This window comes from Leuresthes tenuis, unplaced genomic scaffold (assembly GCF_036924035.1).
Source record: "Leuresthes tenuis unplaced genomic scaffold, fLeuTen1.0.hap1 SCAF_15, whole genome shotgun sequence".
Taxonomy (NCBI): Eukaryota; Metazoa; Chordata; class Actinopteri; order Atheriniformes; family Atherinopsidae; genus Leuresthes; species Leuresthes tenuis.
Genome location: NW_027325369.1, coordinates 30,413,801 through 30,557,979, shown reverse-complemented (window position 1 = coordinate 30,557,979; position 144,179 = coordinate 30,413,801). Strand labels below are relative to the sequence as shown.

Genomic DNA, 144,179 nt, shown 5'->3' with positions numbered 1-144,179 from the left:
TGCCACTTGGGATTGCTACATCTAAAACAATCAGATAGTCTAATTTGAGTCAAAGTTATGTGACTTGAGTCCACACCTATGCCTCGTACATATTGAATATTAACTTAAATGAGTTAATCTCATCATGCATAGTGTAAAAACTCGTGTTACTGAACTGGACTAAACAGTATGCAGTATACGTTAGAGTGAGCTGGGATTCAAAGAGAAATAAATCCATCAGAGACGTGTTACAGTAGTGGCTGTTTGAGAACAACAAGAACTTGCCTCATCATATGAAAGCCTGTAATGATGGTGTACTTCTGACACCACACTGCTTCATCTGTTTTATTGATTTCTTTTTTTGTTTCGCTGTGTTTTTTAAACTAAGTTAAAGGGTTCGTTGTTGAACAGGGAGTCATTCTTCACAGAGGACAAAGACATGAGAGAATTGTTCATTAGATGTACTCATATTGCTTCTTTGGGTTGTACCAACGCTGTTTTCAAAACAAGCGAATCCACTGAAAGTAGATACTGCCAACGCGACGGCGATAAGGATCATAAATCCACGTGTTGCACAAGTTTTATGCAGTTATAAGCCTGCCAATTCTATTGAGGCACAGCCAAAAGTCACTTATCAAACCTTCAGTCTGCATTTTCGGTCCGAGCGGTTGCATCCCTTGCCTCAAAGGGCCATCTGACAGGATGATGAAGGGGTTTACCTTGTGAATGTTTGCTCTGCGTCAGCCAAAATCACAGGAGACTTAAAGTCTTGAACTGTTAACATGTAATCCAGTGCTGCAGCCACATGTCAAATAACCAGAAATATCAAAGACACTTTAGAATAACTATGGAAACCTACATTGCATTAGAGATGTCAATTAAATTAACAATTAAATATGCACTAATAAATCATGTATTCTTTGAATCTTAAACTGAGACTTGTTATAAAGCTTGATTCTTCTTAAATAGTTTAGCTGTGACGTCCCAGTAATTGTGTCATTATGTCAAAATCAAACAGAATTTTACTATCAAAGCCGTGTAATTAGATGTCAGATTTATTCAGCTGATTAAATGGATCATTTACAGTACAAGACTCAAAGAAATTAATTAAAGTTACCATGCTAACCTCATTGCACATTTGTGTAGTTGGTCACCTGCGTTCCACAAGATTATTAATTATTAGCAGGTCTTTTCCTGCAGGAATATTTGGTTTCTCCCAAAACGGTTCTGGATACCAGCAGAAGAAAATCAATAGCAATGCAATGTGGAAGCGATGCACCATAACGTCCAAGTCAATAATAAAACCTGCAATCACATCCTCTTTCAATGTCTTTGACAGCAATCTATTAAACAGCTACCTACAAGAACCCAGAGTATATCGATTCATTTGATCAAAGAGAACCTGAGTAAGCCCAAATCTGACCCAAACAGACCCCAGCTTAAAAGATGTGTTCCAAAATAAGGCCATGCCAGAGCATCCCAAACAGAAAAACACCAGAAACAGCACGATGGGACGTATGATTTCACCTTATTCATTTCAAAACAGCTGGAATGATAACAACAACCTCTCATAAGGACCCAAACACATGCAGAACATGAAGATACACAAAGAATCTGGGCAATTTTTTATGAATGGCAACTTCTGTGCTTCAAAGTGACAACAGACATTTCTCTTAAGGTGAGCGATTCTTGCCATAGTATAAGATGACCCACAGTCGTTTTACGGCACTGAATAACGAAGTGTTGGGACGCCGTGTAAAATGTAAAGTGTCTCGAGGCGTGTTGCTATTGTCAAATTCAAGATGAGCTATCATCTTTAATGAAGCAGTGAAATGTCTCACGGGTTTTCTATGGTCTGTTTCAAATTAAATGCATGATAAGATGTTCAAATCTTGCATTTTGTTATTATTTACATTTCACTAAAATTACAAATGGATATATACATGGATATGAAATATGTTGTTACTTCATCCTATCTGAATTTTGCGTCAGTTTCCATGATAATTACCATTCCTATAAGCTATCTTGTAACTTGTGATGCTGTAATGAGCTGGATGACCAAACTCTAACTAGTTCATCATCATTTTAAGTGAATGTTTGTGCCAAATTTGAACAAAATCTCCTTGATGTTTTCCAGGAAAATGAAAAGAATGGTCGAGATAAACAGACAGGCGACCCTTAAACCTACAGATAGGTTAAAAAGGATCTATTTGGACAAAGAAGGTGCAGCTCAGTGGGGGGGAAAGCTGGACCTTTGCAAACACACACATACACACAGCTGTCCAACACACTGAAATGAAAGCTGATGAACAGGAAACACAAGGCATGCACAGGGAGAAAGACTGAATCCTTTAGTAAGAACATTACAATGCTTTTGTCTTTTCATATTAAGCAGTTTTCTGCTGCTTGATGGGCAAAAACACAAGTTAAAAGCTATTTCCCCACTTGCCCGTTGCAACAGTATCATGACGGCTAATGACATTTTCATGACGAGTCCAGATTGTAATTCTCTACTGGAGGTCAAGGGAACATTCGTGACACTATTAAACCATCCTTTGACAGTATGAGAACACGTAAAGACATTTTAAAGGCGGCTGTATATGACAAGAGATATATTCATGATCCAGTTGCGTTCTCATGATGGCCGATGTCAAATCAATAAGACACACGTGGCATCTTAACATATAAAGTTCAATATTTTCTGCACCTTTCAGAACTTTTGTGTCATTTTCACAGCAGCTCTTTTACACTTTATGTTGTCTTGGTTGATGTCATGCAGTTTTAATGAGACACCTTGCATTGACACAACTGACTTGATGACACTTAACGACGACAGGCGCTAATGTAAAGACTGAATAATTTTCACGCTGTCCTAAAGGCAAAACTTAGACTCTGGATATAATGAGTCAGAAGAAAGAAGGGAGTTATTATAGTTACTGTAAGTGTTCAGAGACTGAGAGAGTTCTCTTTGCATCACACAAAAATAAGCGTCATAAAGCATATGTGGTGCAGAAAAAACACCCAGAGGTGACCAGGAGGAGAAGATGGAGGAGGCTTTAGGCCATCAAAGTATGAAAAAGTAGATTAGACAGCTTCAAGTCAAAGGTCTCTGCTCAGCAGGACACGAGGATGTCAGTGTCCAGCGCTGTCACCCCCCACCCACACACATAAATATCCACTCACCTCCTTTCTGGAGCTGATTTGTTATCGCTGTCTCTCCAGGGTCACTGCTTCCGTTTGATTGGTTTCCACACCGTAATTTAGAGGAAGTGCAATGTTGCTATGCCGACACCAGTCAAGGCCGAAGACAAAATGGTGGAAAAAGAGAGTGATGTGTGACAAGTATTGATTCTTCGGCTGTAGCATTTGGCCACTCAGTGCTTATGGGTGAAGTTAAAGGGTGATGAAGGATGAGGAACTGCTGTTGCCAAAGCATCTGCATGCAGGAATAAAGACATCAGACTGTCTAGTTATTATTTAGACTAACTCTTATGTTATTTTTTTCTGCCAAACTTTATATACGTGTTGCTCTGTTCAAAACTTGTAATACTACACCTGACCTGGCCTCTATCATGTCTGATTCTGGTGTAGAAAAGAACCGAATCAGGGTTAGATGGTGAACTGGGCTGAGTTGTGTAATTTTTAAATAACCAGCATCCCTGCACAAGCTAGCATGATTGTGGCTAATTCGGTGTCCAGTGCCAGGACCCAAGCTGCCGTACACTATTATTTTGTCACTTCATGAGTCTGGTGGATTCTTCACTGCAATGGAAACAGAAAGGTTAAAAGTACAGATGGGCTTATCACCTTTTCTCTTTCGTGAAGCAATTTATCATCCAATACATGGCTATTTAATAGGAGCTGTGACTCATCTAATGAGCAGAGAAAATGTAGCTTCCTTCATATCAGACTTCTCACTTCTTAATTCCCTGTGTTTATTACAGTCCAGAGGGCTTGTTGATGCTAAAACCTGCATGTCAGAGTTCACCAAAGAAGAAATTAGTGCTGAAAACTCTCACACATATTCATAAATGTATCACTCAATGGAGAAAATGTCATTTTGACATGTTATTAGACCCTTTTGCTTGTACTGCAGGGCTTTATTGCCGCGTTCAGTTACTTACCGGATGCATTCACTGATTTCCTGTTTTCTGACATAAATCCGACCACCACAGCAGAACAGAGGTACATCAAGGTTACCAAAACATGATTTCCTTCAGGAAATTACAGCCACAGCCCTCTGATAGTGAAATATAGGTGAGGTCTTAGACGGTCGCTGCAGTATCATCTGCGAGGAAAGCGAAGTTTGCATTTGATTATGATATCACTGGAGTTTTGATGACTAAGGTCCTAATACCCAGCACTTCGGCATTAAAGTGGGGGTTGCTGCAGTTCAAGCCAAAGTCTGAGTCATTTCCCAAAGCAGCACCAAGTTAATAGATATAAAATTGCTTCTTTAGGCTGATTGAAATAATGTATTAACAAAAAGCAATTAGCTGATGTGACCAAAGTAAGAATTACTCTGCTAATTTTTCCCCCCTTTTCCTACCGCATTATAACAGACTATAGTATGTAAAATATAGGGAATAGTGTCAAATTTGAGATTTTTGCACATGATTTATCACAGCTAGAGCCTAGCCGCCTGAAAACATGGACTCAAACGCAGAAGAAATCAAGTAAAATAATTTATTAACAAAGAAAGGTTTGTGAGCGATGAGGGCTGAATCCAGGGATACTGGGAACACTGCAGGGAGAGGGAGGAGGTTAAAGATATATGGTAAAGGTCTATGGCAGGCATGTCCAAAGTTGGCCCTTGAGGGCCTGCAGGTTTTAGATGTTTTCCTGCTTCAACACACCTGATTCAGATGAAATGGATCTCTTCAAAAGATTGTGAAGTTCTGCACAAGTCTGCTAATGATGCATTGATCTGAAACAGGTGTGTGGAAGCAGGGAAACATCTAAAACCTGCAGGACGGCGGCCCTCCAGGACCGGACATCCCTGGTCTATGGTATGCTTCAAAAAGGAATGCTCGTCCTTACTTATAGTCCAGGAGGGATGCAAGCCGGAGGGGAGGGTGCTAGCTGAAGAGGAACTAGACAAATAGGGAGGTAGGGAATCCAAGCATGGAGGGTGGAACAGGCCCAAAGGACACCAAGGGTGGACAAGGGAGAAAAAACTATCAATGAAGCACTGGAGTCGGCCGAATTACCACTGTAAAGTGAGAACAATTTGGTGAAGCGTGAAGACGAGGAACAGGAGTGGTAGCAGGAACAATCCAGTCTCTGCCCAAGACCCAGAAACCACAAACAACAACAGCCAAACATGATCATGACATGAACAAGTAATATTAGTACATGCACACAGAAAAAATGCGTACCTGCTTTTTATATATCATTATGTTAACAAACCTGTGCTTTAGCTCTCCTTTAGCTGCAAGTAGCCACATAACAGCAGCTATGAGCTAACAGAGCTATAGCACACATTCATTCATTCATTCTTCCTAAAGTATTGGTGAAATAAAGACGGATAATACCTTATTTAGAGGCTGCATCACCCTGTTCTCTCCATTATATGGATCACGAGTTATCTAAATAGCTTCCGAAGGACGCCGACTTTCACCAAACTGCTCTAGATGAGTAGATAAATGTATTTCATGCCAGAAATAAGGTCTAGGTTTAAAAATACCGGAGTTCCCCTTTGAGGGGGGTTTCTTACTGTGCTTGGCACTCTGAGCTAGTTTTCAGCTCAAAGAAAATTACATTTGATAAGGATGCATGTTGTGCATCATAAGATGGCGCAGTACATTTCAGGGTCCATTTAAAAGTCCCATCCGGGTCAGATTAACTTGGTTTGTGGTACATCAGTGAAAATGAGTCTACCAGCAAGGTCCAACTGTTTTGTGTTTTAACAATACTTGTAATTTATGAATGAGGTCCTGCGTAGAAACCATTCTGACTGACTGATGTTCTGCTGTAGTTGTAAGAAGTCGGCAGGAGAGCCCACAGAACAAAACCGTGCGGGTGGCAGAAAGTCTTCCTTTGGATATTAAATCCTGCTGTAAGCAATTATGCTGTGCTCGCGTAGGCTGATAACTGATATTGTTGTCCTTGCTTTCTTTTGACCTATTCATAATATCTTCTTTTTCTGCAAATGACCTTAAATTCAGCAATTATGAATATAATTGTCATCATTCCACTGTTTTCTTTTCACACTTTGATATTGAATACATGTACATTTTTCCTCATGATAATCGGCATCACTGTCATCCTGTATTCTTAATCCTTTAATCCCAAACACGGCTTTCTCAGTCAAATTACTGGTGCTGCCTGAAAAGCATGAGCAGAGGATATGCAGGACAAACACTTTGTTTACACCACTCAGAACAAATGGAGGCAAACAGCAAGGTAATAAGAAAATGTCACAAGCACTTACGTGCGCTGGCAAGCGTTGACACATTCATTCTTGTGATGCACAGTGGGGAGACTTTTTGGGAAATAGAAATGACACAAGCACAAAATATGAAAAGACACAAGCATGGATGAATGTGAACGTAAAGCAGAACCACAACCCACCAATACAGATGTCTGCGCTTCCTTTTCAAAGCTTTCAAGAGGAAACATGGACAGGTGGGTCATTTGTCCTTTTAGCTTATAAGCCGAGTAAACACAACTCAACTGAAACCTAAAATCTTATTATTTTGCATTGATATAGTGGTGACCACAGCTCTTCCTCTGCAGACTGACAGCAGTCTATCCGTCCTGTTTCTACACCAACTTACTCTGCTTCAGGCTGCAGAGGTGGGACAAGCACACCCTGGATGGGGCACCAGTCCATTCTTTGGTGTTATAACCTAACATGCATGTTTTTGCATGGGAGGTTCATTTCGGTGGGAGGAAACCGGAGAACCCGAAGAGAACACACGCATACACGGGGAGAACATATAGCTCCACACAGAAAGGGCCCAGGATTCGAACCAGGAACCCAGATCAACTGTCTTTTCTAAAGAGATGATACAGTTGTAAGGTGAAGCCTCGTCAGAGAACGTGTTTCTTTTTACAGGACTGGCAGCAGAACTTTCCAAGTAACTTGTGTCACTTGATGTTTTGTCTTAATCCCAACCAGGCAGTGTTGGTTCCTGAGTCTAAGCATTTAGTAACTACTGACTAAATTCAACCAGATGATTCAGGTATTCAAATGTAATAAAACAGTATTGACAGTATTAAAAGTAAACCACAAAGAATAAAAAAGTATAATTGCATAAAATTAAGTTTAAAAGGCAGACAAAGTAGAACATTCTGAAGAAAAATAACTAATGTAAAAGTGTATTTGTTTCCAGGCTCTTTTCCATTTTCCTCCTTTATTGCTGCGTTTGGGACATTTCTGTGCGGTGTGTGAGCAGAAGCCAGCTGAACGACGGCTGCAGATGTGAGGACAATGAAAAAGAAAACACCACTCAGTTCAAATTGCTGTCTCATCCTCTTTGTTTGTTGTCTGCATCGACACAAATTCGGGCTCAGACTCTTTCTCATGGGGTTGTGTGGAGGACCGGATGCGTTTCTTTGTGCTTCAAAACGCAGCCGCTGTGAAACATTTGGTAAATTATGGATTGTTGTTATTTCTCTGAATACTTTTTCCTTCAATTTCTGAACACACTCAGACTTGCTGAGCGTGGGTGAAAAGGACAAGCTATGCTGAGTTTAAACAACAACCTTCTTAATCTACCTTTTCAAAGGAAATAGTGTGTAAAACTCACTGGGTTGCATCGGAAACTCACATCCTTCACCCTTCAGTATCCATCCTTTTTGTTATGGGTTATTACTCTGAAACACAGCTAATTACAGAGCAAAATTAAATTAGTTATGATATCTCAGTCAGTTGAAACTAAACTAAAACTGTTAAATAAGGCAAAAACTAAAAATGTTCAAAAATTCACTTCTCTTCTATGTTTTTAAAAATTATTTATGATTTGTTCACATACTAGAAAACCCCTCTGGGACATTTCTTGTTCAAACGCCACGTTTTTAGAAGGTTTCTAAGTGCTGCAGTCTCAACTGCCCGGTTCTAATTTGTTGTGCTCCCTTTGTTTTGCATCCAAGTAAAAAGGCTAAAGAACATCTGTGTTTACTGACTCATTAACAGAAGGCTGTTTACGCAGTAATTTTACTGAAAACTGAGCTAAAAGTGACTGTCGGGTTTTACTGGGATGTGCTTTCTCACTGTTGCTTTGATTGGGGACACAGTCATATTTTATCAATAGAAGCTGATGTTAGTCATGATGGGGATGAGAGATCAACTCATTTTTCTTTCTTCATGTGAAAATTTCCCAAAAATACATTTTAAACAAATCTGCGTAAGGGGAAATGAAAGAAAAGACTTTAAATTCAAAGCAGATTTGTATCTAATGTATGTAATCTTGTTTAAATTCCGACTGAAGAGCTGAGATTTGCACACAGATGAGCACATGAACATGGGTTCAGTGGTGGGTCAGTCGGTGCTGCTTTGGATGGACAGTCGGTTGTGTTTGCTGAGTGTTTGTCACAGTGTCTCTGCCAAGACTGGCAGCTTCTGCTTTCTTCTCCTGTGTCAGAACACATTCTGTGTTTGGCTTTATCTATGCTGGCCTCTGTCTTTCTCTGTTCATTTGCCAGCAGCGATAATTACATCTCTGTCTTTGCACTTTTGTGCACACAAACATGCACAGGCATATTTACAGCACCCTGTTGGTATAGCTCACCTTTCCTCCTTAGCTGATAAACCTTCGGAGGGGTGAGGAACAGCTGTTAAATCTACCACCAGCCTTCCACTGTCTGCTGCTGCATTATTAACTGACCACACAGGCATCACAGGCTCCCTGTTACATCCCAGAACCCCCCCTACACCCAGGTACAATGCTGCAGAGTCCTTACATAACAACTCTTGCTGAGCAGCAAATTAATGTCAGTGTCAGAGTCTTTTTGCATATGAAAACATGCATATTAAGATACATTTTTGTCGTGTAATGGCTAAACCACCATCGTCATCCCTGCAGCATCAGAGTAAAGAATGTAAACAAAATGTGTGTTTTCTTTGTTTTGCATTTAAACAATAAAAGCTGTTTTTCATAGATTTAGATAAACTTTAAAGTTTGAGAGAAGAGTTGAAAGTAAAAATGCTGCTTTTGTATGAACTGCTGCCTGTACCTCAGGCTGAATCATGCAACTGTGCCCACACCCAACTCCACTGGTTAGGGTTAAGGGTCAGGGTTAGGGTTTAGTGGGCGTAGCTTCTAAAATAACTCGGATATCGGTGGAGTTGGACGGTCCAGTTCCACCCTCCCACAAGCTGCAGTGTGAAGCTATTAGCTGAACCAGCAGTGGAAGCTTTTTGGGCCATTATCAGCATGTTTGTGCCTTTCCTTACAGTGAATAGATCCAGCAGACATGAAATTAGCTTATGTGAAAAGATCGCATACATTCGCACAACTGATCAATAAAAAAAGGCAACCGACTTGTTTCTCGCTGGCAGTAATGAGTGTCAGATCCTTACGGTTGTTTTTTTCGTGTGCGTTTCTTTACCGATGACAACACACAGAGGCAGTGTCGGTGAACAAAAATCAGTGCCAACTGAGTGATATCCAAGCTCTGCTTGTACAAAGAGATGCAGTCGCAGACGTCCCAGATGGAGGCCAAAAGCTTTGAGTGCTTCGGATACAGCGAGAAATGATCTGAAAATGAATGCATCCACCCAGGTCCAATGTTTCTATCACCATCAGATGAAGCTGTTACCAAGAAATACGTCTGACTGCAGCCGAGTCCTGTGAACCAGGAATAAATGCTGAGTAAAGACAAAAGCCGGATATTAGGTGGGATTTTGTACAGTTTGAAAGGGACAAAAGGTTGTCATCCAGATGATTGTAAAGCCAATATTCAGTCTCTTTTTTAGGTCTGTTTTTGTCACCAGCAGCTCAATCTTTCTTCTCTAAAACCAAAAGCACTTTTACACCTCGTTGCTTGCTATTTGATCTGCTCTGTATTTAACTGGTGGCTTACAGTGACGGCTCTTTTGCAGAAAAATCCCAAAATGCAGGGACAACAAGAGGAGGTTCGGCATTTAATGCATTCCTCCTTTTCCATTTGCCACCTCTTCAGCATGAATCTCCATAAATGACAGACAGGCAAACACACGCCTGTCTTTTTTAAAGTTTTTAAAATTCAAAAGGTTTCCAAACTCTCCAGAGAACTGAGGGACACTGAAAGGTTGCCTGGTAATTCTCTTTAAACTACTGATCACAGGTAAATTAAACAGAAGAGTTAGATAAATTTTCCTTTTGCCCCATTAATGCCTAAAATTAATCTAAATAAAATTCTGGAACTGTTATGCTGAAATGAGCTACTATTACATTCAAAGCATTCCTGTGGTGGTGCAACCGTTGTAATGTCTTTCATGCCACCTTATGAAAAAGCCAGAGGTAAGTGGGCGAGTAACCGTTGCCATGGAGACGGATCAGATAGCAGCGGTTTGGTGGATAGTGCAGCCGGTGATTGAAAAATCTAAGAAGCATTCAAGACAAGCTTTTGATGCGATGGTTAGAAGAAGCTCACCGTTCAGAAACTGGAGTGCGGCCTATGAAAGAAAGTGATCTACAGTGAGGAAAATGCACAAAAAAAGAAGGAACTGAGGGTAAACAGATGTTATACAGATGTTGTAGTCTTGGAGAGGTAGGTGAAGGGAATATATTGAATGTTGAAAGTAAAACATTTAACCATAACAGGAAAAATGTTGCTCTTCTTAAATCTAATGACAGCAACACGTCTCATAAATACTGGGACAGGTCTGTGTTTCCCACTGTGTAGCATCGACTCTTCTTTAAACAACATCTGTGGGTGGAGAAACATCTGGACTGCAGGCAGGTCAGTCCAGCAGCCGGACTCTTCTACTACGAAGGACACATCCTGTGCAGGATGTGGTTTAACTCTGTCCTGCTGAAACATGCAAGGCCTTCCCTGAAGAAGGGAGCAGATGTTGCTCTAAAACCTGTTCATACCTTTCAGCAGTGATGGAGCCGTTCCAGATGTGCAGGTTTCCAGTTCTTTTTTTTTTCCCTTTGCAGCCCGAACATCACAGACATCCAGCACTGATGTTCAGCTGTGTCCCTGTTCACAGAGATGTCTCCAGATTCTCTGAATCTTTGGATGATATTATGTTCTATGGAAGATGGAATATTTTTCACAATTTTACCAACAATATAGAATAGAATGGAAGTAGAAAAATACTTTATTCGTCCCCTGTTTTCTGTAATTGCTCCACAATTTGTGGACAGTTTGTTGCAGATTGCTGAACTTCTGCCCATATTTGCTTCTAGGAGGCTCTGCTTCCCCAAGGTGCTCTTTTTATACACAATCTTGTTTCCAACCTGTTGCTAATTAACAAAATGATACGTTCCTTCCTCCATTTCTTTTAGAAATCAGTCTCTTTCCAGCCTCATGTCCTCCGTCCCAATTTTTTGGAGACATTGAATTCAAGTTTAGCTCTTTTTTTTTCATGTAAAATATCTCTCAACATTGTTTTCTTTGTTCAATGTTGAATGAAATATTGTCTCAGGAGATTTCTTATTTATATTTTGCTCCGTACTGTGGACCCTCTTTCTTCTTTTTTTTTCTTAACACCAGCCTCGGATGAGCCACACAAATCAGATTTCCATTTTGGAAAGAGGAACCGGCACCAACTCAACCTCGAAATCCAACATGGCTTCATCTTTCATTGAAAAAGTCATGACATCTCCTATGCTTCTTTTAAAACACACAAACTACTATCAACCTGTGTCTGTTCAAAATACCAAAAGACAACCTGGACAGAGAGAAAACACTAATTTTAAGGTGGAATGTCATTCCCAGCTATAACACCGGATTTCTGAGGTAAATGGACCAGACTACATGTGGGCAGAGTTTCATCCAGTGCTCCTGGGGGAGGGCTGCCGGCACCTGTGACATATGTCATGAGCATGCATCAACACAGTCAGTGTAATAACTCCTACCGACAGAGATTCTGCTCTCCAGCTGCAAGTTAGAATTACAGCGAGCTACACGAGCTCGCTGTACACATCCTTAACTCAAACCCTGTGAGAGAGTAAACAAACAACTCTGCTTTGATCCTGGGAATTTCCTTCCTCCTCTCCACCTGCCCTCCAACACTTCCTCTTACTCTGCACAAGGAAATGTTGAATTGATAAAATAAATGGCCAAGTCAGCCAACTTTTATCTCTGCAACTTCAGCATCTGTCTTCCTTCCTTCTGTCACATATTTTTCTGTCTTTTTGCCTTATTATCTTGGAATCTTTTTTTTAATGTCCTTACATTAATCTTCCCAGCATGCTCTACCTTCATTCTTATCTTTCATCACCTGAAGAGTACGTTTAGAAGTAAGCTCATATTTCTCTACCACAACTAATCAAGAAGTCACTGACTCCTGTCCACACTTTGCTGAAGCTGATGAAATGTGGCTTGTCGTTGCTCGTGGTTCTGTTTGGAGCGACTTTGCTTTGAGGCTGATTTTTTTATTTTTCTATCTCCACCTTGCATGAGTGGTTGGTGGGTTGATGATTGCTTTGTGTTCAAATGTCAATGCAATATGTCAGTGGAGACAAAATGAGCAACCCTGTGATTTCCAAAGTGCAAGATGGCATATTGAGCAGTGTAAACTGTGCATACATGCCCCCCGGGATCCAGGCTGCTTCTGTCTCTCTCACCACCTGCTACCACAAGGTGTCTTGAAGAAAGGAATTAAAATGGTTGAGTGTGCATTGTTGATGATGTTCTTTTCTGTGTTAATATTTTGTCCTGCAGCCTAGGAACGGTGTAGTTTGTCAAAAGGATCAAATTTGTAAAAAGCCCTGAAGATTCGGTTATTATCATCCATACCATGTTAATTTATTATAACCATACAGAAATATATGTCTGAAAAATTAAAGCAACATCGTCCCTGCTTCACAGATGAAGCCTCAGTTTGCCACTTCAGTCCCATTTTAGTCTGGAAAACATAAGTTTTAATGCATAAAAATGTTTGGCCACTTTTTTTTCAAAATCTCACATCAAAGAGTCACGTGTGTTTCATCTGTTTTGAATGAGTTTGCTTACCACCAACATCGCAGTAGATAAAAATAAGCAGCCTCATGGATCTTAATAGATCCTGAAAGCAAACCCTACACACTGTGTGGAGACTGAGACAGATGTGTTTTTACAGCAATGGTAGTGCAAGAGGGTGGCATCAAGAACAGCTTTACATTTAGAGGACATGTTTAGAATTTTATGACAACAGTAGGTGGGTGAATTTAGTATAAAATCCCCCATTTCAGTTGGTTAAAGTTATGCATTAGTAGCGGCTTTTAAAGACAGCTGTGTGCCATGGCTGCTGCCAGAGGTTTCCTTGGGTTCCAGCTGCAAAAATCAACATTATGAGGGGCTAGCAACATGCTAACCATTAATTCTTTGTTTAAATATTAAGATAACAATGGAGCCACCTACAGAATAATTACTCTGTATGACAAAATACTTATAAAACTATTAAAAGTTGACCAGTTGCTACTCAAAATTACATCACCATAGAGGAAGTAACATCTGGAGATTGTGGAGGAAAGGATGAAGATAAAAGTGGTCCAATTACTTTTGCAGCTGGAGAATCTGTCTCTCCATATTTGGCTTCAAATCAGCAGAGCTCCGCACTCTTTGACAATATCCATGCTGCAATAATGAGCAATTGACTAGGATTAGTGATTACTCTGAATAATTTGGGTTTCCTAAGTGTCTTTTGTAAGAGATCCTAATGTGAGTGAGACAAAAACACTGAGAAATATGTTGGTCATTCTAAAAAAAAAAAAAAAGAAGCCATATTTCAAAACATTATTTATTTCACTATTATATCTACACTCGGAAAGGACCAAAACAAGACTGTTGTAGTCTTATTTGTTCCTGGTTTAATCTGTCTTCAATAAAATGATGCATTTAGCATTGAAAAGAGTAAAAATGACATGTATGTTTTCATTAAATATGACAGATAAAGGAGTTTGATTCATCTACAGGCCATATTTTTTGTCAGGATGGAGACAGCAGCCTTCTCTAATGGTAGATTTGGGAACAGAAGGTTTGTTTCCTTCTCCTGCACGGCTGTTATGAGCTGCAGTGCTGAAAGATGTGCCTGTTCGGGGGCAAATCTTCAAAAGACTTGTGTCATGACTTGTTCTTCAGCTGGATTCATACACCCGAGTAGTATAAACAGTCTATATATTAATAAATCTCCATATAGTTGACTTCCTGTCCTTCACACTGCAACAAAACATAGAAAAATATGTAAATTTTGATTGTTTTCCATATGACATGGTGTCATTTAGCCTTTTTTTTTCTCTCTCTGGTTTATTGTTCAACAAATTTTGCAGACCATGCATTCCAAACCATCACCTCCCCTCCACAACACCTTCAAACGTGAACTTCCCTCCCCTCTCTCCCTTTTTGCTGTCAGCCTACACACAACCCACTGTATCCACCCTTGCCTGCACAAGTACACTCTCTTTTAACCCCCCCCCCCCACTGGCCAATCATTCATCCATCTGCAGTGAGGGACTGAGGAGCTGGTCACAGTGCAGAGTGGAACAAATTGGCAAATGCTGCCTGCATCATTGGGATGGATGGAATGGGTGAAGAGAACGACAAGAAGAGGAGTGAAAGAATTGCTGCAGAATCTACAACTTTTGGAAAGGAAACGGAGGAGGCTGACTCTGATAACCATCTCAATATTTTTAGTTCTTTATCACTGCCCCACCATTGATTTTTCTCCCTCTTTCGTAGCTTATCTATTCCACAGTTCAGGATGTTTACCCATGTTTCCTCCAACCACCTCCACACTATCTATTCATCTATCAAACTCACTCTTAGACTAATTCCCTGTGAGGTTTGACAACAATGTAACAAACAAATTTCTGCTTTTTTTATGTCTTTCCTCTTGGTTTGGAGCACTGGAGCTTGATTATAATAAATACCAACACATGGAAAACATAAGGATTTATCTCAACCCAGGAGAATTGTCCCTTTTGTTCACTTGGCTTCATTCCCACCCCTCTATACGTTCCGTTCTCATACAACTCTTCTGTTTACCTCCATCTCAGCCACTTAAACATGAACAGCATGGGGTAAGTAAACAAGCAGGCTCAGGGAATGAGAGCTGCAGTATTTACATTCAGTCAATAGCTGACTGAACCCTGCAGCATATGCTTTAGTATCAAAATCGGCAAGTAAGAGGCAATAAGGCTTTTATCTTCCAGTCAACCAACATTTAGGCAAAAATTAAATCATTCTCCATTGAAATCTATTCAATATTTAAATTGGAAATACTCAAGTAGTAAAAAGCCTGTGCGACAGACACAATATGGCTAAAGAACTTGAATTATAATAAGTTCTAAGAACTTATTTTTGCAGGAAATCCACCTCATAATAGCATTTCCACACGAGAGCAGAGCTCATTGTCAATTGTTTTCTCTAAAGAGTAGGGAGAGGGGATCCATGGCACAGCTATATGCAGTGCCTTTAGCCTTGTTTTGATGTGAGAAGAGAACATACAACGACTGTTTATCACACTTCTGAGTTACATTCAATCAGTGACACAAAAGCCCTTAACTGAAATACTCTAAACCCTGCTTGGGTTTAGACCATAACGTTACTTGATTAGAGGTAAAATACACTCCTTTTACAATGTGCTGGTTGCCTTGGTTACATGGAAACAGCCCTTTACGACAATATGTTACCTCCTGATTGGCTTTAGCCAAGAAAATCACTTGGTTAGGGCTAGAAATAAAAGCAACCAGGGTAAGAAAACAACCATATTTAGGGCTAAAATACATGCTCTTACAATGCAAGCATCACCCTCATGGGTGCGATGTTTACGCATAACACAGTTGCTCTTAAAACCTCTAGAGGTCACATTCATCCAAGACAAACCTGCCCACATGCAAATTGAACTCATGGGCACAATTTGGGTTGGAAGACAGACAGTTTTCCCTCCTTACAGTATGCAAACTCTTCGGCGAGTTACATCTTCCAGTCCTCATCTGGGTGTAAACATTTGTAACGTGTTACTACCTTAAAAGGTCAAACGATACCCCCAAGAAGCACAATCTCAGCCATTTTTGATCCTTTCAGCCAGCCCAGTCTAACAAGAAAATGTACATTTTACTACATGTCAGTTGTGTCAAATTAAAGGTAGAGAAAGATTTCTCATTGCCTGATGTTTTGTACTATTAACATTAAAAAGGGATGGAAATCACCTCAGATGTGCTGCCTCTTTCAGGTAATTATTTTGGGTTGAAATTGTCCTTTGAAAGTCATTATTTTTTGTATGCAACTGTTACCGATTGTGACCGAAGGTGTGACTCTTAGAGAATGACTCAGAGGTTCTGAGGTAAAAACAAAAGGTATTAACAAAAATACAGACAAGGCTCAGAAAGTCTGAAAAGTAGACTTGGCTGGAAAGTGGAAATAGTAAAGACTGCAGAGGGGAAGGAGATGACAGGTGAGCAGTCAGAGTGGATTGATTCTACTGACTGGGGATGGTTTTCATAATAAGCTTGGATCAACAACATCCCAGAGGGACTGGCGGTGGCGGTGCAGAGGCCAGTTGACAGGTGAGTGAGTCAATGCTGACTGATGGCTTGAGATGATTCCACATGTGAATGCTGGGGTATTGAGCTGTTTAGATCCAGTCAAGGAAGGATCCAAAAATCCAAAAAGAACACAATGAAATGAAAAAAAGACACTCAAAAACTCTTCTCAGAACACATGATTGGCCAAAGTTGGCCATACAATACGGCATGAAAGCAAATGAACTGGCAGTGCCTGGAGTGCAGACCCTGGCTGATAAACAGGAAGTCATCAGTGCTGTCTCAGGTGGGTAAGATGAGCAATCAAGTCACGCCAGGAAGCCATGCCCATGGAAGGTGGAGAAAAGTGAGATAAGACAATGAGGAAAACCTCCTTTTATGATAGAGACTGCTGCAGCAAGCTGTGTTTTGTTTTTATGCATTTGTGATTTTGACCACATGTCGACAAGACTTTGGTCATGGCTTTGTGGCGTGCATCCAACTTCTCTGGAATTAGTATCTCAAACCTATCAAGACAATCTTTACTCCCTCTTTTTTCCTCTCTCAGCCCATACCAGCCTCTCCTCGGCTACCATTTCCCCATCTCCGTGCCACCCTCTTACCCTTCTACATCCCTGCCTCTCGGAAAAAGGAATTATCAGCATGTGAATAGTCAGGCAGAGTATCTATATGGAACCCTGCTGCTTGAGCTGAGTGTACACTTAAGGTGCTTTAGGATGAAGGGATGGAGAACTGATTAACGAGTGCTGCAGAAGTTGAACATGCCCCTCTCTCGTCCTCTCATCCCTTTGTGTATTTACTCCTCAGCGTTAACACAGAATTTTAACACCTGATAGTGCACAAGCAAGCCAGATGTCCTCAGCATGGTGCTGCCGGAAAGTGGCTATTCTCGGTTTAAAGCTTGAGCTGTGTAAATAACTGTCTCTCCTTATACAGCCATCCTGTTGTTAGAAACAGTATGTAAACACACCAAGGAGCTTGTTAGTATGACAGTTTAGAAGTAGAAGAGGAGCTGACCACAGGTCACAGCAGGGAACAACAAACGATTGTTTTTTAACTGAAAAAAATCCATGTTCTGGTACAAGATCTCAACATCGTGTAACAGGAAAATGCACTGATACATTTACATCTGTCGGTTTATTTATTTATATCTTCAGCAGCTCAACTCAGATCTTTTAGGAGAATATTTCCATCAAAGTAATAGGCCCTAAACAGAGTCCTAGGGGGGATATTTTACCCAGAGAATAACCTGGGAGGGAGGTTTCACTTTTGCTATCTGGAACCTTGAGGCTTGAAGCTCATCACATTTCTGATTGCAGATTCTGCTACACTTATCTTTATGTAAAGTTTAATTTCTTTCTTCAAGCAGTCATTACAAGGTTTTGATCTTCACAAAAATAAGCGAACAACCACTTAAGATATGTGCATTGTTTTTGAGCGCTGGTGGTCTGAGGGGAAATCTGTGTGATTGGATGGTTTTGTCAGTGTCTTGGAGGACGGTTTACATCGTCCTGTTGATGGTTTACCACGACTGCTGGCTGTAACATGGTAATAAATGTAAACAAACCAAGACAGAAAAGAGAAATTATGCTGATTTTGTGGATGTATGTTTGAGAGTTGCTCACAAACATGAAGATTTAGTAGCATATCTCCAAAGATTGTGCATAAAAGATGGACATTGTCATCCAGTGTCTGACATCGAGCTGAGATGGAAATGCGGTACCACCATGTGGATGAAGTGGTCCCAGTAGAGTGCCTGTGTAGAAATCCCTCCGTTAGCTCTCCTATAGCTGCAAGTAGCCACATAACAGCAGCTATGAGCTAACAGAGCTATAGTACACGTTCATTCATTCATTCTTCTTAAAGTATTGGTGAAATAAAGACAGATAATGCCTTATTTAAAGGCTGCATCGTCTAAGCCCCGTTCACTCCGTTATATGGATCTGGAGGAATCTAAATATCTTCCGACGGACGCCGACTTTCACCAAACTGTTCTCAGTGAGTAGATGAACGCATTTCATGCCAGAAATAAGGTCTAGGTTTAAAAATACCGGAGTTTCCCTTTAAGGTGATGTACCATATATCTGATAAATTCTGATAAATCCAATTTAATTTCATGAAGCTTTGAAGGAGAATATACATTATTAGAAATCATACATAGTCTTTGGCCCTCCACCTTTTGTCCAGTTTGGGACTAAGCAACTTTCAGACACAATCTTAACAACACCAGTTTTCATACATGTAATTGATTTGGAGTCGAACTGTGTGACTAAAACTTTACTCAAACTCACATTTAAAAAGTCCCATTTAAAGAGGACCCAGATCATTGTTCCATTTCATCCCAGTGCTGTGTGTGGGAAGCTGTCGGAAATGAGCCCCCTCAGCATGTCCTCAGCTGGCTCAGCTGCTGAAAGAAGCTAATGTGCTTGCTCAGTGTGTCCAAAAATGCTCAAGTCTGAGGAAACCAGCAGAAACATGGCAGATGGTCTTGGTGTTTGCACAAACTGAGCAACGTTCATGGGAAAATCAATAAGTTGGACTCATTAGATGTCCAGATTTCTTCTGGTCCAGTTTCCATTTATCGTGCTTCTTAAGTGCAATCATGCCCTGCTCATATGAACAGTTGAAGTTATCTGATTAAACATAAGGAAATCTGTAGAAACACAGATGTGAATACTAATCTGAGGCAGGTTTTCTTTCCTTATCAACCAATGTTGGTAATGTGCGATCTCACATGACTTAGTTAAACATTAGCAGTTTAATTTCAAATGATGAAAAATATATTAGCTTGTTTAAATTTTGCATGGATTATTTTCACACATTTTGATGGTTTAGTACTGCGGGATGGTGTGAAAAACTGCAAAAAAAAGCCTTGTTTACTGGTTCTGTATCCATTTATTTGACATCATTGTCACATTAGCTTTTATCGTTTCAGAAACTTTTCCGTCTTGAGGAAGCGGAACCATATTTTTGCAGCATTCATACTTCCTTTCACTGAATGACTGCCATTCATCACTGATGGGTTTTTGTGCTATTAAAATGAGGACAAAAGCAACTAGAATCATGTGGATTTCCTTTACATCCTTTGAAATCATTCAGCATATGTGGGAAGCTTGATGCATGATGCAACATACATCATTCAGGGTGTGAAGTCGTTTCTATGTTTTCTTGAAATTTTTCATATAATATGAATAAAAGAATTCCAGACGGCAGAAGGCAGTCAGTCCTTCACGGTACAACCTCTTTTGTTTGTTTGCCCTGCCTCTCACATCTTCTTCTTCTATACATTTGTGTTCTTCTTTTACTTCTTTTAATATCTGAGGTCACTGTGTGAGTTATTTAGAAGTTATTCACAGCCACCTACTGTTGCAAAGTCCTGGAAATAAACGCTTCCACGACCATTTATGTAAGCTGCCACATCCAAAGACATTTAATTTATTCTGAGGATGATTCAGTTGTGCCTCTCCTCTGTCATGGGATGCACTTAAAAACACATGTTACTCTTAGCTGCGTAGCTTTCCATGAGGACCAGTTGATTTACTTTTTTCCTGTTGTTCTGAACCTGGTGCATGAATGCACTAACCTTTGATGGTCTAATCATATGGAAAAACCCAGATGCATAGCTCCATTAGTTTCCTGTATATCAATTTGCTTAATGCAAACCACTAATTTGACATGCGCACACATGCACTCCATCAAAATAATTTCATACTCTCGTTCTCTTGGACGCAAACAGTCTGCCAGAACATGCTGACACGCTCATTTAGCTTTCCTCCTGGGTTCATGAGCAAGTGTGGAAAGGCAAAACAATTTTGCTCTTGCATAGACACACAATCAATTTTCCAGTTTGACATGTGAACCCCCATCAGTCAACAGACAAAACGTGCACACACGCAAGCATCATAGAAAACTGAGTTAGTGTTCAATTCAATACACTTCACCACAACACCCAACAAATAATTTAGCATGATAATTTGATGCAGAGTGATATTGTGTGTGTTGTGCACGTTATGCTTGATTTGTCATAGATGCTGTAGACTTTTTGAAGGGCAGGGGTGGAAAGAAAATAAAGGGCACATATAGTGCGTCCTCACCACTGTAGAGGGCACTTTAGCACATGTTTTAGCTCCCAAGAGGGTGCTTTAACATGCGTTTTTCAACAACCAAGCTAACACGCATGCATTTTCTCAGTTCTGGTCATCTTTAGGAAGAAAAAGAGAGATCCAGAAAAAACAAAACAATATTCAATGCAAACTATGGGTCTTTTATGAAATTGTAAATGTGATACAACCAATAATTCAGTTACAACTGATTTCATCGGTGTTACCAAATTAGCTCAGGTTAGCAACAAAAGGAGGAGAATCAACATGGAGATAAAATCAGAAACCCAATTTGGTGTTTGTCTTGTAGAGAAATGTAGATTACAGTAGTGCACTGCATGAGTGGATGGCTGTAAGTGTGTGTGTGAAAAATGCCCGAAACAAACTAACAACCTGTTTTATCCATGTTGAGAAAGGAAGGCTGACAGAGATCTGATGGAGCTGGTTTTTAAAACCTTAAATCCTGCTACCTCTTAGGTGCAGCCAATCATTTGCGATCCAAGAAAAAGAACTAAGATGGTGAGCATCACACGGATAATGGAGCCAGTGCCAGAAAAAGAAAATCCCACGAACACTGCAAATAAATGTTATTTGTCTGCACTGAAATCTAATAAATAAAAGCTATCAAAAAGTAAAAATAGCGCTTTAACAGCTAAAGATATCAAAATTCTGAATCATTTAGGTGCATTTAGGTACATCAAAAGGTGTAAAAAAAGCATAATGTTTTATATTCTATTACTATTTCATATAAGAATATGTTTTTTATTAATTGTGCGATACTAAACATCTACATTTTTGCCTTTTTGTCTGTTCCTTGTGTTTATTGATCTAAACATTGATCAATGTAATGCAGCTCTTGACTGGTTCAGCCATGAAGGTCTGATTTATGCAGCCAATTAAGACCGCTTTAAAGCACATCCAGGCTGCTCTAATAAAATCCAGGTTTTATAACCACGTCAGACAAAGAAAATGAAAGACAAAACCCGACCCTTAAATCTGTGCGGTGAATTCAGCTACACTTACTTGCCTAATGATTTCTCACAGAGAAAGGTGGAAGCAACAGAATGTCTTAAATGTTTTCTCATCAGTCGATAGCATCATTGAACAGCTGAGAACTTGATTCTGCTGCCATGCATAACTGTCACTCAACTGTTCTGAGCGTGTAACCATGTCAGTCTTGCAAGCAAGTTCACCACAATTGAACTCAGTAAAGAAAATTAGCATGGAGTTACTTGTTCTTGCGTCTTTAGATCCACCCTGTCAGGCATTTCACGCACATTAGAGTTAGGGGTCTTTTTTTAAAGGGCGATAACCATGAATTACTCATAATGATCTCACTCAGTCTCTGATTGTCAGACGACGGCCTCCCCGACACTGTTTCCATCAGATGACTCTTCTGGGGCTTGTTCAGGTATCTATTAAAGCTCTCTATGAGGTTCTGTATTAACTGGTTTTGCAGCTTTTTCAAAATGTTCAACAGCACTCACTGTGCAAATTACAGTGCTGAGTCCTCAAACTATGAGACAAATAGGAGAAATTGAGATGGAAGGAGGCTAAGAAGGAGAAAGACAGTTAAAGGAAATGAGGAAGAAGGATAGGGAGGGATATTCTCCTCTAAAGCCTCTTAACATTAAGCATTTACAGCTTAAGAAAGGCACTGGAAGGTCAGTTAAAGAGGTGTGAACCAGGAAGCATGCTTAGAAAGTATGGAGGCTTGTGTGTTTGTATCCCTTACATGGCTGAATGGGACAGCTGTCCAGAAGAGGCAGTGGACTTTTCATGCAAATTAAACAAGGAGCATCGTGGGAGGGTGTTTTGTTTCCCTATAATCTTCTCATATGGCCCGACTGTGACTCAGGTTTCTGTTTAAGCATTCACTCAACGTCTGGTAGCATCATCACCTATTGAAATTTAAAACCTGGGAGTGATAGGAATACGGTAGTGGAGGTGGCAGTGGGGGTAATTTTGGTTTTGAGTGTATTCTCACTCTCTTAGATTAAATATCTTCATCAGCTTAAAACGTGTCTCTTTACTGAAAATTCAACCCAAAGGCCTTTCGGGGTGAGGCCAGAACTGTTAAAGAATACAGAGTAAACACTCAAATATGGTCATAGAGGTCAGTAATGATTCACCATCAGCTCTGTCAATTCAGTTTACTTCATTAAACCAGCGCTTGTCTGATAATTGAACGGAGGACACCCATTTGCAATTGCCTGTCAGAACTGTTTCACATCAAACAATTTTCAGCGATTTAATTGCACAGTAAATCAATTTCCTGTGTTGACATTAACTGATAGTGACTTCACCCGGACTGGCTGTGGCCCACCTGTCGGCCGCCTTGTTACTGTATGTTCTGGTCTAACATAACAGATTCTCACAGTGTCTGTGGGGCTTGCACATATCTACGCCACATTCAACACACCGGTCCATCACAGGGCCACACGGAGACAAACGAGACAAACAACCGTCCGCAATCGCACTCACTCCGAGGGTCAATTTTAGAGTCACCAATTCCCCAAACATGCATGTTTTTGGGCAGGAGGAAGCTGGGGTACCTGGAGAGAACCCACCCTCCACACACACATAGTAGGACACCAGCGCCTCTACTTCCTCAGGAGGTTGAGCTCAGTCCTGACATCCTTCTACATATGTGTGGTGGAGAGCATCCTCTGCTCCTGCATCACCGTGTGAAGAAGGCGCTGCAGAGGGTGGTGAAAGCTGCACAAAGGACTGTGGGACACAGCCTGTCCACCACCACGGACATTTACACCTCCAGATGCAGGAAGCAGGCCTCCTGCATCATGAAGGACCCCACTCACACAGTTTGTCCCACTCCCCTCAGGCAGGAGGCTGCGCGGCATTAAGAGCAGGACCAACAGACTGAGGAACAGCTTCTACCTGGAAGCTGTGAGGCTGCTGAACTCTGGAGGACCCCTGTAGTCCCTTCTTTCGTTTCACCCCATGTTTTTAACATGTGTCGAAATGACAATAAAGAATCCTTGAAGACCAGGAAGCAGGAACCCTTTTGCTGTGAGGCGACAATGTGAGCCACAACCCCACTGTGCAGCCACATTTAATGTCTAAAATGTACTCGATTCATTTTGTGATTCAAACCAGAATGTGCTTTCTGTCGTTGCAAAACTATGGTCTTAAATCACAGCACACCAAAGCTGCCTCAGAACTTAAACCAAGAAAAAATTTGCAGCTGCTTTCGCACCAAACCCGTTTGATGTGATTCAAACAAACTCCCTCGAGTTTTATCATTTGAGTTGGTCCATTTAGTAAGTCAGGAAAGCTGTCAGTCAAACTCAACAGCAGAGTCTCGTTCCTCTAAGATAACACAGTAGAAATTCTATTTCAGCACAGTTTTCAAAAGAGAGACATTTAAATTTTCATTTAAGTTCTTCTTCTGATCACTGGAAATAGAGATTTTTAATGTTTAAGATCAATCAGTTGATTGAAATAAATAAATAAATGAATTAATAGCACAACGGACTTTAAACATCCTGTATTTTGACTTTCTTTTTCTACCTTTCTGTCATTATTTATCACAAGCTGCAGTTAAGATACTGCATGACTTTCTGTTCCTCATGTAGATTAATGAGGCTCTAATAATTCATCATGATACCAGCCAAATGACTTTTTTATGAAGACTTTTCACTTTTAGCTGTCTATGTTGCTTCTGTTACTGATGAAATCTGGTGCCGGTCAAGTTAAGCCACGTTTATTTATGAAGCACATTGAAGGCATTAACAGTGGTGCTGTGCATTAAAAAAGAAAGGATGTTTCAGTGCCATTCAGGATGGTTTTATGTGATAATAGTTAGAAGACTGTTTACTCATGACTTATATGACTTTGGATTTAGTTGAAAAAAAACAAGCTGTTTCAGTCCAGTTTTTATCAGAAACATTCTCAGTTTTAGTTTTTTTTAATCTTCTTTCATCTCAGTATTGCGAGGTTACCACAGTCACCTTCTTCGTGTTGTTGTTACCATGGTTACGGATTCTGCGAGTGTGTTTCTTGTCTCTGATGTTCCCGCTCACCTGGCGCTAAGATTGGCACCATTTCTCTGGGTTTTAGTCTATGTTGACATTGGAAATGTTTCCATATCTGGACATGTGCACGGCTGAGCGAAATCTGACTGTGAACACCGACATCAGTCTGGTCAAGTTTGACAGTCATGACTCATTCAAGTCGCCAAGAAACGTCCTCTGTGCGGTCGAGATGCAAAGCTTCTTTAAATGGTTGCCAGTGTAGTTCTCTGCATGACTTCCACAACGTGATAATCTGTAAAAGGATATCACTGTGTGGAGATAACATCCAACACACCTGCGGAACAGGAATGAATCTGCATGTGAAATAACAGGTAAAATACAAATGGGAGAAGTGATATGATTCAGACCCCCGTTTGTGTTTCTTAATGGTGTTTCTGCCTGTGAAAAGTTGGGCGTGTGAAGGAGAAGATGCATTAGGTGAAAGATGCAGGTGCAGATATGATGCATGTACTTTTAGATTTAGAGAGACACATTCTGAGGGTATCATATCGGTTTTGTTTGGTCATTTTAAGAGCTGCTTCATGTGGATACATGAGGGTTTCATGCTTTCTTCAATATCAAAGTAATTCATTAATATCTGCCAGTTCGTTCAGTAGTAAAAAATGTCTAAAGTTCCAAAAACAAAACAAATATAAGTGGTGAGAGATGTAGCCTTTACAGTAACTCACTTGATCCCCGGCAACATTAAACCAGGGGGACCCACTTTGTGTCACAGCAGATGGTTACTGTAGGGAGCATACTGAGACCAGAAGTCCTTCCTCTTGCCCAGGTGGAGTTTTTTCTTTCTTTTTTTTTTTTTATACACAAGGTATTATCTAATCAGCTGCAGTGCATCCATGTCCAGCAGACACAATGCTGTAAAATGAACGCTTAAAGGCATCTAACAATAGAAACAACTTCGACTTCTTAAGAGGTTAAACATGTTCCTGACTTTATTTTTCTTCTTTAAGTAGGTGCTCACATTTGCAGTCAATAATCTTGAGTGATTTTGGAAGCACTCAACCACATTGGACCCCATCGTGGTCAGCAGCATGTTGTTAATACTAAAAACATGCGCCGTTATACTGAATTTCAACAATCAGACTGATAAAGTCAAGAAAAAGTGGGACGTTTGGACATGAATGTAGTAAACATCTGTGCAACACAGAGGAAAGTTGGAAATGTTTTTCTGAATGAAATTGTGCACCGAGCGAAGCCGTGAAGCTCATAAAGCGGACATGTTGAACACACAGGAAAGACACTTTCATTTTATCCCTTTTTTATTTTACACAACATAACAACACGGTACATGTTGTCTTTTTCTGTACAGAAGCTTTCCGGGAGCTCGTGACCAACACAGGCTATAGTATACCAATGTCAGTGAAAAGCTCAAGGTAATCGTGTTCTTTTTTGTTTTTTTATTCTTCCCTTTAAAAAATATCTATTTCATAAGAGGTCTGTTAAAGTCTTTATCTGTTTGTTGCTTCTTGTCTTAATATGTCAAGAAAAGGTCTGCTCCCCGCAGAAGGTAAGAAAGGCTATGTGTGAAATTTGTCTCTTCCTTAGTTCATCCCATTTGTCCTAATCCCTCGTTTGTGGAGTCTTGGCAAAGTCCTATATCCGGTTACAGTATCTGTTAGCGAGGGTCTGTTAGTGCAAAAGAAGGCACCGACTGCTTTTCTCTTGCCACAGTATAGATGCACACTTTGTGAGCTTGTGAATGTCAACAATGGTGTGCTTTTCTTCTTTGTATTTTTTTAAATTCCTCTTCTTTCCTTTTATTAATTCCCTTTTGTGATATTTTCAGATAAGGTGAGTGTGACTCAGAAAAATGATGTGGCAAGCCCATTGTCTTGTTTTTCTTTTGTGCTATAAAGTGTAACCAACAAGACAACTCGAGGACACTACGAGACAAGGCAAGTTATCCACTCGCTGAAGGACCGACTGCAAAACGGATAAAGTGTAGAATGAAAGTGTAAACTCAATACAAAAAAAGTTGAGAAACACAAAAAGAATTACAATAAAAAAGGCTGAAAAAGAAAAAGGTCACTCACACGTCCGTCCACAAACTCGCATTCAAGCCCTCACACACATCTATGAACGAAATTCAAACATGAAAACGTACATTCTAAATAGTAGCAATGTACACGTTGTTTTGTACATCAACAGGCTTTCGCCTCCACCCATACACTTATTAACAAACCCAAACGCACCGCAGACACTCAAACAAAAGTTAAAACAATAATGAATAAACCAAAGTTTATTTGTTGCAGTTCAGACGGTGCTTTCTAAGATCCAGTCAGAATCGCACCGCCCTTTGTCTGAGTCTCCGTCTTCTCCTTTAGGGAGCAGCATCCCACTCATTGACTGGCTCCTTTTGTTCCGCATTATCCGTCCGACTTTGGGCGCTCCTCCACCTGCATGTTGATGGGACAAGTGAGTCTTTGAGCCTCCGTCACTGAGCGAGTACCTCCTCCTCGCCCTGCTCCTCCTTACTTCCTCCACAGGAAGAGTCTGGTACTTGGCAGAGGAAGAAGTGGCACAAGGAACACGGCGCAGGACGGGCGTCTCTCGGAATCGAACGGAGGGAACCGGGCTTGGAGTGACGTGAGGGCTGGCAAAAGGGGAAGGAGCAAAGACATGAGGCAGGGTTTGATTCAGGGAGGTGGAGTTGTTGCGGTTGGTGTTGTGGTTTTCCAGAGGGGCGAGGGTGGAGGAAGGGAGGGGGGCAGATGTGGCAGGGGAGGATGAAGATGGCGTCCGAGGAGAGGACGCGGAGGGGGGATTCTCTGGGGTGTTGGAGCCAGGCTTACTGGGGACGGGCTTCCGCTTTGGCTTGTGCAAGGAACCCGTGGCGCCGGTGGGAGATGAAACGCCAATCTGAGGTCTCTGCTCACCCACTTTCTCCCAGTCCTCACCTCCAGCGGTCGGGCTTCTGGCCCCCCAACTCTGGCTGAGAATCGATGTCGCTGTGGAGCAGTCAGGCAGGGAGCACTCAGACGACTGAGTGACTGTGTCCTTCCCCCCACGTCCTCCCCCTGCGGCTGCTGCCCCGCTCTTCTTCTTTGTGCCTCCCGACAGTTCATCTAATCCGATTGATCCATGTTTAGAAGTGCTCGGAGTCAGGGTGCATCCCTGTGACTGCTGCCCGTTGGTCTGCGAGTGGACGTTGGTCATTGACAATGAAACACCTTTGCCACCCTCACCATGGTTACACACCTGGAGAAAAAGGGGAATGAAATGTCTCCATATGAAACCTTTCAGGTATCAAGAAAGGGAAAAGGTCTGTAATCAAAATGCATTGTAGGGCAGTTCAGAAGCTTTCAAACAGTCACTGACTGCTGTTTGTTATTTTTTTATTTACACTTTCTACTTCGCAGAGGTGAAGATGTTATCTACACCTCCAACATCAGCACAAACTAAACATTAGATCTGTAAATTCTAATAGTTGCTTCGGACTACAATGGATCTTACAGGAGTAGAGGACCTATTAAAGTGGTTACTGACTATATGAAGCAATTTGAATTTGGCTGGAAGTGTGACAGGGGGGAATGTCCTGTGAGAGCTGCCCATGCACGAAAGCAATATCAAAACTAATCTCTTTTTAATTCTGTAATTAAGTGACCTCCAAAATGCCAATCATCCAGCTGAATGAAAAGATCAGCTCTTCTACTCCGTCCTCTGTGGCTGGAGTGGATTAACAGAGACAGACACCCACCTTGTACCGTATCATCAGGATGATGATGAAAACGAGCACCGAGGCCACTATTATCCCTCCGATGATGATGATCATAGTTCCGCCGAGGAACTGAGACTGCATAAAATGACACCTCATGTACTCCGACTCCGTGGTGAACTGCACACAGCCGACCACTCGTGTCGCTGTCAGAGAGGTGATGACATCATCGTAGATGGCCAGCACGCAAAGGTCGTACTGAGTCCCTGCTGCCAGGTTATTGACCAGGAAGTTTTTGCTTGATGGGGGGATCATTCTGTGGCAGGAAGAGGGAGGGAAAGAGGGAGGGAAAGATGATTAATACAAATATGAACACAATGGCCGAATCCCAATTTCCTCATTGGGTCTACCACTTCCATTTTGCACAGGTAAGGTGGCCATTTGTTTGTAAGAACCAACAAGTAGTGGTAATCTAGCCCTTCATCATAGGGAGCTATGAAGGGATAAATGACCACTGCTCCTTCATTTTCAAAAAGGGGCGTCAAGAAGTGCCAGAAGAGTATTTACCTTCATGGTTGAGTAATGCTCCCTAAAACATTTTCCAGTTAAACTTTGTGATGTACCTAAAAGAAACCTGTTGTGTTTTTTAGCATTTGAGTCCCTTACAATGACATTTAACAAAGAAATACCTAAACAGTTAAAAACAGCAGGTAGGAGTGAGCTTCCTCAAGGAATGAGAGAAGAAAACAATCATACAGGTTGCAAATAAAGCAACTATTTGGCCAAATGCATCGGCTTTCTGTAGCAGGAGTTCTTTGGTTTTAACATTTTCTAAACCCAAACAAGCTTGAAATGATTAATAGTGTGGTGTTAATGTTGTAGTTGCAGTATCGTAACTAATTCACTGGGGCAAACAGGCAGCAAGGTTCAGCAGCAGCGAGAAAATCCAACTGCAACTAAGGGATAAGAGTTGCACTCATACACGAAGGACCCCTCCAGAACGTTCTTAAGCATTCATTGATTTCTCATTCATCTTAATCAGGTAATACCATGAAAAAGGATAATATTTGATATCTGTTTAATTTGCACGTTGTTCATTGAACTTTAATATAATTAGTAGAAAATCGAGTTATTCAAACGTGCAAGACAGCAAAACAGCCACTGTCCTGAGTTCAATGAGTTCACCTCAGGGTTATGTTACACTTCTACTGGAAGGATAGAGAGCAGAATTCCCTTTTTGCGTGGAGTTGTTAATCTAATTCAGATTTTTACATTTTACTCTGTGATTGACCCCTCCGAGGCGTACCCTGCCTCTCGTCCAATAGCAGCTGGTTTAGAGTCTCTAAATGGGATAAACGCTAGTATAGAAAACGAATGAGTGAACTGATAAATGAATTTTGCATTACTGCTCATAAGTGCCACCATTACAATGTCCAGGAACTTTCTTGCTTTTTCTTTTGAAACACATTGGAATCACTTAACGGCTGGGATCTAATTTCACTTTCTGGTGCAACTTTGTTTCTGGAGACATAGCCTCAGACTAGTACATAACCTCTCAACCTTAAACTGAACAAAACATCTAAATGATCAAACAAATTTGTGCTTTCAGACAGGCACTAATGTAAGTTTTTTAGTTGGTTCAAAATCAATGTTTAGATCCAGACTGATGTCCATTTGTCTCGCCATCATTCAGACATCTTTTTGACACTTCATGTTTCACCCTCCCTTGCAGTTTCTAGACCAGGGATGTCCACATCCGGTCCACGAGGGCCACAGTCCTGCAGGTTTTAGATGTTTCCCTGCTTCAGCACACCGGTTTCAGATCAATGCATCTTTAGCAGGTTCATGCAGAACTTCACAATCTTTTGAAGAGATCCATTTCATCTGAATCTGGTGTGTTGAAGCAGGGAAACATCTAAAACCTGCAGGACAGCGGCCCTCGAGGACCAACTTTGGACATCCCTGCGTGTTGTATTTAGCTGTCCATGATCTACCTATAATGTCACAAACTATCCTGTGTTTCACACAAAATTAATTGTTTGGAAACTGATTTCATCTTTAATTTTGTCTTCCTTGAAAAGGTTCCCGACTTGTCCCACATCTTAGGTACAACTGTTAGCTTCTGGATCCGGTAATAAGGCGAATGAATAACCTGAAACTCCAGCATGTGATGATGAAAACATTCAGTTTTGTGTCTGGCAGGAAAAACAATGCAGTTCATTGTTAAAAAGAAGTGAGAATGTAGGATGGGAATGATACAGAATCAACATACTCGGCTACACTGTGCATAGATGCTGAATCCTCAAAAAGCACTGTAATTAAATTGTTCTCACATAGATGTTTTGAGCTGATGCCTTTTCACAGAGTGCCACTGCGGTCACACTAAGCACAACTAAACCACCCGTCCTTCCCACTCAAGTTTCACAGCACAACAGTTTTTAAAAAAAGGCAAACAGCAGAGAAATGCGAAGGTTCTTTGCCAATGTGAGCACAAGTTAGTTTTTCTTCACATTTCTGACACTTGTCACATTGGCTGGAGGTTTGTCCGTTGGTCTCTCTGAACAGGCACGTCCGTGGTGGAATTTCCTCATTAAAATGCTAATCAAATTCCTCATTAAACCCAAACAAGGCAGCGAGTTCACAGCTCGTGGTCTGGTGTGCACTGAAAGGAGCAGACGGCTACTTTGGCCAGGTTAAAGCATCTGATTTAGAGTTTGAGCTAAGTGAAGGTTAGAAGACATGTTAAGGTTTAATGGTTAGCATGAAGAGCTGGGGATAAATGTAGCAGTAGGTCATTACTGTGCATGCCTGTCAGTGTGTGCATGTGTGAACTTCTGCACGATCCCATGAATAGGATTATCAGGAGTGTTCTTTCCTTTGACTCTCTTGACATTTTCATCGCTATGGTGGTGAACTTTGGCTAAAAAAAACATCAAATACAGAAAATATCATTATTTTTCATTTGGGACACATAACGTGACATTGAAGGGAGGAAGCTAATGAAAGGAGTGAACATGACCAGAACCTACAAGCTGGGAAACAAGCAGCCACATTAGCAAACTCATGCATAGCAAACTCATGCATACGCAGACGGAGAGTAATGTGCCTCTTATTACTGCGGCTTCAGGTTTTATTTGCATCACAATGGGGAGCAAAGCGTTTCCGTCTTGGTTTGAAAAAGATTTTGTTTTGTTCTGCACATCTTTGTCAGGTACCATGGTATTCTAACTCATTTATACTTAAAATCTCTTGCACATGAATTTAAACATGTGTAATAACAGAGTAAAAAGTTATGAATATTTGCTGAATCTATCTAAACTGAATGCTTTAATCGTTTGATTCTGATAAGACACAAATCTTACAAATCTTTAGACTCTGTTTTCCAGAGTTAGACAGTCTGAAAATGTCTGCTTTAATGCTCCTTTCCATGTTCCATCTAATCTTTTAAATCAGTACATTAAGTATTTGATTTAAAAGGGGATTATCCATAACAAATCAAATGAAGTGCACTCACTTTAAAGGGTGCAGTTACCGCTTCACCGCTAGCTTTCAGCATCAGCGCTGTACCTGCTGTAGCCTGCCACACCAGTGTCACTACAATCATTTATTCATATAGCATGTTTGAAACAACACGACTTGAGCCCTGTTGATGTACAGTAAAGGTTAACCCTTGGGAGACTGTCATATAAGTGTCCTTTTTTGCCTTTGGGGACCGATAACAAGCTCGGTAAATCTCAAAACCTACCTCGTCTAAATTTAATTTGCCTAAATTCTACCTATTGTGTTGGGCAGCCTCCTTATTGCTCAACAGCCCTTTAAAACTGGAGTGAATTGTTTTGTTTAAAATGAGGACAGACAACTTATTTTTTAAATGGTAACATTTAAAAAGGTTAGTCTGCGAATAGGCAGTGATTATGCAGCTTGCTCGATGGTTTACGTTAATTTATCCACATGAAAAAATACCAGTCGACCCTCAACTCCTGTCAAACAGACCAATTCCTAAACAAAATCTATACAATAATCTGTGCTGTAAGACCAGTGCAACTCTCAGTTCTCATTGACAGTGTGTGTACCCGGCTGTCATCATTTATTATTCAACCTTACAAGGAACAGTCAAGACAACGCGTTTGGACTGCAGGCTGAGCTCACAAAATCCGTTCTCATGCAAGTTGTTTTTTGTTTAGTTTTGTCCTTGCTTCCTTTTCAGTGTAAGCCATTAGCTTTTTGAACTCATACAAACTGACTTATTAGCCGTGGCTAATTTCTTTGTGTCTGAGCTGGATCTGGCTGCCAGTATTCGAGGCCTACTGTGGGAAGATGATTGCCTTGGCCGGGACTATTACACTAATCTACCTACTCTGCACCGCCAAGCCCTCAGCTCAAGACACCCGTGTGTGTTTGTGGGTTTCATTACTCATGAAAAAATGTCTGCTTGCATGTGGAGAAGTCGGTACATATTGTGTGTGTGTGTATAATTACATGTGAAATCCATGCTGCAGCTACAGCCTCGTGCCATGACAACTTCCGCTTCACAGTGGCCGTCGCTGCATCTGGCCCTCTGCCAGCATTCATCTCTGATGTCGCTCTACGTGCTCGTAAACTGAAACCCTCAACGCGTGTGCTTGAATGTGAGCATTGTGTGTGTGTTAATCAACAAATGCTTTCCACATTGCAGGCTGGGACAACGTCAGGATCTCCATTAGTCACTTTCAGCTTTTTGTCTCAAGACAAATGAATGCCTCCATGCACAGAACAGTGGACTGTGATACGGGATTGTTCTATTTTGGGCCATTTCACTTGATTAAATATTGGAGAAAGCCTACAGGCCACAAAACACATATTACTCCAGGAGGAGAAAGGCATTCATGGCAATGATTTAGTGCACAAAAAACCCCCCAAAAGGCAGAGAACAGAGCTTCCCAGTCGAGCTGGAGCTGTGTGATAAGGGACCAGAGCTTCTAATAACTCAGCTGTGATCCCCCCAAGTTACACCATGTGTGAGTGTTCAATGATATTTACTGCTCCGGGGTGGCTCATTAGTATCTGCTTCATGTAGCTGTAGGAAGAAAACATTTTAGCATGCATAAAGTTTTTGAAAAATGTCTGGTGATCTGTTATTATCTATTTTAATTCTATAATGGCACTGCAGTGGTGCTCCAGTGGCTCTGAACATATGGTCTTTGTTGGTATCTTTTTGAGATTTTCCAGTTAGCTTTTTTATGTGAAAACTCCTCTGGTTTGGATGCAGTGATACAGGAATGATTCCTTCTGATAATCTGTGACGACCATGGCAGTGGCAAAGTTTTCTGCTTGTGGAACCAGCTGATTGAGCTTTCCAAAGTCTAAGTAATTCCTAGAATGACATCCTAAATCCAGATGAGATGAAGATGAGACATTTAAGATGCTAACACCTTTCTACCTGGGTTTCAGACCATATGGGCCAACATAGACTGCAGACAGGGAGGTAACAGGGGAGGATTGCAGAGCTAGTTAACAGCAGATGGTATAAACTTAACATTTAAAACAAAAATAAAAGCCAGAGTAAAGGCAGACACAAATAAAATAATCATTAAAACAATAAAATCAATATAAAATTAAGTGCAAGTGCAGCAGCTCGGAGAGGTAGGGCAGGGCAAGACCTTTTAAAGATTTAAAAACAAGTAAAATAACCTAAAATTAACTCTAAAATGGACAGACATACTGATGTAATGATAATCAGCTACAACAGGGAGCGCATTTCAGTCATAATGCACGATGCGTGTTCTGCATTATATGGTGAAGCTGATGTGGCGTGATTGAAAGAAGGAACTTTGATGGTCAAATTTTAAGTGATTAAAGTGCTCAATCTGAAATGCAGGGACTTCGTAGTAAGGTCAAGTGATATGAACAGAGCTGCCGCTGGATGGACCTCATAGATCTGAATGGTTTCTGACATGTTTATTGATAAGCCTTTCACAGAAAAATTCATGTCTGAGGTAACTGTTTCACGATACTTGGACCTAAGATCCTGTAGCACTTTAGGAATGTCCAATCTTATATCACTTGTAAAAAGTGTGCAGTATGACTCAATCAGGAAAAGGAAAGTAAAAAGTAGGTCACAGATATCCGAAAGTCGGTTGTCCAATTATCTCTGAAAATGGTATTCACTGCTTCAGGCTATATCCTCCCATTCTACGACAGTGCAAGCTAGTTTAACTCAAACAGGCGGAAGCCAACAAAACAGTGGTTACTAGCAGTTCTGGGTTTTAAAAAGCTTTTCTTGACACTATAAACACGCCAGTTTTTTTTATCATTCTGCTGAAATGAGCCATTTAAGTTAATTTTCTAAACAGTTAAGCAAAAAATAACCCATGAGAGCAGAGTTCACTGTAAGTACAATCAAACCAGTTAAGAATAACTGGTTTCTAAGCACAAAGTGAAGAGAATTAATGGCAGCTCAACTCTTGCCCCATTTCTGCTGACCTCAGAACTAATGTGGCTTACACAGCAGATGGCAAAATAGGATGCTAATAGGTCTGAATCTCCAGGCAGGCAGAAAACATAGCTGGAGCTACCTTCTAGTCTCTGTTTTACCATGCATAATACCCACAATGCCAGAACTAATGGTTAACAAGTACCCAGTGAGCTTGTAGTCGGAGGCACAACAGGGATTTCAAGCTCAGGCCAGGTAGGCTTCACTAATACCTCCCCATCCATTTTTATTCATTAATCAGTGTTAAAACAGGAGAAAAACTAACTTCGCTCATCATCTGGAGATAGCTCCGTGAATTCATTTGGTAATAACATAGAACAACAGCTGTGATAACTAACTCAGAAGCAAACTATGAATAATTTCCATCCAATGAACATGGTTTGAAATTACTAGTTAAGAATAGTCATAATATTTTGGCTCTTAAGTGTCAGCTTTATCTAAAAACTATAATTATTTTCAGCCTTTCCTGTAATCATCCTCACATATTAAAACTGCGAACACATCAGCCCTCTTTTTTTTCCATCTATCAAAGTTAGAATTGTTGGAAGTGTACATGATGAAATTATGGTGTGATGAATAACTGGTACCACAGAAAAACTATGAATAATAAGGAGAAATTTGACTCCTTTAGTGTTGAACCCAGAAGTTTCCATGTTGCATCTGTTACAGGATCTTGACATGACTAGAAGGCCTTTGCTTTACTTTCACAACACATGGCTTTGCTAATTTTTAAAGTGCATCTGAATGGTTTTCAGTGATAAAGTAGCTGTGTGCTCAACCAAAGCACCAAACATGCTGAACATCCAGCTGACAGAAATGTTAGTCAACAGCTGGAAATATTTCACGCAGAGTCAGATGACACAACAACATTTATGTTTGACTTCCTCAGTGAGCTGCTCAGATTTGCAGGGCTGAGACAGGATGTCCCAGACACATCATTAAGATAACACATACATCGCTTAAACTTCACCAAAAAAGTTGCTAAATCAACTTTATAAGGGTCTGTGCTGATTGTTTTAGCATTAAGTCTTTAGGTAATTTGCATTTATATAAGATAAGACTACTCTGCAGCCTCCATTCAAAATGACACATAGCATCAAGAGGTTAACTTGAAACCATGTTTTGGTTAACCAGACAATTTCTGGGTAAAATGTATGTGCAGAATTATGATAAGCCTGTAAATCATGTCAGGACACGAGCAGCAGATGGGCTGCTTGGAACATTTGACTTTACAAAACAAAAGGGAAAAATGCTCTGCAGTTGGTACGATCTCATTTCTATGCACAAGCACAGAAGACTTCAAAGTTTCATGCTGCAAAAGATGTTGGGAAGATGTTTCAGCAGAAACAGCTGCTCTAGTTTGGCTATCCACACCTGTGCTTAATGCGGAGGTTGGCTCCTCTCATTCATCCTTTCCTGCATACTGATGTTATGTTATTAACTCTTTTTACATATTTCCTTCCCATCTGGAACCTTTCTCCTGTATTTACTTCATGCCTTTTCTTCTTCCACTGTATCTCATCCCATTTTTGATGTACTCCTTTTAATTAATTCTTTTGTATTTTCATTCAATCTCCTTCTTTTTACTTCCTGTAGTTATTCCTAATATCAACCTTCATCATATGCTTCTATTTCATATCCTGTCTCCTTTGTTTTTTTTTATTTTACAAGCTCCTGACTCCTGTCATTTCATCCACTAAATTTATTTGTTGCCAGTCTTTCTCCTCTTCCCCCTCCTCTGACCAGACAGAAGAATCTGTAGAAGCTTCAGCCTCAGTATGAACTGGGATACCCTCTCAACCAGCTGAGCTACCCAGCCCCCCCCCCCCCCCCCCCCCCTTTTTACCATCGCTCTGTCCCTCTGTTGTGCTACTATACCCGCCTTGTGTTGCAGTTTAAAACTCCATAGACTTTTTACGGTAGTAGTGCTGTTACTTTAGGCCTTCCATATGTTTATGGTGCAATAAAACCAGAACTGGAACATCACAGCAGACTAAAGGCGGATGGTTTTTCACACCTTAAGAGCAGCTGAGGTAGGTGTTATACCTTGGCCTAAAGGACCATTGACAGGATTAAACTTCTTCTTGCTATAAAGAGGGAGAAAGAATATGCTCTTCTAAAAGCTTGGATTTATCCCTCACCTCCTGTTACGTGGTGTAAAAAAAAAAAAAAAGAAAACCCTTGGCATGCGATTGCTCAATGTGTTTTTTTGTTTTTCTTTTTTGCAGATGGCAACCTGCCCCCATAGCTGGATGGATCTGCTGGGGTGTAAAACAGCCACTGAAAGACCTTATTGGTAAAATACCTAAAAAACAACAGACAGTTGAGGACAGTGGGAGGAGGGGGAGAATCCGCTTGCTGTGACCAGAGGATGTTCTTTAAATCACGTCCTGATATGGAAACTGTAGAACAGAAAAATGGTGCACTTTGTCTTTCAGACGATGATGACACATGCAAGTGCGTTTTTCTTCAGTGAAAGAGACCCCCTGCACCTTGTAAAATATCTGCAGCATCGGGTTCATGTGTACGTTTCATGGATAGATTTCCACTGACCCAATTACACACTCGACCTGGCGCACAGATGTGTTCAGATTCCGATCAGTTCAGTTTCACATCTGTGATCTGTTGACCTAAAAGGACCCAACTGTGTCCAGTATATTCTGGTACTTATGATTTATTAAACGCAGCATCTTTTCTTACATTTTCCTCTTTGGCTTTTTGAAATTGTTTAGATAATCAGTGTATGCACATCAACTTCTTCTTTCACTGGTCCCATTTGCTGTTTCACGATGAATTCAGACGAGTATTTTAACACAATCCCCTGCTTTTAAATGCATATACGTGAAATACTTTAATACTGAAGGTTTCATTTTTGTTGTGAGTGAGAAAGCTGGATACAAAGTTTCTATCTTGATATTTATAGGTCAACAAAATCATAAATAACTAAAAGCCTCAGCACTATTTTCAGAAGCTTGCACAGTTATGATTAAAACAGGTGCAGTCACATTGCACTTCATCTCTTTTAAATCAAATCTGGTTGAGCTGCATTCAAGAAAGATTTAACATGTTTGCTGCTTGGACAACAGTGTTTATTGGTTCTTTTTAAAGATGTTATAAAGTTTAAGCTGTAAAAACTATTCTCTGACAATGAGTAAATGATCACTTTTATATCTAATGAGGAAAGAAATGCTGAAATCTGTTTAGAACAACTTTAATTCCTTTTAATTTAGCACCATGACTAGTTAAACCAAAGAAAAAGAGCACATTCTACTTGGTGGACAAGTTATGGTCATGGATGTTGACTTTGGTCTGGAGTTTTACCATCACTATGGTGCTCTAAGACGTCACGATTTGAGAAGTCACTGCATTTTTCCTCAGCGTCGGCCATCCCTGAACCTGAAATAAGAGGTTAACGGTCTATGGATGAGATGTAGGCTGTGTGGATCCACTCACTAACTTCTGGCTTCCATTTAAACAGAAAGAGAAAGGGGGCAATATTCAAATCTAAGGTTTAAGAGTTGTTGATGGGTGACTTGCCTCAGGAAGTGAAAATAATGACACGATTCAAGCTTCATGATACAAAGCATGTATTTCCATCTTTTACCAAAACCTCTAACTAGCACGGTGACATAGATCTGTGCCTGCAGGACACAGAGAATAATGTTTTTTAAAGTGTCGTGTTGATGAAATCCCCCAAAAAGATGCAATGTGAAGGCAAAGTGAAAATGGTCTGATACTACAAACAAATCCACACTCAAGATCAAGTGGAAAGTGAAAAAGATGAATATGTGTAACATTTCTTGAGGGCTAATCCACCGATTTTACAGACAACAGATGCAGTTCTGTTGCAATGGGTATAAAAGACTGTGTCAGTTATTGGGAACATTGATTTAATTGATGAATAGATACAATGCAAAGTATTACTGGAGCTCTAACCTGAATGTTTAAACAATCATGCTAATGTTAAGTCCCATCTTACACTTATTTACTTCAACACTGTTTAAATATGTATCACACACACTGAAATAGTTGACTTCCTGTGATACACGTTAATTTGCACAAAATACTTTATTCAAAAGCTTGAAAGTCCTCGTTCAAACTCATAAAGTTGATACATTATTAATCTAAATGTTTCTAAGCTAACAGATAGCCTCCTTGTCATTTCAATGTAAAAGAGCAGTTATTAAATATGTACCGCAGCATCCCACCCCCAGGTGAATGACAGTCAGACACCATGAACAAAAGAGCTTGCATCATAGCTGGGCAAACATCTGATCTCAAAGAAGCAGAACTAATAAAACTTTTAAAAGACAATTTGTCACCATGGACAACATAAAAGATGGATGTAGTCACGGTGACATCATCACTGGTGGATCTGACTGAGGAACCAAGGACACTACGTCCTTCATAAAGCACTACCTTAATACCTTACTACCTGCTTGTAGTTTATACTCTTAAAATAAACCGCATGCTTGCTGTTCTATACAATCAAATGGGCAACAAGTGAATAGAAATACAATCCTTAAGCAGGAAGAGTACCGTTAAAACACAGGCACTGTATCAGTTTTCACGTCCCAGTTTCAAGTGTCCTTGAGTGTTGTTCTGCAGCCAGCCCCGACCTCCAGGAGGAAAGAGTGGAGGGTGGGGTTTCCCAGCAGGGATCAATAAAAAATAAAGTATTACAGCCATTACATTTTAGATATGCAGAGGATCACAGGTCCTGGAGCTCAGCATAACAAGGTGGGCATCATTGTAAAGGTTTAAACCGAGACCTATTGAATTGACTGTTTGTAGGAAACCTACAGAACCCCTCCTGGACCCAACAGCATTATGCTGAGCAGGTGGAGAGAGAAGAGCTGAAATGTCATTGTGTGGCAAATCAATAAACTCTCATTGAACCTGGAAAGTAAGTGCCCTGTCTGCAACAACAGGGTCAGATTCTCTTTGTCTATTATTCTCATTCCCTCACTCTCATGCCAGCTTTCCTCTCATTGCCCCCCTTCAGGTCCACCCTTTTACTCTCTATCTATATTCTCTTCCAGTTTTCTAACACGTTCCTTCACTCTTTCGTCTCTGTGTTTGTGTGATGACAAAAAGCATAATCAATGAGCTACTGCTTTGTGCCATAGAGGCGATGAATGGAAATCAATGTGCTATTCAAAGACAAGAGAAATGCAAAATAACACAGACTTCTTTCTGGAAAAAAAAACACGAGAGAGCAAGAGGGACAGGCGAAGGTGCGAAAGAATGAAGGAAAGAAAGAAAGAGTGGTGAAAGGCTGTCTAATCACTCCACCTCCATGCCCCCACACGGAGCGGCCTTTATTAGTCATCCTGCTCTACAAATTAGTATTTTCTAAACAGGATAAAAGTGTAAAAGCACAGCTGCAAACAGGCGCTGGAGAGCACTGTTAAAGAGAGAGAGGGTAACAAAGCAGGACACAAACAGGAAAAACAGCTATCCTGGGATATCTTTACAAGACAGACAGCTCATCTGCATCATCTCTCTGTGATGCTCTTTCTAAAAGGGGTTAAGTGCTGATGAATTATGAATTAGGATTAGGAATAACATAAATGTCAGCCAATACCAGTGGACCCATCGCTGTATGATCTCTGTTACCTGCATCCTTCTGTAGTCACACAGACTGCACGATCAAAAATCAGAAATCAATAGCTTGTACTAAAACATTTGCCTTTGGGGGAAACAGTCCCTGGGATTGTCATCCTTGTGACTCAGACTGTCAATCCCTGTGCTCCTTCACTCCCTGATGATGACGTGTACAGATAAAGTATGTTTGTGGATTAGCTCTGGGAGGAAAAGCAGTTACTGCTGCTTCATTTCCCCGCAGAGGCTCTTTGTGCCTGTTAATTCCCTCTCCCTCCATTTCACCTGAGTAAATATTTACTTCTAATAACAATCATTTCCCCTGACATGGATCTAATCTAAGTAATCCTGAGCAAATGGAAAAAAGTTAAGAAAGGCTGGCAGATCTCGACCTGTAAAGACCGTCCTGAGTCAGCAGACTGGACAGTGTTGCGTTTATCGAGGTTTTTGAGGTCACTTTGCTTTACATCCTCTTTTACCTGCCCTGACAAAATGAATTATCAACACATGTGCTCTGATAAAACCAGTGCTCCCACATTACTACAATTTCAGTTTTTTTATTGAATCATCCAACATCACCAATACTATTTCCTACTTGTTGCACAGATGATTTAATAAAACATTTTCCTCAGCCTTGAACTGCCTGTGGTATTGTTTTTTCTGTACCCTTGTGTGGTGCCTTGTGGGTAATCCCACATGTTAAACATGCTCCTGAGGAGGCGGCACTTCAAATATGATCTCATATCTACAATAGCACCGAACACGACTCTGCCAGTGCTCAAGATAACGCTGTCCTGAAGTGAATGTTTGCAGCTATGAGAGTAAATGTGTCTAGCATTGGTGCATTGATCCATATGTTTGCTGCAGAGGCAGATAGCATAGCTCATTACCCAGAAAACATCAGCTGGTTACTCTTCTGACATAATTTCACTGGGATACGAGTGGAGACAAACAAAGAATTGACAGATTTCTGCAAAATTCGCATTTGACTTTTAGTACTCTAATTAAATGTAGCTAATATCACTTTCTTTTGAAATGTTCCACTGTTTTTAATGGCCTGCCAACTCTGTCTTTGATGGCTGCTTCTGAGTTGGACAGATATCATTCATTCAGCTAATGGGGGTGGTTATATATACTGTATATATGCATATAAACATGAATATGAGATAAAATAACGTTCAGTACCTTTATTCTGTGCTACGGTAATCATACCATGAGAATCTCACATCGGGCCACGCCTGCTTGTATTGAACTCTAAGTAGTTGTGTAGCAACCTCATAAAGCTCTTATAGTGTCCTTATAGCTCCAACATAGCACCCTTGACTTTGCAGGCCCATATGTTACGTGCACTCAAAGACTCCATTTAATGATTTTCTAAACCCCTAATAACACCCTTTCAGAGAACTTAGTGCCCATGTAAGTTCCTATTGGTTCTCTCATATTACCCTTGTGCAGTGATCTCATATGACCCAGATAGCACCGATGTGGGGACTCTTAGCATCCTTGTAGCGATTCTGTTGTGCTCCACTTGCATTACATTCTTACTTCTCTAACATTTTGTGTTTTTCTGCTGTCTGTTCCCTGTGAGCACATTTTCTCACAGGATCATTAATGTTGCATTTAATCTAATGTAATCTAATCTATAGAGCTCAGACATGGGTAATTCTCTACCTCTGCTTTGGCCATATCACGGTTCAGTTTCCACTGTGTAAACCGTCTGACTCTACTGAAGTCAGAATGAATGAACGCTACTTTGACGTAGATGCCGTCAATCTTACCTGTAGACCAGCGAGTCGTCCTGGGTTCCATTGTATTGTATCTGGAACATCCTGATGCCTGGTATATTCCTCTGGAAATTAAACTTGATCAGCGCTGTTGATGACGTGGCTTCAGCTGTCACTACCTTCTTATCTACTCCACCCTTCACATCACCTGTCACATTGCTGCCATTCGCACCACCTCGGGTTGACGTTGAAATGTCAGAAGATCCCGGGTCAGGCTCTTGGATGTTGTTAGTGTTGTTGGAGATGTGGGGGAGTTTTATAATAACCAGGTCAACAGTTTGGTGGGCTTCACCGGCAGGGTTGGAGGAGATGCAGGTGAAGGAGCCGGTGTCTTTCACAGTGCTAATGAGGATATCCAGAGTCCCGTTGTTGTAGACCACGGTCCTGGAAGAGTTAGACACCAGTTTGCCCTCAGGAGAGATCCAGTGAATGGCTGGCTCTGGGTCACCTCTTGCCTTACACCTTTAAAGATAAAGAACCAGTGGAGTGGAATTTATCAGTAACAAAACAGATCAGGGTCAAGTGTACAGTAAAAGAGAGCACTGTTTGATGCTTGTGTCAACTTTCCCTCTGGGACATGGCTGAAAAGTCTAAGATTATCTACAATGTGACAGACCACATTAACATGATTTAGACTTTGAATACAGCTTATAGTTATTACTACACAATAACAACTACATAATATAGCATCATGGCAAATTCAAACAAAGGTTCAGAAGAAGTGATTCTCTGATTTTAAAGTTTTATAAAATATATTTTGCAAAAAACATGAATCATGTAAATTAATTAAAGAACATCTGAAGGTTCATACAATGATTACTCATAATTGTTTTTTTTTTTATCTAAGTGCAAATTGCTAAGAAAATAAATAGTTTCAACAATACAAGAACATTTAAGTGAACAAAATTGTAGGCAATCAAAAACAAAGAGCTCCAAAATCAGTATTTAAATTAACATGATGAGAGCTCAGGGAAGTACAGTAAAACTTCAAAGAATATATGGGCAAAATACACCTCATTGTGTAATATATAATTGTGGCATCACCCACTGAAACTAAACTTTGTGATTTGGCCGACACCATTTATCATTTGTCATGTGAGGGTTGACGAGTGGACATTCCAGAAATGTAGTTTGTGGCAATTTCACATTTCAGTTCTTGAGGTTGTTCTTGTTAAAATGTCTGCTTTGAACTAAAACAAGCTCAGATTTTAATGAGGTATAAAGTTGTAGAAGAAATTAAATCAAGAAAAAGAAAGCAAAAACATCCATTTCAGAGTTATCACGCAGTTCCAAACTTTGTGCTAAAATGATGCCATAATAAGGTAGAAATTAGATAAAAACGTATAAACTAGGGCTGTCAAACGATTAGAATTTTAATTGCGATTAATTAAATTGTTTACATAGTTAACTCACGATTAATCGCTATATTAGAAATATAGAGTTAAAATCAAATAAACAAAGAAAAAAATGTCTTTTTCACATTTTGACATTGTGAAAAAATGTCCTTTCTTTTATTTCTTCTTTCAAATAAAAAAGAAGAAAAAATGAATGAACGCTATTTTTATGTGCTATTTAAAAAACACAGCACATAAAATGTCACAAAAATGTGGTCTTAAAAGTGAAGAGGTAGTCGACAACAAACAGAGCCTATTGACAGTTGAATGAATGAAAAACTGCAGACATTAGCCACATCAGAGTCAAAACTCTGAACTCTTAGTGACTTTTGTCCTATTTATTAAGCCAAATGCTAAGGCTCCGTTTAACCGCGATCACCAAAAACAAACGCGTTATCTTTTTAATTAATCGCATTGCATTGATTAACGTGTTAACTATGACAGCCCCAGTATAAACAGTATGGCGTTGTGTAACTCCACTAACTGTTTGCAGTTGTATGAACTGGAATAGATGCAACAAGAGTGACAAAGAATGACCATCACTAATCTACATATATACCTATTTCAAAGAGCTGAGGACAAAATACAACAAAGGGAAAGAAATAATAGTAACTCATTTCTCTTTTTCCCCTCTTTTCGTCATTTTTATATTGGAAACACAACATCTATCACAATTGGAAGTGCGGGACCAATATATATGCAAATGAGGTAATCATCATCTCTCAGACCTGTTGTTTTGATCTTGTTTTGTCCATCTGAATCTTTTTGAGCAATGTTACTACTTAATGTATAATCGATTAGTTGGGCTTTTCATTTCTCTGAGTGTTGTTTCATGTGTCATGTTGGACAGAGTGTTGAGTGGTTGGAGGATAATGACAAGGATGAAGAATTTAATTAAAAAGAAATAAAATTTGCATTGACTGCATGTCCTCACGTTACGTTCCCTTTCATTTCAGACTATAAGTGATACCTGAGCGCCACTCTCTGCCCCTCCAGGACCCTCATCTCGTGGGAGTATCTCGTGATGAGGGGAGGCTCGCAGAGGAACTCCTCTTCAGGTATGGACCAGAAGTATCGACCGGAGAGATGCAGAGGTGTGGCGCATGTTTCCAAGTCGTCCTCTCTGTTCAGCCTCCTCAGCCAGAGTAACTCACAGTTACAGTGCAGAGGGTTCCCACCGAACGACAGCGCGAAGGAAGTGGGAGTCAAGATCCCTGATGTGGCGAGGACCTGGGAGGGCGACAAAATGACAACGCTGGTCAAGCAACATTTTTACAGTTACAGAGACACATGATCAATTGCTTGCTCTGTATACATTAATACATATATGCAGACACAAATGTATAAGAAGTAAAGCTGCTTCCCAGAACATCCATAAAGAATGGAATATGAAATAATTTTGTTGAAATAAGCATACATTTTTATAATTTCACAATTTCAGGTACACCGATCAGACGTAACATTCATACCACTGATAGATAAAGTGAAAAACGTTATTTTTTCATGTGTCACAGATTTAGATGTTGTTGTAGACCAATAATTCATCACAGCACAAAGCAGGAAAATGCGCCCTGCCATGCCTAAAAAACAGGAACATTTTGAGAAGTACAACTGAGAGCCTGCAGGCACAGAGTCGATTCCTAACTCCAGAGATACCAATCTGATTGAGCATCGGGGGTATGCATCGAGACAAGGCCAACCCACTGGGGCTCCATCCGTTCACGCACAGCATCCAAAAATATTACCTGCTAACATCACAGAAATATACAGTATGTGGTTTTAACACCATGGCTCCAGCGGTGTCTGTTCTGCTGGAGCCATGGTCTGTTATCATCATCAGAAACATTAAAACTGTTGATTCAACGCCTTTGTGCTGAGTGTTTTACTGAAATTCAGCAGATAAACAAACATAATAACCTGCGCCCGTTGAAAGAGTGGGTCTGGTGGTAGCTTTTGAAGTTTATTAGAGGTGACATCCAGTCGGTTGAGCTTCTGTAGAAGGGAAAAGGTTCCCTCTGGAATGAAATCCAGCATGTTGTGGTCTAAACTCAACGTGTGGAGGCTTGTCATTTTCTGCAGTGTTCAAAGAGAAAAACAGAGACCTTTACTTGTCTAATTATTTTTGATAGACTTTGCCTGTTATTGGGTGATAAATTTAAGGATATAGGGACATGGAGAAACAGTTCATATGGGTCCGAAACGTCTTAATATCTTCAGTCTTATGTCATTTAAAGAACTCAAAAGGTTTTGGCATTGATATTGTTCTTGGGATTGCCTTTTTTTCCAAAGGCCTTTTAGCCATCATGTCGTGGTTGAAAGAAATCTGACCTGGACAGACTCCCATGGAATAGAGTCCAAATTATTGTAACTGAGGTCCAATTCTTCTAGCGCCAGCAGGTCGTTGAATGCTCCCTGGTGGATCACCACCAGCTGGTTGTTGTTCAGAATCAGGTGATGAAGCTTCGACATCCCGCTGAATGTATCATTGCTTATCCTCGTGAGACGGTTACTGTGAGATGTTAAAGAAAGCAAAAAAGTCACATTTCAAGATGGTTGCACGTCATATCCATCAGCTGTCAGTGCATACCTGTTGAGGTGGAGTGCTCTGAGGTTTTCAAGATCAGCAAAGGCATGAGGTGTGATGTAGGAGATGGTGTTTCGGGATAATGTCAGGTCCACTAGCCGGGTCATGTTCGCAAAATCTTTCCTTTTCACACTGTTAACACAGATAAATACAGTTAAATTTGACAAGAAACCACAGACTCCTCAGTGCTACATCTGCTTAGTCATGTTTTCAGTTCACCTGATGGTGTCACGACTATTCCTTTTAAGGGGCTTGTTTGTCCATACTTTAATAGGCTAAAGATGCATAAGCATACTTTAACGATGAAAAGGTTTTTCATATCTAAATTCATTCATTCACATCTGGTTCTCTTTACATCTCTCACAGCTCATTCAATATCAGAGCATGAACATTTTTCTACAAAGACTCTAAACTGCGTTGTCATCAGGAGACAGCCTTGAGCTGCTCCACTGACTCTTTCTTTTAAACTCTTTTAAAAACACCATTTAATTTAATCATTTCATTCCAAAGGCAGTGGATAATGTGTTTTATACATATAAGTCTTGGTGATGATGCTCTGTTAAAATATTCTGCCTTATTCTTATTTGCCAGAGAAGCTCTGAGCTTTGACACCTCATGACTTCATAGCTCAGAGTCTCTGCTCCCAGTTCTGGGAACATGTTGTTGAGTCTCACACAATATGTCTGAGTCTGTCGTGTCTTCTTTAATTTTAATGACAATTATTCACACAAATGGTGTAGTTCAGAGAAAACGTCTGAAAAAGACAACAAGCTCGATCTGGGCAGTTCTTTTGGAAAAGGAAGAAGTCACTATTCTAAACTATCTACACCTGCAGCATGGGTTAAGATTAGACCGAGTGTATATATTAAGGGTAATTAACATCTACAGATGACAACAGAAAACTGAATGAAAGGGATTCTAAGCCACCACCAACTAAGACTGTCAAAATACTGTTTGTTTGTGTGAAATAGAGACTATGGACTAATTTAAAACTGGTCGCAGCCACCAGTCAAAAGTACTTAAATACCAGCTAACATTTGATTCTTTTTCATAGTTGCCTCCATGTTTTTAATAGCTTTAACAGTGGTTGCTCTGTTAAAAACGTGGGGATTCGGCATCGACTCGGAAGTCTGTTGCTGTCACTTAAAGCAGAAGCAATAATGTAGCAGTGGTGTAATGGTGGCTTAAGTTTACTTCTGCTGATGTGATCATCACCTTGTCACAAAGTTGTCTGCCAGCCGTAGCTCCACTGTATGTCTGTCAATATTCGGGGGCACAAACAGGAGACCTTTCTTAGCACAGAGGGTTGCCAGGTTGGGTGACAGGATCTGACATACGCAGCGCTTCGGACAGATCTGAGCCCGCACTGCCATGGCAACTGCTAGCATCACACACAGCAACAGCCTCTCCATGGTTACCCCCCGCACCTGGACACAACACCTGAAAAACCAAACAAAGAGAGACAGAAACTCAAAGTTCATCAAACTGATCAAACTAAAACAGTAATGATGCTGAGCATAACACAAATATTTGGTCATTTGCAGGCACTCATGATTGCAGTTTAATAGAGACGGGGCAAGGTAAAATCATTAGAACCTTGACTCAAAAAGTGAGGTTTAAAAACGTGGGAAAATCAGGATTAAAGTGATCCACATCAGAGCAGACGTCATTATTCTTTCAGTTCTTTAAGAAGCCAAAAGTCCTCAAAAGGAGGAAGGAGAGCGGGTTGGATGGCGTGGTGCGTTTTCAATCATTCACATGTTCATAATATCAGTTTCAGACTGAGTTTAGGTAATAAATTGACTTGATTCGGGTAAGAATAAGATGATGGTTAGAACTAAAACATCACATCCCCCTCATGGACGCTAGTTTGCTAGTTGCCTTGGTAATGTGTAAAGACGTGAGGACAAAAGTCACCTCCTAGTTGGAATTAGCCAATAACTTCTCCTGGTTAGGGTTAAAAATCTGTTATGACTAAAATACAACAGTTTTTGGTCGTTTTGATTTCTTTTATTCTTTTTGTCGTACTTATCAGTCTCCTGATGTCAGTGATGCCTGATAATTGTGTCTATTTCTCAACCTTTTACGTCTCCTTGTTGTTGCTGTTCTGTGTTTCTTCCTGGTTGAAGTTTCTAAGATCACAGGCATAAGCTCAGAAAATGTGTGCTCCTTTCTTTTCTTCATGCCTGCTCCTACAATTTAAAGATTGTTTTGGAATCTTTTATCTTATCTGCAGATTCATCCTGATACAGATGCAAACCCAGTCATCATTATGGATAAACACTGCAAACTTTTGCTGCAACAATTTTATATGAATACCTCCTTCTATTCTTGATCAAAGTGCCACGCTGTAGCATTTCAAGCCCCCCCTCATGGTGGTTTAATGTTGTGACTGGTGTCAGATTTTGAGACAGTACAACACTGTCTAGACAGACAAAAATAGGCAAGTGTTGGCAAAGCATATTGATATTTCTTTCAGTAACTGACCACTCTTCTATTGCTATCTGAATGTTGCCAGTGTCGTAATGCTCTGCTGCAAGTTGATATAACTGCTATATATTCATATTATCTCATATCACTCCCTCGGTTTGATTAAGAGGCCATTCACCTTTCTCTGGTCTACTTGTGTGGTTCTCTCTCCATAAACCTCTTTCATTTCTCTGTGTAATTACTGAGCTGAAATCTGCTGCCATGTCGGGGGTCATACAATTCCTGTTTTTTCTTTCCTTCTCTGTGTGAGTGCAGAGAAAGTAAAGTACAAAGACGGAGCTGCAGCTAAATAGAGCACAAGATGACTCATATGTGTTGGTACTACACACACAATACACACCTACAGAGGGCTTGTGACCCCTCGTGACATGAAAGCAGATATCTGCTCATTAATTACACTGAGAAATGACTGTAATGAGAGTGAATGAGTAAGAGAGACAGAGAAATGGAAAGGAAACGAGGGAGAGCTATCAGACAGGGAGAGGAAAAAAGAGAGATCAGAGAGCCAGCTAATTAAAATGAGTGCTGAGGTGTGAAAGGAAAATAGGGAAGAGAGATGAATTCAATTTAGAAAGACGAGATGAGGAGATGAACTAGTTTTGTCACACAAACTATAAACAATATCCACGACACAGAGAGGATTATGTTGTATATGACACTCACATCGAAGTGAAAATTCCCTCATAACTGAGCTCAGTTCCAAACAAACTCCTCTACACTCGTGTGACTGATTCCGTCCTCTTAGAGGTGAGATGTAGCACCGCTGGGATCAAATGGAAGGGTGAATTAACCAGAGGGATTATGGTTCAGGACGGGAAATTAAGCTCTTTCTGTAGAGGTGTGTAAAATGCGATTCAGTTTCACACGCATGTGCAGCCTGCTTTATCCACTTCTTTGAAAGCTGTCTTCTGAGTTCCCCGACGGTCCCCCATAAAGCCCGTTTCACCCCTGGCTTGTTCGCTGTGAACAACTGGCTTCCCCGGACAGCAAAAATGGATTTTCCACACACTCCGTACACTGAAACAAATCTCCCAGGGACAACCGGTGGAACAACTTGGCAGTTAAACGTGACAGCTTGGAAGTATTCACACATGCAAACTGTTTTGAAGCTGCTCAGAAGTCATGATTGAAGATTTGTGGTGACTTTATTTAGTTTTTTCTCGGCTTTCTCTCAGGTTTTCCGCAGTTGATGAACATCCAGTTAGGAAATATAACGTTAGAGGTCACAATTACGCTTCATAGTGAAACAGATTTCAATAATGAGAGCAAATAGAGAATCAAACGTTCCTTCTATTCTTCTTTAAAACTCCTTTTAGCAAATGAATGTTCAGGGTTTCTTTGCCTGGTAAAACTGTTATGAGTTGTTGGGTTTCTAAAGTTCCCTAAAACAGATTTTTTTAGATGGATTGAACTGATTTGCACTGATGTGAACTGAATTTCAGTTAATTGCTAAAGTGACTATTATGGCCATGTAGATGCTCCTGAATGTTTCAGCATGACGCATCCTTAATGTAATAAATTCAGCTGTTAGCATCTGTGGAACGCCAGGCATTGCACTGTTTTCTGTGTGTCTTTTTCAGCCTCCTTGAATAGACAAGACAGTAAATAGTGGTTATATTCTGTACAAGTTACCAAAGTGCTCATGCATTGTTGAGGGCATTCAATGCTTAAAAAAATAAAGTTAAAAGATGGTTAATGTCACTGTGCAATTGCTTGCAATGTGCTTTTAAGTTTTAAGCAGAAAAAACAGTAGTTATTCATTAGAAATGGTCTAAAATACAGCCATAGGAATATATACATTTAAATATGAACCACTATGAAAACACTGTATCACCTCACAGAGTAAAATAAAGACGCTGAAGTAAAAAAATATGAGAACATAGTTAACTGACAGCTGAAATATAAAAGTATCCCCAGTTTTTCTCACATTTTTCACATCTCAGTGCTAAGTTTAAAAGCTCTTTCTCTCTGGTTTTTCATCTTTGGCTGGCGGTTCAGCTCATAGTTTCCTCCTTTCCACATGTTGTAGACGTGGCATTCGAAGTCGGAAACTACTTTTGTGTTATCCAGCAGTTTTGTAGGGCTCTTTGCTGAGGAGTGTCAGGTCGCTTACTATGGCACTCGTTTGGTTCAAGTAGATTAGTTATGTCAGCATTTGGAAAACACTTTACATGCTGAAGTATTCTCAGAGTGCTGGGCTGTTAGTCAGGGGAGCACTATTGTTTATTGCTACATATCACTGTTGAAACAGCACAAAATACCACAAAAGTGCAGTTCGTTAAGGGATGTTGTCACCTTTACTTTCACAGCATTTCTTTGGCCTGTTTGGGGGCTTAAAGGTGGAGCATTGTGGAGTAGATGCCTCAGTATTCTGGTTTAAATTTTAATTTAAACATCATGTTACTCAAGTAAATAGAAAACAAAAAGGGAAAAAACTAAGCTTCTCAACTTTGAAACAACGTTGAACACAAACTAACATAAGACATCAGCTCATTAAAAATGACAATGTGTGTAATTGGCAAAGCTAAATAGCTTTCAAAGTTGCCTAGAATTGGAATTTTGCACATGCAAAATCATTTGGGACAATGCTAAAGTCATGAAAAAAGTTCATCCTTTCACTCATCAGTGCAGCGTTTCCCAACCCTGGTCCTCAAGGCACAGGACCCATGTTTTCCACGTGTCCCTATTCCAACACACCTGATTCAGATAAGTGGGTCAGCTCTTCCACTCTTTAACCTCCGGAGAAGGCTGATGAAGACCCATTCATTTGAATCAGGAGCAGGGAAACATGGAAAACATGCACGGCAGCGTGCCTTGAGGACTAGGGCTGGGAAACACTGCATTAATACGCCTCACACAGGAGATGCATTGAAAGAAAGCAGGCATTTAGTAAAGAATTAAGTCCATTTAAAACAAAACTTAAGCAAATTTGCAGTGAACTCTCTATGCATAGATTTAAAAACAAAGCTTGAATGAGATTAGATGATTGGAAAACATTTTAGTGAATATATTTCCTTTTCTCAAATAGTTTAACTCGTCCCCTGGATCTTCAAATACTTTGCTTGTTTGCTCCAGCATTTAATGCACAACAAAAAAAAAAAGCAACAATGCTCGGGCCACTTAAACTAACCTGCTGCCTGCCTCCTTTCTTCCGTTCTTTGTGTCCGCTGCAGTGAACCTTATGCTTCAGCTAATGGCTTTACCCACTTGAACAACAGGGGTCATCAGCTGCCTAAATACATCAGAACTCTTTATTCAATTAGCTCACTTTGAGACTGCAGCACTGAGCGAGGCTGAACACACACACACGTGCACACACAAACAAGTAAAATGAACCACAGCTCAGTCTCAACTCAGCATTCGTGTTTTGCTTTCAAATATATTGTGGATATTAAACCAACCCTCATAGACAAAAAGAAAGACAGATCGATTCTACTAGCTACTATTGATTATATAGCTTACATTTTTCTTATAATTATTTGAACAAAGTAAACTTGTAGTCTTAAACTGTAACCAAACGTTACTTGACAGCCTGGCATGCTAATGATTGTTGTGATGTGAAGACATTGCTAAATCCTTTCAATTCAGTAAGTGGAGTAAATTAAAAATAAGATTACAAACCAAATTCAGGACGTTCATTGGAAGTGATTCATGCAGCAAAGCTGAGAAATCCCACTTTAGCTTGCCTCCTTCGCTCCATCTCAATCACTTCTTCATGACAAAATTGGATTAAATGGTTGAAATCAAACCAATCAGAGGCAGAAACAGCCAGCTGGATGATTTATAGGAGTACATACGCTGCCAGGAATTGGAGACAACTGTTCTCAAGGTCAGTCTGATAAGAACTATAGGAGAACATACATGAAGCTGAAGCCTACACACAAATGAAGGCTGCATGTGTAATGCAAACACACTACATATACAGCAAAGACACATGTTCACCGTTGAATATTGAATTTAGATCAGGTTTTACATGCACTCACAGGTATCTGGAAAGGGAGGAGAAGCAGTGAAAGAATAAAAGAGCAGGAGGAAGATGTGTAACAAGAGATGTTGGTGGGGAACTTGCCTGATGCCTGATTCATGACGGTGCTGTGCAATATGTGGCCTGCAAAACTATTTCTGCAGCTTACATCAGAGCAGTATTTTTCTAAAGTCACCAGAGTGCACCCATCAACAGCTATCAGATTAAATCATGTTCACAAGAAAATTCCCCATTCAGTACCTTTACTATCACTGTGCCTCAAAATCCACACGAATGCACCCATCAGAGATGCTGACGAGTCAGTAAAGAGATTTTCCAGCTCATTGTTTTACAAGGGATCAAGAACAGCTATGGTTTAAACTGCAAAAGCACAACTAATGCTGATCCAGTGCTGGACTGGTTTATGCATCACTTCCATTTCCTGGTTTCCAAAGGAGAGATCTGCTGCTGACATGCCGATCTCCTGAATGTTTCTGTCAATATTTTTCATTTATAGCGGTAAACCACGTGCTGGATTGTCATAAAATTTGCTATATAAGCCTGTATTCACATTGTTGCATAGTATGCAATAACTTTGATGATGATCAGGATTTTCATTTTAGGAATAACTACAATCTTTCTTCACCAAATACCTGCAAAGCTAATAAAATGTCATAATCTTTGGACGGACTCCGCTGTTGTTAAGTGGATCGTAGCACACTACACACCATAGCTGGTGTTGTAACTGTTAGCACAAACATGGCTATTTTGCAGGATCGGTAGCCTTTGAATTCTATTTTCAACATATTGTTACCTTGGATCTCTTCTCACATAAAAAAGTCAAATTCATTGCTGTATAAGCAGTTAATTGATTATTTGTGCAGCACAACATGCTATTTTATTGCCATATATGACAGAAATGCTGTAATCCTAACAAGAGACTTTATACTTTCTTTAAAAAGAAATGACTAAAATGACATCAGTTACCAAAAATTATTCAATTTTGCATGAGATGGTATCACACAGAAACAACTTTTCTTTTTCATAAAATATTGATACGTCCAGTGAAATCCCTTCATGTAATGCCCCGTAATTACTATTAGTACTTAAACGCATGCAGCCGTTGCATTTTTAATGTATTGCTGGATAACTATAAGCATTGTTTGTGGCCATAAGTGTAGCTCCAGGGACGATCACGAATCTTTTATAACGATTTCTTAAGGTTAACAGACTTTGTGTCTGCTCCAGTTATGTGTTTTTGCCGGGTGCACAAAGCAGCTACATTAAAGAGGCATCTGCAGCAGATTTACCCTTTTATTTAGTATACTGTGGGAAGAGACCGTGCATTTAAAATGCAGCAGTATTTCAAGAAAAATCTGGTTTTGATTTTGATGTATGGAAATAACACTTTCCTCCCAGAAGAAACCAGACTAGCAGATGCAGACTGTATTATTAAAACTGTTTCCTGTTGAAACGTACATGATGGGTCAACGGAGAGATGTGTAGCCTATTCCAGCAGAGATGGGTTTGTTTCAATTCCATCTGTTCACGTTTTATTTCTGCCTCTGCAGTAGGAAACGTGAGGTTATCTTGTGTTTGCTCATGCTGAAGGACAATGTCATGAAGAGGAAGGAAACGAGAAAGTTCGAGCTGAAGCCTGAAATCTGTCTTTGACGAGGATAAAACGGCACTATTTATCTCACCACAGCATCCAAACTGCCATAACACAATAAGATGTGAAACTATTAAACCGACCCATCATTAAAAAACACAGACGACAGATCTGAGCTGCACACAGCACCTGAACACTGCCCTCTACAAAACAACAGGCAGTAAAAACTTTACCAGCTCTTTATTAGGACACCGAGGGGGGACTGGAGAAAACAAGTGGCCTGGGAAAGTATGGGTCAGCCCGGCCAACCCACAAGCACTGCGTGGGGAGTCTATATTTCAGAAACTCTTTTATGCAAGTACAGATGATTACAACATATTTCATATTTACAAAATGACTTCATCCTTGTTGAATACCTGGTTATTCAATAATAGCCTGAGTGGGACCCTGAATAACAATAAAAAAAAAAAACATGGAGGTATGATCCATGCTTTATAATTTGAAAATTAATAAACTACTTTTCTATGAAAGTTTAAACCTGTTGTGAAGCCAGACATAGAATAATAAGATTTTCTATAATCTGGAGAGCAATAAAAACTCTTGACAGGCAAATTCAATAAAAAGTAACCCGTTTGAAAAGAAAATTGAAGAAAAGGTAAACGGTAAATAACCAAACCAATATACAAACTGACAAGGTTTGATTTAAACTTATTGTTTATTGCTGCAGAAACACACAAATAGATTATTCACTTCTCTCTGCTGATATAATATGCATCAAACTATGTCTGACTGACAGCAGAAAGAGGAGGGGCCATCTTGCACGGACCCATGTGACCAGGGCATGAGTTAGGGGCCAGAGCCTATTCCTCCACCCAATCCCTTGCTCGGTGCAGAAACCACACAGAATGCAATAGCTGATCGAGACACATGCAAATAGATTTTAAACCAATTCAACTGTCAAGCAACTCCCCAGCAGGAATCTTGGTTTTCCCAACAGCGAGTCTACAGTCAACAAACTTTCTTGACAGACCCGGCGATGCACTATTATATCTTTTAGTATGAAAAGTTGACCCTTCAGGGACTGGGACTGGCCCCCCTCAACCCTTCTGTCTGCCTACCTCGCAGGCCGATTGGATGGTGCCCCAGTCTTCCTCACCAATTAAAGCAGCAGCTGGCGCACCTCCTGTTTAAAAGACTCTGGCAACCAGCATTTAGTGCATCTGTGTGGCTGTGCAGCTCGCCTAGATTTCTGTGGAGCTGGTCATTTGTGGGACTGACCTCTTGTTGTGGTGTGTATGTGAGGAGCTTGATCAAGGGTTTTTGGAACCATTCACGCATCTTAGATTTGTTTTATACTTCAGCAATCCTCAGGGTTAAGAGGTTCCTCTCCTTGTTGAAGTCTTGGTTTGTTTAGTTTGGAAAGTTGGAAAGGTTCCCTTTTATTTAGAAAGTGGTCAAAATTCTTTTTATGTTTGGATGATTTGTTGATTTGAGCAGCATCTTCTGCCTTTGGTTTCTCCGTTTGTGTTAATTTCTTTATCAAAGAAACCTCTTAACTCCTTTTTTTCACCATCTCTTTTATTACGGGTCATAACACGCTTTATTACAATATTCTAATAACTCAAACTAATATTATCAACCGATTATCTGGCTATTTTTCTTTTGCATCATATTTGGAAGCGTTGCTTCAGTAACATAAATATTTAATGACTCATTCAGTTATTTTCTCTCTGGCTCAGTCGGACAGAAGCAGAAGTGCCAATCTCTGCTTGAGTTATTCCAAGTTTAATTTTGCCTGGTGTTCCTCTTCCACTGAGTTCAGGGTTGATCTTTTTGACTATCAAGTTTTGCAGCTAGTGCACTAAATTTGGATTTTCTTTCCCATTTTTATTCCATGGCTAAGTTTTAAACAAGTTCAGGCCTCGAGTGGTTAAGCAATCATGAAGGAGTCCAAAAGCAAACCTAACAAATATACCCTCCATCACATTTCTGCCTCTTTCTGTCTCATTCAACCAAATCTCAAAGGATCACAACTTAAACAGAATCACAAGCATTTCCACACACTCCGCTCAGAAAGTCTGGGAGGAAGATTGTGAATGTACAAACTAAGCAAAATCATTGGGAAATGCAGGCATAATCAGCATTAAAAGCTGTGTTGTTCTCCGACAAAGATACTGAAGTTCAGTAAAAGTGAGTTGTGCAATCCAGTGGAAGTGTGTTAAGATATACAAACCTAATGTAAAAGGAAATGTGTCAACTGTGATGCCAGTGGAAAAAAGTCAGAAAAGAAGGACTAAATAAAGTAACACAAAAAAGGTTTTCATAATGAGCTCTCCGGGGTAAAAAAAAAAAAATGTATTAATCAAGAATTTGGACGGGGCAATGAATATTTTATCGAAGCAGTCTAAAGTGGGTCAGTCTCTTTTATATTTGAATATATGAGGAACAGAAATGGAACCAAAGTGAAACACGAAATGTAGTAAAATCTAAATGAATGAAAACCTGAACCTGGAATGAAAACAATGAGATGAACAGGAGATGCCAATATCTACAGCATCCACAAAAAGTCTGTAAAACAAGAGCCTGGAAAAACAGCCTGATAAAAGCGTAGATTTTCTGTGAAACTTCTGAAAAACAAGAAAAGGGTGAAAATAAAAACTTTTTGTATCTGTTTTGATCTCCAACTACATCTCCCCAGGTTTTGTTCCTTAATGTTTTACTATCTCAGGGTAAAAAGAAACTCCCTGTTTTTACTGGTACGTGCTGATCCACTGTGCATTGAGCTTTTAATTCAACCTAGTCTGCTAAAGCTTTGACCAAGCTGTCAAAGAAGACTTATTTACTTTCAGATGCTAAGTATGGGTAGCTGTGTTTTTTTTTTTTATATAGCTAATCCAACATAGCAGAAAACACAGACTGTACAATCTTAAAAAAGCAAAATTTAAACATCTTGGGTTCTCTCCGGGTACTCCGGCCTCCTCCCAGCGGCCATAAACATGCATGTCAGGTTAATTGGTGACTCTAGATTAAGACTGTCAGGAAACGCAGGAGCAGGAAGGTAGGACCCAGACGCAGAACTTCAAAATTTAACAGAGGTTTATTCCAAAAATCTAAATCGCAGCAAAGGTGGAAAAAACTAGAAACTAGAAAATGCACAAGAAAACTAATGAAACTAAACTATGCAAAAAACTAGGGAGGAAACAACGACAGAACAACAAGGAGTATAGGGCGAGCATGACGGTGAGGATCTGACAAAGAATGAGAGGAAAGCAGGAGACTAAATGCTGTGGAGGGAGTGATTACTGATCCAAGACACCTGAGGATAATTAACACTGGAGATGGGTGTGGAACTGGAGACTAACAGGGAACTGAGGGAAACAGGAAATGACAATGAACCTCATGGAAACTGAACAAACTAGAAACTAGAATACAAAACTAAACCAGAAAAACACTCAAAGATCCTGACAAAGACTAAATGGTTGTGTGTCTCATTCGTCTCTGTGTGGCCTTGTAATGGACTGGCGACCTGTCTGTACCCCGCCTCTCACCTGATAACAGCTGTGATAGGCTCCAGTCCCCTTGTGACCCTGAGTTGGATGAAGCAAAAATGGATGGATGGAAGATTTGAACTGCATTTAAAAAAAACATCACCCCAATCAGAAAGAGTAGCAGTTTTGAGCTGTAATAGATTCTGAAGAGAGAATGATTTGCTAAAACCTTAACCAATTTAGACCTGTGGCAATTTCTCACGTGAAGCAGTGTGTACTGGTTACACTGCTCAATTTTTCTCTGTTTTTACTGTTAAAAATGGTCCACCCCCCCCCCTTTATTTTGGAAGTGACGTTATGTAAAGGACTAATGTGGACAGCTGTAGACAGAGCGCTCTCAGTTTGGACACACACTGTTTCCTGATGGAAAGCTAAAGCCAGAAGCTACTCAAAAGGGGCCCCACGAGAATAGTGACCATTTTTAAAACAACTCAAACCTCCAGGTTGTTTTTTTTTCAAACCATATGAACACAGAGTCAGACACTTAGACAGAGTGGGCCCAGAGTCTGTTTAGTCACACACTGTTGCAGGCTGGACTATTTCTGAATGCACCGAAGACAGATGTTCTGAAGTCGCAAAATAAACAACTGTCTGATGCTGAAGTGACTCTGCAGTTATCCACAATAAAGCCTGGTTTATTACTTCCTCTATGATTGGTCAATTTAGGAAAAATAAGACCTAATTGCTTTTAAGTTGCAACACCACATAAGGTCCTGTGAAAGATAGACAAACATCCTGCAATAACTGCGAGGTGGAAATACTTACTTTTCCATTAGCCTAGCAGCTAAAAGCATTGCCATATGGGTAATAAACATTATTTTAGACTTATACAGTTGTATTATCTGATAGTAGAGTGACAAATGGATTATTACTTCAGGAGTAAGCTGCACTCTTAACAGAGTATTCACACACATTAATTGGTCCAGTTACTCTCAGCTTCCTTCTTTTCTCTAACACAGTTGATCTGGTTTTACTGTTCATAATTAATGAGTCCTTCGTGTATGTTGGCAATGTAAAGTTTCCCTGGAAATGTCCAGCATGCCAGTGAAGTGCATTTGATTTGAATGGATGAAGAAAGAGAAAGGGTGAGTTAGAGACAGTAAAAGGTGGGAGGATGACAAACGGTCTCCATCATCGTCCTTGAGGCAAGAGGAGGCTGCATGCTTATATAAGAGAACACACAGATTACACACACATAAAGAGCTTGTTTGTTTGTTGGCAGATCAGTAAATGTGTTCACCTATGGGGCAAAGCGTTGTGTGAGGGCATGGCAAATATATTATCGCATTAGATTCTAATGACACATTGTCATTAGACAATGTGTGCCTTCTGAAAATAACCCATGGTGAGAACTCAGGGGGATGTGGAAGCTTGACTTTCTTCCTCATCTCTGCGGCAGTTTCATCTTAGTTACTAGTTTCCTCACTGGAGCGTTTGACAGCACAGATAGCAGGAATTGTGTGTGATGAAGGCTGAAAATTCTGTTAGAATGATTATCCAGAAGCAGACAATAAAAAATAAACTACAGAAATTATCTTTAGAGCAAATCTAACTGAATGGATATTTCCTGCTGCAGGAGCACCTTCTTCTCCCAGAATGCCTCACTGTCCCACTGCTTGGAACTCACATATTACACTATTGACTTTTCTCTGTGTTGGTGCAGAGGCAATCAAACAGCTACAGCCCCTAACAATCCCTGACGGCTGCTGTTGTTCGTTTTTCTGTGGATGTGAAATGCTTGACTGTTTTTCCAAAAAATTTTTATTTCTATTCCAAAGAAGAACTGGACCAAAGAAGAACTGGACCACTATCCACTGGTGGTGGAGCAACGCATGGAGTCCAGAGAAATCTTTCACCTGGTACAAGGTTTATTTACAGTGGTTCTGTGGACCAAACCAACACCTTCAGATTAGTTATGGGTCTTTTTTAAAAAAAAAAAAGGGCTATCGAGCAATTAGCTTGCAACTCCATCCCAGATATACAACTCTGATCTCGTTCAAGCCACTTTTCCAGACCATATATATCAGAAGCCCCTCCTACAAGAACAAACCATGAACATCAATCATTAATCAAACTGTGCAAGTAATATTTCTTTGGCCAGACAACTAAACAATGATAACTATTCCAATAGTTCTGACATGGAAATACCAACAGTGCCTTTTATTCATTCTAATCCACCATCCAGCCACCAACACTTTAATTGTGTTGGAGCTTCCCACATCCGGTTTGCCAGTCGGCACTTTTGACAGTGGGACACATTCCCATTAATAGGTAACAAAATGGAGACAAAATGTCTTTATATGAATAAAATCATTTGAATATGGATGTGCAGTCTGTTTGTTAGGAAAGTAAATTATGGATATACATGACATAAAACATGGAATAATTAGCATGTAAACCCTATGCTCCATTGTTCTTAGGGTTAGGGTTAGGGTTCTTCCCTGATCATAATGTACATTATCCGCCTATATAGTAAAAAACACCATACATATAATCACAAGAACAATTTGGGTTGGTTAAAAAAAGATAATTACCTGCTTAAGTTTGGGAAAGATTAGGTTTAGTTTGAAATATATGATCACTACATTGACACCAAAGGCTCCCACCCTATGCTGATTTGCAAGGCCAAGAGGTCCTAACAAAGTACACAATCTGACACCGTCTGAGTGTCTGCTGACCATCAAGAGTCCTCCAACATGGGGTGCATCACAAGTTTGAGTGTAAAATCCCCCTACAATAATTATCAGGCTATTTCAGTCCTGCAAATTGCTAATGTAGTTAGAAACAGGTGTAAGACACGTCCAAACTGTGAAAGTCTTCAGTAATGTAGAGGCGTCCAATCAGAAGGCATTTATCAATGTAACCATGGACGCAAAGTGTTTTAAGAAACAATCCAAATTATGTTAAAGTTAGATAAATGAGCATCAGTGAGATGAGAGGGCTATTTAAAGTGCTTTTTTTAAAATGCCACTTAAGAGAAAAGGAATAGCATCTTATTTCCCTTTTAAAGCAAATAAATTCCTCTGTGTGGTGTTGTTAGCGGGTGGCAGAGCAGATTATGTTACTAACGGCTGAAATAAACACCAAATTTGTCACTAACCAGAAACAAAGCTTCAAGACGGAAGACACAAATAAAACTGGCAACCTGGGTCATAAACAACAAAGTCAAGTCTTGGCTCTCTCTTCCGTGCCTCATTGCTGTTCACACTGAGTATCTGTCTTGCAGATATAGGTGCTTGCTTCTCATTTGCATTTGAAGCAGTCATGATCCCCATGATCTATTTTTCAATTAATTATTATTCAATTAGGAAAAAGTAATCTCATTATCTATTCATTATAACTACTTAATTACTTTTAATTACAGCATTTATGTACATTTACATCAGCCCAGAATACCACTCAGATCCCACTCCTGGCAGCTCCATCTGTAGTCTTCTTATTTTCTTCTCTTTCAGTTATGTCCGGCTGAAGGTATTTTGCTTTGGTCTCTCTTTTTGTACCCTCTTCTATATCTGTTTTCTCAATAATATGCTCTGACATTTACAGTCCTCAGACTGCTGACCCAAGGACTTCATCTTTATCCCCAGCGCAGCTCCAAGAGCCGGCCCTTACTCATTCATAGCAGTTATTTTTGACAACAGGACTCATTCAGTATGTAGCTGAGACAGAGACGGATAGAGCTTCTTCATTCTTCAGTTGGAAGGCTGGAACTGTCCTTGGGCAAGTTATTGAACGTAACATTGCTCCCTTATAAATAAATTTGGACATATCAGTATTGTGTTGGTCCAGCATGTAATTTCTTTAAAAAGCTCCACAGAATTTCTTAAAAAGATGCAGCTGGTCTTCAACTGTGAATTGTATTTATAGAACTGTTATGAACCATTACAGTTAGACATCCTGCCTTTCTGCCTTTGTTGGAAATATCGCAGTACTTTACTACTAATTAGTCACTAGATTTTTAGGAATAGAAAGTATAGGATGGAGAGCATTTTCAATTGATTTTCAACTGGAAATATCAATGGACTGTACTTTGCTACATGCTTATGATCAGCTAACAGCAACGAATACAATCAGCTTGCGACTGGCTTACTTTGGATTACCTTCACACTTTCCCTCTGCAGAGCAGCATCTAAATCAGTCAAATTTAACTTCTTATAAGTGAATAAATAGAAGAAAGCTGAATCATTGGATACACCTTAAGCTTTTAAAAAAGTATTATTTATGTCCTTCATAACACTTTGATACCATTCATAGCATTCTTTGTATACAAAGAATGCTGTTTGAATCAATCAAAGACACCTCCATGAGACCAGCTCTTAATGACCTCCACTGTAACCCAATATCAACAACTTCTTAACAGCTTATATTGGAAAGAAAAAGAAAAACGGGGTAGAGAAAGAAAAAATAACTACTTTGGACATCCTGCCAACTACATGTTCAGAAACTGGCTTGATCTTAAGGATTCCTGCACCTTTGTGTTACCAGAATGACTAAATAAAGGCTTTTCTATCATTTCTGACATTTGAGTCTAGCTGGACGATGTGCTTAAAACACAGAATAAAAGACTGTGGGAACTGCTGGTTTCAAGCCAGTCTACTGATGTTTACTTCCTGGGGAAAAAAGCTGTCGCAACATTCAAATTTTCCACCAAGGTACTCAATAAGGAATGAGATACACAGACAGAGGAGGGACACAAAGAAAAAAATGGCATAGTGGCGTGCAAGCAGTCTGTCACAGAGGACAGTGTGTTTGTGTGCGTATGGGACGAGGGTGGGTGGGTGGAGGCTTGGTTGAATAATTCAAATTCATCCAAACATGAGCACACTCTTTCATTATTTACTGCCAGCACAATATAATCACATACACAAATGCCAAATTTAACGTATTCACTGCTGAAAAAAGCTTGTTTTAAAGAAAAACACTTTTAAGAATGTTTGGTGAGTGCACAAGAAAAAAAACAGTAAGAGAGATTCAAGGCACAAGACATAGCTAGTGGGAGAGCAAAGCATTATGGGGGAACATTAAACTTGCATAAACCTTTTGCACAGTGTTTACCTTGCTGCCTTTGTGTCTCATCGTGTCATAGCAATAAAAATAGTAATAGAGTGCTTCAAAGTGAATAGAGGCGAGTGGGAGTGGTTGTGGTCAAGTCAAGTGTTGTTTTCCACGACTGTTTGTCCACAGAGTCGACACTACGCATGCAATATCTTTTAAAGGAAGAGAGCGATGCTCAAGGTGCCCTTGAGCAAAGATCGTTGAGCTGCTGCCCTGTCTGTTCCACCGAAGCAGCTGAAGGAAGCTGCTGTCAGCGAATCCCCGATGATGGCGTGTGCTCAGCTGTACGAATGTGAAAAAGATTGAAAAAATATAGTTCCACAGTATGTGGTGGGTCGTGCTTTCTTTGGAGCACTTCATGAAATATTCCAAAAAAGATTAAATCAGCAATATAAAAACAGACTCTGCTTCATGTTATGAAAACTGTATTTTAAAAAAAGTGCCGGCTGTCCTCTGGTCTAAGTGATGTGAAAAAAACATGCTGATCACACAAAGCCCTCACTGAGCCAGCTGGCTTACTCATACAGATAAATTCAACTAATCATGACTCTTTCAAGTACTTGAAGACTCTATAACTACATCACCTCATCTCCTCCTACACTCCTGTAATAATTGCTGTGGACAATAGACTCGGTGCATTTTCATCCCCGAAATAATAGAAATTAGCAGACATGGGCAAAAATCTATCCAGTGGAGGGAAAAAGAAAAACAGATGTTCACATGTTCAGATGTGTGGTTTCTTCCTTATCTCAGGTCATATGAGCTGTTTTTATCAACATGGGTGGTGCTTTTTCTTATTAAAATAGAAGATAGATTAAAATGTGTAGTTTCACTAAGTTTTCACTAATATTTTTAAACTAAGACAGTGAATAGGGAGTGTTTTCAGTGGAGACTTTACAAATAAATTGGTGAAAAATGTCACCATTTTCTTATAGAATGAATCCTTTTGGGTTATATCTGTGTATGTCGTGTGCATTTCATCATTCACACTCCCTCCTGTCATTGTTTACCTCCGAGGCTGCATCTCTCTGCAACTGTATTTGTGTCAGGTGGCAGCAATGAAGGTTTTCCACAATTAGGACAAAATCAGTATTTGGGATGGACAGTTAACTGGACGGCAGTTTGTAACATCACTTAAATACATGTGGGGAGCTAATTACAAAACAGCCCTTTTTCTCAGTGGGTGCAAATTTGTGTGTGAATGAATGTGCAATTGTGCGTTTAACTTGAGACTTATCAGTAGCCACTGGATAATCACTGGATTATCCAGGTTAAATACAGATCACCTCTGTATGGGTGAGTGTGTGTGGCCTTGTTTGCAAGAAGGGACACATTTTATGTACAAATATGCAACAAAAGTCGGCTAAACACAGCTCGTTCCTGTGTGTGTATTTAAAAGTTTTGCGTGAAGAATACATGCATGATTTAAACATTAATACACAATTAACTATAACTAGAAGTGTGACTAATCTAAATTTTGTCATTAAAAGCTTCTCGTCACTTCACAGCCATGAATGATGAAGGGCTATGGCGTAAGATGATGATGATGATGATGATGATGATGATAATAACATGTAAATAATGATTTGTTCTGATGGAGCAATTTTTGTTTAAACAATGTTCACAATAAATTAGAATCTCTAAATATTAGTTAGTCTGGAAAACTTAATAAAGAGCGCTCCTCAACCACCATAAATAACATTATTGTGTGAATCTACATTTTTACATGACAATATCATGATGATAATCTCACTGAAGAACTGGAACTTAAAACTCCCAAAGCCTAGTTTATGCTTCTGCGTCACGCCGTAGCTCCTCAGTCAACGCGGACCCCTACACCATAGCCTGACGTGCACCTCCAAAAAATCCTAACTACAAGTCACATTGACGCGGACCGTAAGGACTGTGATTGGTCCACTCAGAACGTTATTTCCGGCAGTTGCTTTTTCCAGTCTTAATGGCTACGTAAGGCGAAGAAGCTCGTCAAGTCGGCCCGTTGACATTCGAAAGTATCGAAAGTGCATTTGTTCATCCAGGTCCCTCAGTGGGTGAACCAGTGTTGAAGATTCACCCGCTCAGCCTCAACCGGTTTAGTGGTCATACAGACCACCTCCGCAAACATCTTCTCTGTTGCCTGCATTCAAACATTTGCAATATAAGCATTTCTTCTTCAATACTGATGAGCTGATGAACTGCAAATACAGCTGCTCCACCTCGGTTGCCATCATTTACTGTTGTTAATTGTGACCGGAAGAAAAAGCAAGGATTTGGCTATAACCCCTAAAACCACACAAACACCCAGCCACACCCCCATAGCGGCATGGCAGTGAGAGCAACGCGTTCCCTCCACGCAGAACTTCGAATGTCCTACGCCTTCGATGTGACGCAGAAGCATAAACTCGGCTTTAACAATGTTGTTGATCCACTGTTTTGCTGAACATTGGTAATTGGATTTACCTGCTTGAAAAAAGAGAAAAAAAACACTTTGCGCACAGCTTTGTATGACTGTGTCAAAGGTTAAATGTGGCTTGCAGTGTAAAGTGCTTTCAGTGGTCGATAAGACTAGCAAAGTGCCATAAAACTGTAGTCCTTCTACCATCTACCTGTACTTCTCAGTAAAATCGTTGAAAGTTATAACACCATTGTGAGTTTGAAGTCTGAACTTGTGATCCTGCTGCTTTAGCAGCCACACAGCTGCCATTTCTGAGGCTAAAAGGACTCTGCCAGGTAAGAGCTCTCCGTGGTGCTGAAAGTACAGCCCATGCTTTGCACAGGAAAGCCAGACAATGTGAGTGCACAGGGCTCACAGTGTGAGAGCATCACTCTCCCAGGTATATAACAGGTTTTAATGACATTGTTTACTGACTGTTGGAAGAGCACAATTAAGCAAAAATAAAAATATACTGGCAAGACTTACGGAAGTAGTTTAAAGTTTGAACTTTTGAATAATTTAGTGTTTTTTTTTTTTGTTTTCCCAGAAATCAATAAGTTTTAAAACATTTTTTCAATTAAATCTTTTCAAATGGAAAATAATCTTCTTTACATTATTTGGAACTTTGGATTGTTCTCCATTTATGGGGGAGATTTGTGATGATAAATTGGCAGAATGGATACTGTTTGATTTAGGTCTGAAAAAGGCACTGATGATTTATACAGAAGAGCTGAGAGCATTTCTCTGTTTTGGCACCCCAAACCTTCACCAGTTGCACGGCAGTGGTCCTGTCTCTCTCTAGAATAGAATGGTGGCAAGGTTATGAATTACTTAGATCACTGGTCTTGACTTAGACCACACGGGTTCACGACCTTGTGCCTTTGGAGCTTTTGTATGCATATCCAGGGCTTCGTGGTGGATCCCTTAAATGAGCAACTGAAGCTCACACAGACACTGGTTATGCCACTCTGAGACGTACACTCTCACTTTTCAGTCGTCTGATTACATCTTGTTTTTGTTTCAGTCCCTCAGGCCTTAATATATCATCAGTGCAGGCAGTTTCACTGGCTCTACTGCAAATGTGCCTAATGCAGTAGCATTCTTGGCATGTGAAGTGTTCCCTACATGCAGTGATGCTTAGCCCTATGCTGGCACTGGACACTCAGTTTGTTGCATTTAGTCTCCTGAGAACAATTAGCACAGAAAGTCAGTGGAATCAGTAATGTTACCAGAAGTTAAACTGGCTGATCTTTTTCCTGCTTTAGACTGAACAGCAGAATGGTTACATTTGGCTTTAACCAGACACCAACTGTAATACTTATGCAGGGCATGGTTGTCGAGGTGCTGCTTCACCTACAAACAAAATACTGTGATATCAACTCCCATTGCTATGAATGGAAAGTTTACTATGGTAGTTTAAGCATCCCTTCCATCACTAATTCTTCAACATAATCTGAATGAATGCTGTAGGAATTATAAGGCCAATTAGTATGCATAAAATAACTGAGGTGCTGGTAGGAGCAGTCACAGGATGAAGACTTTGCCAGCTTTGCATCCATGTCCTAAATTTATATTCAAGTGTTAATTAAACCATGTTAATCTAACCCTATTTTGGGATTTACGTTGATTGACATCCATAAGACCTCATGACTCATCTGTTTGCAAGTTATAAATAAGTCTGGAGCCTCTGTGTATAAACTATAAGGTTTTTAATACACACATGCACACAAACACAACTAATTAAGAGGGTGTAGGAAGTGCATTTCCTGTTGAGGGAGTTGATTAAATATTTCTCCAAAGAGAATAGTCATCTGTATCCATCTGTATCCATGTATGGGCAACTGCAGAGCAGTTCCTCTCCAAATGTTCCACACACATCAGCAGTTAACAAAAGCATCATGGGACAAATGTATGAAGACAAAAACATAGAGAGAAAAATAAGAGCAGTCTTCTGAGCATGGAAAACCACTGACATTTACCTTCCCTCCAAACCCTTAAATATAAGTCGGGATTTTTTCAATAAAAGTGCTTTAATCAATCAAGTCTTAGGGAATTTGAATTACTGCAATGAGAAAACAGCCAATACCACAGAGTAATGTAGATGCACATATATTAACTAACTAAAAACAGACACAAGGTAAAACACACAAAATATAACAAGACTCAAGCACGGTGTGACTGTTTGTGTTAGGAGAAACTATTTCAGAAGTATGTTGTGCGATGTGTCAGTGTGATATCACATCTCATGAGGCCTAGTTAAAGAATATGTTGAAACATTAATGAAATGTCAAATTAAAAATACCAATTTCTAACACTGAGCCTAATCGTGATAAGCGTTGTGGAGGCAAGTTAGACATTGGGGAGCTGCAGTGGAACAAGTGATTAAAACTTGTAGCGTCCCCCTGAAAACAATGTCTTGTTGTAAACTTGGTTCTACTGATTCCACGTCTGCAACATACCTTTTTCAACCAAACTGCTCTATTTTAGGATGTATATGAGTCTCTCCCTTCTCCTTCCTTCAGCTTCAGGTGGATTGTAACAAGACGTGATTCTGCACAAGATCGGTTGTTCAGCTTGGGCTGCAGCCACCCACCGCAAAATAAACTGACCTTCTCTCATGAGGTAATGAGCACTTATTAAACCACAGCTGATTACCCAATAATTAGCATCTTTACAGGAAACACTGTGTCAACAACGATGACAAAAAATAAACATGTGCACAAAGGAAATTACAAGAAAGACTCGTGGTCAGGACAGAAAGCATTACGAGTCAAGATGTTGAGACAAAAGAAAAATCAAAGTTTCCATCCATCCATCCATCCATCCATCCATCCATCCATCCATCCATCCACTTTCTATACCTGCTTTTTCCAGTTCATGGTTACAAGGGTGCTGGAGCCTATCCCAGCTACCAGTTCCAGTCCATCACAGGGCCAGCACAAAGACAAATGACCATGCACACTCACTCCTAGAGTTAATTTAGAATCAACATTTAACCCAATATTCATGTTCTTAGATAATCGAATTAAGCCTGGAGAGTGAGTACCTGGAGAGAGAAGCAAAACATATTTTTTTTGCCTGAAAGGCTACGCAAATTAAAATCACTCCACCCTTACAAACGCAGAGAAATCCTAACTTGGTGGGCTGTTGTGCCCACAGCTCCTGAGCCCTGATCAGTCACAGTTTTTACTTTAAAATGATTTCACTTATGGCTTTTGGGGATGTTCTCTTATTTCTAAAGGTACTGTGTGATGATATATTGTAGAGGTTGCCTAGAGAAATAGATTAAAATAAAACGTCAATAATATCTACTATATTTAGGCCCGCAGTATACATGCTAACAGTACAAAAATGCCTGTGGAAAGCCTTTTCAAACAATATGGAGCACTTAAAGCTGTTTAGTATAAACCCAGATATAATTGACAAGGCAAATAAGATGCAAAACATTTTGGGACAATGCAAATTTAGATGCAAATTAAGTTAGAGCCATGGCATGAACCTTTAAAAAAAGACTGTATTTATCATCATTTAATCTCAACAAAAGAAGATATTTCCATTAAAGACATGAGAAATTCTGTAGTAAGCACAGTTCCGTAGCTTTTTGCCACTGGAGCGACAGAGAAAGATATAAAAAAAGGGCAGAGATGGAGAGATTTCCAATGATGAACAAGTGGAAGGTAAGCAGCGGAGACTGAATAAGTGATAGAGGAGAAGGAGGAAGAAAGAGAAAATAAATCCTTGTAATGTTGAACCAAGGTGCTCAAGAAGAAATGAGGTAGAAAGCGAGAGAGGGGAATTGACCAAAGGCTGAGCAACTGTTAAAAGAGGTCGGATCTACCCAGCAGGAAGAAGAGAAATGGGACATCTGAGAGGAGTCATAAAAAAGTGTGCATATCAGACACTGAAGCTATGATAAAGCACCAGACATGTTGGTAGAGACACTCTTATCTTGAGGAATAGTAGGATAGCATCTGCAAGCTGTCTGACTGAATACATTGGTTTTGAAAGGAAAACCAAGGTCTGAGACACAAATATGATGCATAGATGGAATATATCCAACACGCTTTATATCAACCCCATTTCTCTAAAAATGGGTTAGCTGCTTCAGTGTTTTTGTAGCAACATTTTTCATTTCTTTTTATAATTTAAAATGTTCATACGCTGAACACAAAAGATAGACAGAATGAAAACCATCATATATCTGCTTCCTTCACATTTCCGTCATCCATCAGCCAGGCTGCGGACCATCGAGGTAAAATAAAGGGTTAGAGGTTGATGTAGGAAGACGAGAGATAGATGGGATATAAAAGAAAATTTAGGGAGCTCGACAAACAGTCAAAATGTTGATTGGGTGAAAAATTCTAAGCTGGAAGAACAAAATAACAAGATTAGGCACCTGAATTACAATGAAAGTGAAAGAGAGAAAAACAGAGAAGTATAAGCAATAGAAAAAGAATATGAAGAAAAAAACAAAAAGGACAGAAAATAGGACTTTTACCATCTGACTCGACCATCCTTCCATCCTCTCCATCTCTCAGCGTGTTCTGAGTGTCTCGTACTCATACATTCATTTATCCCCACCCCTCCATCCACTCATCCATGCAGGCCTCCATTCATCAAAGTGAGTGGTGGACAGGGACACTTGACTTTGACTTTGATCTTGAGTTTGCTCAGCAGTTCAGGGCTTCAGCACAAACACACACATGACACACACACATAAACCCAGAAGGTTGTTATGGTTTAGTTCAGCTATCTCTCATGACCTACGCGGTTTCCGGTTGAATTCCCCAATCGATACGCAGGCCTGTGAGTGAACTCTGACGCACTAACATGTGAAGCACTGTTCATTAAAATGATAAAACAAACGCAGGTTGCTGTCTGATCACTCGCTTCTTTCTGTCTCACTTTGCATCTCTAACACTCCCTTTTTCCCTGAAGGTATAAGGAAGAAAAAAAGCTAAACATCCTGACATGTCTCTCACTCTCAGTGTGTCTGCACATCCGCAGCTCTGGATGATTGACAGGTGCTGGGATGAATAATGAATCAGGTGAAGCAGAACACACAAACTCACACAGTGGTGTGAGCCTTACGTATTTTTAAAGCACAAAATATGCGGTACGGTCCGTCCACTAATTGAAAACTCCTTTGTGTTTAATTAGAAAATAGAAACAGGATCATTCTAGTTTATTTCAGCCTTGTTATCGCTGCACAAATTTACAGCCAGGACATTTGTTCCTGTGAGGAACAAAGATCTGAATATTGTGAAGTCATTTTTTCTGCCTGATGCGACAGTTGCTGAGTATTTTTCTCCCAACCTGGATCAAGGCTTTTTGACTTCTAACTTCTACTGTAATTTCTACCTCTCTTTCATTTAACAGCTTTCACCTCTTTTCTTTTCCCTTTGCCTCGTTCCAGCTGAGTTCATCAGTCAGCTACATCACTTGGGGATGTATTGAGGTTAGAAGAGAAGATCTAACAACCATATGAAGAGTTACAATGGGAATGTGAGCAAGGGAAAGCAGAGCTAAAGAGAAAGAGGGCGCTAAGGTGGGAATCAGCGGCTGAGACTCAAGAGGTGGGCAGGTTAGAGGTGGATCTCTGACACTAAACACCTACATGAAGATAAGACACTACTATATCATAGCATGAAACCATTGGCCAGAAGATAATAGATAATGACAAAATAAGGAAAAGGCTGGTGGGAAAGAAACATGAAGATTTATTTGGAAAGGGAAGAGGAATTATACCTCTTGTGACTAAGTGCTACTTATCCCCACAGCACAACTAAGCCCATTTCCACAATGAAATACATTTACCTTCCTTTTCCCGCTGCAGTGCCAAAGTAATCTCCAAGCTAAACTAAATACTAAATAACACTTTGTAACTTTCCAATATAAGTCCCAACAAAGTTAAATGTACCAGCTAAGCTGGCATACAGGTGAGCAATGCAGTGCCAGACCCTTTGATCCAGATCCAGTCACCTTCGTTTCCTTCGAACAAAAGCCTGCCATCCAGCCTATTTTCTTACAAGCCTCTGCTGTAGAATCAATGCTTCATTTGGGGAAACTTTACTTTTTTTGCAAAGAGTGAGTTTATGTTATTAATAAGACTCTCAAAGCTATGTGCCATATATTGATTTGAGATGGGGAGTGAATAGCCTAGCTTAAGGGGGAAATGGTTAGTTTGGCTCAATCTAACAGTAACAACTCTGTAGCAGCACCTTTGTGGTATTAGCAGTTACTTACTGGTATTTTTCTCAGCACAGTAACTTTTTCCCCATTAATGCTTTTCATACAATTTTCTCAATTTGGTGTACATATTTTCTGACCTTCAGAAGAGCTGAAATACACATGTGTTGAAGAATTTTCCCCTCAGACACAGCTGGGCTAATTTCTTACAACTTGTTTTCATCATTTATGCTAACCTAAGCTTATGGCCTGCTGTCAGGTATGGGAGTGTGATCAATCTTCACGTTAGATTGGGTAAGAAAATAGTAATATTTCTATCATCTCAGGCTACTTTCTTGGGAATTGTCTGGTAATAGTCTTACCTTTGACGATGAAAGAGCAGAATACACACTGCCTCACGATTCACATGTTACAGTAGCCGTACAACATCACGGATGAGGGAGCAGGTCAAAACTCTTCTGGTGATTATTCCTCAGTACAGAACTATAAAAAAAGAAAAGGAAGAAGAAATTGTTATTCAGGAAAAAAAACTATTCGACAAAGGTTTGACAGCATGTTAGAGTATAGTTATTGGGATCATTTCTTTCAGTGAGATTTACCTCCATGCAGAGAGGTGGGAAGGGTTCTGCAGTATTAACTGTGTACAAAAGTAGCCTAATTATCAATAAACTGCTCGGCTTGAACCACGTGTGCTAACTTGAGACTGATCTTCCCACACAGGAAATCCGCCCTCACATGCTGTTGCTACTAGATATCAATGACCTGAACAACCCTGACCATCGATCTAAAGATATCTCTCTTTCTTCCTTTCTACATTCTCTATCTCATCTCTGCTCTTTTCCCTCTATTCATTTTTACCCACTTTTCCACCTTTATCGTATTCTGTCTCTATTCTATCCTCATCCATGCTTCACTTCTTCCCTATATTCCTCCCTCTAACTCACTTTTCAGCTTTCCTCCTTCAAAGCCTAGAGGACAGAGCTGAAACAAAGGCAGATTCTACACCAGCTGAGCCAGCAGGATTGAGGGAGAGGAGGGAGGGAGATGTGGGATCAAAATGAGGAAAGGAAGAAAAGAATGAGGGCAAAGAGTAAGGTGGATGGGAGGGTGAGTGTACGACAGGGCTAAAGAGCAAATGAAGGCAACAGTGGAAAAAATGGCCAAGAGAGGTGGGAGCCTGGAGACAGAGAGAAATGAAGGAACTAGAGAGGTTTAAGAAAACATGAAAAGGTGGATGAACAGAGAGATAAAGAGGAATGTTAAGATATTGCTCCCATATCAATAGTGCCAGACTTCACACACAAATGCACATTCAAACAGTTATCAAACAGTCCATCATGAAATTTGCCAAGAGCAGCACAAACGCTTCCACTCCATTTTCATCAGATTTACATCTTTCTTAAATGTGCCTGCTGGGTTGCTACTGATGTAGTGTGACTACATTTTAACCCGATTCATGTCATCTCAGCTCATGTGAACCTTATATGTCTCTGTTCTAAGTCCCTTGGAAAAAATTAAACCATGAGTATGCAGAATGGAGCATCTTTGTCAGCAAATCTGCCAAAAGTGATAGACTGGAGTTAATATGCGCAGCTGCACCCTCTTTAAAATGCAAGAGCATGAGCTCTGAGGGGAAGACAACAACATGCATGTTTGAGTAGGCACAGATCTGCTCGTTTTGTATGCATTGTTGCTAAAAAACAGAATGGATGAATTACTGTCTGCCCCCTCCTTTAAATATTTATTATTGATGAGCTTTTAAATGTCATTTCACCCTGAAAATGTCCCTGGAAGAAAAACAACAGTGACTACAAAGTGGAAAGTGTTCTTCTGATCTCACAATTCACAGCAGTCTGAGACTTTCATGTAAAACTGCAAAAAACTTTGATGTTGCAGCTAAATACAGAAACAAACAGAAAAAAAGAAGTTCTATTAAATCCAGTGTAATTTGTTTATGTGCTCAACCATTTATACTGAGGGTCTCTTCAGTTTATAATCACAGATGATTAAAAAGCAAACAGCTGCCATATCTAGAAGTCCAATCAAGAGGCCGACTCGTGCTCTGACTAAAATAGATCCACGAACATTGGGCCAGGTCCTTGTGAATTCCCTGTGTGAAGAAACGACCCCATGCAGCCTAATGATTCAGCTACCCCTGGGTGACATTATATTCTCTCCAATTTACTTTGCAGAAAGCATGCATTGTTTAATGATGTCTGGGTACCTGGCATAACCCCCCCCCAGCTTTCCCCAGCATGGGTTCCACATGACAATAAAGGCTTTGAACAATGTTGATGTGAAGAAGAAACTGGGTTTGTCGTTAGAAAAGCTCTAACTAAGCCAAAGATCTGAAGAACAACAACTGATTTACAACTTTTATTCCTTTGTTAGTTCAGAGTTCACAGCATGCACAACAAAGACTCACACCCAAGACATCCTGTAGTCAGAAACAGGAGATCTGTCCTGATCAGTCACCACTGCATGATGTCCTTCATGGGGGTAAAAAAATGTGCATGATTGTGCAGGTGACAACTATTAAGCAACTCTTAGTATTCAGCTGTAAACATCAGTGTCAGCATTATGCGTATCAAAACGCTCTGATGGTAAACTTCTGCAACATTCTCTTTCATCTCATTATTTCTAACTTATTCAACACAAGCGCTGCTGGTTTTTTGCACTCTCAGCTGTTGGGTTCACAGGATAACATATAATATATTAAAAATATATATAACAACCAAACTAACAGTTCAAGTGACAGTAGATCAACTGCTACTTTGATGCTCGAGGCTTTGAAGAAAGAATGACTGAATATCAACTTCAGATTCCCATTGACATGATAAATATATGCACACTTTTAAATAATTTAATACAATTTAATGCAAATACAATATCAACTTTCTAAGTGTTTTTTTTTTCCACAGGAAATCTGTTTTTTGTAGGTTATATTGACTATGGGTGAGGACTGCATCACAGAAACTAGATTATCCTATGATTATCACATGCAGGTGCTTGTGCCTGTGCAGGGAGGAATATGGTCATTTTGACTGTTTATAACAGTCATAGTGCAGGAAAGTGTGCCATATCCATACTGCTGCAACACACACACACACACACACACTCAGCTAATGTAACACATGCACAGATTACAGATGCTGTCTGAGGCAAAAGTAGAAATGCAAACGAGACCTCAAACGTACACAAAATCCCTTTAGCCAACACCAGTAGCATCTCCGTCCTTTAAATTTGCATAATGACATTTTCAATGGTAAATACATGTGCAAACATATGTCATGATATAATATCCTTATTGGAACACATTTCTAATGTTTGGTGTGTGCACAGTTGTGAAAACGTGAGAATAAGAAAGTGTCGAGTGCGTAACTGTGTGCATTGCTTGACCATGAGTTCATGAACAGAGCATTCTACCTGCCAGACAGCAAGTTAAACTTCTTTATCATTGAAACAGAAGCAGAAGGAGAGTTGTGACTACATACATGTGTGTTTGCTAGTTTTTGTCTGCTTACATAATACTGAAGAGCTTAACTTTCTCTTCTGTCCCGACACTTTAGAGAAGCAACCAGCAACTGCACCTTCATTTCATTCTAAGCAAGACAAACCTCTTATATATACTATATATCATACTATATATCATACATATATATTAGTATATACAAGTAAAAAAGTAAAAAAAAACATATTTCATTTATTATTATTATTACATTATTATGAGTGGTTTAGGTAGCTTGATATTCAGAATACAGAGACTTCTCAGAATACACCCATAAAAATGTATATGTTTGACATAATGATATCTAACAGCCCCTCTAAATCTGTAAGACTAAAGCTGTGATTATGCTTAGACAGAGTGGTCTCTGTCACTTCACAAGTAGGTATCACTACAGAGAAAATAACGCTACACTTTGTACAGGGAATACATTCTACCGAAAGGAAATACAACTAATATAATCAGAGCAGGGGTCTACAAAGTCCTTATAAGGAGGAGGGGGCGGGGCCTTTCTGGGATGCTACACCACATAGATTCTGTCAGAAACTAAACAACACTTCAATGAAGCTTTTTTTTGTCACTTCCTGGTTGAGTTTAGGTAATAATATGACTTGGGTAGGGTAAGAAAATGATCAAGGTTAGTGCTAAAACTCATTTATTTTACAATGCGACCTTACAGTCGTGAACATTATTTCTACCCTCCACATGCTATTGCTCTCGCAACCACTAGAGGTCGCATGTTCTTCCAACATAATTATTGACTGTATCTGCCTCCAAGATCAAACATCACATGAGCACATTTTGGGGAGGACAGTCTCAGCAGAAATAACACAAAAGTGTCTGGTGTGCCAGATACTATGATATAAATTCTGTGCATGTTGTCATTAGCTAGACGCAGCAATAAATTTAGCAAAATGATGGTGTTTTTCTATGAGCAAACTGATATTAACATATTGTAGAAATAATGCAAGCCAGCGCTTTCATAAGAAATAAATCCTGTTTTCTATCTTGACTAATCACATCCCTACAGTATACTGTCGAGCCACATGGTAGTATTGCCTTAATTTCCACTTCTTTTCATATTAGTAACCTTTAAACACTTATTCTCCAAATACAAATTGTATTGCTTTATTAATCAGTACACAACATACCAAGTTCATTTGGAATTTGCGTGACCTTTAGACAAGAAATAATCTAAAACCATGCCACTGTAGCAGCTTTGGGAGGTAGTTAAAGATGAATAAAATCTACCACAGGGAGCCTGTATCGCCCAGCAAAGGTGCTCTGTATAAACGATGTGTGTCATATATCTATATATCTGCAGAGAGTGCACTCCTCATACATATCAGATATGTGGTACATCTTTGAACTGTGGGAAGAAATCAGAGAAAAACCCACAAAGGTGCAGGCAGAACATAAAAACTCAACACAGAAAGATTTCTTCAAACAAGGAGCCTACTTGCTGTGAGGTATCAGCGCTAACCCACAGAGGTTTGAGCATACATGTGGTGTTTAGCATTTCCTTTTCATGAACGACTCAAAATAACTAACTGATTTCTAAAATAGTTACTTATCAAATCATAGATAAGGTGAGTGCTCGTGTATGTAATGATAAAAGCAGCCCTAAACAATAACTAGCTTCATGCTTCAGGGAGTGACAGGACCTGCCACAACCCTCCCAAACCTTCAGGTTCTACCAGGCAACAAGACTCTGGCACCGCTTTCAAATGAAACAAGGACATATGGAAGTGATCAAAGTCATTTCCCATCATTCACGGTGTTACATCACACTTTTATTCTATATCAGAGCAAAAAGGTAAACGCCAGATGACAAAATACAACGTAAGCATGTGTGTCTGTGTATGTTTGGGGGGCTAAAGGAGGGGTCCTTCCAGATGGATTAACTTTTATCTCTACATCTGTCATGCCTTACCACCTCAAACCTCCATCTTCGTGACTGCTACCCACTCCACAATCTCTCTGTCTGCTGCTCTCTCCACCTATCCATATACTCATCCATCTCTGCCCACCCGACACCCTCTGCCTACCCATCATCCTTCAGTGCATCTGCTTCTATCCACCCCCTCGGCTCTGCTGTCACGGTGGGCTCCAAAAGATGGATCAGACCTTTCTTCGCAGTGTATGTGTTGAGATTTAAAGAAAATTAATTAATCAATTAAGGCGTTTTGAGCTGCAAGGCATCCATCTGATCTGAAACTGAATTTTTGTTGATGCATTTTTCAAGGCTGCTACTGTTTCCTCATGGTAAATCACCTTTGTATTAAGAGAGAAAAAGCCTTCAGTTGGATGTAAATGTCCAACAGATCATTTAGTTTCAGTAATGAAACTGTATGAGGGGAATGAACAAGCTAAAGTTGGAGTTATGTAACTGTAGAATATTTGTGTGAATTTTCTTGCACATTTGAAGAAATTTATTTATTTCAAAGTAGATTCACTAATATTAAATTGGCATATTTTGATTAGAGAGTAGTGTGGCAGTTATTGTGAATGGCTGCCACCTCATTGCTCTGGTATTCTGAAACAGCAGAGTGCAATACCTCAAACCAAGTGTCAAAATTACTCTGATGAATGTAATACCTAATGCTCAAGTCTCCAGTGTGGAAAAAGTAGCGAAATCTCAGACTTAGACTCAACTTTATTTATCCCTTTATCTCCTTCAGGGAAATTCAAGTCTCCAGCAGCTTATACAAAAGATACAAAACATATAAAGGATCAGCACCCATTAAGATACAATCTCGAGACAACTGAATATCTCACCTGTGGTTGACATGGTTTTGATGTCAATACAGAGTAAAGCATCTGGGGCATACATATTTACCACCACTTGGTATTCATATTTCTCCTTCCAGCAGAGGTTCCATAAAAAAGACAAACATTAGCTGAGAGTGAAAGAATAAAAGCAGGGCAGAGAAAGTGGACAACCAACTCTGTAAAACTTCAACCCCACTCCCACACAGATGCACTTTCAGCAGCGACACACATGCTGTGAGAATTAGCTCAGAGAGCAAATGAGGTTTCCTTGAAAATCCCATTGCCTGTGACTTATCTCTGCTTAAGCTCTTTTTCACACCAACAGAGGCAGCAAGAGAGACGCCCTGCAAAGGACTACCATTCTGGTTTCATTAAGTCTCCCAGGGTCTCTTGAAAGTAACACCAAAGACAACTAACTGATCACATTTCTTTTGCTTGAAAACCAAGTACATTGAAGTGCAGCTTTCAAAGCCAAAAGCCTCTGAAACCTTTTTGATGCATTAACTCTACTTAGATTGAAGGCATTTATTTTTGTTTGTGTGCTGAGGGGAACTTGCGACTCAGTACTTTGTCGTACATCACAGAGATGGATGCATTTTACAGTAAATGACAATGCTCTTAAATCATGCTGAAATGACATTCATTTACAGCACGACTCACCTCTTGTTATCTTGTGACAATTATTTAGTGAGTCGTTTCCCAGACTTGTGTCTCAGTGGAGCAGGTAAGCAGAGCAGCATGGGCTCCTTTCAACATGAGAGGGGAACTTAATCTCCTTGTTTTGGCTGAACTGCTTATTCCCTTCCCCCGACAATGGCCACCTGTATCCACCTGTATCATGTCATTTCTGTCATCATCCAGACCTCATGACTGCAGCTGAGGAAGTAATTGGTAAATTGAGAGCTTTGTGGTTCTGATGCATCTTCACTTGTCGATTCCTGCATTAGTTTGCACTCATTGGCAGACAAGCTCCCAATAGACTTGAACTTACCCACTTTGGGCAGATAATTCCACCCCACCATCATTTTGTTTCTTCTTCAAGGAATTGTAAATTTTATCATATTTTATCAATAATTTTTTAAACTCTTCACTTTAACATACTTTCAGTGGCACAGCGGGCGTTTTGTTTCTTTGAAAACTGAAGACACGTTCAAGGAATGGAATTTTGTGGGTCAGAGGAGAGTTCAGATCATAATGTCTGAAGGCTTGACTATTAACATAAGCCACAAGCTGTTGCTAAGTAACTAGTAAATCCCTGTAGATCAAATATTCGATACATCATCTCCCATGCCTTTGTATGTTCTGCATAACATGCCACTCTCTAAACTGGGAAGGCTGAATGTAGATTTGTTGTTAATTTCATAACGACAAAGTTGATCTCCTTTGAGTCATTGCGGGAGGTGAGATTTCTTTCATTTATTTGTTAGCAGCTTGATGTCAGAAAAACTGGATAGTGGGACTGGGTAGTATAGTGGTATGACTGCCACCTTCCATGTGGGAGACCTGGGTTCAAATTCCCTGCATGAGCAGTACTACCTCCTTAGGCAAGACCCCCTTACCCTCTGCCTACCTGTAAGTCGCTTTGGATAAAAGTATCTGCCAAATGCATAAATATAAAAAAAAGCGAATGCTTGTGATCTTTGAGGTTCTCAGTGGAATGCATTATATCCAATCCTCCACTTGAAAATGTTTTTATTTATTCAATATAATCATCCTTTGGCTGGCAGAGATGCATAACTTTCAAATATCGTCACAGGACACAGTGGAGAAAATAACCTGTGACAGGGCAGATGGTAGATTGTTGACCAATACAAGTGACCCAATAATTTCTTGTCCAAATGCTAAGATGTCTCATTTTTTATACCTATTCTCATATACATATTTACTGTTTTAGAAGATGTACTCAGTCAGCAGATACAAAGTAATAAAAATCCTTAAAGTTCAGTATTAAATATCTACCACACATTCTCACACGAACCCTCAATATAAGTTAGGATTGTTTGTGCATAGTTTAAGTTAGAGAATTTCAAGATTCAGAAAGAAAGCATTACCAATAAAACATGTTAGATCTCACTACAATACAGAAGAAAAGGACATATGTTAACGAGGATTCATCCGTCCACCCATTCATCATCTTCCACCTATCTGCAGTCGGGTCACAGAGCCAACAGGTCCAGGAAGGAAACACAGACATCCCTCTCCCCAAAAACACTCTCCAGCTCCTCCTGGGGGTTCCTGAGTAGTTCCCAGGTCAGATGGTCATGTAATCCAGCATGTTCTGGGTCTGCCCCGGGACCTCCTCCCAGTTGGACGTGCCCTAAAAACTCCAAAGGGAGGCGACCAGGAGTCATCCCAACCAGATGACCAAACCAGCTCAGCTGACTCCTTTTGATGCAGAGGAGCAGCGGCTCTACTCCGAGTTCCCTCTGGATGGTCGAGCTCCTGACCCCATCTTCAAGACTGAGCCCAACCCCAATTTCGAAGGAAACTGCCACTTCTATCTGAAACCTCATTCTTTCTGTCACTATCCATGACCTTGTGATCATAGGTGAGGGTTGGAACAAAGATGGAGGTTTGGCCTTCCGGCTCAGCTCCTTCTTCACAACAATGAATCAACACAGCACCCTCATTACTGCAAATTAAATGATCATCTCTCACTCCAGCTTTCCATCACTCCCCCTTTTGAGGCAGAGGGTCATTCCTAACCTGGAGTGAGCACTCTACTAAAATTAGTTACTTCAGAAAGAATTCAGTGCTGACACAAAAAAAGGAAAAAAAAAAGATCTGGAATTGAACCTTTTGGAAGTGCTGTGCTCATAATTAGTAATATTTCATGGTATCACTTCATTAGCGAGTCTGATAAACTACATAAAAGTATAGGAAAAGCTTAACTTTGAGAAGCTGGAACCATCAAATGGTTGACATTTTTGTCTGATTTGCATATAAGATCCATGAATAATAACTTACTAACGAAGTAAAGTTAGACTAATTTCATATAATTGGTATCTAGGGCTGTAGCGATACACTAATCTCACGATACGATACACGGCATTCAGTCAACGATTCGATTCGACACAATTTAATACTCAACTTTTTCTGAAAGATTTTAAAGGGACAGTGTGATTTGACATGAATTGTCGCTGATTGGACTGGTGGTCCTTCAACACCGCCAGACAAACGGAAACAAACAAACGTCTGTCTTCAGCGTACGCAGACTCATGTTTAGTTATGTTGATATCGCATCGTCAACCTGCTTGTTTTCACAAATTCTCTAATCACAAACCATCTTTTTGAATTTTTGAAAAGGAGCTCAAACAATACATTACAACAGGAAAGCCATCAAAACCACTGAGCTATGCACTTTATATTTTTATGAACTAATTTATCACTGTTTTGTATAATGCGACCCCTCCGGCTTTGTTTTGTATTATGTTAATGTTCTGTGTTTTCACTAATTGTAACGTCTGACTTTTCTATAAAGTTTGCTAAAAAAAACCAAATGAATAAATAAAAAATAAAAAACAATACTCCCGGCTGAAAAATCGATACTTTATCGGGAAACAAAATGTCGCGGTATCGATAAAATCGCTCAGCCCTATTGGTATCAGGTACTTTAAACTATGACAATCTGCAGTTGAGCATGAGTTTCCGTCACACTTTCCCAGCATTTTATAAGTTCATTAAAAAAAAAGGATAAATGCAATCATATCAGTTCATAATGAACGGGTACATTTCGAAGATAAGCTTTTAGCATCATATCAGTCAACAAAATAACAATGAAAGCAGGAAGACAGATTTCACAGAACATGATGGAATCCAATAAATCTCTCTGGGAGAAATTTAAACAGAAAATAAAACATCCTGTGTGAGCGCACTTAATTTCCTATTACAGACATTCTTTACAATTCAACTAGTAATTGCTGTGAAATAATTATATGGAAGCTGACACCTGTAGCACACACCTACCGAGCACTCATTTCCTCAAAGTAATTTGTGAGCACTGCTGGCTGCTGACATGCAAACGACAACTCATTTTCAAATTGGTGTTAAGTTTGCATGCCTCACAGGGCTCCTGCACAAATCATCAAAAATGACAAATTCACAGATTACATTTAATAATTCTGGTGAAGCGGGCGTTAGAAAAGCACTTTTGATAGATATTCTACTGATGGAACTCCATTATGAATTATGAATCAAACTCGCCCATTCTGTTTGTAAGAGGTGAAAAGAATATTTTGTTCTATTTTGTTCAAAACTCATTAAAAACACATTACGGCAAATTTATCTGATAGGTGTTTGCATTTGGCGGAATCTTCTCTGCTGAGGCAAAAGCAGTTTAAATCAAAGTTTAATCTGGCTGAGATGTTTTTTTTTGCTGAACAACTTAGTCACACAGCCTCTTTTTTAACAGTGTGACTAATCGTTCATCTTCAAACTATTTCAGACTCATCTGAAGCATGGATGAATCAGAGCAGCACTTCCAGCTTGCAAATTAAGCCACATTTCTTTTAGCCAGGTAGTCTGAGAACTCGGTACCAATGTTGGCAGGAATAATACCTTCTTTTTTAAGTTGTGCCAAACAATCAGCCTGTCAATGAGGCACACAGCTGCTTAGTATCTTCAATTCGCTCTTTAGCTGACTCAGTCTGTTTTATTCATTTTTATTTATTCCATTTGGGGATTATGCCAGTTGATTTCATGAAACAGGTGGTCCAGGCACGTTCAAATTCAATTCATCCAGAATAATGTTGTTATTTGTTCCAGACTGTTAAGCCCATTGAACTGCATTTCAGTAATACATCAGGCAGAATACATTTTAACTGGCTGACCAAACAGGGGATGTGAACAAGAAGAAGCTGAGCGATGGTGTAAAGTCTCGTAAATGTAACTTTTTTGTAAACTAGCACAAGCAGCTGCTGGAGGGTACAGCAAAAATAATGGGAGAGGTGACACAGCGGTTAGCTGAAACTCTCAACACATACATGTGTGAGTGCAAACATTCACAAGGTGTTTATCAGCTGGTGCACGGGGTGTGCTCACAACTTCTGAGATTTACAAGCAACACTGTAAAGGATGCTTTGCAACAAAATTAAGAGAAGCATCACTGTGGTTAACAGCATGCTAACTGACATACAGTCATTGAAAAGAGGAATCATTTATAGCACTGGCGAGGATGCTATGTTGGGTCACAAACAAATGTCCAAGCCAGTGCCTAAGTACCAACTTAAGTGACTGCACAGCATCTTCAGCTTTTAACACTTTTGTAAACTCTGAGAAGAACAGTTCAGGGAGGCGACTGATGAGATTTTACATTGAGAATGAATAAGAAAAGATGATTAACCTGTCGGGACAATTGGAGGTGGTATGAACAACTTTAATGTGTCTGTGTTTGGCTTAATGGTAAATGCCACCTGGGAACAGTGTCATCTTCCACTATTGTACGTAATGCAACTTTTATGCAGCTTATTTGATAGCCTAAAAGTTTAGCTGCTCTGTCTTGTATTATTATCATCATAAAGCCCCCCCCCCCTTCTTATTCAACTCAATTACTGAAAGAGCATTTAAAATCATTTCAGACTGACTTCTATCTAAAGAATCTTCTCCATAATTAATCATATTGGGTTATAATCTCTTTATAAGGAAACTACTTTCAGAAAAGTACAGTTTTACATGTAGAGATTTACACAATATTTAAGATAAACGTGTACAGTTCTACAGTAACATATTCAAAATATACACCACAGAAAATACCCTCCTGTCTGTTCTCTTTACATAACTATCGGCAGTATGTCTTTGACACCACTAAAAGCTTTAGCACCTGCATGCTTTTCGTTTGTCACCTGGGGGAAGGTTTTAGTATCAAAAGTGGAATAATTTTAGTTTTTACCATTGTTTAAAACATAGTGTCTGAAGTAGCTTCGTGTCTGAACTCCCTAAACTTTTCCAAAGCAGCATATTCAATTCAGACATTTCCAACTACTGTAAATATCAGTTTTTTTTAGTTAACTTATTTCAGTGTAACTTAATTCAACTTTGGTCCCAACTGAGATTCTGATACACTGTAGAACCGGATATCCAGCAAAATTATTTCTGCAAACCTTGAAAAAACCTCAAACAGCTGGAGAAGAAAGAGAGAAAACAGTTCACTGCAGAGACGCTGATGCCTTTGATCTACAGCCCCATGAAACTGGCCAACCTAGACTTTACTTGTGTGTGTGCTGTGCATTATTATGTATTTTTCTACAAAATGTCAATGGACTTCAAAGGACACCAGACAAACACATACACTGAATATCCTATTATTTTGAGAAATAGGCCAAGATATATTTTGTTGGGGTGTGTTTGTGTTTATGTATCTGGGACATAATTCTGTATTCCAGCCAAGTTTGTTTCTTTGACCAAAGAGCAAAGGTAATGTTTCAGAATTCTTAAAGCAGCAAAATTTCTAGATATACCGGGCCACCCCAGGTCAAAGAGCCTGGTCGTATAAACCAAATGTTCATAAACTAAATAAGTCATCTTAAACATGAAACATGAGGACCAGAATGGACTCGACTTACACACATTTTCTTCAGCTTCCACTTTTGATCAGAAAGTGGCACGTACTCTGTTCTGAGAGGGTTCACATTTGGCAGTTGGTACACGGAAGATGACAGTCCTGTCGCTAGGCAACCGCTTAAATCCCGTGGGAATGGTGTGAATTCCTGTGTTGTCCTGTACCAAAATAACAAATGGACATAAAAGTAAAAAGCGGATTAAAAAAAAGGCTAAAATTGTTTGAGCCGATGTGTGGGGAAAATCAAGGACTACACACACGCACTGCATACACAAGTGCTGATTTTTTGCATGAAGACTGTGAGCACCGTGACTTTTAACTGTGAATGAAAGTGTCATCTGAGAGCTCATATGATGCTTATACCATAAAAAATGCTTACTCTCACTTAAAATAACTCACCAAAGTCTTAAACCAGTTGTCAAATGCACATTTAAACATTAAAGTAGATCTTGTTTGCAACATATTTTCTTTTGGTTTATTCTGGCCATTAAAAGACTGTTGCATGATGTATTTTCCTATATCACAAGTTCAATGCAAAGACAAGGTCCATGGAATTTTTTTCGTGCTTTCTGAATAATTTTCTGTTTTAAAACAATATATTCTCACCTTAAACATCATCCAAAACTAAAGACAATATATATATATATATATATGCATGTTTTACTTTTTTTGAGCAACATGACTACAATGACGTCATAGATCCTGGATTTATCTGTATGGTTATATTCTCAAGGCAGTGTGTGCCCCAATGGGAGCTTGGTCATGCACTTCATCCTCAGCGACTATTTTAAAAATGAAAGTTTTCGCACCGCAAGGAACCGCAACGATTTTTCTCTCAGATATTGCGATTTTGATCAAAAGGCCCAGCTGACCCTTTTCAGGTCCCCTAAATACCTGTGATCTTGGATTAGTGGATGCAATTTATTTTTTATGGCCAACAAAAAAAGTTTTTTTCACTACAACTCATGAACATTTTTTTGAATAAGGCTCAGCTTAACTTTAATTTAAATTAATTCTAGGCCGTTCCGACACTAAAAGGGCACGAGTCTGAACCCTAAGCTGTGAGTGAAGCTGCTTCAAATATGTGTTGTGATGACGTTAGTAGAAACATTTTAGTAGAAATATCTTGGGTACACCAAGTGAAAAGGCAGCTAATGTTTTTTTTTCATTGGGCAATGAAACTTATCCATTTGTTGCTTCTACAACTCCTCCGAAGCACTCACACAAGCAACCATAGTTTGCCTTTACCATCCCCCATGCACTTCACATATTGTGTACAAGGAAGCGCAATTAGTAACGTAGCCTCTGGTAACAATGGGGGAGTGTTTAAGCATCATTACTTTTTCAGTTCGCAGCAGCAGATGTTTTCTGCCTCAGTTGGCATTTGACCACACTTCCCACATCTGCACCTGTTAACACAGGAAGTATATATTTACGATGCTTTTATAACATTAATGTGTATTATTCCACAGTTGCTGGTATTGAATATATTTACCAGATATGTACTGCTATAATCTTTGTTGTGGCGGTTCATGGTGCCCACTTTTATATTCTGGATCCATCTGGATATGAGGCGTCGCTGTGCTCAAAAACGTGCATGTTTATTAAAGTTTTTACTTTGTTTTACGAGTTGTAGCTTGTTTGCAGGCAGCAGGAGTAGTGTGTGTTCACAAGTCACTATCATTCCCTCCGCTACCTCCAGTTATTTTACAAATCAGAAGCCTGTTGAGCCTAATCCTCTCCTTCTCAGCAGGAGGCTACCCGCAGGAGGAAGCAATCCTTCATTTTCTGTGAATGTGCAGAGCCAAATAGCCCTGTACTAGTAGTTTAATGGGCATTTGAACAGTTTCTGAACTGTAAAATTAAAACAACTGACTAAATTTAATTACACTGCTCCTCTTGTTACAATGCAGTGTTCTGCTTGGAGAACAAACACTTTCAGGTGCTGGCCTCCAAACTCCTCAGATACCAATCAAATAGGATCTGATGGCAGAAGATAGACCGATCCACAAAGACCACGGTACCACTGGCACCAGACAGTGGCACCAGACCCTCCAGCACAGCCTCTGATATTGATACTTTGCCCATGCCCCGAATGGTCAGAGCTCTTTAGGCAGCATGAGGAGGACTTGCAGATAAATGTGTGGAAAGTCTTTTGAACACATTCCAGTTACCTGAGATTTGTTGAACCAATTCAGAACAACACATGCCAAAACAAATTAAGAAAAAAGGGACTTTAAATTTACTTAAATACAAAAACAATGTTCTCTACGTTGATAAAACTTTAAATTCCTGGTTTTTATTCAACAGCAACAACGCCAGCACCTCCATAGAAACTATTTCTGTACATGATGTGGTTTAAATTGCAGATGTGATGCAACAGCTCAGCAGTCTATTGAACACATATTCGCTCATTTCCTTCATTTGAGCTCAACTTCATAATTCAAAAGCAGCCAACCACATCTTTGTGATAGTTAGACATTAGTTGGAAAAACGTATTTCTACACCCAGGTTTTTGGAAAAAAAAACTTACCTACAGCACCAGACTTCCATTCAAATGCTCACAAATCTCATTAGCAGTTTAAGTGCTTCTGACTGCTCTTCTGCATGCATTTGCATCCTGCCTAATAAGCCAGCATGTCTGTGCTCAGCAGAGACAGAAAAGATCCACCACAAAATTTGCTCATTTAGTCATAATCATCATAGCACAATTGGACTGAGATTTGTGAACATTTATGTAATGACAGAATCAGTGTGCATGCACACAAACTAAAAGGACAGCTTGTGGAAGCTGTACTTTGTGGGGAAATTTTCTTGTTTGTTTCTGGTCCTATATGGTGGGAAATCAGTGGCCTGTGAAGCCTGACTGGGCAGCTTTGAAACTAATTAAAATCCATATGTAACTCAAACGGTTAGATGTGCAGTGTTTCCAACAGAATGAAAACACAAACAGCGGAGCTGTGAGTTAGTTCTGTGTCACCTCTATGAAAGTATCTGATGTGAACAGAATGAAACAAATGAATATAAAAGTGAGTAATTAGTGTGTCTATGTGACCACTGAGAATAAGCTGCATTTCACTTATGTGCTATGTGCGAGTGTGCAATAAAAACAGATAAACTTTCTGTGTACACAGCAGTTAAATGTTGACTTTTGTCCAAAGTCTCTTCAGGTTCAGTGGGTTGAGTAAATATTCACAATACTGGACCCAGTGGACCAGAACCCACTGAATCGGCAGTGATAGCTGCCCCGCAGCACGAGCTGCAATCAGCACATCTATTTTTATAGAATGTGCAGGTATGTAAAACATATGCAGATAAATATTTGTACCATACACATGTATAATTCTTGTAATCAATGTGTGGGAGAAGCATAAAATTACTGCGGTTACAGATAGATGCAGCTGCAGTATCATAAAAGGTCTAATATGTGTAAAACAGCAAGAGATGTTTGGTAAATATTCTAATATTTATTTACGTTTTTTCCAGTGTGTCTAATGCTGATTTCTTTTCGTTTTGTTTGATACTCTGAGGCTTTCCTATCCATCTACCCACTGTCTTGTTTCTAAGGGGAAAGCACTGAGCTGCTATGACAGGTGCAACCAATCCACAAACATGATGTGTTTGTCTTGCCCTTTACTCACCTTTAAGCTCCAACCCTGACCTTCATAATCTTGTATGACACACATTCAGAGAGATTAATCTTTAATCAGTGAAGTAATCCTACACAATAATACAGGCCCACACTACCCATATGTATGTTACTTAAGATCATGATGGATATACCCACTAACTGGTTACCATGAAGTTTATGTCCTTCTCTATGACTAATAACTAACCTGAATTACACCCAAGCTATTACAATCGGCCCAATTCTGTCCTCCTGTTAGGTAATTTATTTGACTTTATACTCGTTTGATTCCAGGAATGAACAGGCTGCATGTTTTAGGAGAAAAAAGACTTTCCAATAAACCATCAAATAGCACTTTCCTGCTCATGAGTAAGGCAATAAGACTTGACCTGATCCACGGACCTGTAGAACAGTAGTTCGGAATCATATCGAGCTGCACAGTGATTTCTTTTTCAGTCTCTTCTGTCTTTCTCTTGTAAAATGTTACTTTAACACAGCTGATGATTTTATATTGGCTAAGGTAGAGCTGGGCTGTCTGCCAGACAGTGATGTAATTACATTGTTAACAGTCAGGCACTGTGAGCTGCAGTATATGCCTTTCTCACTTTGAAAGAGGACATTGCGCAAGTTTTACTTAGTTTGCTTTCTCAGTCTTGCTGTGTCATCAGTGTGAATAATTAAGATAAGAGAGACTCTGTTTGAAAGGTATTTGACTCCTCTGTGTTCTGCAGTTGTCATCAATGTGTTTCCATCTCTTTGTCTTCCAGCATCTACTTTACCTTTCTATTTATTTGTTAAAAGTGTTACTTTCTTTTCAAACTGATTGCAACTCCGTAATTTAAGGATCTTATTGTAGTGTTATCCCAAATGTTGTACATTTCTATGGTTTACGTTTATTTTGGCATGAACAATGAATAAGCTAAATCTGCTAATAGTACATCAAGGCAAGTTTGAGAATGACAAATGTACTGTATGTGCAAAACAGTTAATCTGACAAGACAGATGTTTTATTTTTCTTCTTTTTTTGCAGAATCTGTTGAGATTGTAACAATAAAAGTACTCAGGAGATGATTAGATAAACCATCTGATTAGCACATTCTTTCACAGCTAACTTGATCTTATGCAGGATCTGCAGCCGCATATACGCAGAGCTCCATAAAATGTGTCCATTCACACACTGATGCAAGTAGTTACTCAAAGGTCACGCACTGGGTCATACCACGATGACAAAAAATATGGGCAGAGGCTGGCTCCTGGAGAGCTCCAGCCCAATTCAACCCTTTAACCTTTCTGAACTAAACTGAATGGACACTTTTTTCCACCATGGCTGAGCAATCATAACTTGTAACTACTATGTACCAATGATGGGACCAAAAATAAAAACAGCTGAGCTTTTGTACCTATGGTTCCAGGCACCTTCATTACCGACTTGTGTTGATGACACCAAGTTACTGTTGGAATAAAAATCCACCAGGACAGAACCTATTCTATGTTCCTTTATTTTCATAGTCCTTTTTATACAGAAGGGGCTATGCTAATTATTGACTAGGTTTACCCTCAGTGTTGATTGATGCTGTGTATACCTAGTTGGAACAGCACCCATGGCCACAGTTTACTGATCACATCGTCACATTCTACAATCTTATTGACAAGCTATAATATTTAATCCCCTTGCTTTCGTTACTCATGACCATCTAAGAATATAAAAATAAATAAAATAAAAAGTTATCATCTGATCCTAGATTGAAATACATTAACACATGGCACAGCTTTGCATCAAGAGATGAAAACATAAATCATGGAAGGCACTTTCAAACTGTGTTGTCTCACTGCAACAATTATAATAACAGATTTAAGCCACTGAGGCATCATTCAGAACAGAAGTTTCTTTAATAAGGATATGATTGCCTGAAATCCTCCTTTCAGTGATTTGTAGTCATTGTCTTTCGTAAGCTGCAAAAACCATAAATGTCAGGAACGGTGGTGGAAGGTAGGACCCAGATGCAGACTTCTCAAATCAAAAAGGTTTATTCCAAAAGGCAAAAACAGAAAGCCGGATTATCAAAAATACTTGACCATAAAAATAAAACAAGACTGTGACTAAATAACAAGACTATGACTATGGTTAACAAAAATGCAAGACTATGAGGCATAACCAGACTTAACGTGTGTGGCGTGGGCGTGGAAGGGAAAGTGAGGATTCTGCAACAAGTGAGGGAAACCAGGAAACTATATACTGTGGGGAGGTGATTCATGATGAGGTGCAGCTGTGGAACAGAAAACAGGTGACTTGAGTGAAACTAAGGGGCAGGAGAAAAACATGACAAGAACCTGAAACAAAGAACATGAAAACAAGAATATTAAAACCTAAACCGTGACAATAAATAAGTGACAAAATGTTTTCCTTTTCCAATGAGCCACCCGTCCCTGCTTTCTCTTTAGGATTCCTGTCGCTCTGTGCAGTTCAAGCAAGTGTTCAGTGTTTTAAGTAAGATATTACAGCTTTTGCACTGCTGACCTCTCTGACTGCCTCTCAGCTCTTACACTCTGTATGCGCACTGTAGGCATTATTTTCTAGAACTGTAAACTAAGTGAAAATTGTGATTATGGTACCCTATATTCTGTTATTTCAGTCCATCAAGATCAAAATACTCAGTAGGCACACAAATACATCCTTATTTTCTTTAGGGTGGAGACTCTCCATTCATGTAATATCTCCAGCCCCCTACCTTTCACTGACCCATCACTATTAAATGCTTACTGCTGACCTTAGCTTAACAATGCTAAGCTGTTCTCACATAAGATGCTGTGGACGCCGTGATTCATTTCAGAACACATTCATGTGTAAGTGTTGAGACATCATAGAACAATCTGAGCTGTGTGCACTGCAAGGTTGAGCATGTTCAACTCGGGCTCTGTGATGACACCTCGCGTGTCCAGTCGAAAGTCTGTTGATCGATTTCATCTGCCAAATTGCTCCCTTGTCAATGTGAAGCAGACCTGAAGCAGTGAATGTGCAGCTCCAAATTCTCCACACTGCTACCTCTGTCAGAGGAGATCTTCCTCCTTCTCATCAGTAATAGTAATGCCAGGGATTTCCTCTGACATCTTTGCAGATACATCATGTATTCAAATCGACAGCTGGAAAAAAACAGTTACTTTCAAATTGTCTTTTCATCAAGCAGTTGGACGAGAGTTTTGAGTGTGCATCTTGGTCCCCTGAAAGAGCCCCACCCACACAGCACACACAGCACATACTGCAGCCTGCGTGACAGCAGCTTTAACCTTCATCGGGTGTTTAAACTTGTGTGGATCAGCACAAAGATATGGAACCCCACAAATATACTGAAACAAGTTTACTCACAAAAAGCAAACGCTCCTCTGCTCTGCCAAAACAATGTCACCTTCTTATGTAGAGTACTAAGAGGTAAAAATGAGAGGATTCTAACCTTAAATGCCACCGTGTCGGGATGTGTGTAGTTATTTTTCACGTTCATACTGTGTGTGTGTGTGTGTCAGTGAATAATCAGTGCAGCATCTCAAGCTCCATCAGCCCAGAGATGATATATGAGCACATGCGATCCACACATACGCAGACACACACACAAACACACACACACTCATAAGCAAAGAAATAAAATGCAAACATAGGCAACAAACACAAGCACACAGCTTACATCAACACAAACACACACACACTGAACTCCACGTTGTGTCTGAGTCTGCAGTTAATTTATGGGAGTAATGAATGAAATTAACTATTTTTAATTAGTTCAGCTCATCCACATTAGGCTGTATAACAAACCACTACTTTGTGCCAAGTCTCATGGCTTTACACACACACACTTATAGGTAAAATGTGCACACCTTCAAAAATCTAGCATGTAGCCTCAAAGTTGAACGTTAGCTTGAGACTGTCCACAAATTAAAAGCCAAAAATGATAAATAACAAAGCAAAGCTGAAGCACCAGCAACAGCATGAATACAACCAAGAGGAGATTTTTTTCCCCATATATCTATGAAATTGTCCACCTTGTGCCATCAAAAACACTATAACATTACAATGTGCATTTGCAAAGCCCTAATTCACAATTTATCTTCTTATTCACTATTTTCTACGATGTAACACAATAGCTTTGAGGAGGACAAACGGAACAGAACTGATAAAAAATTCTAAGACCGCAAAGTGCAGGACAGAAAGGCAATAACTGCTAATGAAATTAAATATAAATGGGAACTCTTTCAGATGTTAAGACCAGTATTTTAGTTGATTTAGGCCTGCTGAAGGCCTGGGTTCATTTACAGAACTAAGGAAAACTAAGAGTAATTGCAGGGAAAGTATTTTCTTTTTCCTATTTTACAGTGAATCTACTGTGGGACAGACAATGGAAGAGTTTATATCATTTCATAGTATTAACCAGCATGTATCTCAGACAATTCCTCAGTTAGATTCCATGTGGTGTGTGTTTCAGGATTTTCCTTTGACTTTTGCTGTGACTGGGTCAACTCTCAAGCCTTAACCTTTTCACAGTCCCTCATATGGCTCACAAAACTCTGTACTTTTCTCATTTTTTTATTCTGCACAGTCAGATTCCCTTTAAGTAACACAGATAACAGCCAGCCACATCCCACTGCTATAAGAGAGGTGCAGCCAAAGAAAATGCTTACAGCAGATCACTGCAGCTGCTGCCTAAAAGAAAAATTTGACTTTGCGGGAAATTGATAGTTTGGTTGGCATTTTTTGGGTGCAGTTAAAAGTAGTTGAACATCTTTAAATTAACTGAAACAAAAAGTTCCTGCTACCACCCCAAAGACAACAACCGGTGCTCAAACTAATCATTATCTAATTACTGATTACTGTACCTATAATTGTTTCACCTATATTGTTTGTTATGTTGTTATGCTTGTGATGTTTTCCCTAAACAGGAGCATGAAAGCTGCAGCTGCTCTATGAACATTATTGTCAGTAGTATTCACACATCATATTGTGCAGATATTCAAAAGTATCACTTCAGTCACAAATTGAAATAAATAGACATCACCATTTGTGTATCGCTAGTGTAATTCCATCTAAATGAATGAAAGAAAAAGATCAGTGACTGATCAGAAGCAATTCAAAATGCCTCACAAAGTTTAAAAAAAGATTGATCTATGCAGTCTTTTGTGTGTGTTCTGTTCACTTGCAACATATAGTCACAATTCTGTCCACCAAGAGCACCTAATACCTCACAAACTGCCTCCTCTTGACTCATCAAGCCTGGACTTTAACAAGCACTTGAAATGGTTGTTATTTCACTCATAAAAACCTCAGAATTATGACTGCCAAACACAGCCCCATGTCACCTGAAGACAATCACGCACACACAGTCTGCAATCAGGGAGGACTTATGAATACTGATTGATTGCAACAGGGTCAAATGGAGAGGTGAGGAGAAGTAGAGAGACGAACAGGGAAAGAGCGAAGGGAGTGTTTTGATCCCTTCTCTCCCACTATGTCGTTACCGGGTGATTATGACGGTAATGATCCTGTAACTCTAACACCTGTCAATTTTACATACACACCATAATATTACTCTGCTTTCTCTCCATTTATCTCATCCCAATCAGTTGGGAGTTAAATCAGCAGGATGCAAAACCACTCAGGCCACTCAGGAAGATTTTAAGAGGGTCTTGGAGGTCTTTTGGAATCTGTTATCTAAATGAAAATGAGCTTTCCCTCGCCTTTGCATAACATAAATACTTTTGACCTGTTAGAAAATGTTCATCCTCGTCAGTTTTATATCACTTCAACTGTTTAATCATTCGTTTGACAAAGTAACCTTGAGGATCATGCAGTTTGAGCTGTGATAAAACATAAAATAATGCTCATTCTGTAGGTTACAAAGGTGTTAGTAATAGGTAGAAAAGCGTATTGGCAAGATAGTTAATGGTAGATTAATGGTAGAGTTAACACCATCAAATCTTTGAGGCAGATGTGGTTCACTATCAGGGAATGTGAATGCTTGACTTCTGTGGCAAAAGGATACCGAACCGCTCAGTCAGCGTCCTTGGATTATGAAATTGACAAGTAACATTGCAGTCTGATGAGAAGTAAAGGCTGTGAAAAGCATGTCAGAAATCAGTCAATAATTCCCATTTGAGCTCAGAGGAGACTGGCAGCTTGTGTGAAAAAAGCCCCGTGTTGATGTAGAAGTGAACTATGTGTCGGATCACCAAAGAGCGCAACCGTGCAGACGCAATCTGTTCACTTTTACTGTCGCAGAATGAAAGTAAACCTTTCTTTGTATTTCTTGACCCAAACAGGTTTCTGTGACTAACCTGTGCAACATTCCTGAAGGACTGTGCCTAATCTAAAGGTTCATGCTGTAATATTGGTTACTGCAGTACTTACATATTGCTCTTTGCTGAACAAATGATGGCCTCAAACACATTAAGAAGGAAGCTATTTGGCTCTGGTCGCTTGTTAAATGGAAAGTATTGCAGGTGGTGACCTCATGAACAGTCAACACTGTGAAGCATCGAAAACTAAACATTTAGATTAATTTTACGTTTTTGTCTATTATATAATCCTACAAGTTGTCATTCAGTAATACATAAAATCTTCTTTGTTGTTTATATTTGTCTTGTTAGCTATACAGAAGAACCTAGCCCTACAATGTCAATCTCCCACCTTTACTTCTGTAATCCTCTTTGAACAGATTTCAGTGAAACTGTTACAGATGTTTTTATTACTCTGCTGCATCTCTGGTGTTTAATCAGCCAAAAGGGGCATGTAAATCCAAGGGTCTGCAGTCAGCTATCTGAGCTCAGGAACAACATCGTCCCTCCAAGGCAGTCTCCAGTCTCATCTTGATCTCATTTGTGGTGCAACAATGGTTTAAATCAGCTATCAAAGCTCTTTTAAGGGCAAATATGCCTTTTAAACCGGGACTGAGGCACTTTTGTTGCACAGAAGTGTCATGCGTGAAAGCACAGAGGCAGCATGGGGGTTTGAAGCTGATGTGCTGCTGATGCAACTCTGAGTCAGCAAGGGAGGTAGTATTAGAGGCAAAATGGGCTATGTGTGCAAAGACAAGCTGACATCATGGAACCCGCTGCTCCAACCAATGACATCATGCGTGTAACCACTCACACATGTGGTCCACCTCTGTCTGGTATGTGTGAATTAGCAATGACAAACAGCATCAGTTTAACAAGAACATCTGCGATGAGGTGCGATGAGTATGTGCAACAATATCTTTAACACAATAACACAGCTAATTCCTGGTTTATAGTCACACAGAGGCATCTATCTGCGTCAAGAGGAGAGGTAAGCCTGTTCTATCGGTTTATAGTTTTAAATATGTACAAAGAACATTGACATAGCATTTAAAGGTGACAGGTGACATTTTTACAAGGCCAGGAATACCAGGTGAACATCCTTGAGATGCAAGGTGCTCTCAGTCAGCTGTGATGAGAATTTACTGGCTGTCCCTTGAGGGGGCAAATCGAGCATATCATTGCATCTTTGCATCATAAAATTGATGAACAGACTTATCGGTACAAGTCTACTGGAAAAGCAGGAAATAATGTGAAGCAAAGAAGCCTGAAGGAAGCCTAAAGTGATTAAGTTCAGCGCATCTGAGTGAAAAAAGAAAGAAATTCTAGGAAAATGATTTGTCATTACATGACTTAGAAGAGACAAATTAATTCCATCACTGCTGTCAAATTGTATATCAATAAAGTGGGGCTCTTCCACCTGAAAGTATGCCATTTCAAATAAGAATATCAATACTGGGCAATTCAGCAAAAAGATTTTCTTGGCAAGCACTTGATTTCTTTAGTTTGTCTGAATGGAAACAACATTACCATCAGTGGAATTCCATCAACTCTATACCATAGATAATACAAGAGCTAGAATTTACTGAAGAGGAACGATTATCTCTTCTTGAGTTCAGAGACTGCAAATCTCTGAAGCTTTACAAACCACAGTGAGGCAGTTAGACATGACTGCGTACCGGTAAGGAAAGGTTCAGTAGGTTTGCAGCTTGAATAACCTGGAGAGAAAAAGCACACATATGTCAGCCTCTTTTTCGGCCTGATCACTGTTGCACAATGGTTTGCCAGTTGTTAGTCAGATATTGTTAGAAAAATAACAGTTTTTCTTTTTAACATGAGACCTTTTTATCAAAAAACTGTTATGATCCCCTAAATCTTTTCCCCAGCTTGTAACCACTTAAAGCCTCTGTAAATCAGCAGTAAATTTGCGTACTTTCATTGTTTCTGTGTCTCATTTTGAAACCTCTCAATTATGCCTCCTAGCACATGTGTTTTCCCCTGTGTTTCCATGTGTGCACTGTGGTGCTGCGTGGGATCTATTAAACTCGTGGTTAGTCAAGGAACACTGAGGCAGGGCGCGGTGCCAAGACGGAGACCTATTCAGTGCATGTGTGGGTGCGTTTGCCTCCCTCCGTGGGGATGCAGATTCAGACTAAAGCAAAAGAATAATGGAGATAACATGGAGATAATTTCTTGCTTTCTATCAAATTCCACACTCATTCACGATGAAAAAACAGCGAGGGTGTATTCATCATTTAATCAAAGAAAGGAAGTAACAAGTTGCTTTCTGTCTCTCTCCATATCTGTGCAGAGCTGCTTTACAATTGCGCTTCTCACCTTCTTCTTTTTCTCTGCACTCACTCCCACCAAAGTAAAAGTCCTTGGTGGAAAAACACAACGACAGAGTGAAAAGGATGGCTGGCAAAGTCAACTCTCAGCCATATTCCCATTAGCAAACAGTCTCAAACACACACACACACACAAATACACACACAGTAGGAGCATTTAGAGAATTGGCTGCAACAAGGCTGCTCCCAGCTTGCCCACTGTGATCTGAAATGAGCTGTACAAACAATATTAAGACAGTCAAACCATGTGCATGTGCATTATGTGTGTGTGCGTGTGTCTATATATGTTTAATGTCTTTGGCATTGAGACAAATAATTACATTTTACTGGTGAGTATTTATGAGCAAACAGTGAACAGGAGAATAAATAAGAGAGCAATATTCAGAGAATTAAAGGCTATAGTACACTATAAAGAGTGAAAAATCATCAAAGTTGAGGAAAAGGGTAAGAAAAATGTCATAACTACAACATTATAATAGCACACAGCGCGTCCTAGTTGTGTTAATACATACTGTATGTAATAAGTGTGTTTTGGTTGAAATTTAGCTTCAGTTATAATTTAAACAAAGCTGCCATGCTCTCGAGAAACGTGGAAAAGTCATCACCATCCTCATATGAACTTTTAATTTACAAGCCCATATTTCTGCTGCTGTTGCCACAATGTGATGTGTGCTCGTAGAGGCGTGTGGGTTTGTTTTGAATTAAACAGAATGAAGGAGTAGATATGCGGGTGTTCAAATCATACATTATGTATCGCTGCTGTTTGCTTGAGCACAGCGTTGCCATGTTTTCTTATGATTGTCATGTTGAGGTATACACCGTAGATGCCTGTTCCAAAAAGAAAAAAAAGGTTGGGATAAATGTAAGATGTGAATAAAACAGTTAGGCCACAGTGTGAGAGAAATGTGCTTAAAATGGGCCCCGTGTGAGAGTTTCTACCTGAGCTCACTTATCTGGTTGGACCCAAGTGGATCCCAGATAAATTATTCATTTTGATCTTCGTGCCCATTCAGAAGCCAAGTATCCAGACATAACCTGGGAAGACTACTCAAATCAGGAAAGTATGGAACAATTGCATGTGGGGTTCATTTTTCAGCCCATTTATTACCTCAACACATATGAATGCAGTGACAGTGGTCTGGTTGAGTTTGACTGAGGCCAAAGGCGATGTCAAGGTTCTTATTACAAGTATAAGGTGATGTCACACATTTGGGATCCTCATTTTGTTTAATTAACTTCTTCCAAATGAATACAACATTAATTCCCTCTGGTGCTCTTGAAGTCAACATCTTCAAGGCAAATGTGTTGTTTGACAGCCAAAAGTCACTCAGAATATGGTGCCAGCAGGCAACGCTGTCTTCCCATTGCTGTTTTTCACTTCTTATTCTCCTCTCTGTCCTTCCTGCAGTCCTCTTCACTTTTCCCTATATTTCTATTTGTCCTTTCCTCCTCCTCCTGAGTGATGAGGCGTAATGCACACTGTTACACTTTCTCAACCTCTGCTGTGCACCTCATCTTCCTAAATCCATCACTCCATCAGTCCAGCCTGTCCCCCATGACTTTCGAACCATTTTTCTCTGCCATGTCACCCCATCTCTTTTTTAGTCCTTTCACAGTCTCCAGATATGACAGTCTTGTGTTTCCTGTTACCTCTCCTCCATGCATTCGCACCTCCCTCCTCTTCTCCCTCATGGCTTAACAAGCAGCTTTCTCCTTCTCTGTTACACTTCCTTTTCACTGCTTTCCCCTGTTGTTTTCTCTCATTTTGACCTTTCATTTCTGCTCTCAATTATCTAGTCTGGACAGCATCTGGCAGCCTGACCCAGTGCTTGGGTATGTGTGTGGTTGTTGTGGACCAGGTGTCCGGGCTGTCTTCTAGTTGGTACCTGTCATTCTCAATGGAACAGCTGCTAACAGATAACAAGTACCTGGCTATAGGTTTGCAGAAAGAATAGAAATGTAGTCTCATTATTCAGTCTGGAACAGTCTGCTGTATCATGCACGGCCGCAGTATGAACGAATGGTCACGTGTTGGAGGAAAATCGCCATGTGTTACCAGCAAGGGCTCAGACCATCAAAATTAGTCTGAATAAATAACAGTTACAACTGGTTAACCCATAGTAGCTTCTCGTGTTGTGTTAACACATCAAGCTCCTCTAACATGTCAGTGAATCTCAGGGCACCCGATCATATAAATCATTAATTTATGACTTCTGGTAACTTTCCTTCTATAGTTGGAAGACACAGATCAGCTTATTAAGCTACTTAACTTATTAATATCCAGTCCAAACATTCTCACATTATTGCTTTAAGGTCAAAATGCTACAGCAACCTGTTCATTTTCCTTTTGTGAATAATTAACACGACAGAGGTTGCTACAGTAGGTTTCTACATCTCACCCGCCTCCACCGAGCTGCTCATTAATTGATTAACCTCTAATCCCATCACACAGATAAATACAATGAGTCATACCTGGAAGTAGGTATATGATACAATTCAAATAGGAACTTTTGCTCACTAACCTCAACGAGGTTAATTAACACAGTTTCTCCTCATTGATCTCTCAGTACAAATAACTCTGTGTCTGTAAATCACCTCACATCAATCCCTCCTCTGTGGTTTCTGTGGTTTGTCCAGTGCACACGGAAAATAATAGAGATGGCAGCAGCAAATAGTTTCTGTGTGACTGGTAGTTTGGAGCTTTACCAACGTGAAAAGGCAAAAGGCAGGGTGCACCAGACCAGACGCAAGCCAACAGTTCATAGCGCTAACACGGCGTGCGATCACATCTGCATCCATTTTAGAATTGACCATACATGCATGTCTTTTGAACACAGTATAAAACCAGAGCAGCCAAAGAAAAGCTTCTTCCTCTGTGGATACAGCACTAACCAACCCGTTTTAACTACTCAGCAAAGAATCTGTGCAATCCTATTTCAGCTGTTTTCAGGGAATGAAAGCGAGTTTTGGGACAGTTTTACAAACTGCTGTGAATTTTTTTAAAGTTTGTCTGCTTTCAGCGATAACAGAGATGACTGACATCAAGTTATTTTTTAAATTTACTATTCAAATCCTTCCAGGTGACATATTTTTGCATTTGAATGAACATCTAATTAAAAAAATTCATGTCTTTTTATATATTATATATATATATTCCAACAGATAAATTGTCAATTTAGCATTATTCGGATGTCACTTTTAAAATCATATTCAACCAAATTCAGTCCCAGCTGTCATTGGGTGAGAGGCATCTGCACCCGAGACAACTCGCCCCGTCAACCACCACGTCAATTATTCTATTTCAGTTATGTAATTGCTAAGTTTTCATTTGGAAACTCATGCTTTTTCTGAAAATGTTACATTTTTTAGTCATCATAGCACAGAATAAGTCTTGTCATGCAGTTTCACAAGCTGCAGGCAACAATCTTAACTGAATTTGATGAAGAAACTTATTGTCATCTTTCGCAAGCTCTTTAAGGTCTTAACAGAGAACAACCTGATCCCTCCTCCTGCCATATTTCCCATCCTCCATCCCACACTGCAAAGCTTCTTCACCATAAATATAATAACCTCGTTGCGGTATTATGGAGCCTGTCCTCCCCAGTGACTGACTGCCAGCTATGGAGCTGATGGATGAAGTATGAAATGTAGAAGGAAGATCAGGAAACCTGATATAAACTTCTTACAGGGTCCTTTAATGTTTCTGAGCCTCTTTTGCTGTTTCTCCCTCTCACTTTACCTCCTGGTTTTTCTCTCTCATTCTGCTGGACTATTCAATAATTGATGGAATTCAATATGGCTCTGCTATCACTCCAGTATTTTGTTTCCTTTCTCTTTACGCCACATGTTGATGTTTCTCATTACTCATCCTTATCTTAGCAGTTGAATAAATGATGAGAATTCAATTTTTTTCATGCAGTTTTATGTGCAGCACTCCTCTCTTTTATCTCCCTTTCATTTGTCTTCCTTCTGGTAATTGCAACAAGACTATTTTAGGATTGCGTGACTTGTGTCAGTTCACTTGGCACAACGCCACACCCTGTTGTATCTAACTTCCACATTTAATTTTTCTAAATCCTTCTGCATCCGACGTCTGTGAGGATCCAACAGAGTTCTTTATCATAACACATACATGTCTGGTCTGCCTCCAAGAGTTCAGAAATCAGGATCATACATGTGGGTAAAGCTATAGTAAACAGTATCAGTTCAGATGCTATCGGTCCTATAAGTTACAGAAAGGTAAAACCAAGAAATATGTTATTTGTATCTCTTTTACAATACAAGCTCCGAGCAGCGAGATTATGGTACACGCGAAGGAATCTGTCATGGAGACAGGATAGTTTATTAATCTGTACCACTGTAATTAATTCCTCACTAACTTTTACTGCTATGAAACACTTACATTAGTCACATTAGTCTGACTGAACCATTCTATTCTATTCTATTCCTGTACCCTAAGCTAGCCATTGATTTAGCCCTCGGTGGTGATTGAGAGACATGAGAGTCATGAAAATCAAGAGTCCAATGGGATCTCCTCGTAAGATCTCACTAGATAATAATTCACATTCCCTACCTGCCATCCCGATGGATATGTGACTGACTCTGCTTTCATTCTGATTCTGCTTTTCTGATTTATTCTTTTGTGTTCTCATCTGAACTAGAAAAGTACTCCAAAACTGAGAGTATGTTGACTCCCAAGCGACTTTAATGTTGGTCCTGAATTCCTAATCGTGCTCCATTGTACAAAATAAATCAAACTGCTTCTACGTGTTACTCAGCTACGTGTGGCTACATGCTCTGAACATCAATTGTGTGAGTTACGGCTGAGATTCTTGAAGCATCCTTCTTGTTATTTTGTAAGTTTTAACAGGTCAATGTCGAGAGTACTTCAAGAGAAACGATATAACACACAAGCTCATGAAAGCAAGTTGTGTCAGGGTTATCATACTTAAAGCATTAACATTACAATAAAAGCATCAAAAATAAATTCAGGCAACAATTCATGACTTTTAGCTTATGACTATCATCTTAAACCTACTGTGCAGAACTTTCTAAGCACTGCCAAGACATGCTTTTAACATTTGTCCTTGGTATGGATCCCCTGGTTTTTATTTGAACACATTCCCTTCTCTAAAGATCAAGCTTTTCTTGTTTCTCTATGGTGCATCACAACTGTTTCTCAGAGAATTCATAAGAATCAGATTACTGCTGTGTCTCATTCACCAGTTGTGAATCATTGTGGTTGATCTGATATAAGACATATCGTATCATATTCTGACAGATCTCTTTGTTAGGTTCTGCACAAGCCTGCTAATGATGCACTGATTTGAATCAGGTGTGTTCAAGCAGGGAAACATCTGAAACCTGCAGGATCGGACATCCCTGCAGCAAACACACATAGGTCACTCTCACTGCCAAACGAGGTAAACTTTACAGTACAGGTTACGGTCTGTCCTTTCTGAAGTTACAACAGCATCACTGCATTAGCAGCAGAACACAAAAGAAGGACCGTGCTTGGATCTGATAAAGCAGCACAGATGCTACAGTTAAGCCCCTGCTGGTTGTGGATTTTCACAGGATAAACTCTTTTGGCAACAAAAAAAACACCTTTGCAATCAGAAATGGACCACGATTTTCAAAGTCCCTCTCTTTATACCGATAAGTAAAGCCAGACGATTTGACAATAAAGAGTTGCTTTTTTTTATTAAACTCTATTTAAAGTTTTGCACCCTGAGGATTTATAGAAACGCTTTAGCTGATGACGACAAGATGTGATATCTATCTAAATCTCTTAAGGGCCTTCTTTCTCAGTGTCTCTTTCACTGTTACTGCTAATACAACATAAAACCTTATTGTCCTTGTCAATCCATCCGTCTGTCTCTTTCTTTGAATCACACACTCCATCTACATTTCTCCCTCGGTCTTTCATTCCTTCTTTGTGTTCTTATCTGATGGAGTGAATTATTCATGTCTTTTTCTTCAAGGAGGCTCTTTGTTCTCCCTCCTGGTGTTTTCTTTTATAGCACTTGGGATGAGTGTGTATACGTGTGTGTGTAGCATTTGCATGCTGGAATAAAGTTAAATTCCATATCCCTTTACGTCCGTTCTGCTCACAGATACATGCATACTCATGTCCAGAAGGAAAGACAACAAAAAAAAAAATGCCACAGTCGGAGCATATTTCATGCCTGCTGCTGTTTTATCATTTTTTTGTTCCCCTTACACCGACATCTTTCTCAGACAAGAAATAACTAGAGCTGCTGCTTCACAGTTGCATGGCCCCATCAGCCATACTTTGAAGGATTTCATGAAAAATACCAAGAGCTTTAATGTTGGGCCAACAAAGCTGTTAGGACACAGTGTTTTAGCCAAAATAATAGACGGAGAAGCACTGAAAATCTATGCTGCCAGGGTGGATCCCAAGATCAGTGTCACCAATTCAGTTTTCTGAACAATGGTGAGATATGGTCACATTACACTACTTTGTTTTCCAGAGTTTCTGTGCTGAATGATGACCAGAAAAATGCTTTTGCTCGACATTATGATTCTACAGTGAAGGTGAAGTTTTGGACCTAAAATATCAACGACAATGAAATCCGGATCAGTTCATTCCCTGTGCCTTCGCAGAGCCATCACATGCAACAACCTGGAAGCATACCTCTGGTTCTGGCTGTCACCCGTACAGCATATGTTCATTAAACATATGTTAATTCCAGAGGTTTAATCTACCTCCCTTACATCTGTGTTACCATAAGACGTAATCAGACATAATCAGATGTGCGTTTATGGACGTGTTGACAGAATCTCCTCAACATACATGTACCACCTCTGTACATGTACGATATGTACGTGCATGCCGTTTGAAACCAGCACTGGAATCGTGGATGGTATGGTGGACCTTTGAGCAATTGAGCAACTCAGTGTGCTCTGCGTGAGTAACCTGGAAAAGAAAGGAATGAAAAGGTCCCGGCAGCAACCTTGGTAAGTTGGAACATGTAAAATTTAATTTCTGACACCTCTGAACAGCATGCAGTCACATAAACAAATAGGCATGGCTGGTGGCTGGTTAATTTAGCATATGTTCAGCTTGTCATAAGATTCCAACAGATGGCATCATCATATAAGTAAATAATGCTTTTAAAACTTTATGACTCGATAGTTTCTCCTGCCGTCAGAGGAGGCAGCCCCGAAGATGCTTTTTATAGAGTCAAATCTATGGGGAAAAACTCTGCAGAATGTTTAATACATCTTCTTTGCCTGACAGAAAGGTTTAGACACAAAAACAACAGCTGTGGAGGCAGAGAGTTCGATAAAATCTATACAGGTAAAAATTCCTCATCACTTGACCTGATGACGAGCTTAAAAATATAAATATGAACTGATACCATCCACTGTTGGTACTTTTTGCACAACCATGCGGAAACGTGTACAAAACCTCACATCAAACTGCTTTAATATATATTGTACTTCTGTGTCTTTGGCTGAACATCAACATAAAATAAACTATTGTTCATTTTAACTGGGATTGCTTGATTGATCAGAATTCGAGCCTGTAAGAAATGTGCCTAAATGTTCTGTTCTTTTAATAAAACCTGGCTTCTGCTGTGAGATTTAGTGATTTCTACTATATTTTATTAATTCACACACAGTCTGAGGCTTCTTTTCTCATTTCGCACATTAAGATATAGTCCCTCGGGATTGTCAGGCCTCTTGGGGCCTGCAAAGTCATCATAGTTAGGGTCTCTGGTTCAGACAGCTTCAAAATGACATAACACTGCCAAGCTCACTGCAAAAGCCAAATACTTCTTTTGTTACTTATTAATTACATGGATGTCAGAATGATATATACCCAGCCAGAAATTCTTGTTACTATTTTCACACGCATTCATCATCATGGTGCTTTTAGTTTCTCCTTCATTACAAATGCAGAATGAGAAGGATCTAAAGCCCTGAGATAAGAGCACATCAAAGACCGAATCCGTGAGCCACATTGGATAAAAAATCAAAAATTAATATGAATCCAAATTCTCCTTTGATATTGGCACAGTGAACAGAGCTAGTCAAGGTCCAAATAAAAAGACCACAGCTATAGGGATTAAACACAAGATCAATTGTGGATGCTAATATTCAGCGTATCAACAAACTAGATCTATCTGGAGAGTTTGTACATTAGGTAGAAGCTGCAAGTTGCTTACCTTAAACTGACAAACAGTAGCTTTAGTGAGCTATCATACGAGCTTCTGAAGAAATTAAGAATTTAACGTTGTTGATAGTTTTAGCTAATGCTACCATAGCTAACGTTACAGCTTTGTAGTCGAGCAACAGCAGCTTCGCGCTCAATTCAACCCAGTAATTTCAGTTATTTTAAATGTCTTTGTCCCAAGAAGAGCTGACTTTTTATTTCTACTTCCATCTGCCCCTCTGTGTCCAAGGCACATTTTCCTAAATACGACCACTATGAGACTTTAGCTAATGTAACCATCCACATACATATGGTATTCACCAGGCATACCAGGAGGCCTGGGATAATCATCAAGTGTACTTGTCCACACCAAGGTTGAGCTCATTTCTGATCTGCTGATTGGAATCCCAGCCACTCCAAACCGTCTATGGCCTGGAGGCAAAATGAATATTCATAATGGTTTAAATCCTGGTCATGAATATTTATAATGGTTAACACCAGATATGCAAATGAGCCAGCCAACCCAGATGGCCTCAGATCACAACATAATGATCACACACACAAGTGGGCATAAACACACTCATAAGACACAAAAGCACACTCAAACACACTATTATGTCTTTCTCTCTCAAGTCAAGAACATCAACGTAAAGACAAAAGAAAGAAAAAAAATCATGAAAACTTGAATTGGACACCACAAAGACAAGTTTACTTCGTAAATATGTTGATCTGGAGTAAATATCTATGTAATCCATGTCTTATCAACATATTCTGGTGGCAGTGATCAAGAGTGGCTCATAGCCAGTCTTGCAGCATTTCTCTCCTGCTCATCCCAAAGGTTTCTGAGGACCGTGAGATTAATACCAGATAAAGAGCATAGATCGATGACAAACTCTGATCTGTTAGCTTTGATTTAAAATTATATACTGAACTCAATAATGCTGAAATGCCACAACTTGGGTCGGGACTGGGGAGGGTTATCTCACAGCACAAAAGGCTTCGGCCACGCCAGGTCTCAGCAAAGCTACTTAAGCTTAACAGTGCTTTTTGTTGTAGGCACGCTAACAACAGTGGTAATGTCATTATGATGTGGAGCAAGTGTTGTGTTTAACATGTTCACCAATTTGGCAAAATCTTTTAAATGAATTAAACTTGTTTTAAATTAAGTATTTGAGGATCCTGCTACTTTTCCTGAGCAGTCCTTGTGACCATGCAACCTCCTTCCGATCGTCACAGTCACATATAGACACAAATCCTCCCCGCATACACCACATAGAATGTCCTTTGAGGTAAAGCCTCTCTAACGAGCTTATCTCATCATGTACTGGTTGTGTGTATGGTCTTGCCAGCACTGGTCAAGGTGTTACATATGACACGTCTAATGAGACCACACACACATGCAGGTAGGGCAGGATTAAGGCCAACTAACCAGTGGTCCATAAGCTCGACATCACCTGAGATCATACTGATACACACACTCACTCTTGTTTTTGTCCCCTTGTGGGGACTGACTTCAGGGCTCTTATCTATAACCAAGTTATGACTCTCAAACATCTGTCTAAGCTTTGGATGCCAGCAGTTCTGTCTCACACTCTGTACTTTAGAATGATCAGTGTGTCTTTGGTGATGGAAGTCCATCTTTTAATTACAGTACCAGAACTTGGCTGAGTGCACCAAGGACACTCTACTTCACAACAGGACTTAAAGCGTTTCAAGGCACAGTGAAGGCCAGTGAAATCTAGCATTATCAATTAAACTTCTTGTTTTTGCCATGTTGTGCTGTAGTGGATGAAAACAGCTGCAGCAGCATCTGATTTGTTTTATTGTGCAGTCAGAATGAGGTCATGCTGAGCGACAAAGCTCAACTAGGTCATAGGCTGTGACTCACTGTGTGTTGCTGTTTACCTGGACTCAGTACAACCCCCACGAGCAAAGAGGCATCTGCACCGAGCTCTTTCTGATCTGTGCAGCTGTGCATTTATGATTTTCAAGCGATTTTGTAATTGCAACAGCTGATTGTTTCTCAACTTATCAAAGAATAAAAAATGAGTGGTGTTTAAAATAGCCTGTGTGTATTTGTGATGGTCTAACCTTTTGTGGGTTTAACTTCGACAGTACAAATGTAAACTTAGTGACACAGAATATATTCTAAAAAGATAATCCACTGTTCTTAATTGCCCTTGATTATTTTGTCCTTATTTTTGGTAGCCTAGAGCTGTATATGCCAAATGGAATATGCATTTGGTTTAAGTGCCTTCTTTCACATGTAAAATAATTTTAGATGCCAGCATCCACAGACCAGAGGATGCAGCATAAAGAGGATGAAAAGCACAGCATGTTTAAGTAGGAGTCACCAACTACCGGAACACGGATGGCTTCCCAGTCAGAAAGCGTTTGTCATTGGGGAGCAAGTGCTTCAAGAAAGAAGTAGAAAAGAAATAAAATGAAATAACATGAATAATGAGGATACAACAAATTACACAGATTGTTCTGTGACAATAAATGCTGGAATTGGCATCAACTTCAGGTCACTGCTGTTAGCTACAAAGTGCTTAATGGAACGGCTCCCATCTATTTGAATGTTCTTGGAAAGGCTTATGTCACAACTCGGTCACGCCGGTCGTCACAGGATTGTCGTCTAGCAGCTCCTACACCACGCCTAAGACAATCCAAACTCTGTTCATGTGTCGTTCCATGATGGTGGAATGACCTCCTGAGCGCTACCAGAACAGGGGCGTCCCTGTTTATCAGCTCTTCAGAGAGCATCTCCTATCCTAGCACTTACCTTGTACTTCCCCACCCTCTCTACTGCACTCTATCTCTACTCTGTCACCTCTGACAGAGTCTGACTGGTGGTTTCCTTCTATGTAGCTTATTGTGAGCTTTGATGTTCGCTGTATTGTTACATCCTCATTTGTATGTTGCTTTGGATAAAAGCGTCTGCTAAATGCATAAACAGAAACATGGAAGCTGCACCTTCATGACTGACAGGCAGTCACCCAATTAATTTCCACAGAATTTGACCCAAACAGAGCAAAATTAACTTTAAACGATTTATGAATGTCACGGGCCAACTGACCAAAGGTCCCAGGTGAATCAGATTAACTCTTTGCTAAAAATAGCATGTTTGTAAGATTGTCTCTGCTGGAATTCTGAATCAAAGTCAAAACTAAATACTGAGCCATGAGAGCACTGAAAATATTATTTACATTTCTAACAACATATATCATTGATAGACGTTTTCTGCTAAGAATGCATATAGAAATAAACTTATGAACATATTTCTGGTGATGCTTCCTGTCTCCTGTTAACCCTCAATGGTTCTGTTGTTTGTCAGAAATAAGTTCACGGCTCCCATAGATTTAGTTTTTCATCTACTCATACAGAAAAAAAATCAGCTGTGTGTATATTATCAAACAGACATATTTCCACACGTGTGTTTTTCATACATTCATTCATTTACTTATCTGCTTATTTATTTATTGAGGCTGAATAGACAGGAACTGGAGGAGGTAGTGTGGAATTTGTAAATAGTCTTTGGACAACAGTATATGCAGCAGAAGAGTAAGCATGATTGGTGATTGCTGTCAAAACCCTTAAACCCGACCAAACACCAACGTCAACAACAACAAAAAAATTAAAATAATTACATATAATCTATGGATGACACATCGATGAATCTAAAAATATAAAACATAATTTCAATCAACACAAAAATGTTGATAGAAATTATATTTTAATAATATGTAAGACTTGGTCACAATAAAAAGAGACTCCAAGGAGGAAAATGGTTATAGACTTAAGGAGGGAGTGCAATAACACCTTCCTAAGATGAAAATGTCACATGACATCTTTGACCACTGTCTGCATCACTGATGTGTAAAGGTGAACCACTGCTGGTCAGCAAAAACAGAGTTTTCAAAGGCTTTCAGCTGCACTCATGCCAACAATCTTTATTGCACTGCCAGCAAACTACATTCTCACTCCCCACCACGTGTGAAAGTGCCATATAACATGAGTCTGCTGTACTTCAACTGATCACACCCAGCTCTGATCAAGGGTGAGGTCATGAATTACAAATACAAAATCTTTATGCAGCAAACAGCAAGGATTTCCTTTTTCTCTCCATGCTGTAAATACGAACGTCTGCACAGGTGTTGCAAACGGACGTTTCACATCCTCAGCCCATCTCATGTAAGTGTGCTGGTAAATGCTTGAGTTGAGGCCTTCACTTTAGGTCCCGGTGGACAGCTGCAGTAATGTTGTACACCCATTTACTGGCTCACTTGCTTTTCAGTGTGTGTGCAGACACTTGCAAAACATAAGTGCCTGTTTTGTGAAGCTTACAGAAGAGTGTGTTTGTGCTATATGAAGCTGCACCCTTTTGCTTCCTCCATCTTATATCCTCCATAATCATGGTATGTTTCTTTTACTCGTTCCCAACAATCACTACAACACTGTTGGATTATGCAGATTATATCATGATATCAGACTTTCAACACCACCCGATCAATTAGCAACCTAAGTGCTAATGTTCCAATGATGGAAAAAGTGTTAAAATATATTTGTGCTCCCATTGGAATTAAGATGTTCCTTTTCACTTTGACATTTTGCACCTTTGAAACACCCAAATACTGAAGCAGCAATCCCTCTAGACTGTGGGGTGATAATAAAGAGCAACTGCAAAATATGGGACTTCTGCCATGGCTTGATTGTGGTTTGAAAGGTCTGTTTTATATAGTACACACGGGTAAATAAAGCTAAAGGATTAAAAGCTTACCTATAGGAGTTATATTCACTGTTTGTTTCTGATTTGTGACAGTCTAAATGTAAAATAAAGTACTTTGTGTGAGTCAGCAGGGAGGCTGAGACATGAAGCCGACCTGACTGACAAAATGACAGCTCTTTATCAGAGACAAACAAGCCCTTAGGATATGCATTGTTACATTAGCTTATCCAAATGAATATAGAAGAGGATTGAGCAAAGGAAATCTGGTGTTTTGTACTCATTCAACCTAACCTCCCAGAAGAGCTGCTGTCATAACTTCTTATATGTGCAGTTTTGTAAAAACAAAGATGGATGATTTGAAAAGAATTGTTGGATTTTTCAACAAACATTTTCTGATCTAATACAAAGAAACAACTCAATCCTTTAAGTCAATCTGCTTAAATATTGCTGCACAGTCCCACAGACCTGAGTTGTTCACAATAAAGAAATAATGAACTCATAGTGTTGTTCAGTATCATCTAGGTTTACAGCAACTGACTCAAATTATATCAATCATCCCTCTACCAAAGGCATCAGATTTTTAAGTGTTCACAGCAGGGTAGCAGCTTGCTAAGCTCAGGTTAGTGCCAGCTAGAAAGAGTAAATGAGTAAATAAATAAATAAAAATACAGCCAATAGCTAGGATTAGCTGGCTGCTATTTATAGTGTTTGGTGTAAAAGCTAAAAGTGGTATGCAGTGATTTAAAAGTTATTATTGCCTGCAAAAGATAAACTGTAAACCACAACTGAAACAGTGTTGCTGATACAACGTTAAGCTTTAAAATAAGATATGGAAAGGAAACAAAACAGTATGGTGGTAAAAACCAGAGGATGCATTCAATGCACTTATCTATTTAAATTAAAGTAGTTGTAGTAAAATCAATTAAAAAAAGATTTACAGCTTCCAAAATACATTTAGTCTGGAAATGGGACTCTCACAGGAAACGAAAACATTTTAAAACGTGGAAAGAGTTTAATATATGAGAACAATATTAAAGTTATCAATGTAATGGAAGGTTGAAAACTAAAAAGTCAAGCTCTTGATGTGACACATCTTTAAAAGGCTGTTATGTGTTTTCTGACTTTTCCGCAGTGTTACAAAACAATGTATCAAACCTTAAAAATCACTCAAAAAAGATGTGTACTTATGTTACAGGAATCTAATGCAAAAGCAACTTGATTGATACAATAGTCTGAAAATATAATGTCATAGCTCCCAGATTTTTTGGTATGGTCATATGCGTGCCTGGAGATTATGAACTAGAGCATACATGTCATCCACCGTGACCTTTCTTAAAGCACAACTTTTCACACTTGCCCTACTTCTTAGAGCAAGACAATTTGCTTTTGGTTGTGAGGGCAAGTTAATCTTTTTCAGCCTCCCTGAGGACCCAGAATTCTTGGATTAGTGGACGCGGTTTGTTTTTTTTCTTGCCAGCAACACAGTTGGGAAAAAGGCCCAATATGATGCTAACTCTGCGGGGAGACTGAAGCTAAAAGAAGGTTGTGCCAACACTGCGGTATGAGTCTGAACCTCAATCGATAAATTAAACTGTTTCAAATATCAGCCTTGTGTTGGCATTAGGTAGATGAACATATTTCAATACAAGCATCATGGATAAACAAGTCGAAAGTCAGTTAGGGGGTTAACTGTACTTTATGTTAATACGTGCAAACTGAAAGTATTCATTTGTCTATTCTACAACTGCTCAGAAACATGGAATTACTCACACAAGCAATCATCATTTGAATTTATCACCACCCGTACACTTCACAGGTGTACAAAGAAAACCAATTACTAACTTAGCCATTCGCTAACAAGAAGCTTAAATGCACAATTTTTTGTCACAGATTTTTTGTTTGTTTTGTTTATGAGTTGTACGACAGGTTACAATAGCTGTGCAAGTCTCCACCATCCCACCCTGCTCCCGCAAGCTCCTTGTTCTCAGGAGGATGTTTCCTGCAGAAAAAAAGCTCCTTCTGCATCTAAAGTAATTGCAAAACTGTGTGGAGTTTTGATGAGCACAAAGCTAATCTAGAGGTATCAAATATTAAGAATTGAATGACTTGAAATGATCGTGCCTGGTTCATTTCAAGCATAGAGGACCTCCAGCAACACAAATTATGATTATTTTATTTTGTTTATATTTCTGATTTGATTTATTTCATCATCCTGGATGGAAAGCAGTTTTTGGTCAAGTTCTGCTGTTTGTGGGATAGAAATAGACGTGACTTGACTTGGCCACTGAATTTTGGGTTTTACTTGTTTTTATCAGACAGATATTTTTCACCATGAAATTAGTGCATATAGAGGTGGAATGACTTAACCTTTTGGATAGGTGATGCCAACGATTTTCTGAGAGATTGAAGCCTGCTGAAGGGAGGCCTATAAAGCTCTGAATAAGTATATGCTCCCATATTTAGGCATTTGCCTTGTAGCGTTAATCTATGTGTGAACAGATGGCATGCACTGACAAGCTAAACTAAATGTAGCTATAGTTGGCATGGACCTAGTATGATCTCAGACTACCTGATCGCAAGCCTCTTAATCAAGTGCAACATTTAATCTACTCAGTTTGCATCCTCTCTGCTGCTCCAAACAAACAAAACTATTCATCACTGCTGACTTCAAGGTCAATTACTTAAGTTCAGTTGCTTAAGGAAGCAATTAGAATGACCTACATTTTTCATTAAGTTATTATGCTGACCAACTAGTATGCATAGCTGATAGCGATCAGTAAAACGTACTGTTTATTTTCACATTTATTTTTGCTGTTAACACTGTTATCTTCAACAGTCGAGGTGACAGCAACAGGATCCTCAGTGAGACCATGTTTTCTAAAGTTACACCATAGTTTGCCTGTATACTGACCTGTCTATAGAGCTGAACAATGTACAAACTCAAGCTGTCTCATGAGCTACCTGTCAATTACTTTAAAACATAGCCGCACCCTGTAGATCTCTGTTGTCTTGAATGATCTTCTTCAAGCTATGGCATTCTGAGCTGTCTGTGGTGCTGAACTGAACTGTGGGTGTGTAATTAGCTGTCAGATTCTGAAATGTTTATTCAAGAAGTAGCTACACACTTAGCTGTTCATGTTTCTGAAATGAGCGCTTGGAGCTGTTGCCACATGCAACGCTGCTCATTTTTGACTCCACGGTAGCATTCGGTATCTGTCCATGGTCCTGAAATGTCGACTTCAAGCCATAGACTGAGCTGTCCATGGTGCTGAAACAATTCATCACACTATTACTATAGAATGAGCTGTCCATGGTACTGAACTAAATTCATGATGATATTAATATAGACGGAGCTATCCATGGTGCTGAATAAATTCATCATGCTATTGCCATGCTATCGCCATACCAGCAGATTGATGTAGCTGCCCCATGCTCTGAGGGGTGAACTTGTAGAAGATTATTATTATCTCTTTTTGAATTTATTTAACTACTGATCTCTCAAAATACAAACAAACAATTAAATTGTTAAATAAACAATTAAATGGACACAAAATGACTCATGACAAGTTCACAATGTCCTACTCGACTCATGCACACGGTTTGTGTGGCATGATTTTTGTCATCCATGCCAGTCCAGCAGTTCCTTCTGTAGCCAGCCTCATGCAGATACATAATTCTAACCTTGCAGACTGAGCACACTGATTGTGCATGTGCCAGAATCAATCTCTATTTAGGAAAAAGATAAAATAATAATAAAAATTTAAAAAGCACAAGACAAGAAAAAGCAGAACAAAAAGGGATGCTTCTTATGAGGAGATACTTTACTGTTCAACACATATCTAAAAAATGCAGTGTAGTCTGATTACATGCCGATGCAGAGGAAGCTGTGGCTCAGTTGACCACAAAAAGTGAATGAAAAGAGCAGAGTTTCTACATAGTCTCACTTGGTTTGAGCATGTGGATGCAGAAACTAAGCAAGCCTCAATGATGCAGCACATGTTATAAATGAAACAATCTAACTCTGACAACAGTAGTAAATCTGAGTTTTAGTAAGATTGTTTTAACAAAGCACGCAGTAGAGTTTCCAGTTAAACCCTACATTCTGCCTTCATGTCTTAAACGTCTCCCTAAATATACATTTAATCACAAACAAACACACTCGAAAGCTTAAAGTCAACCCTTTAGTGACTGTGGCAGCTTTGGCTCATGAGGTAGTTTTCCACTGCTTCAGCATTTCCCCTTTTTCAAAATGACTTTATTTAAAAGTAAATCTTACTGTGTTTTAAAAAGATCACCCACTGCACGACACTCTTTTTTCATTATCTGAATGCTTTCACTATTACAACCAGTGGTAAGAAGGAAGAGGCGTTTCTTTTTTGTCATCTTTCAAATCTTATTTAATCTGACATGTTGACTTAGACTGAAGTGTTATTTATGGAAGTGGCCTAAAGGCACATTTTCCAAAAGAAAACAAACATACACACAACGAGTATGCGTACAGTAATCACACCTATAGTTGAACCATAGATTCTGAATGAGATGATCTGTATTGATTAAAAAAAAAATCACACAAAAGAAAGACGGCATTGCAGGGTAATTAACTATTTTATTCTCTCCCACTCTGTTCGTTGAACACAGTGAATGTGAGTGTTCTTCAGTGTTGTGTTTGGAAGTAAATTGAAATGTCTATTTTACACTCAGTATTTACTGTTGTTTGTGCTTCCACTGGCTAATTACTCTCACAAGTTTATAGTAAACAATACATCTTTTTTTTTTTTGCAGGTCAGTTTCTTCATAACAAAAAGCTTATAATGATTAAGAACACAATCTGCTGTTGAGCTGAAGAAGGCTGTAATGAAACAAATCCAGAAGAAAAGAATCCATCTGATATTCATGTATTATGCTAATTCTGGCGTTGAATGGTGCCCTAGAAAACAAGCAACTTGAAAGACAGAACAGTGGCATATTTTAAAGTAGAGCCCAAGACACTAAACTGACATTTTTATCATACACTGGACAAGCCATGGTGGTGTATTGGGGATGGTCGCCTTCAAACAGAAGAACTCTGCTGACACAGAGTTGGTCGAACACAGAAACCTTTTATTGTCAACCAGGTCCGTATCACAATTACAGAATGATGCATCAAGTCTGGAGAGATGTGTCAAGCCCGGATTCCCCAAAATCTCTGACTTACTGAGAGTGCGGTCTTCGTTAAGTAGAATCTGCCTGTTCTTTGTGACCTTGAAGATGTTGCATGTTCCCATCACTAAGCACAAAGTGATGTTATTTTGAGCCTATCCTTGGACAAACTTACTGGGGAGTATGTTATTCTCAAAATGTCCTAATTTATACCCATGTCTCCCTTACACAGCTGGCAATTATCAGAGTTCTTATCATTTTCCCAAGGCAACTTTGCACAGGTGGTAAACATCAGACACTACACCATGTCAACTGAAGACAATATTCAAGCCCACCTCTGCAGAAAACATAGAACACATGTCTCACTATTAGAAGGTTACAACTCAAGTCTTTTCAGCTGTTCAGCAGGTGGAAAAAGGTGAAGATCACAACTGTATCCACAACCTGCAAAGTCATAAACTGCAGCCAAAAACTGAGGGAATTTACACCAAACACCACACCACAGTGTGCTATGGCTCAGAAGTTATCAGGAGAAGTATAATTAAACGCCTGTGTCTCAGACTGAATCCAAGGGTTTGTCTAAGCTCCAAACATTTCACCTTTGGGATTGGCTCAGAAAAGCTACTGCCCTGCTCGACTATATTAATCTAAAGCTGTGTTTTAGGCGCGTGGATCTGCTTCTAGCAGGCTGAGTGCCATGTCATGACAGAATCCCCCGATGACAAATATGTTGCAATATTTAAAATTAGCTAAAAGTTTAGCTGGCAAGCTTGTGCTGCAACTAAAAGAATAATAAACTGTTATTATCAGTTTATTTGAATTTCATTTGAATTGTTATTGGTTTATTTGAATTGAGATGACAGATCACATAAATAAGCATTAGCATACGCCACAAGTGCAAATGATCTGTCAAAAGTTTGCACCGGCAAGTGATTCTCTAACTTTGTAACCAGGTTTATACAAGCAAGACATTGTGGAAGTTATGGTGAAAAATACAGTTTGAATATTTAAAACAAGAACCTACTGAGATGGTCCCTAAAATGGTCATAAGACAAATGTTATTAGTTGAGAAATTCTTACTGAGTTTAATATATAAGAATAAACTTTTTATCTTATTTCAAACTTCATCTCTATCCTGTGGCAGCTGGTTTGGGCCTGGGTCTGCCTGCATCCTAATATCTAATTTCTGATGACTTCTCCTGTAAACAGCACACAGCAATAGTTAACAGCGTATTGATGCTAGTGTATTTTGTATGTCGTTGTTGTTCTATAATTCATAAAAGTGTCTTTCATCCTCCCTTCTGTTTTCATTACAACATCACAAATCTCATACTTTGACAAACTGAGTTGAAATTTGGTGCCAGGAAAAAAAACAATCTTTAAAGTAACTGTGGTTATGCATGTAAACACATTCATTTCCAATTTCACATACTTGCAGCCAATAAGTAATAATAATTTAAATGAACTGTGTTTGTATGAAACAGGCCTTTTAATTTCAATTCATGACAACCATAAAACATGTTTGGTTAAAACAGAATATTTCAAAATCTGACCGTTTAAGAAAGAATAAACATTCCTTTAGTTAACACATTATAATCCTCAATCTTTATATCAGGTCAAGATGAACAGCAAACCCAGGGAAACATTTCTTCATTGTCAGTCGCTTTTTTTGTATTTTTAATGAGTGAGTCTGGGGCTGACGTCAACATCAACTTATGTGTGTGTCAATTAGCACAATATATAGTCTAATACAGCCAGACAGACGTTTGGCTCAGAGTCCATAACTCCCCTCCTCTGTCTGTATTGTATCACATTCACACATATCTTATCAGCACTGCACAGCTCATTATCACCCAACATGTCTCACATCTGTCATGTCATCCACTCCTCACACTCGCACCATCGTGCACACACAGAGACCCACGCACACACAAACACCCTCCCCACTGGACAAGAACGCAGTTCAAGCAGTTAAAATGAGAATCACTGGTATATCAGTTGGTTTTGTTCCATATCAGATTACTTAGTAGAAGCATGTACACATAAAACAGATGAAGGGCCTCTGACGAAAAGAGAACTGTTGTCTGACAGCAGAAACAAAAAAGATGCCAACCCTGAGATGACAGCCTGCTCATTGTCTTAAGAAATCTGTGGCTACAATCTATTCTGGTCATTGCCATTTGGGATATTCAGTTGCCAAGATGCATAATGCCAAACAATCCACCATCAATTCCTGGGCTGTTTTCATTGATGAAGTGAAAGATCTTTGCTTTTGTAGGTATGTTTCTTTTTCTTAAAAAATAATAATGAAAATAGTAAATAAAAAAGATGACAAAAAACAGGAAAAAGTATGTTCTGAGGCAGGAGAGAGAAAGTAAACTACAAGTAGAGAAACTGTGTTTGGGAACTGTTGTTGGTTTGCAAACTTACGCTTTAAACATTACTTCATGTCAGCAATAAAATCTGAGCCAGCCCTCGACAATGTTATCAATTAAATAAAGTATTGTCAAAAGCTAAAGACACAATCAAAAAGAAACGAGATGACATATTTTCTTTAGTTCTCGGATCACTTCGGATCTGGTACCTCCTTTGAGAAAATAACTTCATTCATCTCGGGGTTCAAGCTGGTTTTTAATGAGGCCACTCCAGAAGACCGCCTTTAGTGGTCCTCCATGGACTGTATTTTAAGTCTATAACACACCAGATTCCTCCAAAAGCAAGTTTTCAACTTTTAACCATAATGACTTAGCCTGGGGTATAGTTGATTTTTTTCAGACAGCTTCACTGCCCCTTCTTTTTCTCCCTCAAGATTCTCTGATGATGTTTTCAGTATATTTTGTTCATAGTGACCTCATATACTCATATGTATGCATATGATTTCAGTCAGCCGCAGAGGCATTCTCCATATGACAGCATCAGGACAGCTTCCTAAGGTCTGCCTCTCCTCTGCTAATAGGAAATGTTCCCTAACATCTGCGGTCTTCATCCCTCTGCCTCTCGATATCTCCTCTGCTCTCTCGTGCTGTCTCTGAGCAGCAGAATAAATTGAATTAGAGCTCCACCACCCACTCTGCAGGATCCTGCAGCCCTCTGTCAGATTGCTAAACAGAGAGGAGAGAAGACAGGGAAAGTTGCCGAGGTAAACAGAGGGCAAGAAAAAAGATGGGCACAAATAAATCCCCCATCGTCCTTGTGAAGAATAAGGAGCAACCCTTACAGCCTTGTTACTCAGCTGTACAGGAGCGTGATAAGGCTTCGAACATTCATTTCTTCTTTTTGGGGTTTGGGCTGGTGGTGGGGGTGGGGGTGGGGGTGGGGCCAGAGACAAAAAACAATGAAGGGAAAAACAAAGGAAAGCAGAGATGTTTTTGCTCCGACACACAATCAAACCAAGATTAAGACAGCATCACATGCAATCACACATTGCATCTTCAACGATGTTTATCGATAGGTTCTGTACAATCTGCTATAAAAGCTATTCATTCAACACCTGATACCAGTAAAGCAAATCAAATGTCAGGAGCAACTCTGAAATTAAACCTTCTAAATACAAATTCAAAACTTAATCCAGAGCACAAATGCAGCGCCATTCATCCCAAAACTAATGACATGGCAAACCAGTCCCTTTAGATGTAAATAAGTGGCTAAACACGGCTAAAATGGACTGAAAAACCAGTTTCACTACCTTGCTCATTCACCCACACTCTTTTTCTAGAGCTGAGGATGCATTTGCATAATGCCTCCATATCCACGGGCCATTAGCACCAGCATGAGTGGCTCGTGTGCATAAATTTATTGCCTTGATCAGTCAGTGCAAGCTACTGTACCGCTACAAACCAATGAAACTCCAATCCGAGTCACAGCAAGACGAAAAAAAGACAGTTTTCTTGATATTTGAGATTTGTTAAATTCAACAGGCCCTCGTTGGGAGAATGTTTGGTAAAACTTATATAATTCATTTTAATTTAGTGCCCATCATAATTAAATTACACAATAATCTGAAAGCACATCTGTGTAGAGGCTATTATACTGGGATGGTCAACAGACTTAGTTCAGTGTCAATGACAATTCTAATTAAACCAGTATTATTATTATTATTAAACAGTATTTACAGTCTCCTTGCTGGCATTGTGTGTATTTCATTGTGTATTTTGTGTATTTTAAGTCCAGTATCTTTATGAAAAAATGGAAAAAAAGTCCTTGTAAAATAATGCAAAAATCTGAACTACATGTTCTTATTTTCATCTTATTTCATTCTGTAGGAATATTAAACCAGATTGGCAGAGAATATATGTTAAATAACATGAAACAGAAATGATACACGTTCAAAAGCCATTTCAACCATAGCTGACTGGGAGCAGGTGTTTGTATAAGAGGAATCTACTCAAAACAAAGTATGTGTCTTCTACAGTTTTCCCTTTTGCATATTTCTAAACACAGACTTCATTATATTTACTGCTCCAAGAGGCTGTTCACAGAAACAGATAGCATCCTGTGCACATTCTGAGAAAAGCTCAGGGTGTGCACTGTGGATAGCAACACATGAGACAAGAGAGAGTGAGAAAATTCAGTGCCTGCGTTGTAACAGGCTTTTGAAAACAGTTTCGCGTTTTTGTATTTGCATGTGCTTTTATCTTTCTTTATATGTAGAAATGAGAAATGAAAAGAAGTTAATAACCACTTTTCTAAGAGTGCATGAGAATGTCCGGACTAAATTTCCTTGGACATGCACATGCTCTTCTCATCATTTACAACAGACAAGTGACGTCGGACACACACAGGCGGTGGACTCTGCCAAAGCTTTATCATCATCATCTCATTTTGTGCCAAAGACGTGTGCGGCTGCTGTGTCATCGTGCACGTACATAAACACGGATGCATCAAATATTTAAGCGTATAGTGAGACACACATATACCAGCTGCTGAACCCCCCCCCCCCCCCCCCCTTTTTTTTTACCTTGTTAGGTATATACAAGTGCAGGGTGAGACGCACAAAAAAGATCAGCGTGGCGCAGCGTTTTGCGCGTGTGCGCTTTAATAAGCATAGACATGCAACTGGGCTGCTGTAGACGCACAGCGCGCGCTTTTTTTCATTCTCTCCGGTTACTGTCGCTCATGAGCACACGCACAAACGCACACACACACACACAGGCAAGGAGACAAGTGGATGTAGAGCTGCTGTTGAGATGCTGCCAGTGCTGAAAGTAGCTTGTACGTCTGGATTCAGTCAGCGAGCCATTTTATCTTAAACTGGGCTCAATTTTGACCTTGCAATGTTCTCGGCGCGTTGTATCTTCTCTCCATTTCCAACCCCATTTTACCCATTCAACCCCCTGCTACCAAAATACGCCCGCCCCGTTTCAGCATCCAGACTAAATGTCTATGCAATGAAATCTGGAAATAACTCTTTTACCCCCGAAAAATCCAGTGTTCACCTGCTCCAACAGACGCAACAGAATGAAACTGGATAGACGGAGACAGACAGAGAGAAAGATAGATGGGTCGATAGATGGATAGACAAATAGATAGATAGACAGATGCGCGTAAAAGAAGAAACATATTTTACCTTTTTCCTTTACACTGAGTGTCAGGGCACAGTTATTTCTCCAAATCCCATCGTTATAATGACAGTGAAGATTAAAGTTGTAACTCCACACAAAAAGGCTCCAGATTAGAGAATATCTCCAGGATATGTCATATGTTGAGGTAAATGTATGTAATATCCTTTGGGTGGTAAATTCCTTTTGGGTTTATACTTCAATCTTGTCTTCCAGAGGGGTGCGTCCGTTTTGCATTCTCACAACGCCCGACGACTACATCCTCTTCTTCTTCTCCCCCTTCTCGCTTTCTCACTCTCCCTCGTCTTTTTTCTCTCCCGGTTTCATCTCTCCATCCGCGGCGCAAGTGAAGAATCCCATCCGGGAGAAAACTGGAGTGATTCTCTCAGCCCAACCACCCGTCTCTCCCCTACTCCTCTCGACCCTTCTTCTTTTTTCTTTCTTCTTTTCCACACCCGTTCTTCCCTACTTCTTTCTTTTCTTCACTCAGTGTCGGTAAAACAAGAGGATTGTGACTATCCCAGTCGCGAAATATCCCAGGTAAAGGGATACGAAATCAAATTAATCCATTTATTTTCATTCCCAGTGTGTTAGGCAGAGTTTTATGGTTATTAAACACTCCAAGTCAGTACCTTTAAAGCTTTTAGGAGGCACTTGAATCTCTTCAGTCACCGATTTTTGGATTTTCTCTCTGTCGCCCTCCCTTTCTTACTCTGTCTCCGAGTCTCTGTTCATGTCGACCAGCCTGTTAACTCTGTGCGTCTCCTCTGCAGTCGGGGGGAGAACAGAGTAGAATAGAACACAACATAACAGAACATACTAGAATAGAATACAATAGAAAAGAAGACTAGATAAAGTCCCAGTAAGCTGTCGTCAGGTCACTCTCACATCAATGGCTCGAGTGTCCGGTCCCGCTGATCCTCGATACTCCTCACAGAGCGTCACTCCTGCACAGTTAATCCACATAGCACAGCAGGCATTACCAGTGTCAAAACAAGGAATTAGAAGAATTTAACTTCCTGGTGAGGATTTCAAAATAAAATCCATCTGTTGGATCCCGACTCGCAAATCTATCCACAAATAAGAAGTTATTGGACTTGATATTTTTACATCACATTCTTTCATGGATCATTTTCAGTGATTATTTCCTGTGTCAATGATCCTTTTACCTCTCAAACACCACCATCCCACTAAGTCTTACAACATAAGAAGGGACTAAAAACGACCTTTTAGGTGGTCTCTTCCAGTAATTAATCAGAAGAGAGATCAAATAAATTGGATCTCTATAGGTCTTTGATGCTTTCCACATGGGCAATGAAATAAGATAAAACATTTACACTTATTAAGGATAGATCAGTAATTATCCCAAGATTCTCCGTCTTGTCCCTTGCCTCAAAGCGGGCCTTTTTTTCAGGGCTTTAAGATAAAAAAAAAAATAGTTTGATTTTTATAGGACAAATTTGTCTTTAGTTTCCTTTCTGTATCTCTTATAATCAACATACACAAAGATAACAGGATGGCTCCGTTTTCGATACACCTGAGAATTATTTCCAAAAACAATGTATTGATAGCAACTGATATTTTATATCAATACATCTACAGAATACAACTAAGACTTTTATTCTGAAGAAAAAATCACCCAATTTCCGGGCTGAACCTCGATAATCTCATTTCACTTGATGCTGTCCAGACTCGGGCGACTGCGTGGAAGTTGTTCTTAGAGAAGCCGTTTTCCCCCTCTCTGTATGGCGCACTTTGGCACACCACCAACACCCTGCATCGAAACTTATACGCTAAGATATGATAATTGTTTTGTTTTTGTTAAAAAAAAAGAAAAGGAATCTTTCAATCGTAAAATTGAGCCTTCTCCTCGGTGCTCCGCTTCTCAGGCATTTTTCTAATCGAGCTTGAGAGAAATTGAAGAATGGTTGCGGCTGCCCTCCTCTTCTGGAACTCCACAGCACAGTAAAACCCACATCTCCTGCCCAAGCTGACATTTTCTAACCTGAACCATCTCTCTTTCACGTTATCTGTAGTTATTTCTCTGAGGGAAAGACGGAAATGACAGAGTGCCATAAAGTGCTGCCTCTGGTTCTCTCTGCTGACACGCAACACTGGAAATAAAGGACATACCTGTGTCTTGTTACTGATATTAGATGGCGGCGTTCACGCAAACATTAAGGATTTTATTCTTTCAGTGACATAAGATATAACTCTGGAGATGTGATGTTTTAGTAAGACCACCAACATCCCACTGGTGGTGGTGTGTTGAAGCACAAATAGGAAATATATGTTTTGGGTCAGTGTGGAATATCTAAAGAGGAAGGAAATTCGGACACATGTGTTTTAATTGTTTTTACAAGGATTTTCTAATAAGCAAATTATTTAAATGTTCGGTCTTATGTTTTAATACCTTGCCGTCAGATCCTTTAACTGTTATTCTAGTTGTTGTTTTCATCTTTTAGCTCTTGAATGAAGCTCCATTTGAGCTTTTGCACTACATGTGTTGTTACCTCTGAGCCCCAGAATGATTGGTCATGACAATAAACCAATCAAATCTAACCTTCAGGCCACTGCTGCTGCCAATCGGTTTATTGATTTGCACTTAATGACTGTTAAAGTCATTGAGACATTGTTAGGTGGCTGATGGGATGACTCCCTGCTGAAATAACTATGCATTTGGTAGCTGACAGCTCATAAAAGTGGGAAATTGACAATCAACTTAACCGTTTAAAGCCTAATAAGATTCATCTACTTTTATCTTCCTCATAAAGGTGTCTCCATTCAGTGATATAACCAATCCAGAGATCCCACTTCGTTGTTTGAGGGGCATTTTATGAGTGCAATGGATGCTAATTTTATTCATTCACTGTTCCGTGATGGTAAGCGACAAGAAAGGAGTAAATCTGAAATGGCTTGATGGAATTATTGATCATCAGAGCTGCAATCAGCAGCCCACCATGTGCAGCTTTTCTATTTGTTGTTGCTGCTGCACACCTAAATTAGATACAGCTGTTCAATGAAATGAAGGATCCTGGCATTGAAAACCTGTCCTTTTTAACACACAGACTTTCCCCCAACCCCTTTTAGTTGTTTTGGTTGATTATAGTTTATATGTGGGGTCAATGGAGGAATTTATGCTCGGTCGTATGAGCTGTATGATCTGCTTCAGGCTTCATTGAACCCTTTAACGGTCAGTAGAACTATTGATTTACTTGAAAGAATGAGGAAGTCACCAATAACAGTTTTGTTTCTCTTAGTCCCTGTATGCCAAAAATTGACTCATAAATTTGCTGAAAACACATACATACAATAAATACACAGTGTAAGAGAGATAAATACAAAATAACCAATTTAAAAAGTGCTTTATTTAGGACTTTTGGGCCTTTCATAGAACCTGTTTATCTGTTTTATCTGTTTTTCTATTGATGGTTTGCATTAGTTTCCTTCTGTCAGATGTTTTAGGTGCTTGACAGTTCTGTGTATATGTGCATGGATGTGTTAAATAAGCCAGATGTCATGTTTGTTTTGCTTAATCAATTTAGAAAATATTCCATCCATTTGTTTTGAATAAGTTGTGATATTGAGTCAACATGGTAGTCAGCTGTTCAAATATTGGAACATGTAAAAAAATATAGACATAAAACGTGTGTGTTGCTGTTTCATTAAGCAATTACTCAATCAATCAATCAACCAATCAATCAATCAATCAATCAATCAATCAATCAATCAATCAATCAATCAGTTAGACAGTTTAAAATCTAGTGCTTTAACTGATTAAAAGCAATAAAGCGTAGAACCAAAAAAAGGAGGTAATTTGAAGTATGTATCATATGATCAGCCACTGTATTTGTACATTAGTCTATATTTAGATTAATTATCATTAAAAACTACAGACTAAAACTAAAGTAACTAATGAAAGACTCTCAGAACAAACCTTTTCAAAATATTTGCAATAAGAGCAGCGACTACAGTGTGGCATCACCTTGAAAAGTACAAACCAGTCACGCCTGGTGTCATGTCTGTGGAAGCCGAAATCATTCCTATCTTCTGTTTATGGAATTTATAACGAGCGGGTGGTCCTTAACAAGCACAGTGTCACAAACGAGCACTGACCGAAGCGCTTGACTCTTTAAGCCACTAAAAGTAGTGGCTTCCAGCAGTGCTGATCAGTGCATTGATTGTCTGATCATCTGGGGACCATGTTGGAAACAGTGGAAAGCCTGAAATAATTGGATGGCTGGATAAAAATCTGCTCAGCGAGACCTTGATCAGTGATCACAGCGGTAGGCATCCTGTAACTTTTTCAAGATAAGCCTTCGCTGTAAGATGATAGTTGGCAGATTTGACTCTTTAAATCTAATCTCTTTAATTCTCTGCACTTGTCAGAATGGGTCACATAGTATTTGTTACAGGTTTGGCTGCCACTGAAGCCACAAAATCCCCGACCATAAAAGTGTTTATGTCATCCTATAAACTGTGAGTCAAAAGCTGGATGGGAGCACAAAAGGTCTGTCAGTTACAACACAAGCTGCTGAAACTTCAGCCCTCTGTCACTATGCATCAGGCTATTGATTGACTGTCGTGGCTGCTGCACACGACAGCAGGTCATATTGGCTTAAATCCTCTTGCACACAAATGAGCGGTCAGAAAAGTACATCTTCAGCAGTGACTTATGACATGAATACAGCATTTTTTTCCCCCTTGTTGCATATTCATTTGTTGTCAGTGGAAGGTAATGGCCTCAGAACTAACATTTAGAGCATATAATTGTTTTAAAATGTTTGCAGTTCAACCTCACTAAATGTCTCAGAGAGCTGAACATTAACCAGCTACACACAGGTTGAGATCAACTTTTGTGATATTGTTTTATATCCATCCACGTGCAAAACAAGTAGCACACAGTCTTAGCTTCACATGCACCCACAAATGCATGTAGCATGTAGACGCTAATGGGAAACTGTGCATATCTGGGTCTTTTTCAGTGGTTTCATCTGTAATTTCCATTGCAATATTATAGCAAAGCTCAAAACTGACAAGCTGACAGTTTAGTGGACAGGAATGTGTCACGTTTTGCACCAAGAAGGCATAAAATATACGTACCAACATGACATCATAACCTGAAATCCTTTGTGTAAAAAAACAGGCTAGTATCCCAAAAGCCTGTTTAGATGAATAATCTTCTTTTCCAGGTGGCCACACCCCCAATTCAACAGTGAAACCCAAGGACTACCTGCACTCTCTTTCTCGGTAAACCTCTCAGCTAGTGGTTTTCCCCACAAGATGAGAGGCCTGCTCGATTAAACTTGGCTTCCAAAGACCTCAGAATTGGCACTGTCTGTAACCACCAATCCTTTTCTATGTCTCTCTTGTGCAACATCACACAACCGGCACGATACACCCTCTTCAGCAAAGATACCGCAGTGAGCATGAAGCCAGAATTCCATCTGAGAGAGACAACACAGTTTGCATGAGTGCTATAAGTGATCGTCCTCCTTACTCTGCAGGGCACAAAATGACTTGCAGCAAAGAGTGGACCCTTTCTTCAAGGACTGAGGTAATATACACTGGGTACTGGCATCAGCATTAGTATTAGCTTCCCACCGCAAAGCACAAGACTGCCAAACTATTCTATGCCGGCAAAGCATTGAGTTGATGTCAGTTGTGATCTTGCATGCAAACTAAGTATCCTCCTTTATTTAAACTGGCACTCTAAATGAAAATCACACTCAGACATTCAAATTGCTCTGTTAACCAGAAGTGGACCCACAGAAACTGATTTTAATGCCCCGCTCTATAGATGAATCCTTTTTCATATCGTACCACGTGTGCTGAAGCTTGCACATATGCAATATATACACAGAAAAAGCCATGAATATCCAGTTAGAACAGATGTCTGCTTGTATATTTCATACATAGTGTGATAGCATGGTAGACATTAGTGTTTATTAATTAAGATATCAATAAACAAAATGTGCAAATTCTAAGATATTAAAATATTATACATATTATTACGTATAAGGGGGCAGCTGTAGCTCAGTGGGAAGAGCAACATCTCCAGACACTGAACCCCACGTTGCCCACTGATGCGACCATTGGTGTATGACTTCATAGAAGGAGCTTGTATATGAACTTCGATAAGCTGCATGAGTGTGTGAGTGAACGTATGAATGTGGCGTGTAGCGTAAAAGCCCTTTGAGAGGTCAGCTAGACTAGAAAAGCGCTATTTAATACTCTGCATTTACCATATATCATGTTGTGCGACTTTAAAGAAGTTGTTTATTCTCATTGTGTGTGTGTACTGCTGGTTGCAAAGGTCAGTGCTCAGATTTATAATTATATTTCTTCATTTCTGCTCTGTACATGTTATACATGTCCCAGATTGACACATATATACCAACATGTTATTGAATATGAATAACTGTCTTTGGTCCTAAGATATCCTTAACACACACAACCAATGAAGATTCACCCTCATTCAATTTCACATAACTGATAAAACTGGAGATGATTTAAGTAACTTCTACAATATGACAGCACAGACACACAGACGTGCAGCACATTCATTTCAAACTGACTGATGAGCTGTGAGACAGCTGACAGTGCCTGAATCACGAAAGTATATAGATTCAAGACTAAGTCACGACTCCCTAAAAAATGTAAAAGAGAGCAATTTTACAATCCAATAAATGTAAATCATACAACTAATTTCCACAATCTTCCAACTGAATTTAAGGTCTAACTGACTAAAATGTTGATGTACCAGAACATGGAACCCAACAGCCATCCAGGAAGCTGTGGTTTTGAATGGTTAACACCAGTGTTTCCCCAATAGGTTTTATTCTATGCTTCCATTGACAGTGAGTTCAGCTGCACGGACACAGCCAGTATTTGCCTACAATTCACTTCCCAGATGATTTTCTGCAAGGTCTATGGCTGAAACTGGTTGGCCTTAGAATTTGAGAGGCAGTAAGGCTGCATCTATACACAACTCTAAGTCCAATGAACAATATTAACAACAACAACAATAATAATAATAATAATAATAATAATAATAATAATAATAATAAAACAGAATAAAGGTGCCACAAATCCACAAGGTAAAAAATTATGAATGAGAAAAAGATTTAGGTGTAAAAAATGTGCAGTTGTTTTGTAAGTCAAAAACTGTTTTAATGGATTAATGACAACAGTTAGAGCCTCTAACTAAAGAAGGACAAAAGAAGACAACCCTGCTTCAGAGGAGGCAACATGTCTGACTTTAAAGAAGGAATTAAAGACAAAAAATACATTCAAGTAAGACTATCCTGTCAGGCTCCAAGAAAAAAAAAAAAAGTAACTCGTGAAGCTCCTAAATATTAAAGAGGGCCTTTTATACAGTTGAGTCATTTGCAGTGCATAAAGCATTTACAGATGCAGTAGGAGGTTCATTAGCAGCCAAAGTTTTGACAGCTCTGACACAGTTAGCTTTGTTATAGAATAATAAGGCTGAGAAACACTCTCTATCCATACTAAAACACACACACTCACTCACTAAGGTAGAACCTTACTGACAATAAAGCTGAAAGCCGACATCATACCACCAAATTTTAGTTACAAAAGTTATACGTGTATAATTCAAATTAAAACGGATTGTAATTTTTGCATTGCTAAAAATGATAATGTGACTATTGTGCATACTGGATGCTTTTTGGTTTCTCAAAATTGTGTTATAAGACAGATCAGGGACACAGACAAACTGGTGGGTTGGTGCTTGTCATGGTAATATCAAATCAAGAAATCAAGTTGATATGGTGAATGTGAGACAGAATCAGAGTTTAATTGGGTTTTAGTCCAATGTCAAATGATTCTGCTGTAGTCATGTGTATTAATCAGCTCCGGCACCAGTTGGTATTGATGGTGACACAACAAATGGGTGCACGCTGATTTTCAAAGAGGGTGCTACGCTCAGGGCTGCAAGAGTGTGCACAATTCCATTTTTCTTTAAAGAAACACACTAACGTACTTTTACCAACTGCAGTGTTTCACATGGAGACTCTGAAACTGACAGCTCATGGTCAACAAGAGGTGACTCACAGTCCAGTCAAAATTAAACTAGCATAATTAAGTTAGAAGATAGTGCGTATGAGAAAGTGTGGCTCAAGACTGCCTGTAGCAGTTTCTTCACATGTTGTAGCTTACAAGCTCATTCCCTGGGAGATGGGGATGATAACAGACCATAACTCTGTGTTCATTTCAGCTCTCATCACACCAAAGGTAAACATCTTGGATGCTAAAAATAATCTTTTTTTTGTCCAGATGTACCCTGAACAGCTTCACTTTTCCTCCAGCCTCTTCCTTTAATAGTGACAGGATACCAGTGGTTATACCAGCCAACATTTGTTCTGTCTCTTACAGTTGAATCCCTTTGGAATGAGAGCCAACTCAATGTTTTCTCCAGCACCTTTAATGAGATTTAAGCTCCCTTACCACCTTAGCCTCAGGGAAAAGGCAGGTTCTACCATTTCTTATTGTGGTTTGGCACAACAGACACACCAAACTCCTCTTACAGCGACAACAAAGTGTTGCAAACCAGCCATAAAAAGTTAAGTGCTTGCAGCAACACAGAGGCTGGCAGCTGACCTTTTAAGCAACATAGTAAGTTAGTGTTTACTGCTTATTCCTCAAACATGAGAGGAATTATTGGTTTCTTCCCACCTTGACGAACAGAAAGCTGCAAACCAAAGACTCAGTTCACCATCAGAACTACACTGCATCCAGCTGAATGACCACACCAATAGCCACTCTGTCTGAACAGTTGGGTAACCCAGCGCACATAACTGGGCGTAGTGTAGCAACAGTGTACATGACCGACCCAATCTGTTCTCACTCCCAAGTCATCACATACTGACACATGGTCAAGAGTCCACTGTGTTTGTTTTAAACACAGAGGTTACCCCTCAAGTGTCATTTTAGGATGCGCAGCATTTCCCAGGCTAGTAACGTACCAGCCACAGGACATGTTGCCATGGTAACACAGAAAAAGTATAGGTTATTGTGTATTTCATTGCCTAAGCATGTAGTTCTAAACCTAACCAAGTTATTTCAATGCCTAAAATAAATTATGCCCAAGTGTAATTAAGAATTTAAAAAAATATACATTAAGAAAATATAAAGACAGGACAAAAAAGTAAGTAATGTAACACCTGTTTCAAGGTTGGACTGGAACCGATCTTACCTTTTTGGAAGTCAAGTCTCTAATCCCCTCCTCCACTCTGACTGCCTTAAGAAACCTCTGAAAGTTATTGATAAGCCAACACTATAGTCTGAAAATGTATTGGTGAGGCTCACTTCTTGCAACGTGGAGCTGTGGAGCAGTTCCCTGTGAGTCAGAAAATGCCAAATAAGAGGTACCCTGTGCATTTCAACCTGACCGAAAGGGCTCTTCATCAAGTGGCAGTATGTGACGAGTCTGGAATGAGAATGAGTCAGACTGAGCATGGGACTGCCAAACTTTAATTGATTTATTTTTTGTTGTGTTTGTTGCTACGGACATCATACAAATGATGCAGTATGGTTTTTGTGCAGTGGCTTTGTCATATTATTCGGCTGATGTTATCATGCTTCACAAAGATGGAGTATTGCATGTAAAGTAACTCTTCTGAACCTGGCACTACTCACATGCTTTTGAATGGGCCTTTAAGAGATTCGATGCAGAGCTGAGATTTAAAACTGACCTCAAATGATCATTTACCTTGTGAGAAAAACAGTGATGACACAAACCACATATTAGTTTCAGCTTGTTGCACATGAAAAACAATTATAGTAAACCATGTTATCATTTAATTCTCAATATACGAAGCAACTGTGGCAGTACAGATTCAATTTTTTAGAACTGCTTTACCCAGAGATTGATGTATGAGTGTGATGCATTTTCCTACAAACAATCCTCTATCAATTCACTGTGCCATGTACCTTTTCCTGTGCATACACATCACCAAACAAATAGCAAGTCATGTTGGCCCCTGGAGATAATCCTTAAGGTTGTAGCATCTGCTTTGTGACCCAGGAAACAGCTTTTTTTGTGTGTAGTTTCTTTTGCAAGGTACATGTTCTTTTCATGGTGAGATCTGCTTCTTACTCTCTGCTTTGCAATGTTATCTAACTTGTCTCAGATAAGGCTTCTGAACGTGTAAAGATGTGCGTTAGCGTGTGCACATGTGTGGGAGAAAGAGCTTGTGTGCAGTGGCAAACAGATAAGCCTTCCCTGCACGCCTCTTATTCATGCAGCACCCAACAAGTCAAAACCACAGTTGCATGCTTTACTTGTGTTTACTCCTCAGCTTCACCGAAGGGTGCTTGTGCCTTGTTTAATGTATGTTACAAGCATGTCATTAGCTGTGTATCTGTCTGTGCTTACATGCATGCTCCCATGCCTTTTTGTGAGTCTGTGTTTACATATTTGCTTGTTTGCCGTATGTGTGTGTGTAACCTGACAGATAAGCCTTCCCTGCAAGCCTCTTATTTGTTTAGAAGTGAACAACAACAGGGCTGGTATTGCTAATAAAGTCAGGGTCTGCACTCTGATGTGAGCAAGGAATGAAGAGTTTCTCAAAGAAGCTCATGTGAGCATGACTGACAAACACTAAGCTTCCAGGTATTCACATTTTCAGGGAGACAAAAGGGTGAGAGAAACGTGGCAAAAGGTGGGTAGAGAGAAAACTGCACGAGCCCAAGAAGAGCATGCGTCAGACAGACCTTTAAGTTTATCATTAGAAGCATGGCCTGCAGAGCATAATACACACCAATACAACATTTGAGTCAAAGGGTGCATGTATATTAGCAACAAAGCCAAGAAAGTGGACACAAAGACGAGGTCTATATGTGTCATCACTTTCATTGAAAATGAGAGAATATGTCCCTTTTTTTTTAGTTTTACTCTTATCAAGCAAATTATTCATTTTAACATCGTGAATAATGACATTTTCTGTCTCTAAAATGTGCCAAAATAAGGCTGGTAATCAAAACCCAAAACTCATTATTGAATGACTGCAAACTGTGTGATTGCTGAAAGTCACTTAGTTCTAATATTAAATGGTTCACTGCTACAACATGGGGAAACACTCTGAATTGTGAAAAAAGGATTTTGTGATTTGCATCATGGTGAGCCCTCAAGCTTCCTGCAATTGTACGTTCAAGCAACAAATGTGCAGTTGTCTATTTGTGATTTTTTTTTGTAATTAGTTTGTTCATTTGCATCACAGCTGTTTGAGTGAACCAGCCTAGGACCGGTTGGGCTAAGAAAAACATAAAGAAGTTGGAAATAATTATGTTATTATGTAATGTTGAATCACAAGTTTACTAAAAAAAATACAAACTATGATGGAGAAAAACATTTGTGTCTAAATGACCATTTACACTAAATTCAATTCAGCTGAGCAAAACAGCTGATTGAAAGTTCATGGAGAAATGTACTGGAAAAAAACTGACTTAATGAGCAGGGTTCTGCAGAAAGCTTGATCCGTGGCATATTGCAGCGTCTACGCTACGGATCCGAGAATAAAGTCTGAGCTACAGGGAATGCAGTGAGTGGGAGAAGTGAAAAAGTAGTATGCAATGAGTCAGCTGAATATTGTTGTGCAGCTAAATCTACAGAGCCAAGACACAGTCTCCTGCTATATGTCTGGATTCAGATGTTATTTTTCATTCAATTTCACGCATGATTCCTATTCACATTTCTTTTGCTGGTCTTCATCGCTGCTTGGCATGATATTGTATTCTTACCTCAGGAAAGCTTTTTACAGTTTGATATTCTGAGCCAAAACTTAATTTTGTCTTGCGTTAATGCATAAAGTTGCAGATGAAATATAAGGAACCACAGTATCACTGAAAATCTTTGCCACTACAGTCCTTTGAATCTGGAGCCTGCACTAAAGCAGGGATGTCTTTCTACCAAAGCTGCAGTGAAAATCCGTCTGCCAGGCCGGAGTAACCCTATTAAACCCAGACAGACTTCTTTCGTTGAAGTAATTGACTTATAAGTCGTGTTCCCCTGCTTACTAGGTGCAACATCTATGCCTCTGTTACTAGTAGCACCTAGTAACAGACGCACAGATGTTGTATAAATTAGAGAAACGTCTTTCAACTGAAATTGAAAGGCTTTATTAATAAAACAGAGTCCAGGTGCATGGGGGGATACTAACTGAGAGGATTCAGAGATCAAACTGAGGCAATACAAATCACAAGGCAAAATGTACATATGTTTACACATATTTTTGTATATATTTTTTGTTGCTGTTGCAAAAATCAGGTGATCGTTGCAGTAGTTTTCGTGAATCCACTGGGCATCTTGAACTTGTTGATATGCAATGAGAGAACACAAACCTTCGCCTCATGCAGCTGCTAAATGAAACGGTGTGGTACGTGTCTGTAATAAGAAAACTAGAATCGGATGAGAAATCCTACACCGGGAACTATGAATGCCTGTGTAAAATTGACAGAAAATCACATTGTTTTGGTGACAGTAGTGTTTGGTGATCAGCAATCTCAGTGGGCTTCATCCTTCAGGAATCACACATCTGTGAAGCATTAGCATGGCTGTCCATCCAAGACATCTTGAAATATTTTGATTCAGATAAAGTGGCAGACATGCTGACAGACCATCAATGCTGTTCGGAAAGCCACAGGACGAGAGTGGCTAATAATCACCCAGCAGCAGAGCACTCAAAGCGACACGTGTCTCCTCAGTCCTTCTTTAATTACAGATCCTTCAAGAACAAATCAAATGTTTGGTTTGGTGAAAAATAACTCAACACTTTTCCAGCTTCCTCTCTTTAGTCGCTGCCAACAACCTTTTTAGTTTCAATTCAGGAGAATTCAAGGTAAAGCAGCAGCAGTAATAGCTTTGTCAGCAGCAATGTATTGTATATGTGTCAATAAAAATGCTTTGAAGAGCGATTTCTGCCTCCCACGTTCTTCTTTTACCTGTCATCTTATCCGTCTCTGCTTCTGTCTGAACCACCACTTACAAAGGTAAAGTATTCCTCTCAGAGCGGCTGCCTGTGAGGACTCGTGCCAGAGAGGTATTATGACAGTAAGCTCTATAGGCGCTTTATTTTTCGACAAATTCTTGTCACACTGGCTGAAATTTTTGAGCATGTTCTTTACACCCCATAATAAGTACGTTCTTTATAAAAACAAAAGAGCAAGCACAGTCACAAGATGCCAGCCTGCTATCTGTTCTCGTTTTGATGATAAATGCTCTCAAGCTCTTTGTGGTAAACTGGGGTAGAAAAATGTGTCAGGGGACTAAGATACCCTGCCGCCCCTGATTTAATGACAGAAAAGGCAGCAGGTTGTCGTGCCATAAACTTGACATTTCACCCATCTGCTGAGGTACTGCTCAGGCAGATGTACTGGCCACAACACAAACCCCTACCTCTCTACTTTCTGTTGGTGTCAAAGGAAAATTACACTATTCTACAGTTTATCTTGAAAAACTTGAAATAAAAATATCAAACTCAACGTTCTCTTCCTTAAATTTCACGTCTTCGACCATATGGATTATCTCACCTGCAGAAAAGTTGGTTTTAGGATCGCTGTGAACTACTGCAGAAAATGAACAGTGACAAAATGAATCTCTCTGTCTGAGGTCACCGACATCTTGGACGTATTTCACGAGGCCTCATGCAGATGATGCTGTAATGAATGTGCTTTTTGAACTCACAGAAGCACAGATCTGGATGCTAATTTCAGGTTCCACTCACAGGTAATTACTGAGACAGAAAGTTCCTGTGGGCCCAGCCGGCCCCATCCCACAAGAGGAGATGTAGTAGGTAGGAGCAGAAAGTGAGAAATGGTAGTACTTTATTGTTTTGTATGAGGACCTGCAGACCTGTAACCACACATTTCTTGATATTTAAGTTTAAAAAGTGAGATGAACTCTATCCATATTTGGATAAATGAGATAGTGATTAAAGGCCTGTCTATACTCATTGCTGAACTGAACTGACAGCACTGTGCACTGTGACAGGGAGCAGGGCCATTAAATAATAAGGGAGATGGTAGATCATACCGGGAGAACTTCTCTGCTAATCGCTAACTTTTATTCGTGGCTTCCGCTCCTTCCTCTGTAATTTTCATGTCTTCTTGCACTGACACAGATCACAATGTGTTCCTGTGATTTTCTCTTTTTTTGATAAGATATGGGAGTGCTATTGTCAATCAAATCAAAATAGCCAAATTAATTCTCATTTCAAGCTACAGGGAGTGAGTCTAAACTTTTTCTTTGGAAAACCTGTTATTTTATATGATTTTTATAATGTTACTTAGATTGAGGTTCACTGAGATTCACAATTTTCAACTTTCAACCCTTCTTTAATCCTTCTTTCGACCCATCTTGGAGGTCTCTGACGTAATTCTGTGATATTATATTGTCCGTACATCCTTATCTGTCAAATTATCATATTTAAGAGGATTTGTACAATTGAAGTGCAGAAATTAATTAATGTATTTAATTTTGACTTTGGAGGAAACAGATTATCCGAACTGAAGTGCCAAAAACATGACTTGAACCAAGTAGATGTTCATACCTCAAACTGATGTGGAGATGGTACCAGCACACAGGTACCTGGGTGTCACACTGTAATAATAAACATAAAACATAAAATCTATCTATCTATCTATCTATCTATCTATCTATCTATCTATCTATCTATCTATCTATCTATCTATCTATCTATCTATCTATCTATCTATCTATCTATCTATCTATCTATCTATCTATCCATCTATCCATCCATCCATCCATCCATGAGGTGGTTTACATTTGACACCACTTCACTAACACTTTCAAGATGCAAAAAGCCAATCAATATCAATCGATCACATCTTGTTTGGGACCGTTTAATATGCAAATGCTCTGTTTTTCCATAATCAATGCCGTCTTTGTTTTTGTGACAGGCCAAGTGGAATCCTATAATATGCAGACTTTATGTGAAATACAGAGAGGATATCACGACAATATTGAATAATAGAATTGTTTTTATCTTTGAAAGTAGTCAAGGAGAGACTTCTTCTTCAGCTTCAAGTGCAGACATTCAACGTCCTGTTCAATATTTTGCTACTTTTTAAAAATACCAGTGACTCATATCAACAATGACTGAACATAAAACACCAAATCTCTGTCCTAGGTTTCCTGCAGATTACTGAGGGCTATCATCTATGGTGGAAATTAGGATAAAGTTGTCATTATTGGTGTTTTAAGTTCGGTATGTATGCAAAAGGAAGGCCAAAACTATCTGAACTAAGTCAGTATTCTAATGATTATACACATGTTAATGGTCCAACCAACAAGTGACACTTCAGACAAGGTAGTTAGCAGAGGTCTAATTACTGAGGAATAATCAGGTTTATTATAAGAAGTTGAACTTATTAATTAGACTCAAAACAACTCCAGGGTCACATCCTGATAAACCCACTTCAAAATGTTCCAGTAATTTCCTTTCAGAGACTAAATGCTGTGAATTTCTTGCTAATTTCAGAGATAATAACAGTTAAACTGACTATTAATCAGACAAGGTCATATAATGTATTAGCGCAAATCACTTTCAATAGACTTTTATGTACTCAAGTGGATACAAGTTGATTAGGTGGTCTCTAAATGAAAGTCCTCTTTGTGCACATTTCACTCAATTCATTGTTACAAGTGATTAAACTGCCTTTCAGAGTAAATATAAGCATTATTACCCTCTCTTGGTTCACAGCTACCCCTGATGCTTTTAAGACCATAGTTAGACCACCAATTATTAAATAATTCATTCTGTGGCAAAGTTTTAAGAAACAGGGATTTTGGGCAGGTATCTGATTAATGCATAGAGTATACACTGATTATTGTGCCTGTTGACGGGGACGCACAGCACAAACAGGGTTATCAGATATGGGATGGGTTCATCCTATATAAGGCAGAAGCACCCACAGCAGCGAGAGAGATTGCAGTGGACTTTTGGGCTTTGAAGATCTCTTCAGATTTGATGCATCAATCTGTAATTCTGATACGGCAATGAAAGGTTTCTGTGTTCGACCAAGTCTTTGCCATCTTCATGTAGGCTGTTTGAGGGAGACCATCCCTGATACACCACACAGGTTTTAGGAAAAGCAACAATATCTTTGAGGCTTTGCTGTCAGGTGTTACAGCTCACTGCATGGAAGAAGCAGGAATGGCTTAAAGAAGCTTCTCCTTTGTGCATCCTTTGATGCCGCCAATATGATTTGATCAATAAGTCCCCCATGGCAGGAATATTCTATATCTCTCCATTTATTATGCCTACACTGAGAAAACGAAAAGGGAAAACATAAGTGGATCAATTCTTTTTAGATTTTTTCTTATCTTTGATTATATCACACGGCCTCTAAACCTCAGCATCAGCAATCAATGCTGGTGAATTTGAAGTCTGACTATGAAAAAAAATGCTTTTAATTCCTGGTTTATTTGCTCTGGTTTTAGCTCGTGAACATGCATTTTTACTAATTAAATTACAAATCATGCCAAAAAGCTTGGGTAAAGAGGATCATCTTCCTGGCTTATGCACATCATAGATAAGGAATGAATATAAGCACAACATAAATCTCAAACCTTTGAATGTGTGGGTGCTTTGTCAAATAGTCCCACATACACAGGACTACTGGCTTCCTGACACTTCAAAGGCAGATTAAGCCACGTCATATCAACTCTGGTGCTTGGAAACTTTTAAAAACATGAGATTGGAAATAACAAACTTTTATAAATGCTTTATTTTTGTGGTGAATTTTAGAATTCCCATTTCTCAGTGTAAACTAACTTATTTTCTTTTTAAACTCACATCTGCACACCCAAATCGATCGCCGTGGTTACAGCAGCTGAAGCCAATTGTGTCATTTAGTATCGATACGCCTCTTTCATGCTCTAGTTGAGCTTTCAAATGATCTGGACCATGAATGGCATAGAAGAATAAATTCTTCATTATCAGCAACTCAAGGCACATCATCACACATACAGAGCTATTGTCATCAAAGACTTAGAACATGGAGAAAAGCTGTAAACCAGCCAGGTGCTGCGTTACTGTGTCAAAAATGAAGCAGATAGGGCTGACTTGTAATCACAAGATTTCCAGTTGGATTTTCAGCCCCCACAGTGTTGCTTCTCGTAACCGCTCTGCAACATTTGAGGCAGCTATGTTGCCATTTTGTTTGTGTGTCAGAATGAATGAGAAGCACAATCGAAGGTGGTTCGTTGAACTTAGCTACGGTAAGGTTAAAAGGTGCCAGAAAAGGGCAGAATATTTACATAATATGTACTGTTATAATGGGCCTTTTCATCAGTGTATTTGTATTCATCCAAAGAAAAGGTGAGGCCAACCAACTCTCAATCCTACGACCTAAAATTAGGTTGTTCAGTGAAAATATGACCAGCATCTCTGACGCCACATCGATGCATACGTCAGATAAGACTATGACACTCAGCGGGTGTCCTTTATTTGCCAGATGTTGGATGTAATTTCACGTGGTATAGGCTTATCAAAAATACCCCCACCACCCCTTAGCAGTGCTTTCTGGCTGAGGTAGATCAATAGAAAAGAGTTTACTGAGATTAATGGCACAACCTGATTATGCATTCTGCACCGGGTAAACTTATTGGAAAGCAGCCACATCCATCATTGTATGTAGAAAGCAGCGGTCACAGTGGGGGGGCCATAGGCAGGTCTCATATGTGACGCCCACAACAGGAAAAGAAAAAAGGCCCCTTTAGTGAAGACATCATCTTCAGACCACTAGTATATACACCTGAAATATCACCATGCAGTTCTAAACATCTTAGCCTTCATAGAAATCCACATCGAATACAATCTCTGCTCTGTAGGACGGTTATATTTAAGCACGCTTGTAATTTAAAGCTTTAAAATGGCTTTAAATAAGTTTAAAACCTTCCAGCCAGTGTATGAGAGGCATGGACGCTCAACTCACAGACTAACCTTTAGGTACGACTCCTTAACTAAGGAAATGCAGCACAGAAAGGTAATAAGAACCATTTATCCTCATTTCCAGCACATTATGGAATCTCTTGCCCTCAGCATTTGGATGATTTGATAGATATGCCCTTCGCCAATGGGCGAACAGATGAAAATGCTCATTTCGGTATTTCAAATGTAGAAGAGTATAACAGTGATGCAGATACAAATCCAGAACCATGGAAATATTAATCATAACACCAAAAAGAATCCGGTTCAGTTTGTCAGACAGGTACATTTTTTATATGTATGTATTTACATTTTCTAATACTTCTGCGTGTCATATGACATTACACCATTCGTAAGCATCTACAGATCAGACCAAACTCTGTGTGCAAGTGGAAAAATAAAATCAGGGCATATGTCATGTTCCATTCGCTGGAGTAATACTTTACAGCACACTGTTGCAAGTCATTCTGAGGGAACACACAATCTCACACTCAATATAAAGATCTATCTTTTTATCTACGCGTTTCGTGTTGGCCCACAGCACAGCTAGCTAGCTAGCTACACAACATGAAATATAACTGAAGCATTGCTTATAGAATGTAATTTTATAAGAGGCACATTTTGGAGGTAGGGTAGGTTAAAACAAAATGAAGGATCTAGTCAAGACTCTTCTCACTGACAATATGACTCTACAGCTCTGAAGGGGTTGCCCCAATTTAACATGACTCAACTCTAGAGATGAGACCAGCTCTTGTCCTGTTGGCTACTTTGTGCATTCCCCTGATACTTCATGCTAAACCACTGGCTCTCCAGATCACTCTCAGATTCATTTATCAACCAGAGTGCCAGAATACTCAGTTTACTTGTTCGACTGGCTGCCTGTGAACTGTGGAGGATCACTGCTGCCTGCTAATCTTTTATGAGGTTGATAAACCATATTCTTTTATAGTACGAGAACCTTTCATGTTTGAAAATACTGAGAAAAAGAAAATAATTACATCAAAGATAAATCTGTTGTATCATACCTACTCATTCAAATTAAAAGGGAATGTTTAAACATTTGATTGGTATTATATGTTATTTAACTAAAGTATGTGCATTCATTTCAATTTAGATGAGTGTGAGACTTTCTGGTTGATACTATTTTTGATCGTCTCAGTTTCTCATGTCAGTGTCACGTTGTGTCTGAGTGTGTGATGGATGGCAGCTGAGCCCAGAGGAGAGGAGCCCCTAGAAAGGAAGATATCATTAGTCAAACTGACGACAGCTTGTTGCATTGTTGTTAGCGCATGAGCATCTTCCCCAAATATTTTGATAAAAGAAACTGATAATAAAGATAGATTAGATGTCGATCTCAAGCATGAAATGGTAACAGAGATACCAAATATCATCTGACAGAACCACGATGGGGTCTGTTCTGGAATAAATCCAGGTCTTACTCACTCATTTAACTGCTCATGTTCATCAAAATAACAGATGGTACAACTGCTTCTGTCTTATAAATGATAAGCAATTAAATTCATATGAACTTTTAGGAATGAACTCGTTCTCCTCTCTTTTCATCTTCTGAAACAGAACATGCTTTTTAAATGCCGTACCTTGAAAATAGTTCAAACTGGTGTGACACCACCAGGCAATCGTTATGCATCTGTTTTAATCATGAGAAAACTGAATTCTGGGTTTCCCCCTCTCCCAGAGTCAGAGCTTCAGTTAACATCACTCTGCTGTACCCCTCAAATAAATTACTTCAAATACACTCCACTGCAAGATGCTGCGACTGACTCCAAAAAAGAGATCACACATGAATATCAAGCACTGTAAAAATAGGATGCAGGATGCATTGTTTCAGGAGGACAAATACACAACGAACCCGATCATTCAGATGAGATTCATTTGAGAAGACAGAAACAACAATGAGCCTGACAACCCCCACCTGTCAGTTAGAACTGAAAAGGACTTTCGGATCAAAGGTGAAACATCCTCCAGAATCAACAAATGAAATCCAGCTGCTTTCATTCAGACATGCAGCACCATGACCTGGATGCTACAGAATCTGCTCCATCGTATATAAATCAGCCAGGTAACCCGATGTTGTCTCCTCGGTTCTGTCTGATCCAAAAGTTTCAACACTTTTTTTTTTTATTACATTCAAAAGTTCATCACTGAGGTCACGGTCTACATCATGTATGCCATGAAATAGATAATCTCATAACTTTTTTATTAACTTACAGGGTGACCAGTACTGCTTCATCTGCAGGTACGAACAAACTGTGGAATTTTATTTATAAGGCTGTGCTAAGTGTCAAACCAGAAAAGGAAGTTTTCTTTTCAAAAACGCGGTTGAATTGAACTTTTCCTGTTTTATTTAACCTTCTGATGTTCCCTTTGCCACTGAAATGTGATCTAAAGAACTCCCAAAGGCTTCAGAGAAAAAGAGGACAAACTTATGAATATCAGTGTGTTTAAGAAGGGATTTAAATCATTTGCACAAAAATGTTTTCTTTATAAGGAAAATCATCAAAACTACATGAAGTAAGAGTTTTAGAGGAATACACCAACACAGAAATTATTTCCTGTTATTCCTACGAAACAAAGCTTTCTGTTAATCTGCTTCATCTTAACTTGGGTGCTATCCTGGCTCATACCCGAGTTAGTTATTGATTACATTTCTATACATTTCCCACATTCCAACAACCTGAGAGAGAGTGAACGGATGCTTTTCTTTAGCTTTAACCAACTCACTTTAATCAGCGATGGTAGATGAAAGACCTACAGCGAACCAGAAGAAAAGCAAAGCGTATTGTGCTTTCTTTCCAGCTCTTTGACCCCATAATTGGACTCACAAGATGCTACATGTCAGGTTGCGGGCATAATTAACCCTCGTAGATTTCCTTATTGGACAGATTTAATAAGAGGACATTGCAGGATTTCCCTTTAAATGTCAATTTAAATGTTTTGATACAAAATCACTACTGTTGGCAGAACCAGAGGTTAAATGAGCACTAATAAAAACAAATACATTTACAAAAATACTCTAGTCAGAGTCTGTGGGTTGAATGAGGATATATGTGAGTTGATAAAGACAAAACCAGTGATGTGGAAATAGTTGCATCGGTACATGGTATGGATGTGATTTAGTGTCCTTCTGCTCCACAAGTTTGCTCCATGTAGTCATAGTTCATCACAAACTCTGCATGGAGCACATCTCAAGCCTCTGATGGACTCCCCATGTCTCGTTCCCTCTTCCTTTCCTTTCCTTTACCTCCTATTCTCTCTTTTCCACTCAACAAATGTATTTTTTCATTGCTTTTTGTTCATTAAACATTTTCTTTGGACTTTTCACGGTGGGATTTCAGACTGACATTACAGAAAAGACAAGAAAATTTCATTTAAAAAAGAAGAAAGTGCACAGGATACCGCCTGTATTTATCTCTGACAATTTATGACATAACTCTCTGCTTTTCTCTTGGTGTTTTCTGCAATGAAAAGCAACGATGCATCGCTGATACCACTTAACAGTTCTCTATGGAAACACTGAGGATGAAGCTGAAGCTGCAGCTCCTTCCTGTCAGGAAGCATGGTTATGAAATAGCCTCACATGACATATTAATAAGTTAAGTTCCATCTTCTCAGTTTGCTGTGGCACAGACTGTGCATACTTAGCTTATCACCATTTGGTCCCAGAGAGGTGGGGGATATACAGCTTCCCCCTGGACTGTCTTGGCTTTGAAAAGCCTCAGAATGGTATGAAGAATGGGCTTTGCCTCAGTTCATTACCGAAGCGTTTTCTCTGATGAGCGTATGGCTTCTTGGGCCTCAACCAGTACAATCTTTAATGTTATATTTATATTTCATTACAGTTAAGAATAAAAGCTACTTGTTCTCATATAACAACAACAGCAAAACAGAGAAAATAAGCAAATGTGCAGAGCAGAACATTTGCATTTATAGTGAAAAAAGCTCACATAAACTCAGGTAGACAAGAGTTGGAAGTGCTCGCAAGTGCTGTTTGAATAAATGTTACTTTCACTTTTCATTGATTACTCATCAAATCATTTGTGTTTTGCTCACAAACATCCAAATATCTTATGAAAGCCTCAAGAGGATGATGACTCAGTGGAGACTCTATGAATGCATCTTCATGCCCTTTCAATGCCTTTAATGAACTGTACATGATGAATATTCTACTGCTTTATCAGTCTCTACCTGTTGGACCTCCACACTAACTTTAAAAACCAGGGTTCTTTGTGATAACACCTTTCAGGGGTGTCACAATAAAGTATAGAGGGGGAAATATATTTATCAGTCTTTTGGACTTTAGAACATGTGATTCTAGCCAGACCTTAACAAAGACCATCAAGAGGAAAATACTTTGGGGTAAAATACAGACGTGTAGCATCTATTTTACATGTTAATTTTGCCTTTCCCCAATATTGTCACATACATCATATACTTCTTAAAGCTCTCAGAGAAACTACAATTAAATTAGTCCAAAAAGTTCATCATGTGGATGTCAGGCAACAGAGTACAAATTACAGTCGTATTATTATCTTCACTTTTCTTTTCAACATCAACTGTCTGTTTCTAGGGAAACTGTGTCAAAAATAGCAATCTCATCTCAGAGAATGGCTGTCCTATTTTGGCAGTGCTTAATGACCTCTGAAATAAACTTCACTCCAGTTATTAAGGACATCAAAGAAGTGTCTGATATAAGGAGTTATTGCTATAGTCAAGCCTTTCGTGGTTTACTTTTAACCCAACAAGGATACCAAAGCTTTATCCAGTGGGCTTCAGACAAGAAGAATTAATTATAAATGATCACATCTCTATGGGTGTCGAACCTCCAGCAGGTGTCCTGGTGACCTTCTTCTTTCTTTGGTCTTATTTTACACTGGTGCTTCTTTGTCTCTGTAGCACTGCTTCTTCGTCTCTGTAACACTAAACTGGAGCAGAAAAAATACTGCACTCCATAGTCTGCACTGGCAACGAATACTGAGAAGAAAATGGGTAATTTTGTTTTAATGGGCGTTCATGATTCATATGTTTAAATGCATGAGTTCTCTGCAATATGTTTTTACCTGGAACAATTGAACCCAATTCCTTTCCTTATGTGCTGTTAATCATTATGTTTGACTTGATGCCAGCTGTTTCAGACAGCGGATGCCTTAATCTGAAACGCAAAATGTCTTTTCTGTAAACGATAGTCAACAGCAGGGTAGATTTGGTGATTTATGACAACAGAAAATTTTCCACAATACGTAGCAATCTTTTGTCAAAGCTGCAGCTCAGCAGTTTTTTTCTGAAATTAAGACTAGATGTGTCCTCTTTTAACATAAAATACATAAACCTTTCAAAGCTTTCTTTGACATTAATTCTTAACTGCATTTTTGCAGCTAAAAGAACCACACGATGAGTACATAGATGTGAACTGCATTTTAGATTTTTGTGTCAAAATATATTAGAATCTTAAACTAGGATGGGACTTGTTTAAATATATAATGTGCATATTTAAAATATGCGCAACTGTTTTAAGAATGTTATAAATAATATGTTTAAACCGAGAAAAACTAATTAAAATTGGAGCTAGAACAGCAGCATTAAATTGACATACTGTAAAGAGTAAACTTTATCAACACATAGAACTAAACATTCATTCCTTTTTTATCTTCTGCCACTGTGGGAAGTATAAACATAATTTTTGCATGTAGTTTATGTAAATTAACTTTTTCAGATCAGACTTTTGTACTTTTAATAACCCAAAAAGCCAAAGTTGGGAAGTGTTTTATACAGTTTGCGTCCAAAAAATGTTCTTTGGCTATCAGATCAGTGATGGCTTTTTATGCCATTTCTCACCCAGAGAGCTTGGATATAGTTTACATATTTACACCACCTGTGACATGCAGTGTACATATATTGATGAATTCTCAGTTTAAA

At 39.5% G+C, this 144,179-nt stretch overlaps 1 protein-coding gene across 1 annotated transcript; it reads right to left on the bottom strand.

Annotated features, from left to right (window-relative positions):
- Positions 1 to 25,997: 25,997 nt before the first annotated feature.
- lrfn5a (leucine rich repeat and fibronectin type III domain containing 5a) lies at positions 25,998 to 121,215 on the bottom strand. Its single transcript, XM_072365941.1, has 10 exons — positions 120,282 to 121,215; positions 71,901 to 72,021; positions 47,465 to 47,689; positions 46,253 to 46,381; positions 45,994 to 46,174; positions 45,583 to 45,738; positions 44,636 to 44,895; positions 42,266 to 42,733; positions 28,454 to 28,727; positions 25,998 to 27,954 (listed from the first exon to the last, which is right to left on the bottom strand). The coding sequence occupies exons 3-10, from the start codon at positions 47,659 to 47,661 to the stop codon at positions 27,010 to 27,012; spliced, it is 2,610 nt and encodes an 869-aa protein (XP_072222042.1). The 5' UTR covers positions 47,662 to 47,689; positions 71,901 to 72,021; positions 120,282 to 121,215; the 3' UTR covers positions 25,998 to 27,009.
- Between the last annotated feature and the right edge of the window lie 22,964 nt (positions 121,216 to 144,179).

Coding starts and splice junctions, on each gene's coding strand:
- lrfn5a (XM_072365941.1), bottom strand. CDS start 47,661: ATGGAGAGGCTGTTGCTGTGTGTGATGCTAGCAGTTGCCATGGCAGTG. Junction 46,175..46,252: donor AGAGCACTCCACCTCAACAG/GTATGCACTGAC, acceptor AACATCTCACAG/TAACCGTCTCACGAGGATAA. Junction 44,896..45,582: donor CACTCTTTCAACGGGCGCAG/GTTATTATGTTT, acceptor TCGCCCTCCCAG/GTCCTCGCCACATCAGGGAT.